Source organism: Puma concolor, chromosome C1 (assembly GCF_028749965.1).
Source record: "Puma concolor isolate L17-30 chromosome C1, mPumCon1.1.hap2, whole genome shotgun sequence".
Lineage (NCBI taxonomy): Eukaryota > Metazoa > Chordata > Mammalia > Carnivora > Felidae > Puma > Puma concolor.
In genome coordinates, this window is record NC_141674.1 from 189,432,325 (window position 1) to 189,576,503 (window position 144,179).

The window sequence follows — 144,179 nt, forward strand, 5'->3', positions numbered from 1 at the left end:
AAGTTGCCCAAGTGAGATATGCAAAGGAATCTGGAGATTTCCGGTATCTGAACTCAAAGCAACAACTACCATAAAAAGGCTTCATGTCCAGTTGAGTAATGCTGGAGCTTAGCCAAGGAAAACGTCACAGGTTGCTTTAGGTGACCTAGATGACTCCCCTGAGTCTGTTAATGGTTAGTTGACAGTGTAAGGTTTGCATACCAGGAGAAAGGGAAAGACACTTTCTAAAAGCAAGATGAGTACTATAACCAAAAAAATATCCCAATATCGCCCCTGCTCCTGCAATCAAGACTTGAAATCTGAGCCTAGTCCCTTAAACCTTCCCCTCCCCCCCGCCCCCCTCCCCCCCCACCTCAGTGTGTGAGCACTGCCCTCAGCAGTCTCTGCCTTGCCTAGGCTGGTTTAAGAGACTTCACTTCCCTGTGCTGCCATAGCAACCAGGAAACAACCTCTGCTCACAATGAGAAGGATGGTGCCATGGCCCAGATCTGTAGATGCACAAAGCCGGTAACAGAGCAACAGGACCAAGGGACAACAAGGGCACAGGCAAAGAGAAGAGAGAGGTTGCCCAGAGAATAGACAATCCAGAGCTTGAGGAGTCTGAGTTTGCAGTTTATTTTTTTCTCCCGACAAAGACACACACTGTCTAAACTGTGTGGCTGGTTGTTATTAAGAAGCTGCTGTACGAAGGAAAAATGTATTTAATAAAAGGCCCAGTGTTTGTGGTCTTCTAGGGCTCACTGCTGAGCTCAGGAAATCTTGAGGTGTGACCAGTTTTCAGCCTTCAAAACCAAGATGAACTGCCCTTGAGAAGGGTGGTCAGGAGGGAAACATGTTCACGCTCTCTCTACTGAGCCGGGGACATGGGAAGTTGGTCCAGAATAAACAGAAGCTAGAAGTCTATTTTGAACCAGAGGTAAGTCTTACAGCTGAATAAAGGCATATTTTGGGGGCGGGAAAGGAATGCTCTATTTTTCCATTTGGGGCTGAGCCATGTGTGTTTTGGTTCCGTTTGTTAGTGAGGTGGTGGGGGTCACTGGTAGACTTCCCCTACTTGGTAAAACTCAAGAAAATAAGAAAGTTTGCTTGCACATCAATATTGCCACTGGGACCCTCTTCCTTCCCCTTGGACACTAACTTACAGTCTCCTTTGCTTTAGACTGAAGGAGATTCCAGATTGTCTAGAATTCAGATGGTTTGGTTCAAGATCAGAATTTCCATGTGGGTTCTAGGCAAATTGATGGCTGTTTGGTTTTGAGAAGTTGTCCTCTGTGATTGAAATGTTGCGTATGTTCATGCCATTTCAATGGCTTCCTTGAACTGTCTGAAATTCAACCCAGAGGACTCATACTTAACATAGGCCAAAAAAAAAATTTTTTTTAAACAATAAAAACAAATCTCATTTTAGAAGATTTTAAAGAGGTGGCAAAATTCCCTTGTACTGGAATTTTATTTCATTGAATCCTGCCAGGAATAAGAAATCCAGTGGGGTTCTTTGAAATTTTTTGGATCATACAGAGATTTCCATTGTCTTGGTAGTTTGTCGTGATATTTGACCTTTGCTATGGTAAAAGACATATAAAGTTTCAAAGGACCTCTGTAGCCAGCAGCATTCACTTACTTACAAGATATGCAACTACTTTATAGGGTCCTAAATAGCCAAATTAGGTAATGTTACATAGCATCTGGAATGTATAGAAATTCTCCCTGTGTACAGTCGAAGTGATGGTTGGAACAGTTTTCCCCTATTTAAACTGCCAGCTAGTCCAGCTCTAATTTCAAAGTTATCTGCTGCCTTTGATGATTCTGACTACTTATTTGCATACTAGGAAATTTTAACTGGCCTGTAGCCTACACTCTACCCTATTTAAGACTCCGAGCATGAATGGCTCTCCTGAAAGTTGCAGAGGGTAAAACAGAACAGAACTCTGCTCTGGGTTCTACTAATTCTGAGGTGTGGAGAATAAAACCAGTTGCTAAGAAGAGTGGTTGTATTCTGTGACACCATGGAAGCATTCAGAGAAAATCAGTCACTAAAAAAATGTCGGGGTGCCTGGGTGGCTCAGTCAGTTGAGCGTCTGACTTCAGCTCAGATCATGATCTTGTGGTTTGTGAGTTGAGCCCCAGAACTGGCTCGCTGCTGTCAGCACAGAGCCCACTTGGATCCTCTGTGCCCCCTTTCTTTGCCTCTCTCCTGCTTGCACTCTCTCAAAAATAAACATTTTTTAAAAATAATTTAAAAAACTAAAAGATGTCAAACACCTTGCACAAGTAGTATTGCTACAAAGGGGCCTTGGATCAAGGTGGTTTCTTTCCATTGCAGGATTACTTGAACTGGAAGTCCCCAGAAGATTATGTCCTGGTCAGCAAACCGCAGGATGACGGCATTGCCAACCAGCACACCTGGAGCCTCTTTCTTCCTAAAACATTCAGTACTAGAAAGGGAGCCCTGATCCTCTACTCAGAAGGTTTAGCCTTATCAGCATGGACACCCGAAGGGAGGAGAAAAGGCCCCTACCACTCCAAAGGCCACAGGAAGAGGCTGGGTTTTGAACTGCACACACTCCAGGACCTCAAAGAAGCCATCCTGGCATATGGAAGGGGACAGGTAGGCAGAACAGTCCTGGGTTTGGGGAAGATGCTGGCCTGTGGGTCTAGAAATCCAGTTGTAGCTTTGGCTATAATTTCTCAGACCCTAGAGAAGGTATAAAACACTTGGATCTCCATTTCTTCATCTCTATAATGGGATTGTACTCTTGGCCTCATCTGCCTCACTCAGTTGTCAAAAGGCTTAAATGAGATAATGTATGTGAAAAGGCTCTGAAAGGATAAAGGGCTATATTACCATCATTTTGTATTTTCCTTTCCGTTAAAGTAATACAAAGTCCTTTTCAGCTTCAGACAGATCCAGGCCAGCAGACATTTCATCAGAATCCTTGAAATCCTGTCTCATAGCCACAAGCATCATCATCATACCTCTGATGTTTTTGGCTTTGTGGAAATGAGAGGGAGAACATTTTAAATATTTACCTTGAGCCCTTCAGCATCTGCAGAAGTTAATGAGTTTTTCCATTCTGAATTTAATGTTAAGGGAAAATCCCTGTGCTCATTTTTCTGATTCATATGTTCTAACGTCTTATGAGATGTCCACATGGCCCCTGCTTTATATAACTGCATGCATCAGCCCTTTGGCAAGGCCATGTGAGAGTCTAGGAAGATGTATCACTTTATACAATTCTAGGCCATAGATGCTGGGTCACTCCCTAGTTGTTGTTTTTTTTTTTTTTTTAAGTTTATTTTTTGAGAGAGAAAGAGAGTAAGAGATTGAGAGTTGGGGAGGGGCAGAGAGAGAGAGAGAATCCCAAGCAGGCTCTGTGCTGTCAGCACAGAACCAGACATGTGGCTTGAACTCACGAACCTCGAGATCCTGACCTGAGCGGAAATCAAGCCTCGGTCGCTTAACTGAGCTACCCAGGCGCCCCCACTCCCTAGCTTAAAAGTCTGCTGGCTTCTCATTCCCCACAGGATAAAGTCATTGGCTACCTATACCAGGCTCTTCACGTTGACTTTCTCTTCCATATCCAGCCACGTCTACCCCTTGTTCTTACCACCACCTGAACTGTGAACCCGAGACCCTACCCATATGAATAGCTTACCATTCCCCAAATACTCTGTGCCCTTTCCTGACTCTGTGCTTTTGTATCTGCTTCTCCTGCTCCTGCTTACCCTTCAAAATATGACTCAGATGTCATTTCCTCAGTGACGTTTTCTCCACTTCTCTAGGCAGAGATATCCCATTGCTCCCTCCTCTGTGAACATTCCCATACAATCATGCATTGCCATTTATCACTTTGTCCATCTGTCACCATCTCCTTGAGGGCAGGAACCATGTCTAAATCATTTCCTGAAAATAGTGAGTACCCATAAATGTTTGTGGAATGAATAAATCGATCATGTAGGATACTTCCAGTGTTTCTTACATCATCTCCCAGTATCATTATTGGGCAACATATCACCTACCCCACCCTAGGCAGAGCTTCCAAAAGGAAAGATTCCTCTGCCCCTTTTCATTCTTTCAAAATACAGAGAAGTATTGTATGAGAAGTATTTTATTTAATCTTCACAGTGACTCTGTGACATATGGTTTTTCTTGCCCCCTTTCATAAATGAGGGAACTGAGGCTCAGAGGAGTTAAGTGACCTGGCCAAGGTCTCAGAGCTAGTAAATGACAGAGCCAGAATTCAAACCTGGGATTGCTGACCTCTCCAGGGCAGGCATGCTTTGCACTTGTGCCCTATTGTCCATGGACTTGGAAGGGCCTCCAGATGTCACTGTGCCAGGACTTGGCCTGTTTGCCCTCACATTCATTCCTCACCTTTAACTTACTTTGCTCTACACAAAAGTAGGGTTGACCACAGACTATATATAATTCCACAAACATCTGTGTCAACTGGCTTCTAATTGAATTTGCCAGTGGGAGACACTGGAAGGAGACTGGAGAGAGAGAAGAGAAAAGCCAAGATATTTCTTCCCTCCCATTCTATCTGCAGGTGGTGAGGAACACTTGCATCACCTCTGTGGTCCAGCTCCCAACAGACAGGCCCAGTGTGACTCTTCACCAGGTTCCTCCAGCTGACCCTACCTGTTCCTCCCTCTGTCCTTGAGCCCAGGGATGGTGCTGGTTTCCTGATGTTACAAATCTCAGTGTTGCTTCACCATATTTCTGGCTTCTGAGCTCTCTAATCACCGGTGCAACCAACTCCCTGAATTAAATTTTTGCTGTGTTTAAATACTTGAGCGGTTTCTTTTTCCTGGTTGGACCCTGCTGTATAGGCTAACTTATTGTCAAGAGTAAGAATACCTTCCACAGCTTTCAGACACTTGTCAATATGGCTTAAATATTTCAGGCAGCAGGGATATTTTTACTTTGTAAAGTAGAAGAGTCTATTTGGGGATGGCTTCATTTGGGTTAGACTTGGGCTCAGTGAAAAAGGGATGTTCCTGTCTTCCTGTGGTACCCACTTAACCAGATATATAACACACACCTGTAACGAAACAGAACACTGTATTCTACCACCAAATGGGTAGAAGAGAAATGGTGTGAAGAAATCAGAAAGAAAAGAACTAGTTACAGTGTAGAAATTTAAGATTAAAGGACATTGGGGTGCCTGGGTGGCTCAGTCAGTTAAGCGTCCGACTTCGCTCAGGTCATAATTTCCCTATTTGTGGGTTCGAGCCCCACATCAGGCTCTGTGCTGACAGCTCAGAGCCTGGAGCATGCTTTGGATTCTGTGTCTCCCTCTCTCTGCCTCTTCCCTGCTCATGCTCTGTCTCTCTCTCTCTCTCTCCCCCTCTCTCTCAAAAATAGATAAACATTAAAAAAAAAGATTAAAGGTCATTGTAGGTTGAAATAGGAGGAGTAACCTGAAGGGATTTGGGATTAAAGAAAATGAACAGCTTGGAAGAGGAGAGCTTTGTGAACTGTAGACCACCATCTGATTATGAAACCTACAGACTGGCAAGAAGCTATTAAAATCATAATATCCGGTGCTGGGAAGGCTCTGGGGAAATAAGCCATCTCATACATTAGGAACACACATTCACAAGACTTTTCTGAAGGGCATTTTGGCAAAAGCCTATATAATACTCTGATTTAGCATTCTACTTTTAGGAATTTGCCTTAGGAAATAATCAGAGATGTGCCCAAAGATTTATGCACAAGAATGTTTACTACAGGTTATTTATTACTATACAAAGCATTGAAAATAATAAACATCCAACAATGAAACATCAATTAAATAAATTATAGTACAGTCATATAATGGATTTGGGGTTGGGCAATAAAGTCATGTAGTAGTCATGAAGAACATGAGAAAATATCCACAGTATATTTTTAAGTCAGGTTACAAAGTAATATTCATATAATAAAAACACCAAAGTTCTTTAACATTTTTTGGGTATTTACTATGTTCCTGCCACTGCTTTAAGTACTTTTTGTATGTAACTCATGTATGCTTCCCATAAGTCCTGAGGGTAGGTACTATTATTATCCCATTTTAGAGGTGAGGAAATTAAAGCACAGAGAGTTCGAGTCATTCACTTAAGATTATACAGTCATGTAGATAATTGCACCAGAATTCGAGACTAGCAATATAGAAAACATCATCTCTCTAATGTAATTCCAATTTTTAAAAATTAGTTATATAAGCAGGGGGATACATGCCAAATTTTAACGATGGGTGGTGGAATTAAAAGTCATATTTTTACTCATACATACATTTTTACCAAACATTAATTTTTTAAGTCATAGAATTTTATGAAGTCATGGTATTTTAAAAATTAAATTTAAATCTGTGGGTAATCTTTCATGTTTATGTGGATTCCCTGTACATATGTAATTAAATCAGATTTCCTCCTGTTAAAAAAATGAATAAAATAAAAAATTTTTAAAGTAAAAATCTATAACTTTGAAGGAAGTAGACAGTGACAGAGAGTGAGGTTGACCTTCAAGAGCCAGATGAGATCAGGAAGGGAAATGAGATAGAAATAGTACTGTAAATTAGGCCCACCAATCACCACACTATCTGTTCCTCAGGGTCAGTATTTCCTTATCAAAATAGTATATAGTTCAAGAGTTAAAAACACCACACTCAAAGTAAAAGAACCAAAATGGGGGTGGGAGGGAAGGGGAGATAGTTGACAGAGTAGGGCTGCTTACAGAAGGATCTATACTGGCTGAACTGTGAATCAGGAAACCTGCAAAATTCCAGCTCATTCAGACCTGTAATAATAGAGCCCATCACAGGGAGGTGCAATTAAGTTTTTAAAGCATCTCACATTATCTCCAGTTCCATATATGGATCTAATGACATTCAGTGGCAGTGTGTTTGGGTTTTATAGCTCAACATACACTTATTCTTTAAATTTCTTTTTTTTTTTTTTTTGCTTTTTTTTTTTTTTTGAGAGAGAGAGAACACTTGTGGGGGAGGTTGAGAGAGAGAGAGGGAGAGGGAGAGGGAGAGAGAGAGAGAGAGAGAGAGAGAGAGAGAATCTTAAGCAGGCTTCACACCCAGTGTGGAGCCCAATGCTGGGCTTGATCTCATGACCCTGAGACCATGACCTGAGCCGAATTCAAGAGTCTGATACTTAACCAACTGAGCCACTGAGGTGCCCCTTCTCTTTAACTGTCTTGATGGCCCAACTCTTAATGAGCAAAGATAAGTGCTAAATCAAGAGATTAGATGTCAGAGTTCTCACACTTCTAGATACAAACATGTTGCTTTGTTTTTCAAAGAAAATATTGTTAAAACATTCCTAAAGTGATAATCATTTTTCCCAAGGGCTTTAATTCATTCAGCCTCTCAGTATTTAGAAATCAAATAGTGGGGCATCTGGATGGCTCAGATGGTTAAGCATCTGACTATTGGTATCGGCTCAGCTCATGATCTCATGATTTCATGAGTTGGAGCCCTGAGTCGGGCTCTCTCTCTCCCTCTCTCTCTGCCCTTCCTTTGTCTCTCTCAAAATAAATAAATAAAATTAAAAAAAATTTTTTTCAGAAATCATATAGCTATAAAACCTAAATAACCATAGTTTGGGGTAGTAGGGTAGTATCTAAATGATAGTAATAATGATGCTCTTGAAACATAGCAGAAGCAAAGCATAGAGAAAGTACTTCCCAAATCATCAGAAATATTAAATAATTTTCACATTATTTTAGTATTTCATATTTTTTAATGTTTTTTATTTTTATTTAGTTACAAAGAGTGTGTTTGTTTTGTCTTTTTTTTAACGTTTTAATTATTTTTCAGAGAGTGCAAATGGGGGAGGGGCAGAGAGAGAGGGGGACAGAGTATCCAAAGCAGGCTCTGCACTGATAGCAGTAAGCCTGATGTGCGGCTTAAACTCACAACCTGGAGATCAAGAGTCACATGCTCTACCAACAGAGTCAGCCAGGTGCCCCCAGTATTTCTTATTATATTTTTAGAATTTTGTAAATCTGGTGATATTTTTTAAATATCCAACAATGGAACATTGATTAAATAGTGTGTTAAAAATAATTTGTTTAAAAAGTTCATTTCACAGAGCATCCCATTTCTCTGTCCCATGGAGGGATAAATAGGATTTAGATTACTATAGTTGATTTCAACCAAGGATATATTGCTTCTGCCATCTTCCTTATACATGTAGCTATGTTTAAGAGTAACATCAAATTTGTTCCACTTTCAGTATATCCTTATGCATTCTACACTGCCTAATTTTTCTACACATCTCAATACTGAATGCTCCTAACTCTTCATTTGGTGTTTTCAGCCAATGTCCAAGCCATGAAGGCATCTTCAGGCTACTATTTTTCAAGTAATATTGTGAGAAATATATTTCTCTATTCTAAACATAATGATTCATCATACAAAATAGAAAAATATAGAAAAGTAGGAAGAATAACAAATTACTTTTTGAACCAAAGATCAGGAAGAAGAAGTTCCCTTTGCAATTACCTGCTACTTGTGCAATGGTGTTCCTAAAAAGTGATCAGAGCTCGAATGGTTATCAACAAACTGTCAAGTAGGCACCAAAGCAGTGAAGGGGAGACAGAGTGATTTGACTGTACTCCTTTTGCAGAGTGTCCTCCATCTGAGCAGCTCCTGAGTAGTTGTACTTAGGAAAGATCAAGAGCAAATCATAGTTCAGCCATGACAATGAAGTCAAAGGTATTATCAATAATAGCCAGCACTTATTGAGTGCTTAATGTATGCCAGGCATTTTATCTACATAACCACACTCAATTTGCACAAGCCTATGATCTGGGTGCTAGTTTTACCCCCATTTTGTAGGAGGAAACACTGGGGCATGAAGTTAATTAACTTGCCCGAAGTTACACATCTAAGGGGTGGAGCTAGGCTTAGAACCGAAACAACAGATTCCAAAGCCTCACTCCTAACTCCCAGAGGGTCTCATTTTGAAGATTCCATATGCTCCAGAGAAAAGAATTATCTCTCTTGCTTTAACAGCCTTTTTAAAAAAAGAGATGCGGCTCTTCCAGGGGTGCCTGGCTGACTCAGTTGGTTAAGCATCTGTTGATTTCGGCTCAGGTCATGATCTCACAGTTCATGAGTTCCAGCCTTACATCAGGCTCTGCACTGACAGCACAGAGCCTGCCTGGGATTCTGTCTCTCCTCTGTCTCTGCCCCTACCCCGCTTGCTCACTCTCTCTCGCTCTTGCTCTCTCTCTCTCAAAATAAATAAAAATAAACTTAAAAAAAAAAAAAAGAGAGGGGCGCCTAGATGGCTCAGTCGGTTAAGTACCCAACTTCTGCTCAGTCATGATATCCTGGCTCATGAGTTTGAGCCCCATGTGGGCTCTGTGCCGACAGCTCAGAGCCTGGAGCCTGCTTCAGATTCTGTCTCTCTCTCTCTCTCTCTGCCCCTATTCCACTTGTGCTCTGTCTCTCTCTCTCTCTCTCAAAAATAAGTAAGCATTAAAAAAAAATTTTTTTTAAAAAGAGAGAGAGATCTGGGTCTTCCAAAACATGCCTTAAAACCATTTACAATTCTAGGAAAGCAAGTCAGATTTTCATCAAATTAATCTGGGTTATAGGTAATATGTTCATAGTTAGCCATATATATGATTCAGTAGACTTCTATTTTTCTAGGCTTTATGTACTTCATCCACTGATCCCCATGTATACTAGATTGAGAATATTTATAATGGCCAACACATAACACTATTATATCCATCACTATTCTAAGCACTTTATACTTACTATCTCATTTAATCCTCACAACAACTTTATGAGGGGTGTACTTTTTCACTGCTGTAAAATAGGCATAACATAAAATTTACCATTCAATTTTAAATGTAACAGTTCAATGGCAGTAAGTACATTCATATCATTGTACAACCATTACTTCCATCCATCTCCAAAACTTTTTTTTTAACATTTTATTTTTAAGTAATCTCTACACCCAACATGCACTCGAATTTACAACCTAGAGATCAACAATTGCATGCTCCACTGACTGAGCCAGCTGGCACCCCCAGAACTTTCTTTATCTTGCAAAACTGCACCCATTAAACAATAACTCCCTATTTCCCCCTCCCCACCAGCTACTGGCAACCATCATTCTACTTTTTGTCTCTATGAATTTGACTAAGTACCTCATCTGAATGGAATCATACAGTAGTTATGCTTTTAGTATTTTGTGACTGGCTTATTTCACTTAGCATAATGTCTTCAAGGTTCATTCACGTTGTAGCATGCATCAGAATTTCATTTTTTTTAAGCTGAATAATAGTCCTCTATGTATATACCATGTTTTGTTTATCCCTTCATCAGTTAATAGACATTTAGATTGCATCCATATTTGGGCTATTGTGAACAAGGTTGCTATACACATGGGTGTACAAATACCTATCTGTTTGGGGAGTCTGGCTGGCTCAGTTGGTGGAGCATGCAACTCTTGGTCTCAAGGTTGTGAGTTTGAGCCCTACATTGAATGTAGAGATTACTTAAAAATAAAATCTTAAAAAATATATATCTCTCAGTTAATGTCCCTGCTTTCAACTCCTTAGGGTATATACCCAGAAGTAGAATTGCTGTATCATATGGTAATTTTACTTTTAATTTTTTGAGGAATTGCCATATTGTTTTCCATAGATGCAGCTGCATCATTTTACATTCCCATCAGCCATGCACAAGTGTTCCAATTTCCCCGCATCCTCACTGATACTTTTTATATTCTGGGTTGTTTTTTGTGTTTTTTTTTTTAATAGAACCATCTTAACAGGTGTGAAGTGGCCTTTCATCATGGTTTTGATTTGCACTTTCTTAATGATAAGACACATTAAGCATCTTTTCATGTCCTTATTGGCCACGTGTATATCTTCATTGGAGAACTGTCTATTCAAGTCCTTTGTCCATTCTTAAAATAAGGCTGTTTTGTTTTGTTTGTTTTTGAGTTGCAGGAGTTCTTTATATATTCTGAATATTAATCCCTTATCAGATATAGAATTTGTAAATAATTTCTCCCATTCTCTGGGTTGCCTTTTCACTCTGCTGATGGTATTCTTTGATGCACAAGTTGCATCATATTCAAGAAACTATTTCCAAATCTGATGTCATGAAACTTTTCTCCTGTGTTTTCTTTTAATGTTTATTTATTTTTGAGAGAGAGTGACAGAGAGAGACAGACAGATAGAAACAGAGTGCAAACAGGGCAGGGACAGAGTGAGACACACACACACAGAATCCCAAGCAGGCTCCAGGCTCTGAGCTGTCAGCAGAGAGCCCAACACGGGGCTCAAACCCACAAACTGTGAGATCATGACCTGAGCCGAGGTCGACGCTTAACCAACTGAGCTACCCAGGCACCCCTCTCCTATGTTTTTTTAAGAGTTTTATAATTTTAGCTTTTATACTCAGGTCTTTGAGTTAGTTTTTGTGGATCCTGTGAGGTAATGGTCCAACTTCATTGTTTTGCATGTAGGGTATATACTTTTATCATCCTCATTTGACAGTTTCTTAACTGAGGCAGAGATGGGTCAAGTAATTTCCCCAAAGTCACACAGCTAGTAATCCTGGTGGAACCAGGATTCAAATCCAAGCAGACCGAGCTCTTATAAGAACTAAAGCTTAATTTTTGCTGGTTTTGATTCTAGTTGTTGCACCTTTGCATTTGTGACATATGGCTCGTCAAATCTTTGATGCTAAATTGTTTGGCCAAGAATCAAGCCCTGTTACAACATTGCAACTTTGGAAAAATTCAGACGGCTTTATGATTCTCTTTTTAATGGCTTGATATCCAGGAACATATCATCACCAAAGACATACGGGAGAGAGATAGTATCATTTGCACAGAATCACAGAAATTAAACCTGCAGAGAAAACAACTGACTGAGAATGGTAGTGTTTACACAAAGCTGATTGAAGTCAGGCTGGAGGTGGAGAAGACTTCCCAGGCACAGCTGCAAGTGGCTGAACATCTCTCCCTTCCCATCCCACCCCGACTTCTACTCCAGTTGCATTTACCTGGCATCTCCAAGGCTGGCTCCAGTCACACCTGCACAGGTGCAACAACAACGGGTGGTCACCCTCTCTTTTAAAGTTTGGACTTTGGGGCACCTGGATAGCTCAGTGGTTTCAGACCCTGACTTTGACTCAGGTAATGATCTCACCAATGATTAGTTCAAGCCCCACGTCACGCTCTGTGCTAACGGTGTGGAGCCTGCTTTGGATGCTCTGTCTCCCTCTATGTCCCCCCGCCCCCGTTCTCACTTGCTCGCTCTCTCTCTCTCTAAAACAAATAGACATTTGGGTGCCTGGGTGGCTCAGTTTGGTTAAGTGTCTGACTTCGGCTTAGGTCATGATCTCACGGTTTGTGAGTTTGAGCCCCGCGTGTGGCTCTGTGCTGACAGCTCAGAGCCTAGAGCCCGCTTCAGATTCTGTGTCTCCCTCTAACTCTGCCCCTCCCTCACTCATGCTCACACACACTCTCTCTCTCTCTCTTAAAAGTAAATAAGCATTAACATTTTTTTAATAAACATATAAATACATAAATAAATAAATAAATAAATAAATAAATAAATAAATAAATACTTTTGAAGTTTTATTTATTTTTTAACATCTTGACTAGTTATTAACTAGTCAGTGCCTAGAACAGTACCTGACATATGGCAGATGCTCAACAAATAGTTGTCAGATAAACATATTAGTTGCCAGGGTGTGTCAGGGAGAGGCCATAGCCTCTACCCAGTAAGGGTGTGCAATCTGGTCAAGGACCAGATTAGAGTGACCACAGTGATATCTTGGAGGAGGGGGAATTTGAGCTGAGTCTTGTGGTAAAAATAAGTGTAGAGTAACTATCCAGTTATAGGTAAGTGAAGGCATAGAGGGAAGACAGTCAGGGAAATTAGACAGGAATGGCTCTTAGCTGGAAAAAGAGGGTGGCGTCAAGTTGTACAGGGATTTGCCTGCCAGTCCTGGGATTTCTGGACTTTTCTCTTCATCCCTCTGTCGACTTCTGCACACAAAGACTGGCCACCATCTGTGGTAAGAAAGCAGCTGGCTGTCCAGGCCTTTCTTGCTTTCCTGGGGAACCTGGAACCCTGCCACCCCATATCTGCTGAGCAGGAACACAGCCTGCACCAGCTCCTTTCATTCTTTGCAAACCGTCACCTACCATCATTGGGTCCAGGGTGGACATGACAGCCAGTGCAGGGATGGGGACAGGTGCTGGGGTCCCCTTTTCTCCTCTGCACATGGAGGACCGGTGAGCACTGGGAACATGGCTGGCCAGAGAAAGTCCCTTGTTAGAGGAAGCACTCTAGTGGAGTGTAGATAACAGGCCACTCTGCACACTAATTACTCATTTCAGAAGAAACCAGAGCTGGAGTTGATTGGCAAAGCCAAGGCAGACCTGAAAAGTTTGAAAACATCACAGCCAGCCTCCTGCTGTCACTCATTTCCCTGTTCCAGAAATTCCCTTCCTGGCTCCCTTCTGTCTCCTTTTAGGTTTTATAGTAACTTCTGGCAGTTAGAGGTCCAGGATAATGTTGGAGAAGGAACTGAGGTTATACATATGAGAGGAGGGTGGGTGCAATAAAACAAATTAATTTTTAACATGTTTTCCATTTATTAATATAATCTAACCACTGCTGATTTTTTAAAGTATATTTATTCATCTTTGAGAGCAAGTGAGCAAGTGCATGTGAGTGGGGGAGGGCCAGGGAGGGATAGGGAGAGAGAGAGAGAGAAAGCAGGCTCCACACTGCCAGCACAGAGCCCAAGACACGGCTTAATCCCACAGACCTTGAGATCATGACCTGAGCTGAAACCAAGAGTAGGACGCTTAACTGACTGAGCCTCCCAGGCACCCCTATTTTATTTTAAAAAAGGAAGAAGAAAAAAACTAGCTGTAATCGTATGCCCAACACTCTATTACCACTGTTATTAGAATTTTAATATATTTTCTTCTAGTCTTTCCACCATGATTATATACTTATATATTTTTATAAGATTGTAATTGTACTTTACATTCTCTCTTGTATCTTGCTTTTTTCTACTTAACATATTGTTTCACACCTTGGACTCCCATACCAAGTACTAACCAGGCCTGACTCTGCTTAGCTTACGAAAGTAGATGAGATCGGATGCGTTCAGAGTGGTATGGCCGTAGACTCCACACCTTGGAAATGAGTGAATAGATTCAACCCTGACTTGTCTTCTTGGTAGCCCTAAGCAAGCTCTGGGCCTCTCTCACTGTATCAGTTTATCCAATAAGATGTGAAATTTACCAACCAACTTCATAGGCATGATTTGAGAAACTATTAAGAAAAACCAGAAAACTAGAAAAAATTTAAAGAAACTGTACTAGACAAAATTATGACTCTCAAAGTTGTTTATGTCTTAATCCCTGGAACATATGAATATATTAGATTAAGTGGCAAAAGGAAATTAAGGTTGGAGATGGAATTAAGGTTGCTAATAAAATGGCCTTAAAACAAAGATATTATCCTGGATTATCAGGGCTGGCTCAGTATACGCACAAGGATCCTTAAAAGTGGAAGAAGGAATCAAAAGGGAGAACCAGGAGAGAGCAGCATGAGAAGGACTTAGCCCAACTTTGTTAGCTTTGAAGATGGAAGAAGGGGTCACAAGCAAGGAGCCTTTAGAAACTGGAAAATGCCAAGAAACAGATTATCCACTAGAGCATCCACAGAAAATAGGGCCCTGTCAACACCTTGATGTTAGCCCAGTGAGATCTATTTTAAACTTCTGACTTCCTGAACTATAAGATCATAAATTTTTATTGTTTAAAGCCATTAAGTAAATGGTAATTTGTTAAAGCAGCAATAGGAAACTAATACAGAGGCAAGATCAGCTTTCAAACTACAGGCAAAAATGTATCTAAATACCCCAAATTCCAGGACAAAGGATTTTCTAACTCTTCTTGGCAACACCCTGTCCCATTTAGCAAACTTCCCAGTAAAGCTCCAGAACCTAGCTGATAACTTCAAAAATACCCATGAAAGAGAAACAATAAGGGGCTCTTGTCCAGATCAACATGTGCATCATGCTATCTACATAGGGCCCACAGACTCTCAGAGGAGGCTCAGTCTTATGGCAGAGAGAAGTCATTTGAAGCAAAGATTTACACGGAGGAAATGAAGTTCCAATTCACCCAGAAAGATCTAATGGCTCCATATTCCAGGGCTTACCACAGTGCCTGGCACAAAGATGGTGCTCAGTAAAGACGACTACATGACCAAATGAAAAAATGGAATGAGAGAGAACTTGGATCAGTTTGCCTCAGGACTGCCTGATCCTGGGCAGGGACAAGAAGAAAGGCCAGTTTGCAGCCCTGCATGAAAATCCCGACATAATCATTGCCACCCCTGGGTGCTTGGTGTATGTGGCTGTGGAGATGAACCTGAAGCTGCAGAGCGTGGAGTATGCAGTGTTCGATGAGGCAGACAGGCTCTTCGAGATGGGGTTTGCCAAGCAGCGGCAGGAAATCATCTGCCGCCTCCCTGGGGGCCACCAGACGGTCCTGTTCTCGGCCATGCTGCCCAAACTGCTGGTGGGGTTTCCCCGGGCAGGCCTCACGGAGCCCGTGCTTGTCCGGCTCAGTGTGGATGCCAAACTCAACGAGCAGCTCAAGACCTCCTTCTTCCTTGTGGCGCAAGGACACCAGAGCCACCGTGCTGCTCCACCTGCTGCACACAGTCGTGAAGCCCCAGGACCAGACGGTGGTGCCTGTGGCCACGAAGCACCACGCGGAGTACCTCGGCGAGCTGCTGAGGACCCAGGGGGTGAGTTGTGCCCACATCTACAGTGCCCGGGACCAGACGGCCCGCAAGATCAACCTCTCCAAGCTCACCCATGGCAAGTGCTCCATCCTTATCATGATGGACCTGGCAGCCCATGGCCTGGACATTCTGCTGCTGGACAATGTCATCGACTACAGCTTCCCTGCCAAGGGCAAGGAAGGGCATTGCCCTCCCTATAATCCTTCTCTTTCTTATCCTCCGGAAAAAGCCTCAAGATGTATGTGGGACTGAATTTTTCAGGGTCTTTTTGCACTTGAAGTACCTGCCACATAAAATGTTCAGACATCAGAGACCAGTTGATGCTTTGTGTTTGGATTCCAAACATTCGTTTAATTTACAAATTCCTAAAGAGGACAACCAATTGAGTAATTAGCCATGCTTTCTTTTCTCTGTTACTCAAATTATTTTGTTAGTTATCAATCTTATTTGTCCCTTTTTCTCCAGTGCCTGACATATTGTTTGATGCACTGTATGTATGAATGAATAAAATGGATGAATGAATGAATGAATTAATGAATGAATGAATGAATGTCCTGGATACCTGTTTCTCTCTTCCCAGCAGAGATATTCCTTTATCCTATGGCCTTTGGCTTCCCAGCTCTCTCTTTAGCTGAAGAAGAGTCTCTGGTGGTCTTGAATGCTCAGCTACAGCTGTGGGCTGTCTTTCTGTGGCATTTTGATCTCCTGAATACATCGAACTGGAGCAAACCAGAGCAAGAACCCAAATCCTAAGGCCTTCCTCTCCACATCAGGCACGTTCTATATTTCCATCACATTTTTTTTTCTTTTTTCCTACTTTTTAAAATTTAAACATAAGCCTTCTTTGATAAATTTTGGCAGGATACAGCAAAGTAGCTCAGGCCACTGGCTTACTGACCTCACCTGACAAAGGTGATTACCTGATGGGTGGGGAGAAATTGACCAGGAAGTGGCATGAGGGATCTTTCTGGGCTATATTTTTGTTTTGTGTGATGGTTACAGAGGTGTATACAATTGTCAGATTTTATTAAACTGAACATTTTAGCCCTGTGCATGTTATTATATCTTAATTATGCCTGTTTTTAAAAAATTCTTTAAGAGAAGGACTCAAATCACAAACTGCTCATCAGTCAAGAATGTCATGATTGATTGGTGATGTCTACCACAGACAAGGGGGAGGAGGATAGATGTCAACACAAGTCCTCATGTTTGCTATTCTTGTGCTTAACTGATCATAGTTAGAGAGTTTCTGCATCATTTAAGTAGTTATAGTATTAACTCATCCACATTAAAGGATTATAATGAGGTGAAAGTTCTCTGTAGAATATATATCCCCGGCCAAGTGTAAGATGTTCTTATTCACATTTATTCCACATGATGTCTTGCACAGTGGAACTGACTTTGGCAGGTAGGTTCCCAGAAAATTCTCCTGGACTGAAATGAAATGCAGCAGAGCCAGATATTTTCAAAACGCAAGGCTTCCCGTTAACATGAACATAGTTTGTCTGTTCCATTATTCATATTACAAACATTAAATGCTGATGCTGACTTGTTGAGCTGACTTTCCCATTGCCCTACAGGGCCACTTTTTAAGGTGCTAAAATTCTTTCCACAGGCTGAACTAAGTGATGTGTTTTCTTTTGAAGCTCTTTATTCTTTTCTGATGCTTTGTCTCAAGATGGGGTCTGGAATTTCTCATTTCTCCTTCTCCTTCCAACTGAAAATCTACAGGGGCCTTTCAGAGCTTTGCTCTGTGGGCTCTTGGTTTATGTCTGTTGGCTGAGGCATCTGTGCCTTTAGGCACCTTCCAGGAGTCTCCCAGTGTACTGATGAGGATTGTGCTAACCAGCCTGTATCACTGGGAGGCTCAGGGCTCAGCAGCCATGCTATTTCCATGGTGTCCCCACAGAGGGAGCAGGACAGAACCTGGCAACCATACCTCCACTTCCGAAGCCAACCAGAGAGCCAGGCCCAACGGCAGATGCAGCCTGGGTATTCAGCCAAGAGATACCTCCGAGGCCTCTTGCGGACATGGCCGCCTGACACAATGTACAGGCTCCAATGTGCAGGTCAGTGGGGCAGTGGGAGGACATACATCCTGAGCTGCCCTGCCTTCTGGTGTGAGAGTCTTTTTTCCATCAAGTCCTGAAACATCAGAATTTAGGTCCAATTTTGTGTTAAGGCAAAGGTGCTCAAGCTTGGGAGCTGAGAGCCTCTATCATACCCTTTACCTTTTGTCCTCCCCAACATTTGCAGAGGAACATACAGCCTGAAGTTTTGCCTTCTCTCTAGCTCCCCTCAGGACCTTCACACTGTACATCCTAAGCAGAATTTTCTTCCCAACCTTCTCTACTCAGAGACTTCAGATCCTCCAATCAATCCCTCTCTTTTACAAGATAAAGAAAAGAGGCCCAGGGGACAAAATAATTTGCCCAAAGTCATTCAGCCAAAAGCAAAGCTGGGACCAGAAGGCAGATCTCCTCATACCGCCAGCTCCACATTCACCCCAATATTCCCTAGTTCCCATTCTGAGGTGATCCCAGATCCTCCAGGAAGTAGAAATGTTAGGCTTCCTCCTCTTAAAGATGGCAGCTCTCCAGCATCATCCACTTAGGAGATGGACACCCTTCTGCTGAACAGAGACCCCAAATGCACTCTGTAAAGGCTTGAAAATGAAAACAGGAAACTATTGGGGATTCAAATTGCCAGAGATTTAGCAAATAAACAGAGACCCACACAGATAGATACACACACACAGAGTAAAACTTGTAACATTTGGTACATATTTCTGCTAAAAAAGTATTCATTGTTTATCTGAAATTCAATTTTAACTGGACATCCCATATTTTATTTGGCAAACCTACTGGGGATGAGAGGAGTGAGAAGTAGGATTTGCCAGTGCCCACTGCATGTTTGCCATTTCTTCAGCACAAACAGGACCACAAGAAGACTGACTTTCTTCTTACTTTATAGGTTTACCTTGGAAAAGGAGAGAAAACAACTATTTCCCCAATGAGTGATGACTTGAAGGAAGATGAGGTGTGGGCTTGTCCAGTAGGTTTTACCTTCATGGCAGGCCCAGCATTGCAGGCAGTTCCATTTATTTAACACTTGTGAGAAACAGCCTCTTAACTAAAGATATGTTTATCTTTGGGTGGGGCAGAGGACAGAGCAGACCACTGCCTCAGAGCCTGGCCCAAACATCTTCAAGGACAATAACTCCTCTTAAGATAAGAAAATGTCTCCTCAAGTTGGGGGAACAACAGCAATACTGCGGTATGAGATCACTGGCCCAATGGCCTCGGCTACCCCTTCCATCACATCTCAGAGCTCATTACCTTTATAATCCCAGTATGTTCTTTGGTCCCATATTTCCACCCCAATGATAACCCCTCCACACCCTTCAGACCCACATTTTCTACAAATCCTTCTCTGACAACTCTAGCCAATATCGAGCTCCTTATTTTCTGACCTTATATCACATCAACATTTGGGGCCAAACAATTGAACGCAGAAGAGCTTCATCTCTCCAACAGATTATTAGTGCCTTTAAAAGAGGCCTATGGGGCGCCTGGGTGGCGCAGTCGGTTAGGCGTCCGACTTCAGCCAGGTCACGATCTCGCGGTCCGTGAGTTCGAGCCCCGCGTCAGGCTCTGGGCTGATGGCTCAGAGCCTGGAGCCTGTTTCCGATTCTGTGTCTCCCTCTCTCTCTGCCCCTCCCCCGTTCATGCTCTGTCTCTCTCTGTCCCAAAAATAAATAAACGTTGAAAAAAAAAAAAAAAAAAAAATTTAAAAAAAAAAAAAAAAAAGAGGCCTATGTCTGGTTCTTCTGTGTCTATCCCACTGCCTAGCAGTGGTAACCCCCAATAAATAATTGTAGAATGACTGAATGGAGAATCATGGGGCCTATGTAGCAAGTAGGATACATCCGGTAAAAACCATTAGATTCTCCCCCTGAAGCAGGAGGAGCCTTTTACCCAAACCCAAAGAAGCAGTCATGTTTCTTCCACCAGGGAGACCCAGTTCTTGGGAATGGTGAAGTGGAAGAAACACATATGTGGCACAGGACCAGAAGCATGAAAGACACTGAACAGAGAACCCTCTATGGGTTCTATCTGATTTTTAATCCCTCCCATCTACTAACTGTCTTCTCTAATGGGCAATGTCCAAGGCCAAGACTAGTGCAAGTGGGGAACCTTATAGTTATCTCCAAGACCTCTGGACCGGTGACCACTCTTTCTACCAATAACTCCTGGCCAATAACTCTACCAATACTCTTTAGGATACATCAAGGATTCTGTGCTGCTCCAGGACAGTCAACTTAATGTACCAAAGAATCTCAGGCCACAACAGGATCTTTCAGGTGTACCCCCGAAATACCATCTCTTGCCTGTCTTCCCTTCATTTTGGATTCAACAAGGAAGATCTTTTGAACAAGGTACATGTTGATTTTATGACCAGATCTCAAATATTTGAATTTTTAACACTTTAAAATGGAGTTCACCAAAATAAGTTCTAGGGATCCTGGGTTTCATTGTCTTTAGAGTCTAGACCAGCATTGTCCAAACATACTTCCTGTAATGATAAATTGTTCTATAATACGTGCTATCCAATTAGTAGCCATTAGCCACATGCAGCTATTGAACACTTGAAATGTAGGTAGTGTGACTGTAAAACTGAGGTTTAAAATTTTACCTCCTTACAACTAACTTACATCTAAACAGCCACATGTGGCTATTGACTACTGTATTAAACAGTGCAAGTCTAGACTCTAGATTTTAGATGATTTCTTAAGCCTATTCTACTCTAATATTCTTTAATTCTATGGTTTTGTGGCAATGTTATAAGAAAAAATTCAGGCTTTGGAGCAATGCCTGTCCTTTCTCTTACTAAATGTAAGATCTTGAGTAAGTCACTTAACCTCTTTGAACTTCTGTTTACTCATCTCTGTAATGAACATGATGAGTCTTGCCTCATTAGTGTACAGAAAATTATTGTGAATTGTCTGTAAGTGGTTCAGTACTATGAACATTTTACTTATCAGTAATATTCTTGGGAACTTGCAGCATTAAAAGAGCCAGAAATTGCCTTTACTAAGGAGAAATAGGAAAAGATGACTGGGTAGCACTAATGGACAAAGAATAAGGCATTGTCTAGTGCCAGGGTTTTTGAGAAAAGAGAAGGTAAGAACAAGAGACTAACATCATATGAAGCTAATTTTTCTGAAATGAAGAAGTACTTTTCCAGAAATTATGGTAGTGCCTACCTGAGCCCTGTCCTTGGAAAAAGATCTGGCCAGGATAAGTAGAATAACTGGTCTATCAAATGAATGGAGAAGAATGTGGCAGGTTCTCAGAGCCTGGTGCCATTAAACATTCCTGCCATACACCACCCTTAAGACTTGACTCTGAAACCATGGAATTTTGGTCATAACCTTGTCCACATGTAGCTCATCTATAGGAAATATGCTGGTCAGGCAATTATATTTCTCTTTGTAAATTAATACACTGGTTTATAGAGTCACTCTACACTTTGTTAATGTGGGTCAACATCCAGACCAATTGATTCTGGGACACTGAAGAGATCAAGTTTCTGGGCCACCCATGTCCTGGGAATGGGTCCTTCCCCAGGTAGCACCCAATTTTGACATTGCCTTATGCACTCTGCAAAATCCTACTGTCTCCAGTTAATATCCTTAGACTTTGATGCCCTAGGGTCTATAAAAAAATTTTTTTAACGTTTATTTATTTTTGAGACAGAGAGAGACAGAGCATGAACAGGGGAGGGGTAGAGAGAGAGGGAGACACAGAATCTGAAACAGGCTCCAGGCTCTGAGCTGTCAGCACAGAGCCCGATGCGGGGCTCGAACCCACAGACCGTGAGATCGTGACCTGAGCCGACGTCTGACGCTTAACTGACCGAGCCACCCAGGCGCCCCCCTAGGGTCTATAAATACTGGACAGGGGACTGCAATACTTTTATTCTGGGAGTGGATCAACACTACACACCTAAGGGATCAAGCGATTTCCTTAATTAATCCCATATGCCAAGGAGTTGTAATAAGCAGGAAGAAAACAGAGGACATATAGAATTATAATTAAACATGTGACCATTAGCACCAGATCTCAAGCCATGTGACCTCTCTGGGCTTCAGTTTCCTCACTTATAAAATGGAGATGACCACACCCACCTTCACCTCATAGGGATGGATGTTGGAGTTAAATGGCATAAAGTAGTATCTGGCACATAGTAAGTGCTCAATAAATGTTAGTTCTAGACCTCCCTGCCTTGTGTTTTCAAGCATAATTACTAACTAATTGCAATGCTCAAATCCTCAAAATCGCAAGGATCAAAAATCAATTTGTAAAGAAGTAAAAACAGCTCAGAGGCTGTAACTTGAATGCTGACTGATTGTTTTATTGGTTTTAACTTCATCTCCCCTTGGCTTCCCTCTCTTTTCCACTTTATTTGGAAAAGTAGGAAAATCCCAGCTGCAAATCTAAGATTCCTCCAACAATGTGATATTAGTCACATCACTTATGCTCCCTGCATCCTTAGTTTGCTCATCTGTAAAATGGAGTAATGGTATTCCACCCTCTCTGTATTGTTGTTAAAAATCACAAACGAGGTAAAATAATAATAATAATAATAATAATAAGGCTCTCTAAGACCTCTAAATTGTTAACCAAATTCACATTATTTGGATAATCTGGATTCATATTTTGAGACAGAGAGACCAAGTTTTGTGGTCTTATTTCAACAACTGAAATTCCAATACCTTCCTTGCACACCTGTTTCTATTAAGCATAAGCAAATGAGCCAGATATGATGTTTATTGAGAAAAATCTTGGTTTCCCTTGCATAGATTGAGTCATATATTCAACATCACCTAGAATACAGCCAAAGGGAAGAATGCTTCTCCATATCCCCCTACCTACAGTGCCCTCTGCCCCAGTTTAGATAGTTTACCATATAAGCGGGTGGCCACTTGGCCAGAGTTTCACTTCCCCTACTCTCAGAAATATATTTGGTTCCAGGTGAATCTGACGAGGAAGAATGGACCTGAAGTCTGGCTTGGCTCCAAAGGATCATTCTAGAACACACAAAAAGGTCTTTAGTGCCACACTCTGTATGGACTTGAGGTCCTCTTGGGGGCAGACCTAATGTGGCCCTGGGCCTCCTCAGATTGAGAGGTCCCAGGGCTCATGAGGCTTCCTTGGGCCACTAAAACCTGAGCAGACCCCTCTAAACATGAGCCTGAGTCTGCCTCTGTTCCACCAACATTCTCAGCTTTGGCTCAGACCCCAGAGAAGCTCTCAGGAGCCAATGGTCAGAGGAAGGAGAGTTGGAGGGAGGGAGTAGCCTATTGAGTGGGCATTTGGCCTTTGACCCACTGACACTAAGGATGGGAATGATGTAAGGGAATGACAAGGGTTGGGGGTAAAGAGGGAAGGTAAGGCTGGCTGGGAGCCTCCAGAAGTCTGGAGTTCCAACATATACAGGGCCCCTGAAAGGCTTCCAGAGCCCCTGGTTGAAAGTCAGCCCCACATTGTTCTATGCAGAGGCATGCCAAGAGTAGAGGTGTTGCTAAAACGGCCCCAACAAGGAAGGTTTGCCAGATCGTTTCAGCAATAAATCTACCTTGAGTAAGTGATGAAAATAGCTGCAGGACCCTTTACCCCATCGATGAAAGATTTGTTAACTATGCTGGAGTCATCTGTTGACTCAGATCCTTCCTGAGGGTTGCACAGACAGGGTAAGTTCAGAGAGCTGAGCAGCCGTCCATCACAGTGCATTCAGCAAAGGCTTTTCCACAAGTAAACAACCAGCAGACAGCCCAGGAAATCAAGTGCTTCAGACTGAACATCTCAATGACAACAGAGCAGGACTGCTGGTCAGCCCACCATAATCACACCACTGTTACCCTCCAGTCCCTCACAGTTTGCAAAGGGCCAGCGTGTTCATTCTTTGAGTGCCAGACAACTTTGTAAGGAAGCAAAGGCAAAAGAAATCAGTATCCCCATTTTACAGAGGAGGAAACTGAGTCCAAGAAATGAAGACTCAATCCTGAGCCTCCTGGATCCCAGTGAAGTTCTGTTCTATAGACCTGGCTATAAGCCAACCTCCATATAAGCACAAGCAGAAATGCAGAAACAAGAAAGGAAGGGGAACAAAGGCCTTGATCAACACTTTTGCTCAGAGGAGCAAGAAGGGAGGCAGTTTGGAAGCAGCTAACAGTACCATGCCCATCTCTGGCTTTACAAGGCTGATGCACTGTTCACCTTTGCAGGTCAGCAGGGCCTGGATGAAGGGGAAGCTGGGACTGGTGGACGCATGGACGAGGGCTGTGTAGCCAAGAATCACAGCCAGGGGATTCACTTGCTGCCACGCAGGAAGCAGCCATGCCAGGAAGATGAAACCCAGGCAGAGGTACCATTTCTGATAGGCTCCCCTGTGTCATTGTTCTTCTTGACTCCAGAGGGGATACTCCCTCCCTTCACCATTTCTTGGGGTTCATCCAGAGAAGGGAAGAGTACTTCGAGCCTATTGACCACTGTTTTCCAAAGGGTCACATGTGGAACACTGCCAGCTGCTCAATGAAAAAAAGAATTTTGTGGCCATATACATTTGGGAAACGCTGCATACCATATGCTCCTCCCAGAAAGTCACAGGACACATTTGAATATAAACCATTTGGGGAAGTTCTATAGGTGAAGTAGCTGGTTTAACTTTAACACATGGTTTTCCAAATTTCTTTAACCACAGAGTCTCCCTACACTCTTTGCCCCATCTAGGCAACTGGAGTCTTCTAGAAAAGAGCTCTTGGCCTTACAGTTGGAAAAGCCTTGGTTTGAATCCCAGATATGACTAGTTGTGGTGAGCCTGATAAAGAAACGTAACTGACTGAGCCTGAATTACTTATTTTGTAAAATGGAGCTGTTATCATACATACTCACTAGCTACCATGAGGATTAAATTCGTTAAAATGTAAAAATGCTTTCTAAACTCTAAGGTGTGTGTGTGTGTTTGTGTGTGTGCACGCGCGTGTAAGATGACAGTGGTTCAGAGCAATATAGACAACATATGCTCCTATCTTCAAGCTCAGTTGACTTACAAGAAGGTCACTGTGAACTGGAAAGGGGGAGAAGAGAGGTGCCACATGGCAGAAGGGCAAAGGGAGAGACCTTTTACAATGCATAGAGATAAGGATCATAGAGCTTCGTTTTTTAAATTTTTTTTCAGGAAAGCACTATATGAAAGAAAAAGAAAGTACTATATGTCAGGCATGGTTAAAGGTCATTCCTCCTCTAGGAATAGTAAAATGTTTTATTATAACAAACAACATTAGAGATCTTGCTATTACAACCATGTTTTTCTTCCTAGGCTGCAAAGGAGATTTCTTCCTTGGAACTACAGTCTAGCACAAGGTCTGACTGTTAAAGGAACCTGCTCCATTCCTTTACAAAGCCTGTTTACAGGAATGTGTATCTGTCATTCCCCAGGACACATCAATAGAGAATCACCCTCGTATACACACTTCAAAGGAGAGTCACAATGAAAAAATACAGCAAACCTCCAGAAGGGCCTTTGGGCATGCCTGCATCGATCATTCTTGGCTCCTGAGTGACAAATCCCACATTACATTCTATGGAGGGATCTTCCCCAATAGAAAGGCAGATCTCAGCGGTAAGAAGCCAAACGTCTTGCTTGTTAATATGGGTAACCCTAATCATGCAGAGTTCATTTAAGAACACTGAGGCATGCCGAGCATCACTTCCTCATGTCTTTTATCTTAGAAAGTAACAAAGTCCAGTCGAAGGTGGCAACAAGACTGACAACCCCCTTTTTTGCCTAGTACTCAAGCACACGCATACTGCAATTAGACCGCCTGGGTTTAACCCCACTTTCCAGTTGTGATCTTAGGCAAGTTATTTGATCTTGCTGAGGCTCAGTTTCCTCACCTGTAGATTGGGGATAAGAATAATCCCTTCAAAAGACTATTGTGGGGATTAAGTGAGTTATTGCACATAAAATACTTTGTATAATTCTTTTCCTATATTTAGTACTTAGTATGTGTTAACTGCTACTATTATTATCATTCTCTGCATCACCTGACTTGCCAGCAAGAACCCAACCCAGGTAATGAGATTAGGACTCCCTGAACCTACCTCAGCCAAAGCCATGGCTGTCTCAGTGCCTGTCCTTGCCTCTATTCCTATTAACCCCAAAGTGATAGAAGTTGAAAGTCAACTGTCTGTCCACATACTTGCAACTAATAAGTTCTCATTCCCATCCTATTTCTACAGACAGACAAGAGAATATAAAACTCCACAAGGGCAGAAGCAGTCACTTGTTACAGGAGCCTCCTGCTGAAAGATGCCTTTTCCCTCCTATAGCACCTGCCACTGGCTCAGAGAAAAACACAGCTGGGGAAGTGAAGAAGAAAAAGGTTGTGTGTATGTGTGTGTGTGTGCATGTGCACATGTGCATGCATGCTTGCTCTTAAAAGATTAATCTCAATCTAGCAATGAGACAACTAAAAGGGATGTCTCAGAGAACTGGCCCTACTTGCTATTGAGCTCATCATGTGCAGCTAGAATAAAGCTGTAGTAATTTACTAAATGTTGAAAATGGTGCACTACAAGGAGTTTCAGCTGCCCCAGTTCTACCTTAAAGCATATGATATTACCGCACTCTGGTGGCAACAGAGTCCTTTGTGCTATTAAGGGGTTGGGGGTTATCTGTAAATTTGTAAGGACGGAATTTGAGCTTATAAGCAGTTGACCCACTTCAAACTCAAAATGCTAGAGATCTTGAATTTAGCAATGGATTTGCTTGAGGATCTGTCACCTTTGAAAATGTACAGTAAATTTGGCAAGTTTATCAACCTTTTCAAAAGTCAAGTACACCATTTCCCCCGAGAATGTTCCTAGCTGTCTCTGGCATCATCCTGCCTTGCAATTCTACGTGGGTCTTCCATGGTTTGGAGGTACCTGTGCTGAGCAAGAACAAGTGGGGACTCTGGAATGCTCTGCCTGTAGCAGTTGCATGAACTCAAGCCCTCTGAGCTGCAGTGACCTCATCTGTGCACACAGATAATAATGCCCACCTCACAGGGCTGATGGAAGGATGAAATGAGTTGATGCATTTTTGTGAAAGTATCTTGTCTTGGATTGGGAACTATAGCAATGTTAGTTCATTGTGGGGACTCGTCCTCTGAAGTGACACTGGAGGAGCCATGGGCATTCCAGGTGGTCCTGGTGTCGATGAGGGAGCTTATTTTCAGTCTGTTCAGGATTTTCTCAGATTTCCTGTATCTAACCTGATCTAAACCTTCCCATCCATACCAGAAAGGCCTCTGTCTTCCCCAGTTCCTTTTGACCAGGGTAAACAGTAGGCCTGATCTGCCAGAGTCACTGCATGCCTAAGGAAAGCCCTTGATTTCATACCCCAGGTCAGCCCAGAACCAAGGCAGGCTCAGAAGACAGGAGTCCTTTCCTTCAACCCTTGTATATGGTTTAGCAGAGGAAGGCAGTATTTTCCACTATATTAAAACTCTATATAAAGTTTTAATTGGAATAAAGAAATTAAGGCTTGGCTTGTCAGCATACCTCACACAAATCATTTGGATTTCCACATAGATTTCTCAATGCAAACCTTGTCAAACAAAATGCACAAGGTCAGTATTCAGAAAAGGGCAGTTGGTGGGCAGCTGGCACCTAGACAGTTAAGGTCTCTAGGAACATAAAGATCCTATGTGCATACACTTGGTTAATCATTTTCTTAATGTCTCAAAATTATAAATATCATCCTGCATATACTTGGTTGAATTTCCTTCCTCATCCAACTCTAAACATGTAGGGTGTTTGCGTGTGTTTCTGATCATTGTTTTCTCTTTGAACACACACACAAAATGAAAAACAGTTTTATTTTTCCTCCTGTGAAATTGAACTCCTTGAAACCCAGAACACGTATACATTTCACAGGGCCAAGTTCATATGTTAAAAGCTGCAAACTAAAAGGAAGAATTTTCAGCAACTTCTTAAAAAAAATTGTTAAATGTTTATTTATTTTTGAAAGAGAGAGAGAGAGAGACAGACAGACAGACAGAGTGTGAATGGAGGAGGGGCAGAGAGATGGAGACACAGAATTCAAAGGAGGCTCCAGGCTCCAAGCTGTCAGCACAGAGCCCACCACAGGGCTCGAACTCATGAACTGTGAGATCATGACCTGAGCTGAAGTCAGACACTCAACTGACTGAACTACCCAGGCTCCCCTCAGTAACTTTTGAGTAACTGGAAAGAGGAGACCCTAAGTACTACTACCCTCAATGTCTCATTCTCTCTCTCTCCCTGTCTCTCTTTCTCTCTGAACACACACACACACACACACACACACACACACACACACACACATTTTGGGGTTTTTTGGACACAAAAAATTGGGCTAAAGTTGCCACTGATTCTGTCACATGGTGATTCATTTTCAGCTATGTTTCTATTGCAGAAATGTGAAGATACCTAGATATTCTTCAAGTGGCAAGATTATACCTAATGAGAGAAGAGCCTCTCTCAAAGAAATATCCCATGAAAAATTCTAATCCCAAACATTATTGTAAATACGTGTAATTAGCTCATTCTGTACTCACAGCAACCTTATGAGGTAGCAAGTATGATTACTCCCATTTTACAGAAAAAGAAATTGAGGCTTAAAGAGTTTACATAAAGTAAGCAAACACAAATGCATATTCCTACTTTCTGCTCTTTGTAACCTAAAATGTTGCACAGTCAATGTTCTGTACCTTGCTTTTTTCCCTTAGCAACACACACAGGGATTCCTCACTTTGCATACACAGAAATCTCAGCTATATCATTCCAACCTGGCTTAGTTTCCTCAGCTGCAAGACAAAGAAAGACTATATTTTGTCTTGAAGGCTGTCGAATTTATCATGTTTATACATCTCAGAGGAATCAAAGGATGGATTAAGGGAGGGGCATTTCCCAGTTCCCAAGAAGCAAAGCGGCACCACTCTGATCATACAGCCAGCTCCCCGGTTAGTCGGTTGGTCGGCTTTACTTCTCAGCCATGGGTACTGAAGCTACGTCACACCCAGCAGCACCTGTTGCTAGAGATACAAGAAGATACAGTGGTGTTTGTCCTCTGCAAGCAGCAGTTTTTAAATACCTGCCATGTTGGGTTTTGTTTTGTTTTCAAATTTTCTCCAGGTGCCCAAGGCTTTGAAACTACCTCCCATCTCAGAAGAACCACCCAGAGTCCTGAACCCCCTGAGGAGTCCATTTAAGGCCAATGAACCTCCAGCAGAACTCTTTATCTTCCCAGTGGAGATTCATTTCCACACCCAACATCCCTCAAAAGAAAAGTCACACAGAAGAGGTAGATCACCTGTGTTTAGGTGTTCCTGAGGGAACTCAGGCAGGCACTTGGATGTGGGTCTCCCTAATGTAAATGTCTCCTAAATCATGGTTTACCCTCCTCAGAGTCATCATCTCCAGAGAACATTTTTTAAAGGAAGAAAAAGGGTAAAATCTAGAAGTCGATGCCTTCTGGTCATATTCACATGTCCCCATATGGTAGTAAAGATGGCCTCCTGCATGGGTTGGTTTTTTTTCTTTTTTTTAAGTTCATTTTTTTGAGAGAGAGAAAGAGAGTGAGAGAGTGCACACAAGGGGGAAGGGTCAGAGAGAGGGAGAGACAGAATCCCAAGCAGACACTGCACACTGTCAGCACGGAGCCAGACATGGGGCTCAAAACCACAAACCGCGATATTGTGACCTGAGCCAAAATCAAGAGTTGGATGCTTAACCAACTAAACCACCCAAATGGCCTGGCCTCCTGCATTTTCATGCTAATCTCTTATCTGTTAACCCCACTAGAAAGGATATGCCCCTTAAAAGCTCTTGCAAAAGTACCAGAATTGCCTCTAATTGGCCAGGCTTGAGTTGCATGCCCAACCTGGACCCAATCATTGCAGCTAAGACAATGAAATGTGCTCATTAGCCAGTCACACGCCCATCCCCAGAGTCAGGGAATGGACACAGCTCCACCCAAACCACATAGTGTGAGCAGGGGAGAGATGGGTCCCCAAAAAGAAGAGACAGTTGGCAAAAACCACAGACATCTACAAAACTTGGCTTTCTCCTTGTCTCCTAGGTGCTCCACACCCTGAGTCAGGACCAGAAACAGAAGAAAAGGTCAGGGCTTTACGGAAACCTCCCATGAAGCATGCATCCCTAGAAAAGCCAAGGGAGTTAACAGTGCATCTCCCAGTGGACACAGGCAGGGACATGCTCTCACCTCAAGGTAGCTATTCATTCCCTCCAGTATCCCACAGGACTCTCACCCCGAAAGGAAGCAAGGCAAGACACACAAGGAACCTCAGCCATGAAGAAGGAGGCTGGAAGGGAAGCTAGTTGCTCCCCTGCCACTCGAAAATGGCTTAGTTCAGGCAGTGGCTGTCTTCACCAAAGTGCTATTATAAGACCAACTTAGTGTCTAGTTCATGCAACTTACTCACTGAATCATCCCCCTACTAACAGTTTTTGGTTGCAGATGTAAAACAGCACCAGACTTACTAAAACTTTGCTGCATGCTTTATAGTTTATCTTATGTTTTTAGCCAATGAAATTCCATTTCTAATCAATTTAAGAATATTTATTTATTCATTAAAAGTCATAATATCAATAAAAGACTTCAATTTTTCAAGACATCACATGGACATTTGAAACTATACATATGAGTATACCTAAGGGAATCTTTTATGTGTTGATAGGTTGGAAGTAATGGGTCATATTTAGAAAGCCCCTCATTTTCACAAAACCGAACGTCCTTTCCAATGGGCAAGATGACTGTATGATAAATGTTGAGTGGTCTCTGATGGGTGCTAATGAAAAGTAAAAGGATGAGCATTCATATTTATGGAGTTCTTCCTCTGTGCCAGGTACCATCCTTAGTTTATCTCATTTACTCCTCACAACAACCTTACCCTCATTTCAGAGATCAGAAAACTGAAGGCCTGAGAGATAAGTAACTTGTTTGAGGTCACACAATTACAAGTGGCCTAGCTGGGATAGGAGCTCAGGCCTTCTGATGCCAGAATCTGTCTTCCTACCCATTACACTGTCTTTCAGAATAAATAATACAATGAACAGGTCAGAACATTCTTGAGATGTTTCAGTATTGAAAGCTTCCTTTGATTATTGGGGAAAGAGCTCATTTACTCTATCTCTTAAGTGAGAGTTAATCATCCTAAAGACTCTGAAGTTTCCTTAAAAAAAAAAAAAATCTAGATGTGGGCAAGGGATGCTCTGTGTGCAAACAGGTAGGAAAGCAGCTTTCCATCTGTGGGTCTCAACGTCAGGTGCACAGTCTGAGCCACTGAGATCAGTGGCAATACTGGTAAATTTCATCTTTGGTATTGCTCACCTCACACTGCTCTCCACTTGTTTTGAGCTGCCATGTTCACCAGGTATCTAGAGCTTGTGCATCGCCTGCCGCCCTGCCAGAGGGAACCTGGTCTGAGAAGTCCCTGATACGTTGGTGTGTTAGTTCAGTATGTGACCCAACCTAGTGGTAGAAGCATAAAGAAGAGTCTAAAAAGGCAAGATTTCCATGACAATCTTTTTTACAAGGTTCCTAGGACAAGGGTATTTAAAGCTGCTAAGCAGAACTGCCCCATTGCTAGAGGTTGCACATACCCATTTACTTGCTTAGCCCTGGATAATCTCACCTCTAATATCATAAAAATAAAACAAGATTTTATATATGCATATACACCATATATATTTTTTTGATGAACCACCTGAGATTAAATTGCAGACTTTGTGTATTTCTTCCTTTAGCAGCACATATTTCCTGAGAGCAATGAGTTTCTCATTCGTAGACACAATGTAATTACCACACTCAAGAAAATTAACATTGATGCAATATTATTTTTTTTTATTTTTTTTTTTAATGTTTACTCACCTTTGAGAGAGAGAGAGAGACAGAGCAAAAGCAGGGGAGGGGCAGAGAGACAGGGAGACACAGAATCAGAAGCAGGCTCCAGGCTCTGAGCTGTCAGCCCAGAGCCTGACACAGGGCTCGAACCCACAATCCGTGAGATCATGACCTGAGCCAAAGTCAGGCTCTCAACTGACTGAGCCACCCAGGTGCCCCGCAATATTACTTTCTAATACATAGTCCATATTCAAATTTTCCTAATTATACCAGTAATGTTCCTTATAGTTTTTCCCCCCAAGCAATCCAGGACTCTACTCAGGATCATGTATTGTATTTAATTGTCTCATGTCTTTAGAATCTTGTTCTTCATGACATTTGACATTTTTGAAGAGGATAGACTAGTTGCTTTTCAGATTGCTCTCAATTTTGATTTGTCTGTTTCCTTGTGATTAGATTCAGATGCAACATTTTTGGCAAGAAGAGTATGTAAGTGACAATACATCCTTCCCAGCAATCACATCAAGAGACACAAAATATCCCTTCATATTTATTTCATTTGTTATAATTTGTTTTATTATAGGGGATGTTAAATTTCATTATTTAGTTAAAGGTGGTGTCTACTAGATTTCTCCATTGTAAAGATACATTTTCCCTTTGTAATAAATCAGTAGCCTGTGATACTTTGAAATTGTGTGTGAAGCCAGCTTTGAAACACGACGGCAACAGTGTGTTAAACGTGAAATAAAGACCACTCTCTGAGATTAAGACAAGGTCTCAATCACTTAGATTACTGGGTTTCACCCTTCCTAGAATAGTCCCTACTGATTTTGAAAACTAGCTGGAGGAAGAGAACAGAAGTGAAGGGAATGATGTGCTTTGTGTAGCATTATCATCAATCCCATTACCCTCTATCATCTGGAAGGTGTTACTTTGTACTTTATAACCTTGAGGAACCAAGTGATCGTTGGTTCCGCGTAGAAAAATTGCTTTGTGGTTGAAACTCTGTAATCAACAATCCCATGAGCCCCAAGATGGGGGCTTTCTAATTTGAGAGTTTGGTCTAGAAGGTTCTCATAGCCTCTCTAGTCTTTTTTCTATCTCAGGAGCCTGTGAACAAGATGAGAACAATAACCACTGCTCGGGTCCTCCCAGTGCTTACAGGCTCCCCAACTGAAGGACCACTGTTCTAGCTAGCCACCTTGGCCATGGGACACACCTGGCCTCCACTCCTTAGTAGGGCTAGAAAAGAGGGAAAAACTTAAGAACAACTGGAATAAACCAGCCTAAGCACAAGGAGCTATCAACCAAGTCAAAAAAAAAGGTTCTTTCTCCTTCTTGCCGATTCAGAAATTCTCACTTGTGCTTTTTCTCCTTTTGCTCTGGAAGGTGATGATGTCCCACCCCAAAATATGACCCCACCAATGTCCCTGATTAAAGGAATAAAAAGTCCAGAGAGTCAGAGGGGCCGGGACAGCCCCAGGACATCAGGCTGCAACAGCTCCACAGGCCCCATGGACGTGAGAAGGGCCAAGGGGACACTCCCAGCAGAAGGACAAGGTAATCACTTCTGGGGTATACAGATGCTCCCCACCCCCACCCCCACCCAGCTTGTCTGTGGCTCTTGGCTCATTTAAAGCATCTGCCAGGGCCACACAGCAGCTGTGATGTAAGCTGTCTGAAAGCCACCCCATTGAAAAGAGGAAATGAGCAGTGTTTCCAACAATGTCTGGGATTAATGTTCACCATGCATATTCCTAAAGAGTCAGTACATGTTTTAAGGGTTTGCTGCACCAACATGCACTGCCAAGCTGTTCTGTGCTCTCCTCACTCCTGGCAGCAGTATGTAATGACACAGCTCCCTGTGCTCATCAGGGAGACACGCTACTGGATTTACCAGGATATTCAACACCCTCCCTGGGGCAAGGGAGCCTGGTGACATGACCCTGCCAACAGGAAGAGTCCCCTGAGAGAAGCCGCCCTCCAGCCTGAGGCCTGTTCACAGAGAGAGAAGGACCCTGGGTTTCTACCGAAGGGTGACGCAGAGCAAATCCACATCCTCTATGACTTAGGCCCACTTAAAGTTCTTATCCTTAAGGGCTGAGAGTCTAGGAGGAGACTAAGATGCTTATACAAGAGCAATAATGCAGAGACAGTGCAGCAATAGCTTCCACGGGGGGCTTTGATCTAAAAGCAACTCATAAAGCAAAAATTGCTTAGAGTCCAAATTACCCGAGAGTCCCTTAGGGAGGTGCCATGCTGGACACTTTCTAGACCATTTTCTAGAAAGTGCAGCCCAGCCAGCTATTCCTCCTTCATGGGAGTGTTGGGCTGCTTTCTCTGGCTGAGCCCCAGATGAAGGAGATCAGTGTGTGTTTGGGTGCCAGACAATGTGAAGAAAGTATCTCTGTTAACAGCAGAATCACACTCAGGGCTGCAAGAAACTCACTCTCTGAGAGGCACATGGGAACTGAGAACCACAAAGACAGCAAGTATGGCATCTTTCATTTTCATCTCACGCCACTCAGGGACAGGATGCCTCACTGTTTAAGTCTCTGACTCCCTCCCTCCTTCCCCCAAGCATGTATAGTTGAAACCTTGTAAGCATAAATTAAATACATAGATCAGTAACTCCTTTATGTGTTTGCAGCTTCTCTAACACTGCAATGGTCAAAATCAAACTCCTCTCTTTCACTACCTCTCTATCTCTTTCTCCAAAGATGTCATTTTCACTTACAAACTATTTCTGTAAGGAATCTTTCTCCTACAACACTCTCCCCTTTTATACTTGCATGGCAGTGATCCTCTATTAAATTTGATACAAATGAACCAAACTTTAGGTACAGTCATGTCAGTAACAAGGGTGTTCTAGGAGGTTGCATAGCCCAAGACAAATCACAGCAAACACACACACACACACACACACACTTGGACATTTTTATAAAGGGAGTATCTGATTAGAATGCGGGCGCCTGGGTGGCTCAGTTGGTTGGGTGTCAGATTTCAGTTCAGGTCAGGATCTCACAGTTTATGAGTTCAAGCCCAGCATCGGGCTCTGTGTTGACAGCTCACAGCCTGGAGTCTGCTTTGGATTCTGTGTCTCCCTCTCTCTCTGCCCCTCCCCTGCTCATTCTCTGTCTCTCCCTCCCTCTCAAAAACAAATAAACACTAAAAAAAAAAAAAGAAGAAGAAAAGAAAAGAAAAGAAAAGAAAAAATGAATACCAGGGCCATGACTATGATAAGAATGCAGCCTAAAGCCCCAAGTGTGTTGACTAAGTGTGTGTAAATGAATATGTATATGAGAGCACATGTGTGTATGAGGGTATGTGTATGCTTATATGCCTACATGAGTACTTGTGTGTATATATGTGTGTGTGATTATGCAGGCATGCATGCCTGAGGACAAGTGTGCATGTATTGATGTGTGTCCTTGTTCATGCATGGTACATGTGTACATGCGTGCACACATGCATATGTGGCTGTGCATGCGTGTGCACACTCGCTTTGCATATATATGTGTGTGCACACCTGTAATCAGATGTGTGTGCACATCTGTAAATGTGTGTGTTTCTGTGTGTGCATCTTATGCCTGTGTGTGTATGTGTGTGTCCTTGTAAGCATCCACTGTGGCCAGTGGCCAGCTCTCCTCCTGACCCCTGTGCCACAGTGATAGGGAAGGGAACGTTATAGAAACACCTTCAACTCTTCTAAGCAACAGAGGGAAATACAGCTTCCTTCTTCTCAGTGGCCTGAGGACCTGGAGTCACTGAGCAGTCCCAGCATTGATCCATAGGGTAGGCTGTACTGCAGAGCACTGCAGAGAGACATGTGATGGAAAAGGGAAGCAGAGGCTGAAATCACATAGCCCTGTGCCCAGGGGCTGGGCTACACACCACCCTAGCCTTGCCAATATAGGGCTGCTTGAGTCCAGAGAGACCCCTTTGCCAGAGTCTCACAAAGGCATGACATAGGCTAGTGGCAGTCCCACACTGACCTCCAGAGAGCAGGATGTAAATGCTGGCCCTGCTCTGCCAAATCCCAGGAGTAGGGCTGACCCTGCACTCTGGCAAGCACCTGAGCACACTAGCATCTGCCTGCTGGGGATTCGGGGAGCACAGTCCAGGTGAAGCCTGCCTCCCCTGCACTGGGGCTAACATTGTCCATGCTTGTGTTTATTTTCAAGAAGATTCCGAAGACCCCACACCGGGACACTTCTTGCTGGGTCCAGATGGAGAAAACATCAGCCTATCCCTCCCCAGGCCTACTGAAACCGAGGAGCCTCTTTCAAGTAAAGGTAAGATGTTACACCGCAGGCCAGCCTCACTTTTATATGGAAAGATTTTACCTGTAGCTTCCAAAACTTCCCAGCAGCAGAGACATCATTAAAAACAGATGCAAGTCAGCCAGTTTCTCCCCTCTCACTGACACAGAGGTGCTTCTGTAGCTCAGACACAATAACCCAATGTTTGCATGACAAGTTTACTCTTGCTGGAGCATCTGGAGAGGGAAGTTCCTGTGGAATGGCTTGGAGGAGGTCTAATGTGCTGTGTTGATGCCTTGATGAGAATGATAAAGCCCTTTTGGTAATTGCCCAAACTAAACACTGCCTTTTCTCTTCTTTCCAGCCACCTTCCAGAGGTGGAGATGGTTAATTGGTAATCCAATCAGGTATCCTTGTTATGTGCGTTGGTTCATTGCTGCAAATCATTTGGCTTCTGACAGATATCAAAGCAGTTTCCAAAAACCCTCTGGCACATTACCTTTTTGGAGAAGAGATGCTGGCTCTGGGCAATAGCCATTTTGCAAAGGGAAAAAAAAAAATGAAGTCAGAGGGTGATGAGTATCAACCACCCAGGAACCATCATGATGTGTATGTGTGAGACGTATGCCCAGCAGGCCTCTTGATGAGGGAGATTAAAATCTGTACTCATTTGGTGAGTTATGTCACCACTGGCTTAATAAAAAGAGCATGGATTCAAAGCCAGGAGATTTGAGTAGCCCTGGCTTGTCCTCTGCCTCCATCTACATGTCAGATGACTTTGGGTCAGTCCCTCCCAGTGTTCAAGGTCCCTCATCCAAAATGAGAAGATCAACTCCTCTACCTCCAGCAGGAAGTTTCTTGACTATTGCTGCAGTTTACGTATTGCATCTATTGCTTGGAAATAGATGATTAGTACATGGGTTTCCAGAAACTAGAATGCATTCAGTTCCAAATTCAGTGTTAAAGAACTTTCATCACCACTTGGGTTATCACATGATATAAGTATAAAAATAACTTGGATCTGTATTGGCAGAAGCAGAATTTGGACAGGTGGAGGCCACTGTCAGTGTGACACAGCTGGTACAACAACTGGAGAGCAAATATGATTCTGTTCACCTGCCGCACATTTGTCCACTCCGTTCTAGGAGAAATAGCTCCCCTTTTGGTAAAGCAAAAGCCAGAAGCAGAAAAGGAAATAAATATTTAGGCTTTAAGTTCATTGTCACATTGTCAGTATGATGTTTCAGTCATTTTAGTATTCTCAGCACCTAACATCGTCCCTAACACATACATAGCAGGATCACAATCAATTTTCATTGAAAAGTCTTTCAATAATGTCCACACAAAAGGAGGAAAGAGAAATGAAACTTATGCTGAATAAATGGAGACTTGTCTGCCATCTTGTGCTAGTTCCATGAACAATACATTTAATCCTCTCAAGCCTAAAGGCATTCACGGTAAGCTTGTTGAATGAATCAATCCATCAGTCAGTCAGTCACTGGCCTCTTGCCAGCCTTTCCTCCACATACAATTGGTGGACCTTTAGCTTTGATGGTGATTGGAATGTGTCCTGGAAGACAAGGCAGAACCTGAAACCCACATCTCCCTACGGGGGGCCCATAGAACAGGTCTAGCCTTTGGAGAGTCTCTGTGAATAGGAAAGATTTTGTTGCTGTTGTTTTCTTTCATTTCATTTTGAGAAGGAGTATACTAAAAAAAAATGTTCAACTCTTGCAAAGGACTTGCTCCAATTACACCAAACTCTTTGTAGCTCAGTTTGTTCAGATCCATCTCTACCATCCTCCCCTCTCTATCCTTCCAGTCTCATCTCCCATCACATTCAGGCCCACTCTTTCCTCATCTCTCCGATGGCCCAGACATTCAGGCTTCCTTCTCTTATGCCCCTCCCAGCCTTTGCCCAATTGCTCACAAATATTGAGAATTGTTTTAAGTTCCAGGCAAAGGCTCATCTTTTCTGGGACAGTTTTCTTAATAAATCCACCTCCTCTCTTATAACTGCCTCAGCCCATTCCTCTCTCTCAATCCCAGCTTTGTGATTATTGTTTTTAATCTGCATCTGTTTTCTGTTTAGCTCCCCAAATATATTACATGAGTCCCAGAGAACCTCTTATCTTTATCATATGTCCAAGAAATACTTGCTGATTGATTTGAATACCCCAGGTACCACAAAGGAAAGTTCTTTGGGGATCACGTTGGGTTGTTGTTGTTGTTGTTGTTGTTGTTAATTTTTTAAAAATCTTGAGTAAAGGAGACAATATGATCTGTCTGATCTTTCTGAGACTCTCAGACTCTGTCAACATCTATTTGGAAATACATTCTTAGGCAATTAGATCATGATATCTTGCTTTCAGAGAGCATAGAGAAATGGATATAAACCTTCAGAAGAAAAAAAAAAAGATGTGAAGGCTAGAGATGGAATTTGACACTCTTGGTTGTTGGGATATTGCAACACTTAGAAAATGCAAAGGCTTAAGAAAGGAAAAGTTCACTTGGAAGGATATAAGTCAAAGCAGTGGCTGTGTTCTCTGCATTGCTTATCCTTGAGTCAGATCCTTCACCTATGTTCCCAGTCATGGTGGCCACAAGAGAAGTTTTCTTTTATAAGTTTTTTTATTGCAAGAAGTTCAAGGATGTCTGTGCCAGTTATTCAGGTTGAGACTTCAGGTCCCATGTAAATTTAAATTCTTTTTTATTTAATGTTTGTTTGTTTGTTTGTTTGTTTGTTTGTTTAGAGAGAGGAGGGGCAGAGAGAGGGGGAAAAAGAGAGAACCCCAAGCAGGCTCCATGCTGTAAGCAAGAACCTGACACAGGGCTCAATCTCACGAACCATGAGATCATGACCTGAGCTGAAATCTAGAGTCAGACACTTAACCAACTGAGCCACCCATATGCCCCCATGTAAATTTAAATTCTTGATCTCTTTCAGAGTTTCCAGTTAGCACTTGTTCTTGTCCTAAATGGATTTTTACCCCAAATATGTTCTTTATGTTTTGGTCATTTATTTTATTATTTTTTTAATGTTTATTTGTGTGTGTGTGTGTGTGTGTGTGTGTGTGTGTGTGTGTGTGATAGAGAGAGAGAGAGAGAGCGAGCATGAGAAGGGGAGGAGCAGAGAGAGAGAGAGAGAGAGAGGGAGACAGAGGATCCAAAGCAGGCTCTGCACTGTGAGTGCAGAGTCCAATTCAGGGCTCAAACTCCTGAACCACGAGATCATGACCTGAGCCGAAATTGAGAGTTGGCTGCTTAACTGACTGAGCAACCCAGGCACTCCTGTTTTGGTCATTTAATTAGCATCCTTCTTCTTACAACTTCTTCTTGGTTCTTGGTATGGTGGTTTTAAAATATGTCCACAAATTCTCTGACACTTGTTCCTCCAAAAGGGAGAAACTAATACTCCCTCCCTTGAGTGTAGACGGGACATAGTGGCTCATTTCTAATAAATGTAGAATATGACAGAATTGACCCACACGGAGCCTGGGTCATAAAAGGCACTGCGGCTTCCTCCTGGCTCTTTCTCTTGGATTCCTCACTCTGGGGAAAGCCAACCACCATGTCTGTCATGAGGCTACTCAAGCAACCTTGTGGAGAGGTCCATATGGCAAGGAAGTAACACCTCCTGCCAACAGCTAGAATAAACTTTCCAGGCTTATGGGTAAACTACCTTGAGAGGAGATGCTCTAGCCCCAGTGAAACCTTCAGATGACCACCCTGCCTGACATTGTGACTACAGCCTCACAAGAAACCCTGCACTAGAATCACACACCAAAGCCACTCCCAGATTCCCACAGAAACTATGCAAGATATAATAAAGGTTTCTTGTTCTTAGGTCAGTAGATTTGGCGATAGTTTTAGCAATAGATCATATACTTCGTGTCACTTCCTGGTGATCTGCAATTTGGTAAACAGAAACATGTAGGGTCTGAAGAATATTCCAGCTGGTCTCAAAACACTGATTATTTGGAAGCAAACATACTAAACGGTTGACTTTTTCTTTGCTTTCCCCATTTGGCATCTGTGATAATGCTGGTTGTGGCAACCCATGGGTAAAAGAATACAATTTTCCTTGAGTAGTCTTTCTCTTAACAACTGGTGCCTTAAAGAAGATGACAGGAGAGTTAAAGGAGGAAAAGTCCATTGGGGTGCCTGGGTGGCTCAGTCAGTTGAGTGTCTGACTTTGTCTCAGGTCGTGATCTCACAGTTCATGGATTTAAGCTCTAAATTGGGCTTTGCACTGACAGTGCAGAGTCTGCTTCAGATTCTCTCTCTCTCTCTGCCCCTTCCCCCACCTCTCTCTAAAATAAATAAACATTGAATTAAAAAAAATAAAGGAGGAAAAGTCCTTTAGACAAAGTAGTGTTCAGGGTAAAAAGAAAGAACTCCAGACTAAGGGTCCAAAGTCTTGGGGTTTATGCTCAGCTCTACCACCTGCAATTTCTGTGATCATGGCCAAGTAATTTCACTGCTGTGGACTTCAGCTTCCTCATATGGGAAAAGAGTAGATGGAATTAGATCCAATCCTCCCAGACTATGTCCCATAGAACTCCAACTCCTCAGAAGATTAACAGGCATTATGTAAAAAACAAAAGATTCTGAGGTCAAGTAAGTGTGGAAACCAGTGAGCTAAATTAGCTAAGCAGATTCCTTACTGCAGGACTTCACAAGGCCTCTAATATGCTAATGTGAATTACTGCTCTTTCAGATGAGGATATGCATTGTTGCCCAAACTTATTTGACCACTTAATTATTTATTGTTTTCAGCAAAGCACATGCAGATCTAAGTCATTTTTGGAACACTTTGGAAAATGCTAAACTGGTGCTTTCTAAGGTTCCTTCCAGCTATAATGTTGTATGTTACTAAATATGCCCTTTTCCCAAGGAGACTCTCCTGGTGGGGCAGTTCTGCTGTCTAAATCCTGAAGCAGGATCTCAGCCATTCAATAATTCACGACTGTTCTTATACTCATTTTCCAAACATCACTTCTAATCATAAGGCCCACAATCCATCCATCTCTGAGTGAGAAGTAGAGGAAAGTAAGAAGCAGCCAGTGTGCAAATTTTAGACTGATTGCAAATTTTGTCCAATCAGTGTTTGTTAATAACCCATAAGAAATAATGTTGCCAGTTCTAACAATCTCAGGTCAATTGAAATATAGGAAAATGTGACTGGATATGGTCACTTGGCACCTAGCACTGTCTTCCAGTGGGCCTTCCTGTATTGCAGAGGCAAGGCTAAAAACACTTCCTGGATAACCTTTGCCATCAGGAGGCTACACGCAAATTGGGTTCTGCCAAAGAGCTGCTCTAGCAAGAGCCATGGAGGGCAGAAGCAAGGCAGAAGCTTTGGGCTACTTGTGCTGACAAGCAAGCTCATGAAGACAGAGGTAGTTGCTACAGCAACTTTATAAGCACCAAGTTCTGTATCGTAACTCCATTCCTTTTTAAAATACATGGTGGTTCCTGTTCTCCACTAAGCCCTGACCAACATACTCTCCTTACAGAAATTATGGGAGATTCCCATGAGGCTCAGCATGGAGCTAATTTGGGTCTGTCACATAGACCACACAGCAGGCTGTGATAGCTGTGCTTATTCCTGGACTTCATAGAGAAGTAGGGTTCTTTCCCTCATCACAGTGAGGCCAGCAAAGCCCCAGCAGCCCACACTGGAAGGTGTTCTGATAGCCACCAGCAGAGAGCCACTAAAAAATACTAGGAAGCCTCCTTTCCTTTGACAAAAACCTCTCATGATTACTATAAGCACAAAGACTCCCCTACCTCATATTTGGCTAAAAATGTGTCATCACCACTTTATGCCTCCCAAAGAAGAAAAATGTCAAAAATTACAGTTCTCTCTGAATCTGTTGGAAATTATTTTTTTAAGGAAAACAATCAATAATGAAGTATTGAAGAATATTTAGTTCCTCTTTATTTTTTTGCATATGATGGTACTTACATTTTTTAGAAAGCCCATGAAATTATGAATTCTATCTCCCTTACATTTGTGCTATTTCGGAGAACCCCAGAGTCAAGATGGAATGGAGGCATGACCTTCATCATCATTTAAGCAGAGGAAGCGCTTATCAAATAGACTTGCTGAGGACACTAGTAAATTATATGGATAACAGCAAAGCTGTCTGGTTGAAGTGGGGTTGGTCTAAGTCCCCCCCAACTTCTCCACAGCTCAGCTAATTCTTTCCCTTCTAAGATTGTTCCTGGATAGGGGGTCTATACAGAGCCACCAGAGATATGAGACCACAGTTTGCAAACTCTCTCATTCTATAGATAAGGACACTGAGGCCCAGGAAAGTATGGTGATTTGCCCAAAGTCACACAGCTTCTATGTGGCAAATCTAAGGCTCAAATCCAGATCTTCCTGCACCCACTCAGGTCAAAGCTCTTCCTACTAAATCATATTTACCTCCAGTCCTTCTTGTCCAAGTTTCCAGGCTTCAACCACTAGCTGAATTCCCACCTTCTTTGTGACGGCTTACCTGATGTCATGCTAATTGCCGATTTCTTAGATTCCACTAATTCTTACTGCCTGGGCCTCTCACCAGGCACTCCATCACTTCCTTTACCATTTTTACTTTTTATCTTCTTTCTTCAAGATTTAAAACTCCTATGGGTTAATCCCCTTTATCTACTTCTGAATATCCCAGAAAATACCACAGGCACTCCTGGAATACTGCCCATAAATAATGGTTGAAACTGTGAGTAGCAGAGACTTTAATTGTTCACCAATATCCATTCTTTCATTATTCCTTTTATTAAAAGCATCCAGGGGCACCTGAGTGGCTCAGTTGGTTGAGCATCTGACTCTTCATCATGCCTCAGTTCATGATCTCACAGTTGATGGGCTCGAGCCCCTTGTCGGGATTTGTACTGACAGTGCAGAGCCTGCTTGGGATTCTCTCCCTCTCTCTCTGCTCCTCCCCCACTCACACACGTGTGTGTATGTGCATTCTTTCTCTCTCCCTCTCTCAAAATAAATAAATACACATTTAAAAGCATCCAAATTTAGCTGAATATATGGCTGCTGGCTAGAAATTACGTTTTTCCAGCCTCTCTTGCAACCAAGTATGGCCATGTGACTAAGTTGTGGCTAATGAAATGTGAATAGAAGTAACGCATGCAACTTCCAGGTTATTTTCTTAAAAAGGACACTGCTTGCCTTCCTCTTTACCAAAGGAGGTTGGTCTTCTTTCCCCTTGGACTCGGCTGAGGTGGTAAAACAGCTCAACCAGGTAGAAGAGGGCAATAGTCGATGAGATAATGGAGCCATAAGATATAAGAAACATCAGTGCTCAGATAACTTCATGAAGCAAAACCACCCTGATCTGCCCACCTACCTCTCAACTCTTATCAGAAAGATAAATAAATGTTTATCTTTTAGAGTCTCTTGTCACAGCAGCTCACCATGTTCCTTAGCTAAAATAATGCGACTATAATAACATCTGCCATCCCAAACCATAAGAGACTCTTAAAAACAGAGAACAAACTGAGGGTTGCTGGAGGGGAGGTGGGCAGGGGGATGGGCTAAATGGGTGATGGGTATTAAGGAAGGCACTTGTGATGAGCACTGGGCATTATATGTAAGTGATGAATCACTAAATTCTACTCCTGAAATCATTATTACACTATATGTTAACTAACTTGGACTTAAATAAAAATTAAAAATAAAAAAAAAGTTCATGCTACCCAAAAAAAGGATTATTGTCAAATGTGTTCCCAATTCCAGTCCTCAGAATGATACTGAAATACATGATAAAGTGTGTTTCCTTGTTAGCATCAAAAAATATCTGCCATCCCAGTTCCCACTTGGTAACATATTGCAGTACATCTTGTAAAGTATTAAGTAAACTTCTTATATAAAATATTATTAGACCTAAAAGAGAGAAGACCCATTACATGTGTGTTTAACTCCTATAATAAAATGTGAATGCCTATCATATGCAAGGGAGTTGATATTGAGCGCAAACATTCTCAGGCACTGTGTCACCGGTGTCATCTCATTCCATCAGCCAGTAATCCCATGAAGTGAGTATTTTCATTCACATATCAATGTGGGGAAACAAACACAGGAGCCTAACTCCCCTGTGCACTTTGATTTCACCCTGTAAGCAGTTAGCTTATTCATTCCCAGGCATCCCTATCCCAGAGCTTGTGCTCTCTCATCCTGTTTCCAAGGCTCAGCATCTGTGGCTACTGCCCAGCAGGGCCTCACAGCCCATGTGAGGACAGACTCACAAGGAATGAACTCCACCAAAAGACAGAATGGCAGGAGTGCTACTTCAGAGGCCTAACCAACACGATTCAGGGGTGTTCAAGGAAGGAGTGATCAATTCTAACCTAGAGCATCCAAGGGCTCCAGGGAGGGATTTTTGCAGAGAAATTCCATTTGCACTAACCTTTGAGAAATTAGTAAAAGTGGATAAACAGTGCAGAGAGAAAGACATGACCAGCTGAGGGACCAGCATGAACAAAGACAGGAAAGTAGAATATGTGTAGAAAATGACAAGCGGCCATGTGTATGGATTGTGAGGGGCTTTGCGGGAGGAGACGGGGCTGAAAGTCAGGCCAGGGCCAGAGCAGAGAAGACCTTGTGTTCCAGGATAAAGCTATCGATGCTGCTTTTTAGGCAACAAGGAATCACAGATGTTTGAGGAGGAGTGTCATGTAACCCAGTGCGTGTGCCAGCATGAAGGAACAGGCAAGAGAAAAGGCTGAGCACTCAGGCTACTGCAGAGCCATCCAGGCAACAGCTGATGAGGGCCTGAACAGAAGGCAGTGCGCAGACGTGGGAGATGCTGCCTGGATGTGGGGACGTGCACCAGCTCTCTAAATCTGAGCAGCCAGTGACAAGCCTGATACTAGAGTCTCTTTACAAAACTAGCTACAATCTTCATCTCCAATTTTCCACTCAAATTACCTTTTTTCTGTTTTCACTTTCAGTTAAGAGGGTTTCTTTGGAGGCTGTGGGTGGGGAGGGGGAGGGGGATGTATTACACTTAAGATAAAGCAACAGTAAAGGCCCTGGAGCCCATCACCCCCACAGCAGCACACGCAGGGCCACAGCTCTCTCTTGAGTGGCATTCAGTTCCAGCCACGTCCCTCATTTTAAAAAAAAATTTTTTTTGATGTTTATATTTATTTTTGAAGGAAAGAGAGACAGAGCGTGAGGGGGGAGGGGCAGAGAGAGAGGGAGATACAGAATCCAAAGCAGGATCCAGGCTCTGAGCTGTCAGCACAGAGCCCCACGTCCGGCTCAAACCTGTAAACCACGAGATCATGACCTGAGCAGAAGTCGGAGGCTTAACGGACTGAGCCACACAGGCGCCCCTCCACCCCCCTCATTGTAAGTTACACTCCCCACCAACACACATACAAAATAAATTTCAGTGTCACACACCTCTCAGCTTGTCAGTGTGCAGTGTGCCTGTTTTCTGGCTTATGTGCTCTTGGGGAAATGGTTGAGCTTCCTAGCAGACAACAATGGTATACAGTAAGAGTCCTAAGGAAAACCCTCAGAGCAAATTTCTTGGGAGCTGTAAGGCAAAGGGTGAGGCGGTAAGCAGTGATGGAAAGTGTGTGTATAACCCTGTACCCTCTTACCCCCACACACAGCGAGGTTTCTCTTTCATGATTGTTTTAGCCTCTTTTTCCTTTCCAACCACCGACCACTCAATTCTTTGAGGGAAAATTAACATTCATTATGCAATTTATCTCTCTCCTTTTAATCCGGAGTGTCTGTCTCCAAGGTCCCTACTCAATAATTAATGTTTGTTCTCATTTCCCATTCTCCAGAGCATCTATTCTTGAACTGTAGGGTCAACAATTAACACTAATTATGGCTTTTCCTCTCTCCAGTGTTGGTTCTCAGAATCCCAAGTTGCGCTGCTCAGCCTAAGTTGTGTGTGTGTGTGCGGCTGTGTGTGTGTACTTGAGAGGTGGAAAAACACCAAGGAACAGGCTTTTCCAAGCCCACCACAGTTTAGCAAATCAATAAAAACAAACATTCTTTTTTGGCACCCTCTCTAGTTTATTATCAGTAATGAGACAAAGAAGCATAAATACATACATACACATATATTTGGAAATGAGTCTGGAGGGGGACGGTTAGAAGATTTCAAAATACTTTCCAGTTGGAATTTTCTATGATTCCTTCTGACTTTTTCCTCCGTATTGTTACCTCCTCAATATCACAAACCCGCCCTGCCCCACCCCCATACCCACCCCCCAAATTTCCCATTAAAAACTGTTCTTCCATTTCAGATCCACTCAGTTGACCCCTTTGCAATCCATTACCACCACCACCCCTTAATTTTCCTTCTCTGGTCTGTCATCCAAATTCTCCTCATCCATTAAAACAGCATTGCTTCAACGAGTTTTCATTTTGACTGACAAGGACAGCCAGAAGAATAATTTTTGCCCAAGGTAACTTTAAGAGATTGCAAAAAAAAGAATCATGAGGGCTGTGCAAAAGCCTGTCTGTCTTCTTGGCTGGAATCAGATGGGTTAGAATCCCCCCCGACTCCCCTGGTCCAACCCTTGTATTTGCACTACAGCTGCAGGCTGGGGCTCCTCACGCTTGTCTGTCATCCCCCCATTGCTGCACGCTCTGGGGCCCCATAGCACATCTGCTGTTCAAATCTGGGCATCTCCTCACAGCATGTGTCAAGCATTAACTGTTTCATGCTCTTGCTCTGTAAAAAGTTTTCCTCTCAGAATTTCAGCATCATGGTCCCTACAGGATTTCACTCTTAAACATCTTCAATAAAAGTATTATTTTCTTCAGCACTTTTTAAATCCCAGATCAACCTTCTCTCCATGATAGCACCAACAGATTTTTTTAAACCATTCAGTTTATTATGAGGCTTAAGCATCAAAGCCTCCACTTGGTTTTCCCTTGTCTTGAGGTAAGAAAAATAGCTTTTTTCAAGACTTTTTCACACTCACAGGTAAAACCCTTATTGTTTTTCAGCCTATGAATCTATCAATTCAAATACCAGCCATGAAAAGGAGGGGTCTAGTATTCAACACCTCCTAAAAGGTAAGCTTTTCCTCTAAAAAGGTCACTTCTAGGGGCACCTGGGTGGCTGAGTTGGTTAAACATCCAACTTCAGCTCAGGTCATGATCTCACGGTTTGTGAGTTCAAGCCCCATATCAGGCTCTGTGCTGACAGCTCAGAGCCTGGAGCCAGCTTCAGATTCTGTGTCCCCTCTCTCTCTGCCCCTCCTCTGCTCGCGCTCTGTCTCTCTTCTCTCTCTCAAAAATAAATAAACTTAAAAAAAAAAAAAAGGTCAGGGCGCCTGGGTGGCTTAGTCGGTTAAGTGTCCAACTTCAGCTCAGGTCATGATCTCACGGTTCATGAGTTTGAGGCCCGCCTCAGGCTCTGTGCTGACAGCTCAGAGCCTGGAACCTGCTTTGGATTCTGTGTCTCCCTCTTTCTTTGCCCCTACCCCGCTCACGCTGTCTCTCTCTGTCTCTCAAAAATAAATAAATGTTAAAAACAACTTTTTAAAAAAGGTCACCTCTACTTCTCTTCTATGTCATTTGACTCCCATACATATTATTTGATACCGAGACCTCCAGAAACACACAATTTCTCCCCAAATATAGCAATAAGTAGGAAAGAGGATTCACTTCTTGGAGAGCCTGAGAAATGTGGTGTCCTCATCAGTTATGCATGGGCAACACTGTGTGCTGTGGTCTGAGTGTAAATCTTAGGGGAGAAGAGAAGCTGAACCAAGTGCTTGTACTTGGCTGGCCCAGGAAGGGAAATCTGCAAGGATGCCCTGTAGGTTCTGCAGGTCACACACTGCACAATTCACATTATGATGAGGTAGACATTGCCCCTCGCTTTGTGCTCAGCCTGCACAACTACAAATGAGGAAACTTTGAAAAATGCTCCCAGGCATGTTTTTTTTTTTTTTTTTTTTTGGTTTTTTGTTTTTTTTAAGAGAGAGAGAGGGTGCAAGTGAATGAGGGGCAGAGAGAGAGAGAACCCCAGGAGGGACAAAGAGAAAGAATCGGGGCTTAAGCATACAAACTGTGAGATCATGACTTAAGCTGAAGTCAGATGCTTAATGACTCAGCCACCTAGGCCCCCACTCAGGCATGTTTTCTAAATGGAGGACTGAGGCCAGCACTACCTCTTCCAAGCTTCCTTTCATACTTCACTCCCCCCCATGCAGAAAGAAGCCAAAACGAGAAGTGTAGGCTGACTTTGCAGCTCATCCTCCACCTACCACCATTGCTGCTTCTGCTTCAGACCAGGGGTAAATGATGATTATGTAGAGACCGCCTCTCTCTCCCCAAAATTGTCTTTGATTAATAGAGAAATGTGTATGGTCTTCCTCACTGCTTATTTGGGGACAGGCAGCAATGAATCTCCAATGAAGGACCTGCTATAGTGACAGGAAGCAATGCCACAGATGGTTTGCTGGAGCCAGAGCTGGGGGGAGGGAATTGGTTTTGCCAGACACCACAAGACTAAAAGGAGAGAAGGCACAATCATATGCTTGCCAATCCCAAAATCTGTAAGCAGAGAATACTTGAGAGCCTGGCTTTCTGCATTACCCTTCCTGCCATTCTCCTTGGATGGACATGCTGACCATGGTAGGAAGTTTCAGTGTCAGTTCTGTTCATTCTCACTTATTAGTTGGAACTGGGCCAGAGCAGCTCTTAATAGGAGCTCTCTAGTGAATGATGATGGTGATGGTGGAGATGATAGGTACCACTGTTATCTCTCTTTGATATGCCAAGCACTGTGCTGAATGCTTTACATTCATTATTTCACTTCATCCTCACACCAATGATAGGAGGTAAATTCTATCATTATCTTCATTTTTCATCTAGGACAACGTGGCTCAGAGAGGTTAAGTGACTTGCCTAAGGTCACACACTAAATGGAGAAGCTGTGATTGGAAGCCAAGAACCCTTCCTTTTTTACCACGATGCAGGGGTAGTGGTGATATCAATCTAAATAGGCATGTTGCCATCTGACAGTATGGAGAGTTTAGGAAATTACTGACCTAACAACCCCTATAAATAAATGGTTTTTGTTACACATCCTTTTATTCCTCCAATTTCCCTTACTCAGCATCAGACACCCTTTTGTGGGTAACAGTGAAAATGATTTACAACTTTCAGAGACATGGGGAGGACAGAAGCTGAATAAAAGTAGGAATAGGTTGGGAGAACCAAACTCTTGAGACAGATTTTCAAGTAAGATAGGCCATTTACAGAGCAGCTCTCCAGACCAGAATCATTCTTCCTAATACGGCCAAAAATGTTATAATTTCATTTCACTCTGCTATTGAAAATCTTACTAGGCTCACTTTGAATTCAGAAGTATTCTCTTATAAGGTTGACACTTCTGAGAAGCTATAGTCATTTACACTTTAGTAAAAATTTATTTGATCAGATGGCTGTCCTCTTGCAACCTAGCTGAGAACAGCTGCTCTGAAGGACTAAAAATTCTGACAGGGGTTAAAACAGAGGTGGGTAATTTGAAGGTAAAGAGTGTTTTAAGAATTGAAACATTCCTAACTGGTGGGTTGCCCTGGAGAGCTTGGATGAACAGAAGGACATTAGCTATATGAGGAGAAGGCCCAAAAAGAAAAGTACAGAAAGGGAAATAGTAGAGTGCCAAAGACAAATTTAGACTATTTCAGAATTGCTCCATGGCAAGCTTTATATCCATGAAAGGGAAAGAAAACTTATTTCCTCTCTTCTCTACTCCTAGTAACTAAAAGATCTTAGGCTAATGCAAATCTCTTTCTTATCTCCAAGCTTTTGAACATACTGTTGCCTCTGCCTGGAATACAATTCCTCATCTCCTCCTATCTCCTGTCATTTTTAAAAACTGTGGTAAAATACATACAACCTAAAATTTACCACCTTAATGATTTTTACATGTGCCATTCACATTGTTAAGTAGATTCACATTGTTGTGCAACCAATCTCTAGAACTCTTTTCTTCTTGCAAAACTGAAATGCTATACCCATTAAATAACAACTCTCTATTCTAATGGGACTGCAGATATAAGCACCTCTTTCAGGGCTTAGATGTAGGAACCATATTTGTTCCTTTGATTTGCTCAATGACCTTAACAAACAATTCTTGCATCTCTTTGTGCGTGACATTCCCCATTTGCTTTTAAGTAAATGGATATAACACTACTTTGAAAATACTTGATACTCCCTGGAATTGAGTTCAAAGAGCACTTTAAGACATCTATTCATTAGAATCACCTGTAGATCTTTCACAACTTTTTGTTTTCTTTTTGGTCATTTGGTTTTAATGAATATTTTCAGGAAAAAATGATATGATTCTAAAAAATTATGTAGATGGTGGAACTTGGGTATTTGTGGACTGGAAGTTCAGTTTCAACTATTGCAAATGACTTCACAAATCAGGGACACATACACTATGTCATCTTACAGAGGCATGAAGTCAAATCATAGACATTTTGAAGCTGGAAAACAGAAGACCATCACTAAGCTAGTGAGTGAACCTAGCCCTCCTCTGAGTACCCACATCTCACTGCTGTGATCCATGTTTATTATAACACCTGCAATTACTCTTGAGAAGTTATTTTTCAAAAAGAACACTGATTTTTTCATATAAATATTTTTTAATGGCCCGAAAAAGAAGGCCAGCTCCTTGGGCTGGTAATGAGCGTAAGAGAAAGTAAAGTGGTTTAACATTTTGATGATTCTCTGCCAAGAAAACAGTTTTATAAATCACTCTAATGCTTTATTTATAGACTCATTAAGAGCTTGAAAAACTCCCCCTCATTTTTCATTTATACTTTAGTTTTATTGGGGATATGATATACACTAGGGGTATTCACAAAACTAAGGATTCTTGAAATTCGTGGAATGTGTCCCTCCCAGGTAGCCAGAATCTGCTATTCACTTAGCGTATAATATGTACAAGGGATCAGGGCCTTGCTCAAGCAGTGAAGTAGTGCTTAGCACAATGCATTTTAAGGCTGGTGTGGATTTTAATGTGTGTATGTGTGTGTGTGTGTGTGTGTGTGTGTGTGTGTATCAGTTATATTTCTCAACCTATAAAGTTTATGTTTTCTTCTGTCAGAATGATCAAAAAATTGTAACTTTCCTTAACTAGTAATCCATAAATACTCTTTCCTGTTTCACCACTCTTCAGACATTTGTGCTATAAAGAAGCCTGAGGCTTTTCTTTAGGAATTTTTGCCTCCTAGCTTCTCTCTTGCTTCTTTCAGTCATCTCCCTGTGGCCTATGGATTTTCGTTTGCTGTTTTCTTAGTTCTCTACAATTCCTTATTTGAAAAATAATGAAGACGTGAGCATTGGACCATGTCCAACAGAAAGAATTAGTGAATCTGTTTTACAAAGCACATAAGCTTGCTTATTCATTTATTCATTCAACAAACACTAATCGATCATCTCCTAATGCCATATACTGTATTAGGCACAAGAATAGAATTGAGAGACAAAGTCTATTCCTTAGTGTCATCCATAGTAGTAACATGTGGTGAGAGCTATGAATACTCAGAGCTAACTCAGCCTGCAGCTTGAGAAGCTGAGTTTCTAAGGATATACATAGGAACCAGCCAAGTGGAGAAGAGTTAAGGCTGCTCCAGGGAAAGGGACCACATTAAGGTTAGAGAACATGGTGACACAGGAGAAATGTAAGCAGCTTATAATGACTGGCCCTCAGGGTACATGTAGGGAAGGGAGTGGGGAGAAATGCAGTTAGCTAGTGGGGTAGGCAGAAGCCAGATCATAAAAAGCCATAGCAGCAACTAAGAAATTTTCCCAAAGACTGTGAGATCCCATTTAAACTGGAATTGGTATAACCAGATTTTTATTTTAGAGAAATGACTCTTCCAGCTATCTAAAAAAACAATTGAAGGCGGTAGGATTACAGGTTAGACCAGATGTCTATTCTTGTTTGAGAGTGAGTGACCAAGAACAGTATCTTCTACAGAATTAAGATCACCACATGAACTGAAATGACCACTTTGTGTGTAGCTCCACCTTTAGCCTCTTTTGTTAATTCCCTTCTTCCTCACAGTCTTCCACCACAGGTATCCTTATTAATCCTACGGTGTACCTTGACTGGAGGGTTTCTCATGTAGTTGATATTTTGTTGCCATACAACTTATATTTAAATCCCATCATCTAGCTTGTCTTCCATTTGGGGCGTGGTAAACTGCCATGTACCTTTCGACCTCTCCATAAAAAAGAATTCATGAACTTTTGAGAGAAGTTGGTATTCCCAAAGCTAAAGCCAAACCCTTGAGACTGAGCTAGACTTGATCTAAGAAGAAAGACGTAAGTAAAAGAACTGTTATTTCAACTTGGAAGAAAAATATTGCCCTTGCATTTACTAGGCATTTCCATATTTACATTCAGACTGACTTATAGCTTCTAGATGAGTCTACTTGGCTCCTTTAATAGACCTTCCTGGGGTATGTCTTTAGCTTGGAGATTTTCTCAGGTCTTTAGTAACTGTTTGATATGCCCATCTCACCCTCCTCTTCATCCAAGAAGATTTAAAGTAAAAATGTGTAGCATAAATAACGTCTTAAATCTTATCCCAAGTATTTGATAGTGACAATACCAAGAGGCCATCTTGGGTCTTGGTTTCCTGCACTAAACAAGCAGATCAAGATTTATTATAGCATGTCCAACACTCCACAGGTCATAGACATCTTGAGTCATATCATATAAAATAAGTATTTTTAGATATCATTTTTAAGGAAAGGTCATAGCACTATGTAAAGGAACCAGAATTACCCTTCCTTTTATGGTTTAATCTATACTGGGAAGATTTTTTTTAATTAATCTGGAATTTGCCTTTGCATTTTCCATCTTTGACCAAAAATACAAAACCATGAAGGTACAAAGGCTGACTTTTAGGACTTCTCCCACTGGCTTCGGCTGGGCTCAGCAGGTCCAAGTGCAAAGCTGTGAGAAGGCAAAAGTGCTTTCTGAGATCTGCTTGGCAGTGGATATATCCCCTCTCCAATGAGGAACCACTGCAAATTATGAAGAAATTGTCATGGGAGCATACTAAGGATCAAAGAGTAATCATGCCTTAGAAATGGCATGTGTGAGAAAAGGCCCTACACATATTTAAAGAGGCTCCTGCCAGCACCTCCAAAAGCTACTGCCCTTGTAACCACAGAATGTTTGGCCACGTGGAGCCTGCAAGTCTCTTGTTCTTTCCAAGCCCTGACACACGACCATGAAGGAGCCAGGTGGCCCGGTTTGCCTGATAAGATGACTTTTTGGTTTGGTCTCTATTCTGATACCAGATGAGGCCCACCAGAGTATCCCATACCAAGGAAAATAAGTTTTCTGAAACAATGGGAATAAATATGATTATATTTCATTTTTATCAAAACAATGAATAATGATAACTTCAGTATTAAACACCATTAACATAAGTTTAAACAGAAGGAAATTTTAAGGCACCCTATTCCACGCTAGAATCAGATACTCTTTCCTGCTTTTGAGTGTTTGGTGAAGGATCTCATGATTTGAAGAAGGCAGAAGAGTTTGGGATGAGACCCCATCTAGCAAGGGTCATCTCTGAAACTGCCTGATTATCTGGTGGGAATGCTATCTCCTTGCTAAAAGCCTGTGGTTAGATTAATGCTAGCAGTTGAAAATCTGCTCTGGTCTGATGGTGGGCAGCCAGAGAAGGAATGTGTTTTCTGTTTATCTCTTTAGTGGCAGAAATATTCATCACAGAAAGACTCCGAGCTCCCAGTTTCAGGCAGGCCTAGAAGTTGTGCAGTCTGTAGTCTGTGAATGTACACACCAGCTCAGAATGATGAGAAAGAGCCAGGCCTGTGTTCACAGCCAGTTGCCTGCATTGGTTGATGGGTCAGTCAGTTCCTTCAGCTTGATAACAGGGGTAGATCCTGCCTCATTGTTCAGAGAGGAAGTTTTACCACCCCCATTGCTTTATCTCCCAGGAATGTAGTTTGAGCTGTGTCTCCTCCTTGACAGCTTGGACCTCAGTAAATTACCAGGGTCTTGACCCAAGAGATGGAGAAGTCCTAAGCGATTTTTTTTAGTCTCCTATCTAAAAATGTGTTTACATTTCTTGAACTCTGGCTGACTGATTCATTCTCCTGGTGTTGCAAGAACTTTCTTTATGCATTAGAATTTATAAGTTTCATTTCTAAGAAGCCCAAAGTTCCTTCCAAGCCACAGTGAAGTGAACCTCATCTCAATGCAATTCTGCTGGGCTGGGTTTGTCCAGAGGATGGATCACGGCCAAGCAGCTGTGATGTGGCAAGCACAAGTCAGGCTAATGGAGGGAGTGTGATGTGGAGGGAAAAGTATTAGATGCTATGTTGGGAGATCTGGGTTCAGGTTCTGGTCTTACACTGTTTCAAGGAACAGCCTTAAGCCAATCTCATGAAGCCACTCTCTGGACCTCAGTTCCCCCAGCTGTTTTAAAAAAGGAATGTTTTAAATCTGTCCTAAAGCCATTTCAAACCAGAAGAACAGGACAGCTGAAAAACAACAGAAAACGAAAGGTTGGCCCACAAGGAATGAGTAGAGGTTTCAGGTCAAAGAGACAAAGATGCCACAGGCTCTTAAAAGTAACAAGCATGGAAATAAGTTTTTGTTGGACACTCAACCCACACTAGAGACTAAAACCCTTGTTAGTGGAGCCATGTGCTTAGCTAAATCTGTTCCCCAAACAAACATTCCTTTATAAATATTAAATTTACTTGCTTAGGGATAAAAAGAAAAGCAAAATAAATTCTATCCTTTTGCAGCATGGGGTTTGAGTCTTGGGCTCAAATCCTTACTCAAAACCTCACTAGTGGTACAACCTTAGGTAGATTAGTTTACCTTTCAAGCCTCAGCTTCCACACCTGTGGAAAGCAGCGATAACTCAACCATGGAGGAAAGCCACACAGATTAACATCATCTGCGAGGCACCTGCTTTATGGAAAGTTCCATGATCTCCCACCAGCCCTACTTTGGCCTTTGCCTTTGTTTGCTTTATGTTTCCACTTCTTTTCTTTTTCTTTTTTTTTTTTTACTTTTTTTTAGTGTTTACTTATTTTTGATAGAGAGAGAGGGAGACCCAAAATCCGAAGCAGGCTCCAGGCTCTGAGCTGTCAGCACAGAGAGCAATGCGGGGCTCGAACCCACGAACCAAGAGATAATAACCTGAGCTGAGGAAGGACACTTAACCAAATGAGCCACCCAGGCGCCCCTTTATGTTTCCACTTCTGTTGCCCCTCCACATTATGAGGGAAAAGGGAAATCTCTGATCCCTCTATCTGGAAGGTTGCAGAAGCATTTTCTTCAGTGAAGTACAATCATACAAAATTTATATTCAACAGTATCAGCAGATTTTTTTTTCATCAATATTTCCTTTTTAATTTCAGCTGTATCTGAATTTTAGTAGCACAAAGAATTTACTTTTGTTCTTTTAAAAAGCAACCAAAACAAGAAAAATAGAAATTTGAGTGTAAGTTCTCAACACTATACTTAACATTGTATTTATACTGTGCTTATAGTGGGTCCAGGTGTCGTTTAGTGAGTAAATATGAATGCCATAGGTGTATGTGTGTTTATAACCCTATATACATGAACTAGGTGTGTTTGTATATAGTATATATAAAAATTAATGAGACCTAGATCTGACAGCTTTGATCCTTTTCTGATTTTCACCATAGCAAACAATGAATCCAGAACCTATCTTCACACGAATCTTAATGAAACCTCACCTTTGACCCAAAAGCCAGAGAAGCAGGTACAGTATTGACTCTGAATGAGCATGAGACTGGGAGGCTGGACTATTGGGTTCTTGCCTCAGCTTGCTGTGTGACCCTGGGTAAGTGTCTTCACCTCTCTGGGCCTCATTTGCCTCATCAGTAAAATGAGACAAATCGACTATAAAATCACAGAGGTTCCTTGGAATGTCTTAACTCAGCTTGGACTGTTTTGTGTGGCTCTTCATGTGCCTGAATAAGTTGAACAGGCCTCTCCCTGACTTCTACAAAGCCAAAAAGGGAAGAGGGAAAACAGAAAGGCAATAGCCACTCAGACTCTGTACTAAAGGGCCCATTTTTTCCCATCCAATTCTCATTCCTAATAGGGAGGGGAAAAAAAAATAACAATCAAGAAAAAAATGTAAGGCTACTGTGAAAAAAGGAGAAGTATGTTTCATCTGGATGGGTCAGAAATGTCTATTGGTGTTTCAAGGACATACATTCATAAGTATCAGTTTGTTACTTCATTTGAAGCTTTGAGGCTGGACTGTCTTCAAATTCACTCTAGAGAGACAACTCAGGAGGAATTCCTGGAGCTATACTCAGGGTCTCAGAGAACCTGAGGCAGAAACAGCGCAGTTCCAGGGCACGCTCAGGTCTCTCGACCTGCTGGGCCACAGCCTGAGCGGACAGAGGGGTGCATGATCTCTATTTCTCCCTTATCTCCAACTTCCTGCCACAGCCTGGCTTTCTCCTCTTTCCTCACATTTATTAAAAAACAATAATAATAAAAGTAGTTTTAGTTTCATGTGTGTGCCTAGCTGGGTTCTGAGAAAGGACCTGAACTCTCACTGTTAGAACCCCGGGCCGGGTCAGGCCTCCACTGAGGTAAAACACAGCTGAGCTGACCCTTCTTGCTACTGAGGAAACACTGAACCAATGTTTGCATTTTTTTTTTTTTTACATGCCTGCTTTGAAGACAGCCTTTATGAGGGATCTAGAAGGTTTTCTTTTTTAAGACAGTCTGTAACCAAGGAAAATATACCCTGCTATATTTTGATAATTCCACAATTCCAAAGGCCTTGCAGATGCCTCACTTACCCAAAACGCACTCCAAATTCACACAGCTCCCCTGGTTGTATTTCAGGAGACTAATATCGCCAGCAATAAAACAGTGGCTCAGTCACGTCAGATGAAGCCCTAGACTGAATTATTAGCCTTGCAGTCAGAAAGAGGAACACCAGGCCGAGGGTCTTAAACCCTAATCCTGGGTTTCCCCGGAGAAGCTGTGGCAAACCAGGTTACTGAGAACCTCGTGTGCCTTTTTTGTGAAAGGAGGGCCGTTCCTCCCAACACAACCGGTTGGTTTGTTCAAGTCACAGTGGTCTTACTTCCTTTAGAAGTAGCCCCCAAGAGGAAAGCCATTCGAGGAAAAGCCTAGGGAGCCCCACCAGCCCCTAAACACAGAGAAAATGGCAGGGGGCGGGGGAGACTGAGGAAGGTGGAGGCTGCTCCCATGCCTCCCCACCCCCTTACTTCTTGAGGCTAATGGCCCTTTATTAGATTAATCACTGACTTCAATTTTAACTACTTCCTCAACCTACTCCATGTAAATGACTAATTTCATGTTTACTGTAAAGCATCTGGAAAGGATTTAGAAACAAATTTCTGCCCAGCAGATTTCAGTTACGTACCTTGATGGGCCGCTGGCAAATCCAGTGGATTCCTTGCAGGGTTGCCTTCCCACTCTGAAGCAGGCTAGGATAGCACACAAAATTGATCTTTATCAGCATCAGCAGTTTCTACTTTTCTTTCCTTCCCATTAATTCCTCACTGAATTCGCCCTCTGCCTCCCCTCACTGGGGTCTGACCTTATTAGGAGTTCAGTCACATAAAGCACTTTTACTTTTTATCATTGCGCTAGCTGTGAGGAAAGAAAGAGAGAAAGAAAAAACCCAGAGGTGGAATATATGGGCATCCCCATGTTTCCACGAGAAGTCACAGACCTAGACGTGGAAAACAGTTTCTGACGCGTGGGTGAGAGGAAAAGCCAGCCGTGACCGGGTTCGTGGATTTAGCCCCTGGGCGCGGGAGGCTGCCTCCGGGCGCCCCCTAGCGGCTGCATTTGAAGCCTCGAAGGCTCATGTGCGTCTGTTCCGTGGAACCGAGCGGGAAGGACTGGGGCTCCGGCCTCCCACACGCGGGGTGGCAAATTGCGCGACTAGGTCCTGAGCCGCCCCTTCCACAGCCGGCCAAGGATCAGGGCCTCGAGGCAAATCCACAAGTAGAAATCGGAGTAGCAACGACATCAACAACTTCCTGGGAGTTGGAGGAGAGGGTTAAGCGGAAAGAGGGGGAAGAAACGACAAGGGGGAAATGTGCAGATGAAAAGAGCAGTGAAAAAAGAAAAAGGAGACAAGCAGACATGTTTCAACTCCAAGCTCCCATTTCCTCTTTCAAATGAACGGCCTCCCCACTGTGAACAGAATCAAGTATTTATGAAGGCATTTTTTGCATATTAATGGCTGCACACGGAGCATTGCCAGTTCTGAAGTCCTAAAGGTATGATGCCCTTTTTTTAATGCAGGTCCTTCAAACTCCTCACAGAATTTGGTATTCTCCTTCACATATATTTTCCTTTCTGCCTTGTGGCTTCTCCTCGGGTCTTTCATTTGATTAAGAGAAATGAGTTTCCACTATCGTCAGCGACCGAGTACTGCTCTTACCTCGGTGGCTGACATCAATCGCGAGAGAAGCTTCTCCTCTTCCCCAGGGCCTCTCTGTATAGAGGCTGCAGGTTGGGTGAGGTGACCAGCACCTAAAAAGAGTATTAAAATTGTAAATGAAAATACCAGCAGAAACGTTAACATATCTATGCTGGAGGGGCAGAAAAAGCAAAACTGAAAAAAAGAAAAGTTTTTTAAAAATTGCGTTAACTACAACAGCATTGCTATCTATACTTGATAAAGATTACATTAAATGTTAAAAGGAAAACATTGAGAACCAGTTAGAAAAATAAGTAAAAGACATAAACAATTTATATCAAAAATAATAGCAATAGAAAACAAGTATGGAAAATATTTATCCTGAGTAGCAATTTAAATGCAGATTGAGGGAAACTGGAGGTACCATTTTATATTTGAGGTGTATGCCTCCTCTCACTTTTTTTTTAATATTTTAAAGTTTATTTATTTATTTTGAGAGAGAGAGGAGAGAGAGAATCCCAAGCAGACTCTGTGAAGCCCAACAGGGGGCTCGATCTCACCAAATGTGAGATCATGACCTGAGCCAAAATCAAGTGTCAGAAGTTTAATAGACTGATCATCCTGGTGCCCCAAAGTTTTTTTTTAAGTTTGTTTGTTTGTTTGTTTGTTTGTTTGTTTGTTTGTTTTTAAGTAATCTCTACCCCCAAAGTGGGGCTCCAACTCAACTCCAAAATCAAGAGTCACATGCTCTTCCAACTGAGCCAGCCAGGTAGTCCATCCTCCCACTTTTTTTTTTTTTTAATGGCAACACCCAGTACTATGTTTTGGTAAAACTGGTACACTTATACACTTCTGGTGAGTTGCAATTTGGTTCAATCCAGTTGTAAAGCAAAATGGCAGGCAATATAACTTGTGAAGCATGATAAAATATTGCTACTCATTTATTCAGTACTTCTGACGCCTAGGAATTTATCTTAAGGAAATAATTCAGCTGAAAATATGAGTGAAGATGTCCACTGCAGGATTATCTATAATAAGGAAAAATTGGAAACAGCCTCATAGTCCAACATCAAAGAAATGATTACATTAATTATGACATATCCCTCTCGGTGAAAGGTTTAATTCATTCATTAAAAATGATACTTGTTCATACTAGAAACTGTAATTTAATACTAACAGTTTAACACAAGGTTTCTCAACCTCCACCCCATGAACACTTTGGGCCAGATATTCTTTGTCATGGGGAGCTTTCCTATGGGTTGTAGGATGTTAAGCAGCATCCCTAGCCTTTACCCAGTGGATGCCAATAGCACAATCTCTCAGTTGTGACAATAAAAAATGTGTCCAGACCTTGCCGAAGTCCCCTGTAGGGGAAAATCACCCCTAGTTGAGAGCTATGGATTAAATTTTAAAAGTGGAAATCAATGTAATTATTAACTAGAACTGCAACCATGTAAAAAAATAGAAAATTTTCCTGGAGAAATTCAGTGCCATGCCTTTGGGAATGAGTAACAAAAGGTAGGGAGTAAAGCCTACTTCTCTGGACAGGGAGATGCAGACAGCTAATTCTCTTAGAAATCAGTGCTGGGCCCAATCTCACTTATTAGCTTCAAAAATATCTCCAAGAAGGACGCCTAGTGACATCTTCAATCTGCAAGGAAAAGACTTGCAAATAATGCATGCAAAAAATTTCTGTCATGCTAATTTGAAATTAGGGCCGTGTTGAGTTGAGGTTTTTTTAGTTTGTCTTATTTTTCACTATTATTCATTTTTCTTTCAAAATCCTCCCTGTAAGAAGGAAAAAGGAATCAAGAGGAAAGCTAGTTTTATTCACATCTGGCTTTAAATGATCTAGGAGTCACAGTAAACAACAAGTATACAGAAAGCTAAACAAGAGGCAATATCATAGTGCCATTATTTTTTAACTAACTGTTAAAATTATTTAGTTTTTACTAAATTGTTGGAGAGGGTCACCAGAATTCTTCTTCTAAGGATTTCAACCCCTTTTCACTGTTTTATCCCACTGACCCTAGACTCTGGGGGACAATGAATTTACCTCTTTTTCTGAAAAGTTTGGATCTCAAACTATGAAACTCTCTTGTCCACACAGATCTATCTATGTAAGCTTGGAGCAAGAAGGGTCCTTAGCCCAGTGGTTTATAGAGCTATCAGGGCAGAGAAGTTGTCAGTAAAGAGTATCAAAGTACAAGCTCAAACCTTAATTACATTTCCCAAGAATCATTGCATCTCTTTGTTTAAAATAAGAAAGAAACTACCTCACGAGTTTTCTCATTGTCAATTTTCTCCCTTTGTTAAGGAAAGCAAACATCCTTTCTTGCATGCTTTATCTTGGGTTTTGTTTTGTTGCTTTGTGGGGATTAGAACTTTGGTAGTGTCCTAAAAATCCTGTTAAACTGGAATTATGTCCTTTTTTCCCATTTCTCATAGCCACTTCTATTTCAACGTGTATTATCTCTTAAGTTCAGGTTTCATGAATTTACAAGAGTATGAATTCATATTTGATCTTAGGTGTCCTAAATTTACTTCTTGGGGATTTCAAAGAGTAGCCTGTAATTCTAGCACACTAAGATTTAGGTTGAATAAACCTATGTTTACCCCATCTGTTTCCTTGGTGGTTTGACAGATGGTGTTCATATCCCCTTTCAGCCTTCCTCTTGCAGGACAAAACACACACACACACACACAAACACACACACACACACAAAACCCACCTGTAGACACGCTAAGTTTTTGTACAAAAGGGTACAAAGATAACCTTTTGTTTCAATATCCTTCTGAGCCATATCCTGCTTTCTATTGAATTTTTTGGCTATTATCTAAAAGAACAAGATACAAATCTTTAAAGACAGATGCCCCCCACCCACCACTTCTGCCTTATTCATCTGTGTATCCCTTGTGTTTACCACAGTTCTTGGCACATGGTAGCTACTGGGAAAAAACTGACCATCTTTAGTTGACATTAAGGACCATGTTCTGGGTAAAAAAGCCATAATCCTCCAAATAGGATTTGAAGAATTGCACTTGTTTTATTTCCAGTGATAATGATACGGAAGTTCAGCTGACGTTTCTCTAACAACTCACACAATCGCCAGACACTTCCTGCTGTTGGTTGGCACAATTTGGTATTTCAATCTCTGGGTCATGTGCAGATTGAAGATGTCACCAGCCATCTCCTTCTTGGAGATCTTTTTGAGGCTGATAAGTAAGTTTGGGCCTAGCACTGATTTCTAAGAGAATTAGCTGTCCTCATCTCCCCACCCAGAGAAGTGGGCTTTGCTCCCTACCTTTTGTTACTCATTTCCAAACGCATGGTACAGAATTTTTCCAGGTTCCATGCTGGTCCCCTCTCCCTCTTCTTTCCCTCCTCTCCTCCTTTCTCCCTCCCTGGATTTGTAAATAGTTTTGGTTGTGAAGCTTGATTCAAAGGTTTTTTGAAGATCTAAGCAAACTTCAACTTCTGGTTCAACCTCACCCACAGGATTATTTTGTCAGCCCCAAATTCCATTGACAATTTAAGGATAATTTACTGAGAGGGGTTTGTTTTTAATTACAAAACCAGGCTTTTATTACTTGAATTTTCACTGTGACTGTCATTTATTCCAGGACATCTGTATTTATTAATCTATTGGCTGCTAGTTCCAACTAGACACATGATATGTGCCTAGTTGATTTCTTTTTCTTTTTATTATGGAAAATTTCAAACACATGCAAAAGTAGAGGGGCTAGTATAATGAACCTCCATTATATTATAAGTATCTACAGTTATCTCCCCATTATCTTGAGAGGGTCTTTTTAGATGGTAATTACAGCCAATGTTTTTGAGGTTTACTATGTGCAGGGTTTAGGATTATCTCCTTTAATCCTTACAACATCCCTATGAGATAGGTATGGGTATTATCCCCATTTTACAGATGAGGAAACAGATGTCACAACAGACAGAATCCCATTCAACATGTGACCTGCACTTGTAAAGAAGCCTGCTGGTTTGGGAATCCCACAAAGCTGCATTTAGATCCCTGCTTCTTGCATCCTGGCTGTGTGGTTTCAGGAAGGTATTTAACCTCTCAGAGGCTCAATTTCCTCATCAGTAAAGGATAAAAATATGTCCCTCATGGGGTCATGACAAGAATTAGATGAAACAACATATGGAAAGGGATTAACACAATGTTTGTCACTAAGTAATCCCATAATTTACAATAGTAATTATTATTCCATTGCCCTGCTCTCTGCTTGAAAGCCATTATAAAACAGAAGTTGGGGAGTTTATATATCTAAGGGGTCAGATGTGGAAAATGAGAAGCTTGAAAAGCAGGAATAATTTAAAGCACTGTGAGCCAGTCTACCTAACCATTTTCCCCCACCCCCCATTACACCCAACCACCAAGCCCAAATATCCCCCCAACAAAGTATCCATGCTGTCTGGATTTTGGTTCACTGCTTACAGGTCTACCTATCAGAGATTCCTTTGGGTTTCTCATATCTCATTGTGATTTTTTTTTAATTGTTTCCTGTCTTGCACCCAAGGAAGCACAGCTGAAGGCCTGGGACAGGGGGGAGGCAGAGAATTTTGGCACCAGGAGCACTGGATCCAGCAGTGCTGCCCAGGAAAACTTAGAAGTCAGAGGACAGGAGGACCCAAAGGAAAGGAAGGGGCAGGAAAGAAAGAGAAAGGAGGTTTTTGTTTCTCTTCTTCCAGTCCTCTGCCATCCCAGCACTACCAGGGCTACTTCAGCTTTTTAGTCCAGCTAAATTATGGGTTAGATCAACTTCAATGGGCCAGTGTAGAAATCAAAGCAACATGGGCATCATTTCTTTTTCTAGTGAAAATCGGCTGATTTTAAATGACCTATTACAGTGGAATCAGTTTGCAAGTTGAGATTCCCTGTCTCTCGGTTGTCTGTCAGATTGGAAAAGTCACACCAGATCCAATGTAAAAAGGAAGTCACACAGTTTGGGGTTAAAGTGTTGGGTTAGAAGCAGGTAGGGACTCATTCAGATTTCCCATTCTGCATCCCACCACCTCCCGTCTCCCAGTCGAAAATAGGATGTCATCTCTCAATCACAGGCACAGTTACAGCCTGAAGACAGCCAGACACCCCCTCACAGAAAAAGCTAGTTTCTACCTCCCCTGGGGCAAAAGAGATCACTATTTTGGCTTAAAATTTTTCTCCTCCAGCTCCTGCTAAGCCAGATAAACAATGATTCTGTTGTGTCAACAAAGCACTTAATTAAACTGAAGACAATATCAATTAGAACTGATGAATAAGATTTACTTCCAGATAGTAAAAGCCCTGGAATTAAGGTGTCCTGGGTTTCATTATTCAAATGCTCCCTGAGTGGAACATTATTCAAATGCCCCATTTTATAGGTAGGAAAACTGAGGCATAGAAAGCTTAACGAAATGACAAAAGTCAATAAATGAGTTTCTCACAAAAGCTAAGACTGGAGATTGCAGTGTTTCTCTTCCTAATCTAAGTTTGCTAGCTATGAGGCTAATTTGTTAAACACTCAGGAGGATGTCAGATCCTTTTCATAGAGTTGAGGCATAAAAAAGTAGATAGAGACCAAAATTTGTGACAGGAGGAAAAATAAGAAGGCTCTTCTCTGGTTTCCAACCAAACTGTCTCTCTACCATGCCTCCTTGCACAGCCCTCCTAAAACTGTCCACTCAGCACATCTCACCAGCAGCAAATTGCCTTTAGAACACAAAACACAGGCCAGGATGTCAAGTGGCCAAGATGAACAGGATGAACCCAAGTGACAGGCACAGGGCCACAGGGCAGACTTGTGATGAGTGGAACCACACCATGGCTTGGGGTCCTTTCTCCTCAGAAAGAGCCTATGCAGGCAAATGGGGTTTTGAATTGAGATCCTGGTGTTCCATCAGGCCTCCTAAAGACTAGAGGTCTTCTGTTTCTCCAGGCCAGGGAAACCTAGATTGAGACAAGTTCTCAGAGGAGGACCTAGGGTGGCTGGGGTGGCTGACCTTGCACAGGCAGGGTCTCCTCCCAGTTACCCTGAGTTGATAGTGTATACAAAGCCCCCGGCCCACTGAGATCCCGCCCCAGGCAGCCCAGTCATAGGGAGCCCTATAGACCTACATTTCCTTCTTAGCCCCCACTGTGTCCCCATTCCTACTGCATCCTTTTAGTTCCACAGGCTTCCATGGGCAAGAAATAATAGGGCCTGAGAAGGCCAAGTGCTGGGGAACTGGCCAGACCCTTCAGACATCAGGCAAGAGTGACCCTTTCCAGGATTTGGTCCCCACCCCCCCAGCAGGGAACATGGTGAGGGGGAAGTTCAGAATCCTAGTCCTCCTCACCCCTCCCCACCCCCAGTGACTAAATCTCTCAGATCTATTCATCCCAGCTGGGATTCAGAGTCCCCCAACCCCCAGGAAAGTGGAAGGACAGACTCTCAGCCAAGGAGGGGGGCCTGGTGGTCCAAAGGAGAGACTCGCTCTTTTCCTTTTGTTTGCTCACAGGAGGGGACAAATGCCCTGTGTGCACAGAGGTTTGATGTGACAACTTGATAGACCACATAAGGGTTTCAGCAAAGGCCTCCCGACCCTGCTCTCCATGCATTAAGATAATGATGGGGTGTGTGCCCCAGTACATTTCAGATCTTGGCTACAAAGGCCTTCCTTCCTTCTGTTTTCTTCCTCCAGCTCAGCTTGCCCACAGGTTCCCAGAGACTCTTGGCAGCTTTCTCTCAGGCAGAATGAAGTTGTGAGCTGCGTGGGAGGCAGTTAGACAGCGAGAGTGTTGCAGCCTTCTTAATGAGGGACAATAGCTCCTCTTGGAGCCATTAAGCCACAGCTACAGAGATGGGGAACCCCAATTAGAAAGGAGTGGGAGAAGTAAAGAGGAGGGTCTGAGAGACGCCTGCAGGATAGATCTATATCTTTGGGGCTCTGTGGGCCCCATGGGTAGAGATATAGCTGGCTGCGTTTAGGATCTGCTTTCCTTCTTAAGGTAAAACATTCCATTGACTACAGAGCCAACCCTGGGTGGTGACCCTTCAAAATACACAAATTGAAAGGAGGAGGTAAAATTACCAGAGAGAAGGGTTTTTCTTTAAGTTTGTGGCTCAGAGATTATAAGAGTAAGAAAGGAAATTATATTTATTTAATGGACATCCTCTGTAAGTTTTGCTACATTATGTATGTGAGCATATGGATATTTGTATTACAGCCGATAGCTCTCTTTTGTTCTGGCGTTCAACTGAATCACATTATGTTTACAGCAAGATAATAATCCTGGATTTTCCATGGCTCACTCTGTCAGAGTATAAGATTAGCTCTCGAATTCATTAACAGCCATCTCCTTTTAAATGTCAGATAACTTTTTAAATGCCAAGTACTTACGCAACACCTTCTGTGCAATTCAAATCAGCTTTACCAAATTAACTCATTAATCTTTATTGTTTCACTTACTGACGAGAAAGGCTTCCAGGTGTTTTTAGCAGAACATGAAAATATTAAGGTAGTTACAATACAATACAGGTGGGTTTTGATTTTCTGCTAAACATTGACCCTTCCACTGGTTTTGTAATCATTCCCAGCAAAGCATCCATGTAAAAGAAACATAAAAGCTTCAGGCATCTCTCCTTTCTTCTAATTCCCCCATTTTCCTTCCCTTCTATTTTTCCTTGTGTTTTCTTCCCCTTTCTACATCTTCAGATACCTTGACTCCTGTTTGCTATTTATCCTGCTGTCTTTGCTCTCAAAATAGCCCAAGAGCTGCAAGTGTCAATTATGATGGTTCTCCCACCCAGAAACAGAAGGGTGCCTTGCAGGATCAGGGATGGAGCTCAAAGGGCTGCTTAGAACAGGCCTAGAAATCAGGAATTCCACTGTCCTTTCAGAGAACCCCTACCTGGTTTTACCTCTGAATAATCAGATACAGGCTGCACTGACTGCTAAAGATAGATCCTTCCAGAGTTGGCTTCTTCTTGTCCCCCAGTTTTCTGTTCAAGTCACCCTGGAAAGGTTTTCCCTCATCACCCAAAGGCAAGTCCCACCCCTCCCCATCAACTTCCATCTTATCCCATTTCACTGTCTTCATAGACTTATCTAAAATCATCCAGCTTGAGGTTCCTGGGTGGCTCAGTTGGTTGAGCGTCCGGCTTCAGGTCAGGTCATGATCTTGTGGTTCGTGAGTTCAAGGCCCGTATCAGACTTGCTGCTGTCAGTGCACAGCCCATTTCGGATCCTTTGTCCCCCTTTCTCTGCCCTTCCCTCACTCATTGTCTCTCTCTGTCTCTCTTTCTCTCAAAAATAAAAATAATTAAAAATAATAAAAAACAAAACAAATAAAATCATCCAACTTATGTATGTGTTTGTTTGCCTGGCACATACAATATCACCAAATAAATATCATTTTAATGAATAAATGAAAAACCATCCCAACACATGGCTTTGTCACCTGATTTTAACTTTCTGACTTTTTCTCTTCTTCTCACCACCTCCCAGAATCCTCTTTATATATTCAATCTTTTCTTTCCTCCAAACCCCCAAACCCCCTTTCACTATCATTTATTTGTTAGAACAGTTGAATGTAATAAGGAAAAACAGTTCTTCACATTCCAGTGACTAGAGAGCCTTCACTGAAGACATTCCGTCAAGCTAGAATTCATGGCCCCTAATGTTAAAGAGGTGAGCCATACAGTTGGGAGAATTGTTTTATCACAAAATTTATGGTCAGATAATTTGGAGGGACTTTTCTCAAAGCCTCTCAACTGCCCACTCTTCAATCTGAGCTCCACATAAGGAGTTAAAATAAAGTGTGTGACTCTTGACTCTTGATTTCATCTCATGATCTCACGATTTGTGAGACTGAGCCCTGCCCTGTCAGGCTGTGCACTGACAGCATGGAGCCTGCTTGGGATTCTCTCTCTCCCTCTCTACCCCTTCCCTGCTTGCATGCATGCACGTGTGTATGCTCTTTCTCTCTCTCAAGATGAATAAATAAATAAACATTTAAAAAGAAAGATTTATAGGTCAGATGATTTGGAGGGGCTTTTTTTTAATTTTGTTTATGTTTATTTTTGAGAGAGAGAGCATGAACGGGGGAGGGGCAGAGAGGGAGACACAGAATATGAAGCAGGCTCCAGGCTCAGAGCTGTCAGCAAAGAGCCCAACATGGGGCTCAAACTTGTGAACCACACCAACATGACCTGAGCTGAATGAAGTTGGACGCTCAACCAACTGAGCCACGCAGGTGCCCCTTGGAAGGACTTTTCTCAAAGCCTCTCAACTCCCCACTCTTCAACCTGAGCCCCACATAAGGAGTTAAAGTAATTCTAACCATTGGAACTGGCTGTGACTATGCTTTTGTCTTCTGGGCTAACACAAAACCTTCTCTGGAAGATAATGGAGAAGTTTCCCTCAAATCAGTATTGTCTGATTTCTATTATTCCACCCAGTGATTCATGCATGATTTTGGAAGCTAGAAAGCTTCAAATTTTTTGTGTGATTCTAGCTCAGACCAAATGTTTTCATTTGATCTAGAAACAGGGAGGGGCTATCTTACTCCAAGAAGCTAATCAGATATATGACTGAGATGACAAAAAATTGGATATGTAATTGTCCAGGAAAGTCTTTATCTCTAGCCATATTTCAAAACAAAGGAAATGGGTGGGGGCGTGCATCAAAATGATGGCTGCTTCTGGGGGCCCAACAGTTAATTCATCATTAATACTTTAAAGTAATATAAATGTTATAGGAGGGGGAGTTTATAAAGGCCCAGAGAGACAGACATCTGAGATTTAGTCTACTAGAAAATATGGAAATGATCAAATCCACACCCAGGGTGATCTCATGGCACACTAGTGACCCCAGCAAGTCAGCCCTAAAGAATAACAAATAACTTTCTTCTTTGTGAAGGAGGAGCCAGTGCTATGCAGAGGATAGGCCTCTGGAGATCAGCACGTACTTCCTGTTAACGATGTTCTCACTGGCTCTACCCATTGTAATTGAATTGGGCTATAACATGTAGCTTGTGCCCAATGTGATTGTTACTCTTTTGTTCAGCAAATGTGTATCAAGCATCTGTTTGTTTCCATACCCTGTGCTAGGCACTACTGTTACCTAGAAACAGCACAGTCATGTTTCTTGCCCTCATGGAGCTTGTAGTCTAGTGGGGAGGGGAGTTGGCTGCACAGCATGAGCATCATTGTGGGCAATGAGGAAAGTGCTCAGTGCTCTGGATGTCACGGAAGGTACATGGGACAAGCAAGCCAGACCGGAAGGATGAGGAGGAACCCAAAGGGAGGAATGCGTTCCCAGGAGGAGGAAGGACAGTCTACAGGAACTGACCTTGGAAAGGTCAGTATTGATGGTAGTTCTTTGCACTTGCTATTCCCACAGTGAAGTAAACAGTTCCTGCAGAGAGCCCCACAGAAACCTTCCCTGACCTTCTTCAGAGCTTTGCTCAAAAATCACTTTCTTATGGGGCCTTCCTGCTTAAAATTGCAGCCTACACTGCCATCCCAGCTACTCCTTACTCCCCTCTCTGCTTTATTCTTCTCCAAGTCACAAATCACTGGCAGACATAACTTATGTTCCACTTACTTGTTATCTCTTCCCTCTCAATGAAATCTATGTGCAGTTTTCATGGGGCTGGAGACTTGTTTGCTTCTTGCACTGCTGTATCTGCTCTACTGGGCATAGAAAAGGCACTCAATAAATATTTCTTGAATGACTGAATGAGGCAGGAGAGATAGTCCAGGGCCAGGCAAGAAGGGTCTTATAAGCTTTTTAAGTGGGTTGGCCTTCATGCTGGGGGCAAGGGCCTTTGAATGTTTTAAGCAGAGTGGTATGGTCCACTTTGCATCTTGGAAAGATCAACCAGGTTGCAGTATGGAGCATGGGCTGGAAAGCGACATCAGATCAAACTTTGTTGTGTTCTGAATCATGACATCATTTTCATGTTGTGGTAACAGGAGAGAGAGCATGGCCCGAGACATTGGAGAGGCCCTAGGCCCCTGTATTAGCCCATTCTTCCTTCCTTGTTGCTAGATTCATCCAAATCACTCCTCCTAGCACATCAAATACATTTTAAGGTTGCAAATAAACTGGAGTATTGCTGTAACTTTATCTGCAAGGTAGATTTGATAACCATTTGTGGAAGCTATATGGAGTCTGGGGCACACGGTAATTACCAGCTGCATAGCTTTGGGCTAATTACGTTAAATAACTCTCAGAGCCTGCAGTTCCTCATCTGTGAAATGGGAATACCAAGAACTGCCTCACAGGGTTGTTATGAGCATTCAATAAAATGATTACAATTCTGAAACACAGGAAGGTCCTTTTTTCCACTTTCCTATTACACTGACCCCAGGTATGAATTAATAACCAGTCTTGGATTATCCTCTATATATATATGGGTCCCCTGTGTCTTCAATGATAAAAATAGGTGTTATGACTAGTGTTCCAACGATGAAAAATTACTTTCTATAAATATTTGGGGATTTAGACTAGCTCTTGTCGCACTGTATATCATTCCTATGAAAGTTGGGCTTTCTGCTTCTCTTCACAGGGAGCCCAGCAGTCCTTGGAGGCAGCAGCTCAGAAGAGAGGAGAGCCTCAAAGTTGTATAAATAAAGGGCTGATATGTTCAAACAGAAAAGAATTTTACACGCACAAGCTGCACATCGACATGACGCCGTTCCTGAAGGTGATCTCACACTGAGAAGACGAGGAGTTTTATAGACACATACACAGGCATCCCAGTTAATACATTTCTGCATGGTACAAAAACAGCTTCAGAAGTCCCTCAGAGTTCCTGCTTTATCAGAAAGGACAGAAAATAGGCAGTTTGTAGCAGATGAAGGAAGAACAAATTAGGACGGTAATCACAGCCAGCCATCGGGGACAAATCAGTTGGGTGTCTGGTTTGGGTGGTGGGGGACAAAAAAAAAAGAGATGAGAAAGGATAACCTTGAACTACCTCATAAAACAAACAAATATAATTCATTTTATCTTGACAGTAGCTAAAATAATTGTTACTGTTTTATCACTGTAACTGAGTAGAGCTGGTATTCTGACTGGAGAAGACTTATTTTTGGTAACTATTTACAAGTCAACTGCATATCCTCTTTGGATGTCTGACCTTATTGTCTGTTCTCTGAGAGTTCATTATTCTCCTAAGCTCAGTTTCATATCTAGTTAAGGGTACTGAGAGTTGCTATGGTGGGGATGTCATTTGTCCACCTTTGCAATACTCTGTCCTGCCCCAGCATCTAACACAGTGCCTGGCACATGGAAGGTGCTCCCTAAATGCTCCATAAATTGACTGCCTTCTTATCCAACAGCCCTTTGGGCTTAGGGTTCTCTTCTTACCCATTCTTTGCCCCCCTCGGAGCTAAATGGACCAGAAATAAATGATCAGGGAGTAAAAGAAACTAATCAGGAACAAAGCAAGGCTCCATAAATTGACTGCCTTCTTATCCAACAGCCCTCTGAGCTTAGGGTTCTCTTCTTACCCATTGTTTGCCCCCCTCAGAGCTAAATGGACTGGAAATAAATGATCAGGGAGTAAAAGAAACTGATCAGGAACAAAGCAAGCCTTGGCTTAGAAGGATCTCAGATCCTTTATACTACCCTAGAGAACAATATCCCAGGCCCTTGATAGTGACGAGGAAAGACAGAAACAGAGGAGAGGAAACCAAATATATGTAGGTTCGTGATGGTGGCACTATTCAATGCTATAGACTGTCAGAGACTTCAGGGGTCATGAGGATCACCCTCATAACCTCAGCTAATCCAGAGTTCTCAGGTTACATCTTCTCTGGGCTATTCCAATCCCAGCCAGAACTGACAATGTGGGGCTTTGATGAAGAGTGATGTATTTGCCCCAAATCTGTCTCACTCTGTGGCTGGGCTCTGCTTTCCTCTGTTTCCTCTTAGATAGGCTCTTTCCCCATGTAACAAGAGGACTATTGACTTCTCTTTCTAGATCATTCTGGAACTGAATCTTATTGACCCAAGTTGGGTCACATGCCCGTGCCCAAATGAATCACTGTGGCCAGGAAATTGGAATACACTAACTGACTCAGCTTGAGGCTACAGGGACTAAAAGTGGGGAGAGGAAGAATGTTTCAAAAAAGAAAACAGGGTCCTTATAACCAAAATAAGAAAGAATGATTCTGGGCAGGAAAAAAAAATGCTACAAGTATTCAAAACAATTACTTTGATTCATTTCTTATTATATTAGTTTCTAGGGCCACCAAACAAAGTACCACAGACTGGGTAGCTTAAACAATAGAATTTATTTTCTCACAGTTCTGGAAGCCAGAAGTCTGAGATCTAGGTGTTGGCAGGATTGGTTTCTTCTGAGACCTTCCTCCTTGGTTTGTAGATGGTCATCTTTTCCCAGTGTCTTCACATGGCCCTCCTTCTGTGTGTGTGTCTGTGTCCTAATCACCTCTTCCTCTGAGGACACCAGTAATATTGGATTAGAGCCCACCCTAATGATGAATGCATCTCATTTTATGTTTTAAAAAAATTTTTAATGTTTGTTTATTTTTAAGAGAGAGAGACAGAGTGTGAGCAGGGGAGGGGCAGAGAAAGAGGGAGACACAGAATCCAAAGCAGGCTTCAGGCTCTGAGCTGTCAGCGCGGAGCCAAACATGGGGCTCGAACCCACAAACCATGACATCATGACCTGAGCCAAAGTCAGATGCTTAACCTACTGAGCCACCCAGGCATCCCTGTTTTTAAAGACCGTATCTCCAAATGCATTCACAGTCTGAGGTACTGATGATGGTGGACTTCAATATACAAATGTTGGAGGAACACAATAGAGCCCAAAACACCTACACTAATGAAACTATTCTTTTTTTCCTTAGCATCAGTTTAGTTCTCCCTTTAAGGCCTAAAGAATTCTGGTTGGTACTTTACAGGATGAGGTATCATCAGTATCATCACTATTCATTCCATCTATAGTGAGCATCTACTGCTACTCTGTGCCTGACCCTTTCTGGGCATTTGGAATACATCAGCAAACAAAACAGACCGAGATCCTTGTCCTGCCCCAGGCAACACGTATAGTATGTTCAAAGGTGATAATTACTATGGAAATGAGATAAGTATATTTAGGGAACATCTGGTAACTGCAGAATTCAGAGTATAGAATTTATAATAATTGTTTTGCGTATTTAATGTCCACAGTGCTTTTGTGGTACACTTTTTGTTCAGTAATGTTGGTACCATGTTACTGAGGGAAGGGGATGATCATCCCTAAGGTCCACTTTCTGGTCCACCCTTTTTAAGACTAACAGAAATTGTAACTCCGTCTGCTTCTACAGGGGACTTATAGGGACACACTAGGCTTTCTGACTCCCAAACTGTCCTTGCCCAAAAGAGCACACCCTTTCTTGCAAATGTTCAGTGTTAAAACTCTCCTTAGGTAGACTTCTTATTTGACATGGTAGCTAGATTCTTAGGGGTTGCCTTCTATTAGAAAAGGACAAATCTCAGGGCTTGTATAAAAAAGGATGGTGAATTCAAACAGAAAGTTCTGTCCTCAGTTTCTTGAGCTTTATAGAAACCAATTCATTCTACACATGTCATTTGTGTATTTCCTGTCAATCCACACAACATTTCATTCATTTTTCCTAGTGCCTATAGGAAGCATTGCACATTTCAGGGGATAAAGGTGGGAGATAAAAATATCGAGGCTGAAAAGGGAAATGGAAAGAGATGCAAATAATCATAATTGCTAACATTACTGAGCACTTTCTCTGTGCCAGACTCTGTTCTAAGTTTTACATGGAAGAACTCATTTAATTCACAAAACGAATCTAGGAAATAAGTAACATTATCCCATTTTACAGGTAAGAAAACTAAGGCATTGAGAGGTTAAGTAACTTCCCAAATGTCATACAGTTGGTAAATGACAGGAACCAGATAAAAGACAGCCCATCTCCAGAGCCCATGTTTTCAACCATCTGCCACAAAGCCTCACTGCAGACACCAAATGAGTGACAGTCATTTCTGTGACTGTGCTTCCTTTTTAGTAAAATGGAAATCATAATACTGGGACCTCCATACCCATCTCTCAATGGTGAGGCAAGGGTCACATGAAACAATAATTTTGAAAGAATGTTCACACCTACAAGAGATTCAACTCATAAAGGAGAAATGAACAAACATTCATTGACTCCTGCTCAGGACCAGGGCCCTCACATATTGGAAATTTATTTAATTTTCCTACCCCTTTCCTGGTGAGTGTATAGATTCCATCTGTACAGATGAGGAAATTGGGGACTGGTAAAATGAGACAATGATCAGTGACATGGCTGCCAGCAGAGAGAACTGGGATTCAAAGCCATAAAACCCACAATACGTGATGTTGATGAGGTCTATCTACTACATTCTTATGAAAATTTAATTATACATCTTTGTTTTGGCTTCAGAACCTAGGAGAGGAACAGAGATTTAATAATATATTTTAATCTTAACACAAGATACCTTATGATTTTCATAAATTGGTTTTATTTATTAAAGAAAATGTGTGGGGTCTTTTTTTAAATTTTTTTTCTTTATTTAAAAAAAAAATTTTTTTAACGTCTATTTATTTTTGAGACAGAGAGAGACAGAGCATGAACGGGGAGGGTCAGAGAGAGGGAGACACAGAATCTGAAACAGGCTCTAGGCTCTGAGCTGTCAGCACAGAGCCTGACGCAGGGCTCAAACTCACGGACCACGAGATCATGACCTGAGCTGAAGTCGGCCGCTCAACCGACTGAGCCACCCAGGCACCCCTAAATTTTTTTCTTTAAATGTTTATTGGTTTATGAGAGAAAGAGACAGAGCATGAGTGGGGGAGGGGCAGAGAGAGAGGAGACATAGAATCCAAAGCAGACTCCGGGCCCTGAACTGTCAGCACAGAGCCTGACGTTGGCCTCAAACCCACAAGACGAGATCGAGATTGTAACCTGAGCTGAAGTTAGACATTTAACTAACTGAGGCACCCAGGCGCCCCCATGTGGGATCTTTTAATGCATAAGAAAAGTTGTACTACTGCCTTGAAGTTAAAACTCTTAAAGGAGATACTGATTTTCTTCCATTATTAAGGAGGTCATTTAGATGTATGTATTGTGGTATGTTACACAGACTTTCTAAACGTATTTTCCTAAACAGGCCTTTTAAGAACTCTGTATGTATTTATTATTACTCCATTTCAAAGGTGGAGAGAGTGAGTTTCAGTGATAGGTCATGCGGCTGGCTCCTGGCCCACAGGAGCCCCACATCTGACTCCAGCATCCCATACTCCTCCAGTCCCCTGGCAGCTCCTCATGAAAGCCTGCTGTGAGCCTAGAAGTACCATGCTCAGATGGGGTGCTGTGCATGAGGGTAGTGGGCAAGACCAGAGGAAGATTCTCCAAGGAGAGATGAGAACTTCAGGTCACCTGGCCGAGCCCCTGTCAGTTGAAGCAATTGAGGCTCAGGGTTTAAGTAACTTGCATGATCTGTAAGGCATGATGTGTAGGAGTCAGGGCTTCCAGGGCAGGCAGTCCGACTCCAGGACCTGCACCCCAGCCACTCAGGCAGCTGTGTCTCATGTCTGGTTTCGGTGCTGCAGTTTGTGTTTACAAAGTGTTTGTTACTATCCCCACCCACCCACAGCCCTATAATACCATACTGCTGCCAGTGCTCTTTCTAAATACAGCTCAGTCATATCACTGGTTTGCTTGAAATTCCTTACCATGTCCCCATTGGCCTTCTGGTTAGATCCTGGCATCAAAGATGTATTTCTTTCATAAATAGAAAAATATAACAAATCAATTTTTTTTAACTCCATATTGCAACCGGCAAAACCTGGCCCCTGTCTAATTCACACTGTCCGTGCACTGCAGCCACCCCAAACTGCCCCCTGACCAGCACATGCCTCTTCCTCTGCCAGGAACTGCCCTACCTCCCTTTCTCTGCAAGACTTAGCACCATGTCCCCTGGTAAACAAACATTCCCCAGACTAATTTAGCTTCACCTTCTGAGGTCCTGCAGAAACCTGTCATAATCTGTCACAACATTTATCACACAGCATTGCAATGCTGAGGTTTTATGTCATTTCTCCACAAGCCAGCAAGCTGCTTGCGAATAGATCTTTCATCCTGGTGCCCCCAATGCCTAGCACATGACCTGGCACACAACAGACACTCAATAAATGTTCATGGGCTGAAGGAACAGATGAAGAGCAAATGACTTGGCCAGAATAACTGATCTAGGATTGAATTTTCAGTCCTTCAGCTTCTTTGGCACACTCACCAAGTGTCATTACACTTGTTTCAATGTTTCAATCATTCAGTTTAGTCATTGCACTTGTAACTCATATTAAAAATGACAGATTGTGTGGTGCCTGGGTGGCTCAGTCTGGGAAGCATCCAACTCTTCCAGATGAGGTCACAATCTCACAGCTCCTGAAATGGAGCCCCGCGTCCAGCTTTACGCTCAGTGCGAAGCCTGCTTGGGATTCTCTCTTTCCCTCTCTCTCTACCACTACCCCCACCCTACCCTGTGCTGTCTCTCTCTCTCTCTCAAAATAAATAAACTTAAAAAAAAAATGACAGGGGCACCTGGGTGTGTCAGTCGATTGGGTGTTTGACTTCAGCTCAGGTCATGATCTATGTCATGGTTCATGAGCCCCACATCAGGCTGGCTGCTGTCAGCACAGAACCCACTTCAGATCTTCTGTCCCCATTGCTCTCTGCCCCTCCCCCGCTCACACGGGCATGCGCACGTGCTCTCTCTTTCTCTCTCTCTCTCAAAAATGAATAAATGTTTAGGGAAAAAATGACAGGTTGCATTTTGTTTAGTTTTAGGTGTTGTGTGTGTGTGTGTATTTAAGTGGGCTTCACACCCAGCATGGGGGCTCAAATTCATGAGCCTGAGATCAAGTACTGGGTTGGGATCAAGAGTTGGTGCTTAACTAGCTGAGCCACCCAGGCACCCCTGTAAAGAGATTATTTTTAACAGTTGTGTAGTATTCCATTGTATGAATTACCATAATGTATTTGACTAGTCCTCAACTGGTAGGACTTTTAGGTGGTTTCAGTCTGTTGCAGTGAATAACCTTAGGTATAAGTCATTTCTCATGTGTGTTCATATATCTAAAACATGACAGGTTTTTTTTTTTATAGTTTTCTAAGCAACAGACAGAATTTCAAATTAAGACTACTTCTTGGGGCACCTGGGTGGCTATCGGTTAAGCGTACGACTTCGGCTCAGGTCATGATCTCACGGTGTGTGAGTTCAAGCCCTGCATCGGGCTTTGTGCTGACAGCTCAGAGCCTGGAGCCTGCTTCAGAAAAAAAAATGTTTTAATAAAAAAAATTAAAAAGACTATTTCTTTTTCTAATAGGGATGTGCCAGAAGGTTCTTTCAAAGTCCCTGACTCTCTCTGCCTCCATCTCCCCATCTGTAAAATGAGAAGAATATTTCTTGCCCCTGAAGGCTCATAGCTACATATTAAGACTGAAGGTTTATTCTTCTTGCCTTTGAAATTCTTCCAAAGGAGCAAGCTTGTTTCTCCCTTTTAATCCAGTTTCCTGTTAGATTAATAGGGCATGTCTTTCCGTTTATCTTTTTTCTACTCTTATAACTTAGCAGTTTACTATGACTGAGGTGGGTTTTCCTGCTGTAATTTTTCAAAAACCTTTCCATTTATTTAGGGATGATTTTTTTTTTCTTTACTGCACCAAGACCAAATCCTGTTTGTCTCCAAAATGAGAAATAACAAAAGAAAGAAAATTACTTTGCTCGCTTTAGCAGCACATATACTAAAATTGGAGCAATACAGAGAAGATTAGTGTGGCCCCTGCATGAGGATGCTATGCACATTCCTGAGCATTCAATATTTTCTTGTATACCTGAAACTAATATAACACTATGTTGACTAACTGGAATTAAAATAAAAACTTAAGGGGAGCCTGGCTGGCTCAGTTGGAAGAGCATGAGACTCTTGATCTCAGAGTCGCGAGTTTGAGCCCCATGTTGAGTATAGAAATTACGAAAAAAATAAGCTTAAAAAAATTTCTTTAGAAACTTATCATAATAAAAGCAAAAAAGGAAGGAAGGAAGAGAAAGAAAGAAAATCACTTACCTGCTCTAGCTCTTTTATGTCAGAATCTCATTGGCTACAAATGGTAAGCTAACAAGTGAAAAAAACACAGGGTAAAAAGCTATAGGGTGAGATGAGAATGTCAAACAAATTAGATTAATTGTCTCTTTCCAGAGCAGCTTGGGTGTTTGATAATTAAGTAGAAAAACTGATTGTCACTAAAGGTAGAGGAACTTTAGTCCTAGGAGAAATTTCCAGGGCTCTCCATATCCAATTCCTTCTTTGTAGCTGAAGTGAAGCTAGGGACTCAGCAGAGATCCGCGTGACAAAGACCAAGAGCTGACTTCCTCAGACACATGTGGCTTTACTTAAGTCTTTGACTCTACCTGTCACATCACTTTGGCTACCAACGAGTTTCTCTTCTAATCTCTAGAGGAGATCAGTGACTCTCAATCCTGGCTACATGTTGGAATCACCCAAGAAACTTTAAAAATGCCCTAGTTCCAGGGGCGGCTGGGTGGCTCAGTCGAGTATCCGACTTCAGCTCAGGTCATCATCTCACAGTTCATGGGGTCAAGCCCTGTGCCAGGCTCTGTGCTGACAGCTCAGAGCCTGGAGCCTGCTTCAGATTCTGTGTCTCCCTCTCTCTCTGCCCCTTCCCTGCTCATGTTCTGTCTCTCTCTGTCTCTCAAAAATAAATGTTTAAAAAAAAAAATTTTAAATACCCTAGTTCCAGAAAGTCTGATTTTATTGTTTGGGGGTAAATATTAGATATCATACCTTTTAAATAATTCTAACTCATAGCCAGGGTTGCGAACCACTATTATGGAAATTTCTAGATGGTGGATTGCAAGCAATTTGTATGACTGAGAGAAAGAAGGAAGAGGGGATTCAATGTGATAAGAAACCTAATCCGTGGCAACCTTGGAAACTCCACAAAAGGCCAATCTGACCCTTTTGCTTCCTTGCATTACACCTTCAGTACTTTCCATTTGTTCGAGATAAGACCAAAGCCCTTAATCTGCCTTCAAGTCTTTGGGAGTCTGATTCAACCCACCCTTCCTATTCTTTCTGCCTCTGCTCTCATCACATCAGTCATCCATCAAGTCCCTGGAGGTACCTTGCTTCCTTCTCCAGTTGGTCTGTGCCTGTGGCATTCTTCTCCCCACCCCCTCCCCCCAGTTAACGCCAGGCATGGAACACTGTACATGTGGATGGGACAAGCCTCCCACAAGAGAAATACAACTAAGACCCCCATAATGCTCAACAGTGCAGCTAAGCCCACCTGGCTCTTTAGGGCTATTCACACTGGTACTAGACTTCTTGGACACTGAAGTTAAAATAAGTTGACAAAGAAGGAGAAGAACTGGATTTCCAAAGGGCATAGACAATAGGAGTGTTTGCCTTTATTTTGTCTTATGTACTTTTTTTTTGTTGTGTATTAACCTAATAGGAAAATGGAGATGAAATGGACTATCATGAAGAACCAGGAGGACCCCTCAGAGAAAATCATCAAGACACCCAAGGTAGAGACAGCCAGGTTGGGTTTTAAATCTTATCACAACAATCATCTGATGAGGTTTGCATTGGTTCAAAGATGTTAATGGGGAATGACCCTTCCATTTCCTCTCAGCCTGGAAGTCAGAAAACAGACCAATGTGCTGAGTTCAGACTCTGATTGTTCTTACTTAATGCATCACAAACCAACTGATGACGATAACATGCTTTTATATTTTTGGACTTACTGAAAGGTTTCTTTCCTGCCAGAGGCCACAGATTGATGGAAGAGAGTGGAGACTCTGGGGTATCACAAAAAGGTCACATAGGCACTTCCACTTTTCTGTTCCTCCTGCCCACAGGGGCATTGGATATGCAGGTGCAGGAGCTGAGGCTCCCTGGCTAGAGGGTTAATATTCCAACGATGATGGGGGGCAGTATCTTTAGAGACACAGACCCTGCTGCCCACCGCCCTGGGTGGTCAGGCTGTTTGAGTGCGGCTTCCTCCAAAAATGATGCTGCATTTAATAATGATGATTCTAGGAAACATTGGGCCCAGAACTGGGCTTTTTGGCATAGTTCATATTCCCAGACCCTGAGCTAGACTCTAATCTCTTCCCTGGGGGTACCTGTGCATGCTGTGTGATACTGCAGTTGGGTAGGCCCAGGTACCAGAACTGTTCTTTATCCTCACTGCATCTTGCAGGAATGGAAATAGATAGGTGAGAGATACTTGTGTTCTCAAGGAGTGGATGCAGTGCCAGCCAGAAAGAATTGCTTATTGTTTGCTGTACAAAGTCATCCAGCAGAGAGAGCAAATAGGGGCCTGTGCTCTGCCCCCTAAGCCATGCACCTCAGGACTGGGGGTATCCATGCAGAAGGGGCTCCTTTCCCCCTTCTACCGGCCCTTCTACTGGGGTGCCTTTCTTGAATTCACATAAGGTGCTCTATATAGGCTAGCAACAGCAGCTCTGTTCAGCTGAGTGGAGAATGTGGGCTCTGCAGTTGGACTACTGCCTTAACCCCTCTGTGCCTCAGTGTCCTTAACTGAGGCTGAAAACAGTATTCCCCTCCTAAGGTTGCATGAGAAATAAATGAAGTAATTCATATACAGTAACCCTTTAACGAATATTGTATTATTTTTTTTTTAAGTTTATTTATTTTGAGAGAGAGAAAGAGTCAGAAAGGGGCAGAGAGAGGGGGAGAGAGAGAGACTTCCAAGCAGGTTCTGCACTGTCAGTAGAGAGCTCAATGTGGGGCTTGAGCTCACGAACCTGAGATCATGACCTAAGCTGAAATCAAGAGTCAACCACTTAACCAACCGAGCCACCCAGGCACCCTAATACTGTATTATTTTTGAGTTGGATATCATAATGATTAAATGTCTACCCTCTCAGGGTCACAGTTTTCCAACCTTGAAATGACACCATGACTCTTCCTATTTCCTCTAGACCCCATGAGATGAGGAGACCATGAGAGCTCACTAGAAATAAAAGTGCAAAGTCATGGATTTGGAATTTCACCTTAAATTTGATATTTTTCTGTTTACATATTTTACTGTTTCTTTCATTTGATATTCTAAACAAAAATAATTTTATACTCATTTAAAAAGATTTCACTGCTGGGTACGTGGGTGGCCCAGTTGGTTAAGTATCTGACTTCAGCTCAGGTCATGATCTTCAGCTCAGGTTCATGAGTTTGAGCCCTGCTTCGGGTGAGCAAGAGCCCTGCTTCAGGTGAGCCCTGCCTCACTCCCTCTCCCCTCTCTCTCTTGCTGTCCCTGGCTCACTTGTGCCCTTTCCGTCTCAAAATAGAATAATAAAATAAAAGATTTCACTGTTTCTACATATCAGACAATAAAATATTATGGTAGCCCAATCTCTGGGTTTGGTCAAGCTTTTAAGCAGAGTTCTTGCTAAAATAAGTCTCCTGCCCCCTCCATTTTCAAAGCTGAGTGACAGTAACCAGGGAAACAATGCTCCAGTCTTCAGACCTTCCATATCATAAGTCACATATGCAGAATGTGAACACTGACAAGGCTCCAAGTGCAATGGGGGTTTTAGGCAGTGCAGAACATGGCCAAATCTAAGCAATGACCACGTCAGTTGAAACAGTTTTCCTTTCTCATGACAGAGGAACAGGCTTCGGCTGAGTTCCACAAAGGTTATCCAGACAGTCTTTAATGCAGTGAAATATCACTGCAGAAAATTAAAGAAGGCATTTGCCTGTCCTGAATGATAAATGCTAATGTTTAAAAAAAGATTTCAAATCTTTGTAGGAAGAAAAGAGAGCTTGCCAAGGAATTTTTTTTAACTATTTAAGGATCGATTTTCCCCATATAGGCCTTACATCTAATTGCCAAGATTTTATTCTCTACTACTCTAAATTAAGTAGTGATCTTCATGTTTAAATTATGAGCAGTGAGCCAGTGCCATATCTACCAAGAATACCTTGCATCTTACACTTGGTGAAATCACTGCATGCAAGTTTTCACCAGACAAATCAAATTGGCAACCTCCAAATCAAATCGGGTTTGGAAAATTGCTCATGTTAAATACAAAACTTTCCTTTCCACCTCTTTTCCCCAACCCCTCAGTCCAAAAAAAGAATAAAATTTCAAGTCTTATTTATTTCCTAGGCCAGTTGTTCTCAAACTTTAGTGTGCATCAGAACCCCCTGAAAGTCTGGTTAAAATAAATTTGGGGTCCTTCCCCTAGAGTTTCTAACTAGATCTGGGTTGAAGTCATCTGTAAAATGGAGGTGCCAATACTACTTACCTCATGAGGTGGCTGTGAGATAAAGGAGTTAATACATGTAATGTGCTTATGAGAGTGCCTAGCACAGAGGAAGTGCTCACTATGGGTTAGCTATCAGTCTATTTCTTAAAAACCTTAATTTAGTAGCTGTAAGTCTTGTCTCCTTGTCAGGAGAGACTTGTTCTAAGTTGATAACATGATGATTACTTTCTAGGTCAATCTCAGTGATGGGGGCTTGAACTTGGCAAGACTGGTTGAGTCCGTTGTGTAAGTCCTTCTTTTACTTAAGTCCACATGTGGACAGCAGACCCAGTCTGAACAAAGCAGCCTTGCCAGCCTCTGCCTTCTGTGAAAGGCTATGTGCAATAGTGATGTAACCCCTTACAATGTGGCAGAATTTGAGATACTCTTAGAAAGAGTGAGAGATTTGAGGAGCCCTGCATGAGATACAGGGGGGTCCCTAATGAGTAGCCTGAAACAATGGGGGGAAAAGACAAAAGGCAGGTCTTACAGAAACCCTTAGAAACCAGTGAGCCATTTCTATTCTACTAGGGAAAAAGAGGCCCAGAGCATTATTGCTTTATTGAAGAGATGGGTATGCAGTACTTAGGATATTGATGCAACTGTTCTAACAAAGAACAAGATAAAGTGACTTCAAATAAGATGGAAGGTTTATTTCTCTCTCTCGGAAAAGTCCAAGCTGGCAGACAAGAGGTAGGACAGCCCTGCCCCAGGTTCCTTCTCTCTGCCATCCCCTTTGCCATTACCCTTCTCTACATCTTAAAGCTGGCTCAGCATCTCCTCATCCTGAGGACAGGAGAGAAAACATCAGTGTTGGGCCCACAGCTGCCTTGTAGGAGCATAAATCCCATTGGTCCACTTAGCTGTAGGGAGGTTTGAAGGCCTTTCCTCGGGGGCAGTTCCTGGCTCCAGGAATAAACAGCTCCAGAAGGAGCAGATATAATGACTGCCCAACTTGTGCAATGAACTAAGGAGTAGCCAGTGTTGCAAAAAATTTCCCTTAAAGCTGTGGGAAAAATAGATCAGAAGTGTGTGCCCAGAAGTTGAGACAGTGCCCCTGCCCCAGAATCTACAACCTGGAAAGTGGCACCCCTGTACAGGGCTGCCACCTGAGGTCAGTCAAGACCCCTTGCTCCCCGATTTGCTCTATATGAAGCCTACACAGTCACTGCACACTGCCAGTACTGGGTTCAGAATTATCTGCTAGTTCCTAGCAGCCTAGATGACCTCCACACTCTGTTACTGCTTTATCTTTCCTTCTGAAAAGTATTTCAAAGCCCTCCTCCATGTCGAGCAGTTGTACATCCTTAAGAATGTTTCTAGCTCAGGGCACCTGGGTGGCTCAGTCAGTTGAGTGTCGACTTCGGCTCAGGTCATGATCTCATGGTTTGTGGGTTCAAGCCCCATGTCAGGCTCTGTGCTGACAGCTCAGAGCCGGGAGCCTGCTTCAGATTCTGTGTGTCCCTCTCTCTGTGCCTCTCCCCCACTTGTGCTCTGTCTCTCTCTCTCTCTCTCAAAAATAAATAAAATGTGGGGCGCCTGGGTGGCGCAGTCGGTTAAGCGTCCGACTTCAGCCAGGTCACGATCTCGCGGTCCGTGAGTTCGAGCCCCGCGTCAGGCTCTGGGCTGATGGCTCGGAGCCTGGAGCCTGTTTCCGATTCTGTGTCTCCCTCTCTCTCTGCCCCTCCCCCGTTCATGCTCTGTCTCTCTCTGTCCCAAAAATAAAAATAAAAACGTTGAAAAAATAAATAAATAAATAAATAAATAAATAAATAAATAAATAAATAAAATGTAAAAAAAAAAAAGAATGTTTCTGGCTCACTCCACTTAACCCAAAATAGAAACCCCAGGGAAGTCCCCAAAATCCCAGAACACAGCTGTTGCCCCTTGATCCTGAAAATTCTCTTCACCTTCCAGGAAGTAAAATTTATTTCTAACTTGAGACCCAAATTCATCAAGACCAAAAAGCAGTTGAACCTACAGATAAAGACAACATAAGAAAGGCAATTTATAGACCAATCTCACTTATGATCCAAGATGCAAGACTCCTAAATAAAATATAGCCAATCAAATCATTAAGCTTACGTTTAAATATGTAATATTTTATATAAATAATACAAATATACATATAGTGTGTGTGTGTGTGTGTGTGTGTGTGTGTGTGTGTGTGTATACATATACCATGACTGAATTTGGTTTATCCCAGGAATTCAAAGATGGTCTAACATGTGAGAGTCTGTTTATGTAATTCACGTCAAGAGGTTAAAGGAGAAAAACCTTAGGGTCATCCCAATAGACACAAAATGAAAAATAACTTTATGATATCCACCCATTCATAATTTAAAATTATCAAACTGGGAACAGAGGAAGACTTCCTGATTTTAATAAAGAGTGTCTATCAAAAATCTGAAGCACGCATCACACTTTAATGGTAGAACTTTAAAAGCATCCTCTTTAGAGAAAGAACTAGGATAAGGACGCCCTCTGTCATTGCTTCTATTTCAACATTGTAGTAGCACAGTAGGGAAACCAAAAGAAAGGAAAAGGAAAAGGACAGAAAGGAGGAAATGACACTGTCATTATTCCCAGACAATAGCATTATATGGAAAATCCAAGGGCCTCTACAGACAAGCTATTAAAAGACAAAAAGTCAGCAAGATTACTAAATATAGATCAAAACATAAAAATCAATTGTGGAAAAAAGAAAGTGTCAAAACATAAATTACAATTTATAATGCAATTGTAAGATAATTGTTATTATGAAAACTCCCAAACATACACAAAAATCAGCATAGGAATTCCACATATCCATATCCTGGCCGATATTGTTCACCCACATCCCTAACTCCTTCCTCCCTCTCTTCCATATTATTTTGAAACAAATTTTCCAGCCTCATGTCATTTTATGTATACACACTTGAGTATCTATCTCTAAAAAACAAGAAAAGACACTTTGGGGGCACTTGGGTAGCTCAGTCAGTTGAACATCTGACTGAATTTTGGCTCAGCTCATGATCTCATGGTTCATGAGTTAGAACTCCATGTGGGGCTCTGTGCTCACTGCTTGGAGCCTGCTTGGGATTCTCTCTCTCCCTCTCTCTCTGCTCCTCCTCTGCTCATACTCTCTTTCTCTCAAAATAAATAAATACCCTTAAAAAAAAGACACTTTTGACATAACTGTAATACTACTATTGCACCTAAAAATTAGAACTATTCTTTAATATAATTGAATATTCAGTTTTTTTAATGCTGTAACTGTCTCCCAATTATTATAATTGTTTCAGAGTTTGTTTGTGATTGGTTGGTGTGGCCTTCAAGTCTCCTTTAATTTATTGGCTCCCTTTCATTTCTTTTCTTAACTCTCTTAGTTTATTTTTAGGAAATTGAGTCACTTGCCCTATAGAGTTTCCCACAATCTAGATTTTGCTGATTGCTTCCTCATGGTGTAGTTTTACGTGCTTCTCTGTCTTCTATACTCCCTGTAAGTTAGTACTTGGATCTAGAGATTGATCAGATTCAGGTTTGGTTTTTCCTTTTGGAAGACCATTTTGTGGAGGGCATTGAGCTCTCCCATCAGGAGACATCGTGTCACCTCATGGTGCTCGTAGCTTCAGATCCATTCATTCATTACAAGCTGCAAAATAGTGATATTGAAATTCTATCATTCTTTTTCCACTTATTACTTGGAAAACTCCTACCAAAAAAACCCAAAACAACTTTTCCTCTTCTATTAGTTATCCACTGGTACAGTTTATACAGGAAGGTAGGATAAATGTAATTTTTAAATATATATCTATATAGATAGAGGTACATATATCCTACAAATAAATGTAAAAAAAGATATGTGAGAATTTCTTGAAGAAATTACAAAATCTTGTTAAATTAAATAAAAATAGACTGAAATAAATATAACATTCTATATAATGTTGTATGTAATGTTTATAAACAGGAAGGTTGAAAATTCTCCCTAACTTAATCTATAAATTCAATGCAGTTACAATTTTTTTTTAATCCCCAATCAGGTTTTGGTGGAACATGATAAGTTGATCCCAAAATTCATAAAGGGACCCAAAATAACCAATAGAATTTTGAAGAAAAACAAAGAGGCCAAATACTAAAATATCAAAAATATTAAATATCAAAAATCACTTTAAGGCCATATGATATTGGCTTAGGGACAGACAGAATAGAGAATCCAGAAATAAATGCACCCATATATGGAAACAACATATGGCAAAAGTGTAAAGAATGAGCTATTTCTCAGTATATAACTTTGAGATAAATGGTTATCCAATTTTTAAATCTTTATCTCACATTATCAGGTGTGTTTCTTGAAAAAGCAAAAAAAAATTTTTTTAATATTTTCTTTTTAAGTTATCTCTATACCCAACTTGGGGCCTGAACTCACAACCCCAAGATCAAGAGTCTCATGCTCTTCTGGGGCGCCTGGGTGGCGCAGTCAGTTAAGCGTCCGACTTCAGCCAGGTCACGATCTCGCGGTCCGTGAGTTCGAGCCCCGCGTCGGGCTCTGGGCTGATGGCTCGGAGCCTGGAGCCTGTTTCCGATTCTGTGTCTCCCTCTCTCTCTGCCCCTCGCCCGTTCATGCTCTGTCTCTCTCTGTCCCAAAAATAAATAAACGTTGAAAAAATAAAAAATAAAAAAATAAAAAAATAAAAAAGAGTCTCATGCTCTTCTGACTTAACCAGCCAGGCTTTTTTCTGAAAAAGTAAAAATTTTAAACTTTTTAGAAGAAATATAGAAGAATATCTTTATGAATTTGAAAAAGGAAAAAATTTCCTACCCCCGAATCAAAACATAAACCATAAAGAAAATTACTGACAAGTCAGGTTATATTAAAATTTAAAGTTTTTGACAAGACAGCAAAAACAAAGTTAAAAGACAAATACAGGGGTGCCTGGCTGGCTTAATTGGCAGAGCAAGCAACTCTTGCTCTTGGGGTTGTAAGTTTGAGCCCCATGTTTGGTATAGAGATTATTTTTAAAAAATAATAAAATCTTTTGGGGCACCTGGGTGGCTCAATCAGTTATGCGTCCAACTTCGGCTCAGGTCATGATCTCATAGTTCATGGGTTCAAGCCCCACATCAGGCTCTGTGCTGACAGCTCAGAGCCTGGAGCCTCCTTCAGATTCTGTGTCCCCCCCTTTCTCTCTCTGCCCCACCCCTCTTGTGCTCTGTCTCTCTCTATCTTTCAAAAATGAATAAACATTTAAAAATAACATAAAATAATAATAATAATTTTTAAAAATCTTTAAAAAAGAAAAAAAAGACAAATCACAGACTATAAGACAATATCTTATAGCACATAAAACCAATAAAATATTGGTATCCAAAATGTGGCAAGAACCGCTACAAATAGAGAAGGAAAAGATCAACCCAATGAAAATGGCTGAGATATGAATAGGCAATTAACAGATGAGGAAGCCTAAATAAATGGTCATGTGAAGAAGTCAACTTGCTGCTAATCAGGAAAATTGAAATTACAACAAAAAGAGATATCATTTCAGGTATATATCAGATTAACAAAAATTTAAAAGTCTGCAAACACCCATTTTTGATGAGGATACAGAGTTTTAGAAATTCAGAGCAATTTGGAAATATCCAATAAATTGAAGATACACATACCCTGCAACTCAACAATTTTATTCCCATGTATACCTCAGAGAAACTCTTTTATGTATGAAAAGTGACTCACTCAAGAAGGTTCATTACAGCATTGTAATCACAAAAAGTTGGAAATAATCAAAACAGCCATCGGCAACAAAATGGATAACTAAATTGTGGTATTTTTATACAATGGAATAGTGTCAATAACTTAAAATAAATGAATGGAAACTACATGTATCATCATGAATTAATCACTAAAATGTTAAGCAAAATAAGTTGTAAAATATATAATGATTTAATGTATAAAATAGTATATGTTTTTTTTTAAGTTTTATTTATTTTGAGAGAGAGAGAGCACAAGTGGGGTAGGGGCAGAGAGAGAGGGAGAGAGAGAATCTCAAGCAGGTTCCGAGCTGCCAGCACAGAAGCTGATATGGGGCGCATACCCATGAAGCTGTGAGATCCTGACCTGAGCCAAAACCCAGAGTCAGACATTTAACTGACTGAGCTACCCAGGTGCCCCTGTTATTTATAAGTGTATTTATATGTGGCAAAGATATAAACATATGCCTGAGGACACTGTAGGAAAAGAAAAACTTTTCCTTGACCCTCTTAGGGTCTCCTGGCTGGGGCTAAAAAATTAAACTGACACAGATTTAAGAGGAGAAAAGCACACAAATTTATTTAATATAAATTTTATGTGATATAGGAGACTTCATAAGGAAATGGGGACCCAAAGAAATGGTTAAGCCTGAGTGTGTGTGTGTTTGTTTTGTTTTTTTAAAGATTTTTTAATTTTTAAGTTATCTCCACACCCAACATGGGGCTTGAACTCACAACCCCAAGATCAAGAGTTGCATGTTCCACAGACTGAGCCAACAGGCACCCCAAGCCTGAGTGTTTTTATACGAGGTTTGATGAAGAGTGGAAAGTTGTGGGATAATGTGATATTACTTAAAGGGAATGGGCTAAGGAAGGATAATAATTTGGGAGAAACTGAGCAAGGCCTGTTTGTTTGGATTCCTCTTGAAGTTTCTCCATCTTCAGAGATAAGGATGCCTCTTTCCTCTAGGTGGCACTTCTGGTGGGCACCTCTCAAATGAGGCTCTTAGAAGGGGGTGCTTCAGGGGGAGAAGGGGGTGGTGGTCAGAGAATCCTTCCTTCACCTGCCATTTTTCAAATTCCTTCAGCTTGAAATATTTAATATGTGAAGGTGCCATATTTGGAGTAGTGTGTTCAATGGACAAATACCAAATTTAAGAAAACGGTTACCACTGGGAGAGAGTGACAGAAATGAGATCAAATGTTATACAATGAAGTCTTGGACTGTATCTGAAATGTTTTATTTCTTTAGAAAAAAATGTGAATCAGATATGGCAAAATGTTAAGATTTCACAAAGCTAGGTGGTACTCATATATAGTATTTTTTCTATACTCTGCATTCTTAAAATATTTTACAGATTTTTTTAAAGCAGTTAAAAGTTGTAAATTATTATTCAAAGCACTGGCTTAGTTTATCCCAATATTTCCTAAATACCAGATTATTTTATTGGGGAGTGAGGGGAGCTCGTTTCTATGATCCACCTCCCAGAATTTTCAATTCTCATCAATACGGTGAAATTACACTAATGTAAAATCTCAGCTTTTGGTCAATACAAATGCGCCCTCTGCTGGTCCTGTAGTGCCCTGTCCCAGAGTTCAAAACAGCTATAATGAGCCATGAATGTCCAGTGAAACAGCTTTTACAGCCATGTTAGGGAATGAAACTCCCACAGAATTTCTCTTATCACGAAGATACTTAAATCACCTCCAACTCTCTGTAACATTACATATGATCCAAAACAAAATAAATTCTAAGTAACCACCCCAATCAACCTTCCCAGCTTCCCCAACCACCCCGTACATTAACAATTTTGTCCCCACTGCTATTTCTGGAGGTTGATGGAAATGCTATCCTTAAAGTTTGGGAATGGCAGAAGAAAACCCAAGCTACAAAGGCGCTCTGGGCTGAGAAGGAGTGGGGGTGTCATGGACAACTTTGAATGCTGAAAAATGGATTAACTATCATATTAAGGAGATGATTGATGGTAGGATGACAGGTGAATTTTTTCTTTTCCAATCTTTCTTTAAAGTTATAACCCCTTTAAATAAAGAAAAATGAGGAAAAATAAATGAATTCATGCAGGAATCTACTGCTCAAAGAGAAATAGGGATTGAATATTAGAGTCTACCTTTTGAAAAGTTTTTATTTTGTGTTAATATCCATCTTCCCCAATAAAATTTAAGCTCCCTGAGACCCGGGGCAGGTAGGGGGGTGTCCGTCCAACTCCCCACTCTATTTCCAGCATCTAACACAATTCCCAGCATGTGGTCAGTATTTAATAAGCATGTGATAAATGAAGAAATAGATGACCATTTTTCTCAGAGTGTTAAATCAGTACAAATTTTGGGGGGAATGATTTGGCAGTCAACATTGTGCCTTAAAGACTGTATATCCTTTAATAATCATAGATGTGAACAAAGAGTAGGTCTTTTAATAATCAAAAACATTCCTTTCAATGAAATGTTATGCAAAGTTCTTTATAATTATAAAAACTTTGAAACAATCTGAATTACAAGTTACATGTCTGATTAAGGTATGGTACATCTGTACAATGAAATGCTATGCTGTTTATTATGATAATTTTTAAGAATATTTAACTATATGGGAAATTCTAATAACATAAAAGTAAATTAAAATTATACATATATTTAATTCTATTAAAATGAATGTATATGTAGATGGATTAATTTTTTTTAATGTTTATTTATTCTTGAGATAGAGAGAGACACAGAATGTGAGCAGGGGAGGGGCAGAGAGAGAGGGAAACAAAGAATCTGAAGCCAGCTCCAGGCTCCAAGCTGTCAGCACAGAGCCCAATGCAGAGCTTGAACCCACAAACCGTGAGATCACAACCTGAGCCAAAGTCAGCCGCCCAACTGACTGAGCCACCCAGGCACCCCAGATAGATAGATTATATATGCATGAAAGTATATACACCAAATATTTGCATTAATTGTATGTGTGTAGAGTGATCATGGGTGAGGTGTTTTGGTTTTTGTTTGTTTTTACCAAGTGCCAGCACTGTTTAGGCACTTCATTTGTATTAATATTTTTCTTGAGTTTTTTTTAAGCAGATTTATTGAGGGATAATTGATATATGATAAATTATACTTATTTAAATTTTATGATTAGATAAGTTTTTTAAAGTGTTAAATAATACTTTTTTTTTCCTGTAAAGATTTTAATGCAGTCAACTTTCCTTTTTCTTAGGCTTTAATGATGTGTAATTATTTGGTAGGGTATAAAATTATTCAGCCAATAAATTTTCTTTCATTGAAATACTAAACATTGCTATGATTTGGGGGTGGTTCCTAGTTTTATTGAGGTATAATTGACAAATAGCATTGTATTAGTTTAAGGTGTACAACATGATTTATCTGTATGTTGCAAAATGATTACCACAGTAACTTCAATTAACATCCATCACCACACACAGTTACAATTGTTTTTTCTTATGATGAGAACTTTTAAGATCCACTAGGTAAGTTTTGATATATGTATATACCCATGAAACCATCATCATAGTCCAGATAAAACATTCATCTTTCCCAAACGTTTCCTCATGCCTCCTCCAACTCCAGCCTCCCTTGTCCCCAGCCTCCCAGTGTCCCCCATTGATATGCTTTCTGTCACTATAGATTAATTTGCATTTTTAGAATTTTCTATAAATGAAGTCATACTATATATACCCTTTTTTGGGTCTGGTTTCTTTCATTCCATGTAATTCTTTTGAGATTCATCCATAGTGCTGAGTGTATTAATGCTTCATTTCTACTTACTGCTAAGTAATATTGCTTTGTATGTATACACCAGTTTGCTTATCCATTCACCTGTTGATGAACATTTGGGCTGTTTCAAGTTTTTGACTATTACCAATAAAGCTGCTATGAACATTTGTGTACAAGTCCTTATATGGACATATGCTTTCATTCCTCTTTTAAGTTTGCTTATTTAAATAAATAACCTCTACACCAATCATGGGGCTCAAACTCACAACCCCGAGATCAAGAGTCACATACTCTTCCAACTGAGCCAGCCAGGAGCCCCTCATTCCTCGTGAGTAGGATACCCAGGAGTGTAATGGTTGGATGATATGATATATATAACATTTAATTTTTTAAGAAACTGGCAAACTAGGGTACCTTGGTGGCTCAGTAGGCTAAGTGCCCAACTCCTGATTTTTGGTTCAGGTTATGATCTCATGGCTCGTGGGATTGAGCCCCATGTCGGGCTCTGTGCTGGCAGTACAGAACCTGCTTGGGATTCTCTCTCTCCCTCTAACTCTTTCCCCCTCCCCCAGTCACTCTCTCTTTCAAAATAAATAAATAAACATTAAAAAGAAAAAAGAAACTGCCAAACTACTTTCCTAAGTCACTGTTCCATCTTACATTCCAACTAGCAGTAAATGAGAGTTCTAGTTCCTTTGCCTCTTTGTCAATACTAAGTATAGTCAATCATTTTAATCATTCTAATAATTATGTGTTGACTGTGAGTTATTTTTTCTTCCTTGTGCTTCTGTTTTTCAAATTTTCTGCAATGAAATTATCTTTCATAATAAAAATATTGTTTAAAGTGAAATAAAAGGTAGCCTAGTCCAATATGAAGTCTTAGTCTGAGGACTCTTCTCATTTTAAAGGAGTTACCCAGGGGCGCCTAGGTGGCTCAGTCGATTGAGTGTCTGACTCTTGATTTAGGCTCAGGTCATGATCCCAGGGTCATGAGCTTGAGCCCAGTGTCAAGCTCCATGCTGAACATGGAGCCTGCTTGGGATTCTCTCTCTCTCTCTCTCTCTCTCTCTCTCTCGCCCCCCCCCCCTCAAAATAAAAAATAAAGAGCTACCCAGTTTGGTCTTGAGAGAGTCCAGCAAAGAGTGATAGCTGTGTAGCCTGAGTAAGCCTTCCTTATAGGGTAACATTTGTTTTTCATTTTTTATTTTAATTAAAATTTTTTAAATTGAGAGAAAATAGATATGTAGCATTATATTAGTTTCAGGTATACAACATAATAATTTGATATTTGTATACATCACGAAGTGATCACCACAATAAGTCTAGTTATCAACAGTCATCATACAGTTACAAAAAAATTTTTTCCTTGTGATGAGAACTTTTAAGATTTACTCTTTGCAACTTTCAAATGTGCTAAATATTATTGACTATAGTCACCATGCTTTACATTATATCCCCATGACTTATTTATATTGTATATCTAAGGTTTTTTTAAGTTTATTTATTTTGAGAGAGAGAGACAAAGATAGAGAGAGAGCAAGCAGGGGAAGGCAGAGAGAGGGAATGAGAGAGAATCCCAAGTAGGCTCTACACTGTCAACATGTAGAGCTCAACACAGGGCTTGAACCCATGAACCATATCATGACCTGAGCCAAAATCTGGAGTCCTGATGCTCAAATGACTGAGCCACCCAAGCGCCCCTATATATAGAAGTTTTTACTGCTTGATCCCCTTCACCTATTTCTCTCAGTTCCCAACCCTCTTCCCTGCTGGCAACCACGAATCTGTTCCCTGTATCTATGAGTTTTGTTTTGTTTGTTCGTTTAGTTTTTTTTTTAGATTCCACATATAAATGAAATCAGGCAGTATCTGTTTTTCTCTGACTTATTTCATTTAGCATAATACCCTCAAGGCCCATCCGTGTAGTTGCAAATGGTAGAATTTCCTTCTTTTTTATGGCTTTTTTTGTATATATACCACATCTTCTTTATCCATTCATCCATCAATGGACACTTAGGTCGTTTCCATATTTGGCTATTGTAAATAAGGTTGCAATGAATGTAGGGCATATATCTTTTTGAATTAGTGTTTTCATTTTCTTTGGATAAATACTCAGAAGTTAAGTTGTATGTAGTTGAAGAAGCTACATACTGTTTCCCATAGAAGCTGCACTAATTTACATTCCTACCAACAGAGCACAAGGTTCCTCTTTCCCCACATCCTTGTCAGTACTTATTTCTTGTCTTTTTGATACTAACCATTCTAACAGGTAGGAGGTGATATCTCACTGAATAGCATTTCCCTCATAATTAGTGATGTTGAACATCTTTTCATGTGCCTGTTAGCCATCTGTATGTCTTCTTTGGAAAATGTCTGTTTAGATTATCTGCCTATTTTTTAATTGGATTGTTTGGTTTTTTTACTATTGAGTTGTAATGTTTGGGGTTTTTTAAACAATTTCATTTTCAATGTTATAATCACACTAGGATTTGAAGAAAAAATTTAAACACATATAAACTTCCTAATCTATTATTTTCTTTTTGTTTTCTCTTCCAGCCCTTATTCATTTACATACATATTTTATAGAGTTCTACCACAATATTCTATATTTTACATTTTTACTTCTTTATGTCATGTTTTCCATATTGCTTATCTTTTAAACCATAATTTTAAATGTCAAATTAATGCATCATAAATTGCTTCCCCAATCTCCCATTGTTGGGGAGATTTTTCATTATTAATAACAAAGTTATAAAAACTTTGTACAAAAAGCTTGTCCTTTTGAATTATTTCTTCATGATAAATATCCAGGAGTAAGATTCCTGATCAAAGACCAGAACATTTTTCTGGTTCTTGGTACACACTGTCGTAGCACTTTCCCAAAGCGTCTACTAATTTTAATGTCACTTGCCTTGTGCCAGCACTGGTTTGTGCAGGATTTGCTAATTTTCTAGGCATAACATACTTTATTGTGCTAATTTGCATGTCATTGACCACTAACCAGGTAGACATTTTCCCATGTCTGGGATTCTTGTCTATTGTCTTTGGCTGTTAAGGATCCTCTTTGTCTTCACAGACCAGGAGCTGAGGAATATGAACCTTGACCCTCCTAGTGCTTCCCTGGATGATCACATCCAGACCTTCGAGTCAGATACTGTCCAAAAGACGTAAGTGTTCGAAGCTGTAATGATATGGACTGCTCTACTTTTATTTCATTTTTTTCTTTTTTCTTTTTTCTTTTTAAAGTAATCTCAACGCCCAATATGGGGCTCGAACTCATGACCCTGAAATCAAGAGTTGCCTGCTTTACTGACTGAGCCAGCCAGAGACCCCTCATTTTTGTTTTTAATTATTTCATTTCTGTTTTTTCTAAGCATGAAGATTCTCAGGCTAACTGCATTCTCTAACAGCCAGAATTGTTGTCTAAGAAACGGATTCTTGGGGAGAATTATATTGTGACATGTTTCCTACATAAGCCATATTCTTTGGCTGGGTGGGTGAAAAGTGAAGTTTAACAGTATGGAAACAGCTTTCTCCGTTTGTCTACATAACTGGGATCTACAGACATGCCTAGTAAGGTGATTTCTGTCAATTCAACTTGGTTTCTCCTCTACACATTCACTCTGCTTTGGGTAAAATAAATAATACTTAAAAATACTAAAACTAATTGCTAACATGTAGTAAGTGCTTCCTATGTGCTCACTATGTCCTTCCAATGAGCTCACTAACCAGCAGCTCGGCCAGTCAGCTCCTAAACCCCATTTGGCAGTGGCAGCTGGAACTATAGCCTCTTGTGACCTCCCATGAGCATCAGTGACTTGACAACCTGACTTCACCTGCCTCTTGATGTAGGTGTCCCCTCCTGAGTCAAAAAGGATTTATGATCCCTAGGAACAAAGAAAGAAAGGCACTTGATGGGGGGAGGCAGCTATCTGAAAAATTCCAGTTTTCAACTTTTATACCTCAGTTTCTTCCACAATGGATTTAAATGGCTTACAACAACCTCATCAGCAAAAAACAAAACAAAACAAAACAAAAAAAAAAGCCAAAGTGAGATAACCAAAAAGAAAAACAAATCTTTAATCCAGAGGAAAAGAAAAAAGAATATCAACACCCAACAAAAGTAATTAGAGTCATTGTGACTAAAGATCAGACTTCCAGATTTGATACACAGATTCCTGAATGTAAAAACAAAAAAAGAAGGAGGAGGAGGAGGAGAAGTAGTAGTAGTAGTAGTAGTAGTAGTAGTAGTAGTAGTAACACAGGTTTGTGGTTCTCATTTGCAGCATACCTGTTCCTCAAGGGAAATAAAGATTTTCCTAGCACTAAATTCTAAAGGATACACCTTCTGTGGGTTTTTATAGAGTGACATTGAATGATTTAAAGACCCATGTGTTGGGGCGCCTGGGTGGCGCAGTCGGTTAAGCGTCCGACTTCAGCCAGGTCACGATCTCGCGGTCCGGGAGTTCGAGCCCCGTGTCAGGCTCTGGGCTGATGGCTCGGAGCCTGGAGCCTGTTTCCGATTCTGTGTCTCCCTCTCTCTCTGCCCCTCCCCCGTTCATGCTCTGTCTCTCTCTGTCGCAAAAATAAATAAATGTTGAAAAAAAAACTAAAAAAAAAAAAAAAAAAAAGACCCATGTGTTTACAGGAAATTCTGTTTTTACCTCATGCAACAAATATTTCTCAAGTTTCTATAGTAAGACCCTGTACTAGCACAGCACAATGAACAAAATATTGATTTGGCTAAAAAATCAAATGCCCAGAACCAGGTTTGGCACACAGTAGCTGCTGCTGCAGCTGTTACTGAAACCACATAGCTATTTCTTAGTGACCTTTTTACCCAGAGAACATAAGTCAGTTATCCTCAAGGCAGATAGTCAGTGACTGCAATTCTACAAGGGATCACACAAACACAGCACATGACCTTTTGGTGGCTAGATTTGACCAAGAATAGAATTCAAAAAAAAAAAAAAAAAGAATAGAATTCAGAGGGCATAAAAGAATGGATGGATAGTTGCATGTTCCTAAGACTATTTTTTAATCAAATTTTATGTATGTATGTATTTATTTATTTATTTTTCAGGAATAGAATTTAGTGATTCATCATTTACATATAACACCCAATGCTCATCCCAACCAGTGTCCTCCTTAATGCCCCTTGCCCTTCCCCCAACCAACACCCCACCAACAACCATAAGTTTGTTTTGTGTATTTGGGAGTCTCTCATGGTTTGTCTCCCTCTCTGTTTTTATATTATCTTCCCTTCCCTTATGTTTATCTATTTTGTATCTTAAATTCCACATATGAATGAAATCATATGATATTTGTCTTTCTCTGACTTATTTTGCTTAGCATAATACACTCTAGTTCCATCCACATTGTTGCAAATGGCAAGATTTCATTCTTTTTGATTGCCAAGTCGTTTTCCATTGTGTATGTATGTATGTATATACATATACATCTATATATACACGACATCTTCTTTATCCATTCATCAGTCAATGGACATTTAGGCTCTTCCCATACTTTGACTATTGTCAATAGTGCTTCCATAAACACTGGGGTGCGTGTGCCTCTTCGAATCACCATTTTTGTATCCTTTGGATAAATACCTAGTAGTACAATTGCTGGGTCATAGGGTAGTTCTATTTTTAATTTTTTTGAGGGACCTCCATACTGTTTTCCAAAGTGGCTGCACCAGTTTGCATTGCCACCAGCAGTGCAAAAGTGTTCCCCTTTCTCTGCATCCTCACCAACATCTGTTGCCTAAGTTACTAATTTTAGCCATTCTGACAGGTTTCAGGTGCTATCTCATAGTGGTTTTGATTTGTGTTTCCCTAATGATGAGTGATGTTTAACATTTTTTCATGTGTCTGTTAGTCATTTGGATGGTTTTTTTTTTGAAAAGTGTCTGTTCATGCCTAAGACTCTTTCTTAAAGGTCATGTATTTTTCAGCTAAGCCTTTGATAGAAGAAATTTCAGTTAGATAACCCTGTGTCATTCAATTAAAGGCATAGATATGCAACCACAGGGAGACAAACTATTTCTTCTGCTCCCTAAATTGAGGATTAAGCTGGAGAGAACCCCAAAAATGAAGACTCAAATTTCTAATCTCCCTTATTCAGGGATGTATTGAGAAAAAGAGGGTTGACCAAGTGTGTAACATGCCCAACACAGTGCCACAGAAACAATGCTTGTTCACTTTTCCTTTTCCTTGTCCACTAGTTTTGTGGGGTTTGTTTTGTTTTGTTTTTTAGTTTGGTCCTGTTGTTTTGCTCTTTCTTAAAGTGGCAGAGATTATGATGTACATCATCTACAAAGAAGACTCCAAGGACACGAGTCCCTAGAGAGGTTGGGTCCTAAAGACACATCTCTTCTTCCAAGAGGAAGAGAAGAGAAAACTGAACCAAGATCATTCAACCACCAGGCACTAGCCAACATAAATGTAAGTGTAAACACCTACCAGCTTGTTCCAAAAGCCCTGCCTGGATGTTGCTCTCATTAGGAGTATCATGGACAGTTGTATGTATTGCTTAGTATATACACAAGGGTACCTACAATGGGGGCAAGTGAGAGCTGAAATCCATTCTGTGGTTAACAAACCATGCCCTGAACCCCAGCATTGGGCTGCATCCTTCTGAAGGATGGGGTGCCCATTTCTAATTTTACAAAGGTGCTAATAGAAAACTTCAGTTTTCCTACACACACCACTTCTGACACCAGATGTATGGAGTCTTTTTCCACATCGATCAATTCTCCAGCTCGAAGGACACCATTTGGGTATCCAGTCCTTTTTTTGCATGGGGAAGGGATGTCTGTCCTACAGTTCAATTCTGACACTACCTGGAGTTAGCACAGACCTCACAGGTTAAGGGTGAGCTCAGTCCTACAAGACTGCTCCAACTTCAGACACTAGTCACAAGTCCCAGATTGTCACCTGTACTTCTGACCAACAAGCTATAAATAGAGGGTTCCCACAACCCCTTCTTCAGCTTTGACAATTTGTTAGAATGGCTCACAAAACTCAGAAAAACATTTACTTACTATAATTGATTTATTACAAAAGATATTTTTTTAAACAATTTTAAGTAATTTCTACACCCAACTTGGGGCTTGAACTTACAACCCCAAGATCAAGAGTTGCACGTTCCACTAACTAAACCAGGCAGATGCCTCTTACAAAGGATATTTTAAAGGATGCAAATGAACAACCAGATGAAGAGATACGTAGGGCAAGGTCCCAGAAGCAGGCGCTTCACTCTCCATGGAGTTTGAAGTGTGCCACTCTCCTAGCATGTGGATGTGTTCACCAACTCAGAAGCCATCCAAACTCCTTTGCTTCAGGTTTTAATGGAGGCTTCATTACATAGCCATTGACTGATAAAAGCATTGGTAGATGGTACTTAACTCAACCTCTAGTCTTTTCTCCCTCCTCTGAGGTTGGGAATGTTGAGCTGAAAGCTCCAAACCTCTAATAACATGGTTGGTTCCCCTAGCAACCAGCAACCCCCCACCTTAGGTGCTTTCCAAAATCATCTCATTAATACAATCTCAGGTGTGGTTGAAAGGGGTTTGTTAGTGGGGCACCTGGGTGGCTTGGTCAGTTAAGCGTCCGACTTCGGCTCAGGTCATGATCTTATGGTCTGTGAATTCGAGCCCCGCGTCAGACTCTGTGCTGGCAGCTCAGAGCCTGGAGCCTGTTTCAGATTCTGTGTCTCCCTCTCTCTCTGCCCCTCCCCTGTTCATGCTCTGTCTCTCTCTGTCCCAAAAATAAACAAACGTTAAAAAAAATTTTTTTTTTAAAAAAGGGGCTTGTTAGTGAATAACAAAAGCCACTCTTTTCACATTTATGCTCCAGAAATTACAATGGTTTTAGGAATTCTGTGCCAGAGACTGGGGATGAAGACAAATATATATTTCTTATGTCAAAATATCACAGGTACTAAGGTACCCATTCTGCCATCCTCTCTTTGGAGGAATCTCCATTGTTGTCCCAGCCCATAGGGAAAGGTAAAGACTGACATGGCTGTGGTCGTCTGCTTGAGAAACTTCTGGAAAGTTAGCAAATGATGCAAGAGTGAATAAAGCTGGCTCTGATTTAAACTAGTTAAACATTAATTGTAGCAATAGCAATCTATCAAAGTTGAAAAGTGCTTCACTTTGATCCACCTCTGTAGATCGTGATTTAGCATCCAAGAAGGGGACAATCATAAAGTGTATTCTGTTCCTCTTTCCTCCTATGACATTATACCTAGCAGTTTTAAATGAAAGGCTGAACCTTAGGATCTCCTCACCAGTTCCATTCTAAGACTCGCTCTCCAGCTTCATGTGGAACCCAGAAATTCCATTCTAAGCCATTCTGTCTTGTTCAACATAATCACCCTTTGATGGGTTTTTTGTTTGTTTGTTTCCTACTCATATCATGGTCCTTTCCTTAATTTTTCACCTTTAGGAGATGGAGTTGATTGGCAAAGACAAGAGAAAGAAAAGAACCAAGACAGACAAGTCCAAGGCACCCCAAGGGGAGAGAGAAGGAAAGGTCCACAGGAAAACAGAGGCTTCTGTTGGTAAGGGAGTGTGCTCTTGAGGAATGACCCAGGAAAAGACACCTAATGGGAGCTGAGAGGTGTCACAGAGAATCATCATGAATCTAATGAGACAAACTACCTAATTTTGAGTCTTTTTTTTTAATATATGAAATTTATTGTCAAATTGGTTTCCATACAACACCCAATGCTCATCCCAAAAGGTGCCTTCTTCAATGCCCATCACCTACCCTCTCCTCCCTCCCACCCCCCATCAACCCTCAGTTTGTTCTCAGTTTTTAAGAGTCTCTTATGCTTTGGCTCTCCTGTCTTTTTGACTACCTTGGCCAAGACAGTATTGCAGACTTACTTCATGTGAGTATCTTAGGAGATAGAGAAGAGGAGAGAGGAAACCAGGGTTACCCAGAGACCTGTGATCAAGAGAGGAAAAAACAATAGCACCTATTTACTGAATACGCACTGTACTAAGAGCCCTGCATATATGACATCATGAAATCCTTAAAACATCTCCGTAAAGTACGTGCTATTATTATATCATGTAGTGGTTGAGGCTTGACAGAGATTGAGTGGCTTGCATAACCCCAAACAGATCAAACAGTAAAGTGGTGGGTCCAAATACATGCTCTTACCATGGTCTCTATGAACTAATAACTGTACCATAATTTGAGAATTGGGCAGTGAAAGCATTGGGAAGGGGAAGGATAAAACAAGCTCTGAATTATTACCCCAGTTACCATTTTTCTTCTTGGTTCCCTGTGTTGCACCTTACTAGAAATTTATATTCCCATGCTTCTGAAAACTTTCTTTAGCCTAAAATTTACACCTGTTCTTTCCTGGCCACATGATTCAGAAGACAAATCAAAGGTTGTCAGAAAGGATGACACTGGATCATCTCCTAGGCTCAATCTATTTTTGAGATTTACTTTTTAAAGTCTTGCTGACTTTACATAGTTGTAGCCCATAACTTGGTTTGCATTGGCAGGACTGGGAAAAAGAAATACTTGCAGTCCCCAGAGGTGAATTGAGGAAGAGTTCTTAGAGTATGGAAGGCTTAAGCTTTGCCAGGTTACAAAGCTACAACCTCAAGCCAGACTCTTGAGACAGGACTTTCCATCTGTATCTGTAGTTTTTCCTCTGGAGAGTCTTGCCTCTACCATAGGTCAGAGTGAAACAACTTTTTTAGTAACAAGACTATTGAATTACAGTTGATCCACATAGGATAAGGCAGTTTCTCAAAGGGTGGTCTGTGCACTACCCTTCTCAAAACACTTGGAGTGCCTGTGAAAATGCAGATTCCTACAGAGTCCGACTCTAGGAGTGGGGCTTAGTAATCTGCACCCCAAGTAATTCCATTGCACACTAAAGTCTAAAAGCTACTGAAAAGGATACAGAGATCACATTTACTTAGCTACACTTCTGTCTCCCCAATTATTCTCCTCCAGGAAAGTCAAAGGAATCAAAGACTGAAAAGAAATCAGGGCTAATTCCCAAAGAAAGGAATCCAAGAACCAAAAGGAAAAGGATACGGAAGGAAAGGAATCTGGAAATAGCAGCAGAACTGAATGGGCCTAATATCATTAACTCTAAGGAAATAGAAGACACTTCAGATAGAGGTTTCTCTCCTTCCAGTTCTCTTGTAGAGGACCCTTGGCTTTCCGCCAAGTATGATGCTCCGGAGAGCCAAGTGTCCATAGATGGAAGATCATCACCCATGCAGACTATACCTGTCACTAGAAACACGGAATCTAAAGAAGAAAGAAGCTATGATGACCCTTCCAAGGTGAGGTCCAATATTCTTAGTTTGGCCAGAGAGATTTCTGTTCTCACTCGTACAACTGCAGATGTGGGAAAAACAGCCCCAAATCATATTGCAGTTGTTGAAACAGCAGTACTACATAATGGTTTTATTTGTTCTACTTTGATACCTTCTGACCCTTTAAGAAGCCAGAGCTGATCCAAGACACAATTTGTCAAAGCCCCTCTGAAATGATGCATTCTGTGAGGCCCCCAAACTGCCACAGCATATACTCATCCCTTAAAGAGCAGGAAGTTGGCACAGGCCTCACAGTCACAGGGAAAGGTGGGTTCTGGCCATCAGAGCCAAGTACATGCATATCCCTGACTTGGCCTGGAACTAAATCTTTGCCGGCCTCCCAAAGGCTATGGAAATTTCTCCTTTCCTGATTTGCTTTTCTGTGGCACACAGCTGTGCCACAGGCAGTTTATACACACGTGTCTGTCTTTACAAGGTGCTTTGGCATATAAAAGTAATTTTGTTCCAGGAGCCTTGATTCTAATGTCAGGTATTTAAGAGAAAAAACTGAGTCAGTGTAAGGAATATTACCCTTGAAAATCCCTGCAGTGAATCAAAAATAATACCATACAGATACATCTCTCAATAAGACCAACCCAACCAATTTTTCCTCTGCTCTTGGGATAAATCACAGTTTTTCCCACTGAGATGAAGGTGCCAAACTGCATTTAGAGGTCTTGTTGTAGGGGGGAAGAGAGTATCTTTAAACACTACAATTATACCCACAGCTAAACCACTATGGTTGAACTCACATAAGTTACATGTGTGTATGGTACAACTCTGCTGAATCTCATTTAATCTTTACAGCCACACTTGTGAGCCAGATGTAGTTATCCCCATTTCAGAGACCTAGAAACTGAGGCTTGGAGATAAGAGACCATTTCCAGAAGCCACACAACCATAAAATGATAGAGCCAAGACTTAAACCCAGGTCCTTTGGCTCTAAAATCAGGGTTCTTGTCAGTTTTAAATCATTATATTTTTCTTTATTTTATAATCCATGGTCTTCCAAAAAGGATTTCAAGAAAGATCTTGACTTTATAGTTCCCAATATTCCCAGCTGCCTACACTATGGAATTCTGCTCTACACCACAGATGAAAATTTTAAGCTGTGGGTAGAACATTCCTGAGCCTGCCAGAGAATCAGAATTTCTTAGCTTTATCGTTAATCCATAGTACTGTTCTGCCTCTGCACAGGCTAAAAAGCCAGGAAGTTTCACCCCAAGTTGGATACACCGAGCTCCCATAGAAGAGTTGCATTCAAAATTGCCCTTGTGGCTTCTGACTGTGGCGGGGACGATAGGGAGAAAAAGAAAGCTAAAACACTTCATATAAACCGAGGGAACCTTTCGCTGAGAAAGTGGGTTTGCATGGGATTAAATGTAAGTCTAACACATTTATATCTAAAACCGTCCCTGGTAAGATAGCCTTTGTCTAGAACCTGTGGGTCCCAGGGCTTCACTAGGATCACCTGAGAAGCTTTTTAAAACCAAGGCCTCCCACCTAGATATTCCCCCTTGAATTGGTGGGTGGGGCTTTGGCCTCAAGTAATTTTTAAAAGCTCCTTACGTGTCCATAAAGTGCAGCTAGCATTGAAAACTCCAGACATACGATGTGTCAGACATTATTTTGGCAATTTCACTAATTCAATTAATCCCAGTAACAGCCCCAAGAAGAAGACAATGTCAGGGAAATTAAGTTGTGACCTCCAAATCCTGAAGCAAGTAAGAAACTTGGACCCAGGCCAGTCAGACCCCAGAGCCCAAGCCAGAGGCTGCGGTCTGTGGGGAAAGCACTCAATGACTCCATCTCTGATGAGAGACAACGTACCCGGTGGGGTGGAGGAGGGCTCACCCTTGAGACACGCTCTCCCTTTCACTAAAGAGCACTCTGGTTCCACAGACCCTCCTCGCCAAGAGAGAGCAAGAAGCTTCCAGGGACAGGCTGCGAGCAGAGAGGGCTGAGATGAGACGCTTGGAGGTGGAGAGGAAGAGAAGGGAGCAGGAAGAGCAGAGGCAGCTCTTGCAGGAGCAGCTGGAGAGGGCAGAGAAGATGAAGGAGGAGCTGGAGCTGGAGCAACGCGCCCGCGCGGAGGAGATCCGGTGGGTAGAGCAGCGGGAGGCTGTGGCCACACCAGGAGGCAGCAGGAAAGGCTGGGGTTAACCTCCACCAGGGACAAAGTTGGTTCTGAGGCTAATGCCCGGTAGTAAAACAGCACATCTCATTTTCCTCTGTCCTCAGTTATCCTAGGAACAACCTGGCCCAAAGATCAGGTGTGGTGTCCTAACCATTAGAGTCTTCCTGGGAGGGCTTGGTGACGCAGCCCAGCAAACGTTTGTTGAGCCCCTACGACTGTCTGCATTGCGCTAGATTCTCTCAGAGGCATTGACTCATCTAATTTAATATTCTTCTGTGAGACTGGAGTTTCAAGATTCATCTTGTAAGAATGAAAAATGAAGCTCTGGGAACTTAAGTCCCCTACCCCCAGAGCACAGGGCTGTCTGGTGAAACTTCAGGCTTCTGGTTCCGGGCTGGTTGTGCTCTTGCTTCTGCTCTTTACTCAGGCTTCCCTTAGAAACCCCACTGTCCTCTGAATGGGATGCTCCGTGTGGCCTGTAGCTGCAGGGCCTCCACCAGGGGCACTGCCTGCCAGCTAGTCTCGCAAGGTTGCCCCCGTGCTTTCCGCCATTTCCCTGACCATCTTGTGGGTTTTCTCAGGCTGAGGAAACAGAGACTCGAAGAAGAACGGCAGCAGCAGGAGGAGGAGGAGAGGAAGCAGCAGCTTCAGTTGCAAGTGGCCCAGGAGAGACTCCGGCAGCAACAGGACAAATTCCGGAGGAAACTGCAAGAACTGCAGAGAAAAAAGCAGCAGGAGGAAGCCGAGAGGGCTGGTGAGGGACGTTCTGGAGGAATCTGCATCTCCTGTCTATCTGGGGCAGAAGTATTTTTATCCCACTGTGGGTGTTCACTTGAATCTCCCCAGAGTTATTCCTATCTAGGCCTAGTGTGTGAAGCACTCTAAATGTATAAGCTATTTTTTTTCCAAAGTGATTAATATGTGTGACTGCAGTGAGTTGAGCTAGAAGATCAAACTAAGACAGACTCACTTGTGGAAATGACTCTTGGGTCCCACTCCCAATTCAGTCATCTCCCAAACTGGGATTCTGCCCCTCCCATTGCCCTTTTAGCATTGCTCAGGAGGTGCCTAAACTGGAGACATAGCTCTGCCCCTTGCTTCTTTCCCTAGCAGATAGAAACAAAACATCCGGATAGCTTCAGGGCAGCCTTTCAGGTGCTTAAATGTGGAATTTCTACTGCCTCACTTTTGAGAAAGTGGAAGGAACGTCAGTAGATGACACTCTTTATAGGCTGGTCAGTCCAGCTGAGTAAGCACCCGGTTTCTCCAGACCCCGATCTGACGCCCCTCCCCAATGATCTGCATACCACCTGTGAGTACCCCAGGCTCTGGAAAATTCTCCCCTAAGGTTTTGTACTAATTGCACAGTGTAGGTGCTTGACACTTAAGTACTCTTAAATTTATAATTTAACCCCAATATGATCCCCACAGAGGATCTGGCAGCCTGCTGGCAGGTAGGCAGCACAATCTCATGGGGAGTCCCTGGGAATCACAGTGAGAGAACTGTTTTCTCCAGTAATGAGACCCCTGATGAGCCTACCCCCTTTCTATTCTGCAGAGGCTGAGAAGCAAAGGCAGAGGGAATTGGAAATACAGTTAGCAGAAGAACAAAAACGCCTGATGGAAATGGCTGAAGAAGAACGGCTAGAGTACCAGCGGAGGAAACAGGAAGCAGAAGAGAAGGCTCAGCAGGAAGCAGAGGAGAGAAGGCAAAGGGAAGAGGAAGCAGCAAGGCTGGCCCTGGAGGAAGCTATGAAACTGGTGCAGGAACAAGCCAGGTAGGGGCTTATTTGGGCAACAGTTGCCATAGGGGGATTGTTTCAAGGTCTTGATGCCCTGGTGCTAGCACTACACTTGCACTGCCTTTGGACAAGTGAAGTTCTCCCACTTTCCATAAGCATGTTTTGAAAGAACTAAAAAACAAAAGGCTCTTTTGCTGCAAATGTCACAGAATTGCTTCATGGCTTATATAACTTGTATTGAAGCTGGGAGTTTAGATTTCATCTATCTCAGCCCTCTGGTTTACAGATGAGAAAACTGAGTCCCGAAGAAGGGAAGGATCTTGATCAAGGCCCAATAGTGTTAGAGGCAGTACCAGGACCACATCTTAGACCCCTGATTCTGAACCACTGTCCTTGGTATTTTTTGGTTACCTATTGTAACCACTGGGAATTCAGGAGTGAGCAAGACAGATGTCTCTTCTCCCATGGCATTTATATTCTAGTGCTGGGGCAGGGAGACAAATAAATAAAAATAAAGATTTGTTTTAGCCAGTAACAGATGCTATACAGAAAACATTTTTTTTTATTTTTTTTTTTATTTTTTTTTCAACATTTTTTATTTATTTTTGGGACAGAGAGAGACAGAGCATGAACAGGGGAGGGGCAGAGAGAGAGGGAGACACAGAATCGGAAACAGGCTCCAGGCTCTGAGCCATCAGCCCAGAGCCTGATGCGGGGCTCGAACTCACGGACCGCAAGATCGTGACCTGGCTGAAGTCGGACGCTTAACTGACTGCGCCACCCAGGCGCCCCACAGAAAACATTTTAAACATGTGATAGGATTGCAGGAGGCTTAGGTTAGATTGGTCAGCCAGGGCAAAACTTCTCAGAAAAAGTGGATATAAGGTGAGACCTGAATGACAAGGAGTTAGCCACATAAACATCTGGAAGAAAAATATTCTACAGGCAAAGGTTCTAAGTGCAAAGGTTCAAAGGAAGGAGACTGGCATGTTGGAAGAATATAAGAAAGTCAGTATGGCTGGAATGAAGTGAACAAGGCACAAAGAATACTTTCAGATGAGGTCATATTAGTAAGCTAAGACCAGATCTCATGAGAGCCTTGTTAGGAGAAATAGCACAGAATTAGTTAGTTCTCAAGGGCCAATGACATTTTCCCCCTTTTCTCTAAAAATAGTAATGATCATTTCATCATCGTTGATAATAGAATTTCTTGAGGAATGTGGTTTCAACTTTTTTTTAAGAAAGAACTTTTTTGTTTACTTTTTTAAAATATTTGAGAGAGAGAGGGCATGTGCACAAGGGGGGTTAGGGGCAGAGAGAGAGGGAGAGAGAGAATCCCAAGCAGGCTCTGCACGGTCAGCACAGAGCCCAACACATGGCTTGATCTCATGAGCTGTGAAATCATGACCTGAGCTGAAATCAAGAAGTGGACGTTTAACCAACTGAGCCACCCAGGCGCCCCTCAACTGACTCTTTAAAAACTAGGTCTTCTATAGTTGCTTTCTCATGTATTTCTACTCCTTAGTGAAAGCGTCAAATAGACATCCCCCTTTAGAACTATCAAAATTGAAGGGCAAAGAAGCACAACACAGAAAACCATGTGAGTCCAATCTTGACTGTAAACAGTTTACTCCCTGCAATGTATTTTCTACAACTTAAGCTGAATGTAAACTCTTTAAGGGACCAAAAAGAGAAGGCAGCCAGAACAATTCTATTTTGAGGTTTTCCACCTAACTGGAGTTGTTCCTCTCCTGGACTTTACTCAGATGGTTTTTTGTTGTTTTCCAGCTGTTGTGTGAACTACAAAACAGATCGTTAGAGAAGTTGATTCAATTTCAAAATTATGTATTCCATGTATCACAGCAGCAGGACTGGGTTCTTAAGTATTGAGACCAAAAGCAAGCGAAACTAAGGCTAGTCCAAGTAGCTGAAAGCAGAAAACCTAGTGACTAAAGTGGTGTGTGAGGGGTAGAGTCTCACTCCACCAAGGGTTAGAACTTGATCCCAGCTGGCTTTACTTCATCTTCACTTCTGGGACTTTGGCCCAGGTACTTTTAACTTCTCTGGTCTGTTTCATCTCTAAAGCAAGGGAGTTCCTTCCAACAAGACAAGTTTAAGAACTTTGAGTTTGCCCTTTCCTTTAACTTTCCCAGGAGAAGGTTCATGAAACTCTAAACCTCATGTGTAAAGTTACTAAATGAATAGAGTATAATCTTCCACTAAAATGAAAGATCGGTAGTAGTCTAACTGATGGTTGCTCAAATCAAAAGTTTTTCTACTGGCTTATAGGGACTATTTCTAAGATGCTTAATCATACTGGGATTGTGGGTGGGTTGTCTCCTTAGGCAAAAAGCTGCTTTGAAGAAACATCTTCAGTTCCACCAAGAACTCTCTAAGGAAGCCAGTGGCCTACAGTGGACACAGAACATTTCCAGATCATGGGTGTTCTCTTACTTCCAATTCCTACAAATACCCAAACCTTAAGGCTAGAAGAAACCTTAAAAGTAAGTTGGGAGGTGGTGACAGAAAAAGAGAAACTTCTATAATGAAGTTGCATTTCATTTGGTTCACCTCAACCCACACCTAGCTTCACTCTAGGACCTCCATTCCCACCACCCTTCCCCACCACACATAATTAACTAAAGTCTTCATTCACCTAAATCCATCATGTTCTGTAGAACCCCATAAATCCAGAAACTTTAGTGCCTAAAACTGCCCAATAATTTCATGTTTGAATTTCAGCAAATTCAGTTTAACTTCAGTTAGTAAGACACTAACATCATCTTAGGATAGTCAAAGTATTTGATTTCACAATGTGTCTGAAGGAGTTGATAAAATGGAAATTCCATAATGCAAATAATTCTGAATAGGTTAAGGAGTTAATTCATATATACATACTCTTTTTTTTTTTTCAACGTTTTTATTTATTTTTGGGACAGAGAGAGACAGAGCATGAACAGGGGAGGGGCAGAGAGAGAGGGAGACACAGAATCGGAAACAGGCTCCAGGCTCTGAGCCATCAGCCCAGAGCCCGACGCGGGGCTCGAACTCACAGACCGCGAGATCGTGACCTGGCTGAAGTCGGACACTTAACCGACTGCGCCACCCAGGCGCCCCTATACATACTCTTTATAAGGCAAAATCACATCTATTTCAGCCTAAACATCTAAAATATGCTGCCTGTTGAAAACAAGGTAAGCACTTGATAAATGTTCATTTGAGTAAAATTAGCTGTTTTGTGAGGGTATTCTCACTTCCTCAAAGTATAGATTCTAGAGCTGCACTGGTTTGTAAGTAGCCACATGTAACTATTTCAATGTTAAAACATTCAATTTTTCATTCACAATAGCCACATTTCAAGTGCTCAATAGCCACATGTAGCCACTGGCTACCTTACTGGACAATACAGATGTAGAACATTTCCATCATCATAGAAAGTTCTACGGGACAGCACCATTCTAGACTCTTGATAATTAACAAATCTTGAGGGTCTGTTTCTGTCCCTATAAAATCCAACCACTCACGGGGGCGCCTGGGTGGCAGTCGGTTAAGCGTCCGACTTCAGCCAGGTCACGATCTCGCGGTCCGTGAGTTCGAGTCCCGCGTCGGGCTCTGGGCTGATGGCTCAGAGCCTGGAGCCTGTTTCCGATTCTGTGGCTCCCTCTCTCTCTGCCCCTCCCCCGTTCATGCTCTGTCTCTCTCTGTCCCAAAAATAAATAAACGTTGAAAAAAAAATTTTAAAGAAAAAAAAAAAAAAAGATCCAACCACTCACATAATTTCCCCATTTTTAAAATCATATGGACACTATTAAGGAACAGACTTAATTTTTAACATCTCTTTAAATATCAATAAGTATTTAGTAAGTATCTGTCATAGAATTATCATCAAAACGTATGAAAGATGATTACAAGATCTATAAAAGGATGTTAGAGAAAGCAGTATCTGAACCAGAATTTTCCCACAAATTTCCTTTGGCCCTACTCTGTATCTGTGTGCAACTGAAAAAGTATTTACAGATGATTCCCTCAAATTTCTCACCAATGCTTGTAAAGTATTTACTCTCTATAGGAACTGTATTTCTACAATCCTGATGTCAAGCTTAATTTCAAGTCTGTATTGCTGACTTGCTGTATTGCTTTATGTAAAAAATAAATAAAATGGCCAAAACACTATCAATCATAGTAATTTTAAGTATGTCACAAAATTTCTCAAAATTGTCCATCCTACTTGCACATTCATTCATTCATTCGAGTCATTCAGTAATACTTAAGCAGATGAGAAAGGAGCATGTCAAATAATACAAGAACAGAAGAAAAAACACTCAAGGAAAACATCCTTGTGGGGGAAATTCCCATTACTGACTTTATTTTCTACCTTCTTTTACAAATTGAGGATGTTGCAGTCAAGCACCAGGTAGGGCAGCTACACTAAATGTTATTCAAGATCCCTTCCAAATCTGATATTCTATTAAACTGTTGCTATGAAAGTCCTATTTTATCAGCACTACTACACCAGATAAGCACACATCAGTAAGTTAACCATAGCAGAATGCGATGCATTTTAGAAGAATCTGATAAACTAAAAATGAGATTATTTCCCCAGTACCTAAGCTCCACCACCTAAATGCTGAGAACCTTCAGAGATGCAAACAAAATTAAGACACCAAACTATATACTTACACGTTCTGGATAGCTCAAATAGCCTTATCAAGTTTGTTACTCAGGGCTGACAGAAATATGCAATTCAATGAGGATTTTCCAGAAATGGGCCTAATTCCTAGTCACTATTTAAATGCCAGGTGACAGTCTAAAGGCTCTATTTTACCTAGACTATATACATATAACACAAGTAATTTTTCAGCTAGGGTCAGACTTAGGAATTTTAAGGCAAGCCAACTATTTCTCAACAGGTGACTTGAGTAGGGTTATATAAGCTGTAACAATTTTTATAAAATGTGCTAGAGACAGGTTTCACCTGCTCTTCTAAAGTATTCAGATGACTATTCTATCTAGGATAACATGAAATTAAATTCTGTGTATGCATACATATACTAAATTCTGTGATTCATTAGAGTTAAAAGGTTATACTCTCTAATAGGAACTAATTTGGTACTTTAGTTTTACAGAGATTAAATATTTAAGATATAAAGTAATAAAAGGAAAATATAAACAAAGTATACCACACTTTAACTAAGCAGAGAACATTTTGTAAATTGTTAAAGGAAAAACTTAAAATTATCAATATAAATCAATAATTTTTGGCATGCCCATTTATTCAATATGATTGGGTAACTAGATCATATATATGCACCATACAAGAATATCAAGTTTTTAAAAAAAACAGAACACTGAGTATTTAAGAAGGTAGTGTGGCCTTAATTAAATCCTTGATTCAAAGGCACTTCAGTAACTTTCAGTGCTTCAAAGTCATGATCATCATCACTGTACAGTACTGAAAAATTTATTTGTACCACGTACAAACAATAATTTCCAGTATTATGCAAAAAAGACCTTATGTTTTAAGCATTATCTTTTTTCTTTCTATACAATTAAAAATAAAATGAACATTAGTACGGTTTTTACAAATATTTTGTTTATTTTAATGAAGCTGGTACAGACAATGTCCATTTAAAACCCATATCCCAGGCCAAAAAGTACAAATAAAATCAAAAAGAGCAGTGTTCTGTTGAATACACTTCTGCATGAATAACTTTATTAACTGCTAATGAAAATTAGAACTTTTCTGGGATCTTCTGACAAGACTTTTCTTTTATCTTAAAATGCTTTCTCTTCAGTGAAGCCATCTTTGGAGTTAGTCATTACTCTCACGATCTCTGTCATCTCGACTCCAGCCTGCTATTTCTCTTCTTTTGGTCCAGACCCTCAAATTTTAAAAGAAGCTTCAAGTTAAGGAAAAGTCATTTTTCCACAGTTCAGTTCTCTGAAAAACTTCCATCTCCCACTGAAAGTCATAGTCCAGGAGTGAAGCAATCACATACTAGAACTTCAGGGCCAAATGGAAAGTCATTATGAACACTCGCATTGGTCGATCTTATTTATCACAAGCCTGAAAATGCACAGTCCTGGAAAAGGTGGTGGCCTCTCTGTGCACACATGTAATTTTTTTAAAAAGGAGAGGGTGACATGAAGGGGGCTGAGGTTTGATCACCAAAAATCAGCACAATGAAAACAAGTGATAATGAATAATGGGCACTAGAATTCAAATTACCAGATGTTTTAAAGAGATGGGGTGCCAGTTTTCATTTCCGTTTTGAACACCACATTACAAAAGAACTATTTTTAAAAATAAAAAAGGATTGAGGGTAAAGAAAAAAAATAAAAAGAATATCTAAATCGTTGAATGACCCCCTGTTTGTTCCTGATAAACTTCAATCACATCTTCTTCCTCCATTCCCAGCTGTAAAAGAGGGGGAAAAAAATATGTTAGAATACAAAAGCACTATTTTTTAACTGGCTGCAATTATGTGGCCACTGTTTTACTGTTTTAAAGTGCAAAAAAATGCTTAAGTGATCCACAGTTACCCTGTTCTAAGATTAAGAATCTGGGTTTCCTTTATTTTTTTTTTAATGTTTTAATGTTTATTCATTTTTGAGAGAGAGAGAGAGAGAGAGAGAGAGAGAGAGAGAGAGAGAGAAGGTGGGGGAGGGGCAGAGAGAGGGGGAGACACAGAATCTGAAGCAGGCTCCAGGCTCTGAGCTGTCAGCACAGAGCCTGACGCGGAGCTTGAACCCACAAACCATGAGATCATTACCTAAGCTGAAGTCAGAAGCTTAACCAACTGAGCCACCCAGGCACCCCAAATCTGGGTTTCCTTTAATATAAAGAACATAGAGGTATATCTGTCCTCCTGATTCTGCCTATGAAGTCATTCATCTGACCCAGCTGAGCCAAATTCACCTCCTAATATACTTAGCATATAAAGTGTGTTTTTTAAAAGTACCTCAAAAAGAGCTTCAAATCTAACGAAACATGTATTTAACAGTTTAAGCAACAGTTTGATAGTATTTTCTAAAAAATCATTTTTTACTTCTAGATGTAATTACCTTATAGAATCTCTTTCATTTATTTCAAAAAAACTTGATCTCACTTTGAAATATATGTGGTTTTAGTTAGAAAAATACTACCTAAAGATTCATTTCTAAGTAGTTTGCTTTGTCATCTACAATTCCTTCTGGCATATAACTATTAGTTTTTGGCAGTGACCACTCTCAATATAGAAACGTTATCCATACATCTATTGTTACTTGATAACTCCAATTTTATACGCTAGATTTGTCAGCCTTGCCCTTCTCAATTCTTAAAGAAAAAAAAGGGGAATCCTTCAAAATGCCTTTTACAGAACACTAATAAGCAAAGTAGAGGCAATTATTGTGTGGTTGGTTGTTTGTTTTTAATGTGTTTATAAGCACTGAAATATTCTGGAATTTTTTCATAAAGACATTAACATGGTTGCCTCTGAGAAATGGGAATGTAGAGATATTCAGAGTGGTAATTACTTCCCACTTTATATACTTTGGTATTTTGTTTTATTACTTTTAACTATGATTATTCTTTATTTTAAAAAAGAGTACATAAAGGGGCATGGTGTCATACAGAAACCTAAGTATGACCCTCAGTGAGGGTAAAGGACCATGAATCTGTTGATTCTGTTGTGCCATCAGGGTTCAGAAGCACTGTAACAGGCACACTGAAAACAAAAACTAGCCATTGTTTCCACTAAACTACAGTGGATCACAAAAGCAAATGAAAAATAAAGGAAAGTCTAAGATCAGCGAGAAAAGTTATAGGTGACATTTTTGGTGCAGAATTACAAAATATGAAAAGATACTCTAAGAAATCTAAAAATAAAACAGACATGGGGGCACCTGAATGGTTCAGTCGGTTGAGTGTCCAACTTGATTTCGGCTCAGGTCATGATCTCACAGTTCCTCCATTCGAGCCCTGCACAGGGCTCTGTGCTGAGAGCAAAACATGCTTGTGATTCTCTCTGCCCCTCCCCCACTCTCTTTCTCTCTCAAAATAAACTTAAAAAAAAACTAGACATGGATTTAGGACTTTTTAAGTGATTCAGGCTGGCTCTAGTGTTATGGATATCTTGGTTGTGGTCTATTTATGAATGTTAAAATAATTATTAAAGATGCTGGGGCGGGGGCGCCTGGGTGGCTCAGTCGGTTAAGCGGCCGACTTCAGCTCAGGTCATGATCTCGCGGTCCGTGAGTTCGAGCCCCGCGTCGGGCTCTGTGCTGACAGCTCTGAGCCTGGAGCCTGTTTCAGATTCTGTGTCTCCCTCTCTCTGACCCTCCCCCGTTCATGCTCTGTCTCTGTCTCAAAAATAAATAAACGTTAAAAAAAAATAAAAAAAAAAAAAAAAGATGCTGGGGCGCCTGGGTGGTTCAGCTGGGTAAGCCTCCGACTTCAGCTCAGGTCATGATCTTGCAGTTTATGGGTTCAAGCCCTGCATCAGGCTCTGTGCTGACAGCTCAGAGCCTGTAGCCTGCTTCGGATTCTGTGTCTCCCTCTCTCTCTACCCGTCCCCTGTTCACTGTCTCTCTCTCAAAAATAAATAAACATTAAAAAAAAAAAAAAAAGATGCTATTAAAACAATTTTATTTATTATTTAAAGATTTTTTAAAGTAATGTCCACACCCAAAGTGGGGCTCGAACCACAACCCCAAGATCAAGAGTTGCATGCTCCACTGACTGAGCCAGTCAAGTGCCCCAAACTAAATTTTAATTGCACATATAGCCCGATAAATAACAGCAAGGAATAAAATGCCAAACATTACAAGATGCCTTTAAGTCAGGAAGGTAGCAAATATCCTTCATCTATGGAAAATAGGAAGCAATCAGCTTCAAGAAGTTAGGGGATTAGTCCCTAAATACCTATTGTCTCACTCTGCCCCATTATGCTTCTGAAAAGATAATCTCATAATAATAGCGAGGAATGAGTCACTAAAATGTAGTAAATATCTACTGTGTTGAAGAGATTATGTCAAACTAGGACAGGGAAAATACAAGATGAGTATTTTATATCTTATTGTGCCAGACATTAAGAAAGTACTCAAGGGGCACCTGGCTGGTTCAGTCGGTGGAGCATGAGACTCAATCGCAGGATTGTGAATTCAAGCCCCACATTAGGTGCAGAAATTACTTTAAAAAGAAAATCTTAAAAAAAAAAAAAAAGAAGGGGCGCCTGGGTGGCGCAGTCGGTTAAGCGTCCGACTTCAGCCAGGTCACGATCTCGCGGTCCGTGAGTTCGAGCCCCATGTCAGGCTCTGGGCTGATGGCTCGGAGCCTGGAGCCTGTTTCCGATTCTGTGTCTCCCTCTCTCTCTGCCCCTCGCCCGTTCATGCTCTGTCTCTCTCTGTCCCAAAAATAAATAAACGTTGAAAAAAAAAATTAAAAAAAAAAAAAAGAAGAAAGAAGGTACTCAATAAAGTAGGTAGATATTAAACCAGGAAAAAGTTTGATGACAAAGGATATTCATGTAGTTTCAAAGTACGTCCCCACAAATTACAACAGGAAAAGTAACAACTACATTGTAAAGAAAAAAACAAAACAGTTAAACTGAGTGATAAAAATAAACATTATCAATAAGGGACTTCATGTATTCCAAATGCTATACCCTAAGAAAGACATATCACCATTTACATAGTATTCCAGCCCAAAATACATAACTTAAATCTTACTCATAAGGAAACCAGTCCAAATTGAGGGACTTTCTAGAAAATAACTGGTTTGTATCTTTTTAACAATGTAAACGTCATGAAAGACAAAGAAAGATTGAGGAACTGTTCCAAATTAAAGATGATTCAAGAGACACCTAAATAAAATATCTTGATACTGAACTGGATCCTGTGATAGAGAAGAAAATTTGTTATAGAAGACATAATTGGGACCAATGACAAAATTAGGTTGTAAAGTATTCTAACAGTGGTAAGTGTCCTGAATTTGATTAAGAGTACTGTGGTTATGTAAAGGAGTATACTTGTTCTTGAGAACTACACACTAAAATATTAAGTAGTAAATGACCATGGTGTATGCAACCTAACTCCCACATGGTTCTGGTAATAAATACACACACATATACATGGGTGAGAGAAATAATTAAGTGAAGGTAGAAAATGTTAAAAATAAGCCAATCTAGGTGGAAGCGAGTATAATTTTTAGTACTATTCTTGCAAGTTCTCTGTAAGATGAAAATCATTTCAAAATAATAACTTGAAAAAAGATGGAGACATGTCAAAAAGAATACAGACACCAACTTGAAGGGGCCCACACTGGCCACTATCTAAAGAATATTCTCAGAGTTTCAATATCTCCCCACAAATTACTTACTATTTTTTTTTTTTTAACGTTTATTTATTTTTGGGACAGAGAGAGACAGAGCATGAACGGGCGAGGGGCAGAGAGAGAGGGAGACACAGAATCGGAAACAGGCTCCAGGCTCTGAGCCATCAGCCCAGAGCCCGACGTAGGGCTCGAACTCATGGACCGTGAGATCGTGACCTGGTTCAAGTCGGACGCTTAACCAACTGTGCCACCCAGGCGCCCCTTACTTACTAATTAAAAAGGAAAATGGTAGGGGTGCCTATGTGGCTCAGTTGGTTGGGTGTCTGACTCTTGATTTCGGCTCAAGTCATGATCCCAGGGTTGTGGGATTGAGCCCCACACTGGGCTCTGCACTTAGCGTGGGGCCTGCTTAAGATTCTTTCTCCCTCTTCCCCTCTTCCCTGCTCATACTCTCTCAAGAAAAACTTAAATTTAAAAAATACAAAAAATAAGATAAGAAGGAAAGTGATAACTTTACAATGAACAAATCTGGCAGTTACCACCTTAACTAAAGTTGACCAAAGTTAATGTTACCGTAACAGGACAAATGGACATCACCTACCTCCTGATGTGATTGATACACTCAGAAGTACATAATAGCTTCACTCTGTGCTGCTCCTACCAAAAATGCAAAACTGCATCTAATCATGAAGAAACATCAGACAAACCAAAATTGAAGGACATTCTAAAACATGGCCTGAACTCTAAAAAATGTCTGTCTGAGGGGCATCTGGGTGGCTCAGTCGGTTAAGCATCCGACTTCGGCTCAGGTCAGGATCTCACAGTTTGTGAGTTTGAGCCCCTTCTCAGGTTGTGCTGACAGCTCAGAGCCTGGAGCATGCTCCAGATTCTGTGTTTCCCTCTCTCTCTCTCTCTGCCCCTCCCCCACTCACACTCTCACTGTCTCTCGAAAATAAACATTAAAAAAAATTAATAGATAAAATAAAAAATGTCCAGCTGATGAAAAAGAGGGTAATAACTAGTTACAATATACTAATCCCCTAATAAGGGATCCTAGGTCAAGTTTTTTTAAAAAGGCTATAAAGGACCTCACTGGGATAAATGGCAAAATCTGACTATTCTGATTGCATACTTGATAACAGTATTGTATCAATGTCAAATCTCCCATATTTGATCATTTAACTGTGGCTCTTAGGAGGTAACACTAAAATATTCAGGAGTAAAGGGTCATGATATCTACAAAATTAATCTCAAATAATCCATCAATGATAATATGTAATATAGAGAAACTGATCAAGCAAATGCATCACAGTATTAATAATTGATGAATCTAATGAGAAGGTTATACGGGAGAATATTATACTAGTCTTATAACAACTCCAAGTTTGAAATATTTTGAAAATAAAAAATTAATAGGGGCATCTAGGTGGCTCAGTCAGTTCAGCGTCAAACTCTTGATTTCAGCTCAGGTCATTATCTCAGGGCCATAGGATCAAGCCCCATGTCAAGCTCCGTGATGAGCATGGAACCTACTTGAGACTCTCTCTCCCTCTCTTCTCCTCTCTCTCCCCCTCCCTCTACTCCACTCACACTCTAAAATAAAAAAAATTAAAAAAAAATTAGTAATAACCATATATTGTTCCCACTATCAGAAATATCAGAAATGTTATTTTGTATTTGGAGGGGGAAATCTGTATAAATATAAATAGACGTTGGGAATGAAAGCTGGTGTAGCCACTCTGGAAAACAGTATGGAGGTTCCTCAAAAAACTAAAAATAGAACTACCCTACGACCCAGCAATTGCACTACTAGGCATTTATCCACGGGATACAGGTGTGGTGTTTCGAAGGGACACATGCACCCCCATGTTTATAGCAGCACTATCAACAATAGCCAAAGTATGGAGAGAGCCCAAATGGCCATTGATGGATGAATGGACAAAGAAGATGTGGTATACATATACAATGGAGTATTACTCAGCCATCAAAAAGAATGAAATCTTGCCATTTGCAACTACGTGGATGGAACTGGAGGGTATTATGCTAAGTGAAATTAGAGAAAGACAAAAATCATATGACTTCACTCATAGGACTTTAGCAGACAAAACAGATGAACATAAGGGAAGGGAAATAAAAATAATATAAAAACAGGGAGGGGGACAAAACATAAGAAACTCATAAATATGGAGAACAAACTGAGGGTTACTAGAGGGGTTCGTGGGAGGGGGGATGGGCTAAATGGGTAAGGGGCATTAAGGAATCTACTCCTGAAATCACTGTTGCACTATATACTAATTTGGATGTAAATTTAAAAAAATAAAAAATTAAATTAAATTAAAAAAATAAATAAATAAATAAATGGATGTGCACATTCACAATCTCTCTCATACTTTATTACTTTCAGATGCTTCTAAGGGAAGGGCGGTATATAAAAAAGAAAAGAGACCATACAATGAAACAAACGAATACACAGAAGCATTAAAAACATAAATCAAGATGACAGAGCCAAATATATTAATATACACTAAGCTTTTGTATTAAGTTCTCAAAATGGGCCAAAGATCAAAGATCAAACTTGAACCATTAAGGTCACCAGCACCATGAAAGTGTTACCAGAAATCTACCAAATTTGAGGAACACCTATTCCTCTTCAAAACAATGTACATGCCTTATGATTTCAGTACTCAATTCCCACTTGCCACCTCTTTTTTTTCTAAACATTTTTTTTTTTAATTTATCTATTTTGAGAGAGAGAGCATGCAAGCATGGGGTGGGGGGGTGGGGGTGGTGGTGAGGAGACAGACTCCCAAGCAGGTTCCACACTGTCAGTGCAGAGTTTGATGTGAGGCTCCAACTCACAAACCATTAGATCATGACCTGAGCTGATCAAGAGTTGGACGCTTTTAGCTGACTGGGCCACCCAGGCACCCCTCACCTCTTTTTTTTTTTTTTTTTTTTTTTTAAGATTTTGTTTTTAAGTAATCTTTATACCCAATGTAAAGCTCGAACCTTGCATGCTGTATTGACTAAGCCACCCAGGAGCCCCTCCACCTCTCTTTTTATTGGCAATTTTTAAGCCAATATATGCGAAGTTCAACCCAAAAGACTATCTTTCTCTCTGACAAATCATATACCACTTAAATCAGAAAATATTCAAGAAAGGATAGTTTAATACCAGTGAACCAATGATTCAATGCAGAATTTAACATTTTGGGGGAAGACCTGGGTGACTCAGTCAATTGAGCATCTGACTCTTCATCTCAGCTCAGGTCTTGATCTCAGGGTTTTGAGTTCAAGACTCACACGGCTCCACACTGGGTGTGGAGCCTGCTTAAAAAAAAAAAGGAAAGAATTTAACATTTTTTTCACCCAAAGAAGAAATTATACTACTCACTTCTTTTGGAGTGTGATTATCAGCAATTCTCTGACCTTCAAAGAGAAACCTGAGTGAATTCATTGGAACTCCCTAAAAAGGTAAAAACAAAAAAACAAAAACAAAAACAAAACCATATATATATATATATATATACACACACACACACACAAATCTTAAAAGAGATAGTAGGAACTTTGATGCACAAAAAGCAAACATGAGAGCTTCAACAGAATACACTGAACATAAAGCATATCTATCCTATCATAATTACCATTTATTGAGTACCACCTATTTGCTGGGCCCTCCCTATACCAAGTATTTCACATACATAATCATGTTCATCACAACAGTCCTGGAAGGTAGGTATCATCACCTTATATTCACTTTATAGGTAGGGAATCTAAGGCATGGTAAGGTCATACAAGCCAGATACCAATTTAAGGCCCATCTGTTCTTAAACCTGTGCTCTTAACCACTATTCTATAGTTTGCTCTAAAACCTGTATGCTAACATAAAAGATAAAATCAGAAATTGGATAAGCACTCTCACTAGTTTCCACCTATACAATCAAAATTAGTTTTAAGCAGATTAAATCACATATATATGGTAAAGCACAGTAGCTAGCCAAGTAAGCTACAGTAAACCTGTGATGACACAGACAGCACTATAACTATCAACTATTCAACAAAAAGAGCTAAAAGCAAAGAAATGACTCATTTAAAGAAAAACTGCTTCACTAGTAAGTATAAATCAAGAATCATTTCTTTAGTCTAAAAGTAGAAAAATTAAAACTATCTTCCAAGCAGTATATACATAAATATATGAGACCCTGCAAACTTATCCTTCATTTGATTTTAAATTCTTTCTAGGCTTATACAAAATAATAAACATACCTGACAAGGGCAAAATATTCTTTGTTTTAATTACAGAATCTTTTAAAAAACTTTATCTTGTGCTGAAGTCAAAAAGAAACCAGTCTATAACATCAAAATTGAAAAATGACTCAAAAATTACTTTATATACTTTTCAATCTCTATTGCATGTTACATACTTCAGAAAAATTAAGTTTCCTGTTCCTTGTATATCAGTAAATACAAGAAAAAATTATCAAGCCTCTTTGAACGAAGCATAAAAACTTTTCTGAAGACTGTAAAGTATACTCTGAAGCATAAATAGGAAAGTTAAACCCCCAAACCCACCATCTTCAATCTTGGATCAAAGTTTAGCTTTCACTTTAGCACTGTGATTTACCTCTTTACTTTGCATTGTTCTTCCTCAGTAACCAACTCCATCATCTATAGATGGGGTGAAAAGACTAGCTGTTGTGAGGATTAAAAGGCAATGTCTTTAAGGACGAAGCATAGTGCACTTAACATATGTTCTTTCCCCTGTGAACATCTCCATTTTAGCTCCCAGCAATATTATTAAAATGTGAACTAGCTGAGCGCCAATTAATCAAATTTTAGTGAGTTTAACCACTAACATCAAAAACAAAGAAATATTTGTTTTATTCACCCTAACACCTAAGTGATCTCTTTTCTTCTGGCAAAATGAGTTTTATGTTGGTTACAAATTTGAACTATAAAAAGCAAAGTTTCTAAACATAAAACCTATATAATACCTAAGTTAATATCATGTAATATAGGGGCGCCTGGGTGGCACAGTCGGTTAAGCGTCCGACTTCAGCCAGGTCACGATCTCGCGGTCTGTGAGTTCGAGCCCCGCGTCAGGCTCTGGGCTGATGGCTCAGAGCCTGGAGCCTGTTTCCGATTCTGTGTCTCCCTCTCTCTCTGACCCTCCCCCGTTCATGCTCTGTCTCTCTCTGTCCCAAAAATAAATAAAGGTTGAAGAAAAAAAAAAATTAAAAAAAAAAAAAATCATGTAATATAATTATTAAAATCTTGGTTGTCTCCTATAAATACTAATTACAATTACATTTTCTATTTTATTGATAATAATGATTAACATTCATTGAGCATTTTTAAGCATCATGTTAACAGCTTTATGTAGGTTATCTTCATGAGGTAGGTACTACTATGATGTTCCCATTCTACTGAGGGAGAAACAAGGCACATAACTTGTCTAAGATCCCACAGTCAGACAGTAGTAGAGCCTGAATTTGAATCCAGGCAGGTTAAAGAATTATTGATTTAATAATTGAGCTCATGAAGGCCAGGGTCTGAGAATTTATATTAATAAATTAATAAGCCTTCTTTGTGATTTAAAAACATTTTTTAAAGTTTATTTATTTTTTGAGATAGAGCATGAGCAGGGGAAGAGAGAGGAGACACAGAATCTAAAGCAGGTTCCAAGCTCTGAGTTGTGAGCACAGAGCCCGACGCAGGGCTCAAACTCACGAACCATGAGATCATGACCTAAGCGGATGTTGGACGCTTAACCAACTGAGCCACCCAGGTGCCCCTAATTTTTTTACAGGAGAGAAAATTCCTTCATGTTGAAAATACATAATGTAATTAGCAGTAACCTGTAGTACTATATATAAAGATAATAAACTAATAATACTAGTACTTACATTTAACATATGGCTACCTTGGTTAAAAACAAGGAAATTTCATAGTGATCACCAAAAATTACTTGACTTTACTCTTACATACACTGGTAAGCCATTAAAATAGAAATATTCATATAGCTATTTTTACAACTCTGAATCACTTTTCAAAACAGTTCCACAAACCTTATGAATTTAAATTCTGAAATGGGCCACAATGGGGAAAAAGGCAATTAAACAAGGTATAGTTTTCTCCTTCGGCTGCTAATGGTGAAAATAATAAAAGATCATTTTTCTTTTAACAACCTTTCTTACAAGAAAAATTAATGACATGTAAAACATTGTATCTTATATCATTACATACAAACCTGTCTTTGACAGTATGATTCTTTGAGTTTCTTGAGATGTGTTGTCATTTTCACTTTGAAGTGAATCTCACTGCTATCCTAAGGAGATGAAAGAAAAATAATTATCCCTTTGTGTAAACTATTTGCTTTGCTTGAAAAAAATTATTTAAGTACACATATAGTACAAATAGAAACATAAACCCTGTCACTTTCCCACCAAAATACTCTTTTTAAAATACATGAATATATATATACACATATATACACACACACACATATATACATATATACATATATATACACACACACATATTCTTTTTAACATTCCTAACAGAGTTTATTAGAATACTCTAAGCATCCTCAAAGTTACTTAATGTCCATTTCAAAAGAAATTTACAGTCTGTCCTGGATGTTAAAATTAGCAGTATAAATAAAAACATGTATATCAAAGAATGTATTCCTTCATAGTTACATGTCTATTCTATTTTCAAAATAAAGAGAAGTTAAACTATCACAAACACCCAAAAGAAACTCAAAACAAAAAGTACCCCCCCAACAACTGAAGCACTGTTGAAGGTGGTCAAACCTATAAGAGAAGCATATACCATAAAATAACAGACAAGAAATTCATTTCTGCCACAAAGTCACCCCAGAGTCTGGTTTCTCTCACATAAGTAACATGAATAAGAACCTGAGTCAAAGTAATTTATGGCGCCAGGTTCTTTTCTTCTACCCAGACTGCCAAACAAACCATCAGGCAACCATCCAAAAAAAAAAAAAAAAAAACCAATACTGGGGGGTGCTTAGGTGGCTCAGTTGTTGAGCATCTGATTCTTCATTTAGGCTCAGGTCATGATCTCAGGGTCATGGATTTCACTTAGCATAATACCCTCCAGTTCCACCCATGTAGTTGCAAATGGCAAGATTTCATTCTTTTTGATTGCAGAGTAATACTCCATTGTATATGTATGCCACATCTTTATCCAGTCATCCTCGATGGGCATTTGGGCTCTTGCCATACTTAGGCTATTGTCGATAGCACTGCTATGAACATTGGGGTGCAGGTGCCCCTTCAAAACAGCAAACCTGTATCCCTTGGATAAATACCTACTAGTGCAATTGCAGGGTCGTAGAGTAGTTCTATTTTTAATTTTTTGAGGAACCTCCATACTGTTTTTCAGAGTGGCTCCACCAGTTTGCATTCCCATAAATCAATAATTCTTAAAAATGTAATTCATGGCATAGAACATATAGATCAATGTTAGAATAAACTGACAGCCCAAAAATAAAGCCACATATATCTATAGTCAAATGATTTTTTGCAAGGATGCCAACCAACTCTATGGGAAAAGGATCAACTTTTCAAACAGTAGTTTGGGACAAATGGATAGCCACATGCAAAAAAAAAAAAAGTTAGAATCTACCTCAAACTAACACAAAAAGTACTCAAAACCATCAAAACTTAATGTTAAGAACTAAAACCATAAAAATTTTAGAAAAATCTACAGGTATAAATCTCTGTGACCCTGGATTAGGCAACAGTTTCTTAGATACAACTCCAAAATCACAGCAAGAAAAGAAAAAATAAATTCAATTAATCAAAATTAAAAACTGTTGGGGCGCTTGGGTGGCTCAGTCTGATAAGCATCTGACTTCGGTTCAGGTCATGATCTCACAGTCTGTGAGTTTGAGTCCCACGGTGGGCTCTGGGCTGACAGCTCAGAGCCTGGAACCTGCTTCAGATTCTGTGTCCCTCTCTCACTCTGCCCCTCCCTCGCTCATGCTCTGTCTCTCTCTCTCTCAAGAATAAAAAATTTTAAAAATTTTTCTAAAAATGGAAAAAAGATCTGAATAGACATTTCTTCAAAGAGGATGTACAAATGGCCAATAAGAACATGAAAAGATGCTGAACATCATTAGCCATCAGGGAAATACAAAACAAAAACACAATGAGGGGCGCCTGGCTGTCAGAAGAGCATGCAACTCTTGTTCTCGGGGTCGTGAGTTCGAACCCCATGTTGGGTATTGAGATTACCTACCTACCTACCTACATACATACATACATACATAGTGCCACACCACTTCACACACACCTGGATGACTATAATTAAAAAAAGATAAGAGCAAGCATTGACCAGAATATGGAGAAAGTAGACCTTCACACAATGCTGTTGCTGGGAATGTAAAATGGTAAAGCCACTGCTGAAGACAGTTTGGCAATTCCTCAAAAAGTTAAATAAAGTCTTGAATATTAGACCCAGTAATTCCACACCTAGATACATACCCAAGAGAATCAAACACATCCCTCCACACAAAAACTTATACATGGATGTTCAGAGCAAAATTATTCAGAATAACCAAAATGAGGAAACAAAAGAGCCCAAATGTCCTTTAACAAATGAATGGATAACAAACTGGTATATTCATACAAAGAAATATTATTCAGCAATAAAAAGGAATAAAACACTGATTCATACTGCAACTTGGATGAACTTTGAAAATATATTAAATGAAAGAAACTAGTCACAAAAGGCCACATATCATGTGATTCCATTTATATGAAATGTCCAAAACGGGCAAATCCATAAAAACAAAAAATAGATCAGTGGTTGCTAGAGGCTGGCAGGGGAGAGGATAGGGAATAGTGCTAATGAGTAGAGTATGTCTTTTGGGGATGATGAAAATGTTCTGGAACTAAATAGTGGTAATGGTGCACAGCATATCCTTGTGGAATATATAAAGGCCACTAAATCATACACATAAAAATGGTGAGTATTGGTATGCTCAGCTGGCTCAGTTGGTAGAGCATACAACTCTTGATCTTGAGGTTGTAGGTTCAAGCCCCACATCAGGTGGAGATTACCTAAAAAAATAAAATCTTAAAAAATAATAAAATAAATGGTGATTTTTATGGTACACGAATTAAATATTAATTAAAAAAATTTTAAGTAAGGGACACGTGGGTGGCTCAGTCAGTTAAGCATCCAACTGTTGATCTCAGCTCAGATCATGAACTCACATCAGGCTCTGCACTGCCAGACTGAGCCTGCTTGGGATTTTGTCTCTCCCTCACTCTGCCCCTTCCCCACTTGTGCACTCCCGCTCTATCTCTCTCAAAACAGATTAACTTTAAAAAAAATTCATAAAAATTATCAGTTAAGATAATCACAGAAAATGGGGAAAGGATATGAACAAAGAATATAAACATAGGTCAGTAGTAGCCTAATGCTACATCACAAAGCCTGCATCACTTACCTCACTTCATCTCATCAGGTAGGCATTTTATCATCTCATATCATCACAAGGGTGAGTATAGTACAGTAAGATATTTTGAGAGAGAGATCACATTCACATGACTTATTACAATATACAGTTATAATTGTTCTATTTTATTATTACTGTTGCTAATCTCTTACTGAGCCTAATTTACAAATTAAACTTTACCAGAGGTGTGGATGTACAGGAAAAAACATAGTACAAATAGGGTTCAGTACTATCCACGGTTTCAAGCATTCACTGAAGGTCTTGGAAAATACTGCCGCAGATAAGGGGGAACTACTATATGAAGATTCATTCCTCCAACAATTTTCAACTAACCTTAATTATCAGTTAACATCTCAAGAAAGGTCAGTAAAGATACAGTCTGGGGAAAAGACATGCCAGGAAAGAGAAAGGGGTCAGTAAAAGGACTACTGAGAGGCCCTTTTACAGTTGGCCCTAGCTTTATCACTCAATAGTATTTACTATATTTGCCACTGAAGCATGCTAACCAAGAAAAGTTTTTTATTTGGAGAAATTAAGATAATCTAAATCTGCCTAGCAGATCTGCCTAGCAGATCAATAGAATAGTATGAACCTCTTCTACCTCCCACAACAGATGCATGTATAGTAAATGAAAATGCCATTTTTAAATAATTTGCCTTACTGAAATCATTTTTTATGTATCAGAAATTACTCACTTTAGAGAGTTAAAGGAGAAAAATAATGAAACTCACCTGTCCAATGACTTTGAGTTTAATGTATTCTCCTTCCTTCTTATCCCCCAAGTCTTCAGTTGAAGGTTTTGCCTCCTGAAAGAAAAGTATATTCAAAGATAAAGTTCCTATATGCTATTGTAATTACTTACTCATGAATACCCATTACTTTCACTGAGTACAAAATCTGTACTTGAGAATAAAACAGCATTTATTTTCTCCGCCACACCAATTAAGCAAAAAACCTAAGTCAATTACTGTTTCAAATACCAGTGTTCCAGAAGTCAAAATAGAGGTCTCTTATTTGACAATAAATTTCATATAATAAAAAAAAAGATTAAAAAATTTGACAATAAATTTCATATAATAATAAAAAAAGATAAAAAAAAATTAGAGGTCTCTTATTGTGATATCCTACAGTAATACCTCTAAGACCCCACCATGCATAGGAATCAACTGAGGGACTTTTTAAACAACTGCTGGGCCCCACTCCCAACTTTTTATTCAGTAGGTGAGGGATAGGGCTGTAAATACATTTCTAACAAGTTACCACTTGGTGCTAATTCTGCTGGGCAGAGGACAACCTACCCTACAGTCAACTCCTATTAGTCAGAAGTTCATTCTCCATCAACCAAACATTCTGAACCCAAGATTCTCTTTTCAGAGCCTATCAGAGAAGTTAACTACTCCAATTGCAAAACTATACTAAAAAACATAAATTAATTATATTAGTATAAGCAAGGTCTATTTAGAAAGGAAAATCAGGGGCGCCTGGGTGGCTCAGTCGGTTAAGCGTCCGACTTCAGCTCAGGTCACGATCTCGCGGTCCGCGAGTTCGAGCCCCGCGTTGGGCTCTGGGCTGATGGCTCAGAGCCTGGAGCCTGCTTCCGATTCTGTGTCTCCCTCTCTCTCTGCCCCTCCCCCGTTCATGCTGTGTCTCTCTCTGTTTCAAAAATAAATAAATGTTAAAAAGAAAGGAAAATCAAACAGCATATTGGTCTAATGTACTCTAGGATCAAAACAAATCGATTTTATATCATCTATTATTTTAGACTATCTGAAGCAGTCTATCCAATTTTAAAACATTAGGCTTGGCTGAAAAAGCTTAGGGTAGTAAGTAGAATAAGAAAAAAGTATAGAGTAGGTAGGAAAAAGAAAGAGGAGACAAAATTTGAAGAGAGAAAAGAGGGTTATAAAATAATTTCTAATTAAGGGATATTGAAAAGAAAATGAAGTTAACAGAATAAACTAGTTAAAACAATTTCATCATGAAGTATCTAAGAAAAGCCATTTTACTAAAGGAGGTAGCTTGGAAAATTTCACTAAATAGTACATTAAAAGTATCTTTCCTGGGGCACCTGGGTGGCTCAGTCGGTTAAGTGTCCGACTTCGGCTCAGGTCATGATCTCACGGTTTTTGAGTTCGAGCCCCGCGTTGGTCTCTGTGCTGACAGCTTGGAGCCTGGAGCCTGCTTCGAATTCTGGTACCTCCCTCTCTCTCCGCCCCTCCCCTGCTCATACTCTGTCTCTCTCTGTCTCTCAAAAATAAATGTTTAAAAAAAATTTTTTTCTAAATAAAAAAAAAAGTAGCTTTCCTGTTTACCTTAGTTTGGCCACCAAATCAGCCACTTATTTACACATATGCTCTTCTGTTAAATATATAACAATTTCTGTTAATCCACACTTGATAAGAATATAACCAACCATATTATATTGTACAAGTAAAATAACAGGGCCATATTACCTGTGTACCTCATGCCAGAAACTTCAAACTAAAACTCCAACATTCAAAATTTAACAGAACATTTTATTTAAATTTTTTTTCAACGTTTATTTATTTTTGGGACAGAGAGAGACAGAGCATGAACGGGGGAGGGGCAGAGAGAGAGGGAGACACAGAATCGGAAACAGGCTCCAGGCTCTGAGCCATCAGCCCAGAGTCCGACGCGGGGCTCTAACTCCCGGACCGCGAGATCGTGACCTGGCTGAAGTCGGATGCTTAACCGACTGCGCCACCCAGGCGCCCCAAACAGAACATTTTAAACTAGAAGTAGCTTTTAACTTTAAGACACAGGCTAGAGTCCAAGGAAATGCTTAGACAACAGAATTGACTTCGTTAGTGTAAGTCCTTGCCTGTTTTTCATTCTGCAGTGCTTTCAACATTTGCTGACTACTGCATATTATGGCAACAGACAAAACAAACCTTCTTTAGTGAGACAGTCTTTCACCTGAAAACTAGAAGACTGTCTTCAAATACAGTCACATCACCACATTTCTATGAATTTATATTCATAGTTAACAGCTGCTTCTTCTTTAAGTATCTAGAGAGGGTTAGGACAGCTTATTCCACACAGTGAAGAGCAATGAAGCGGAGTTCTCTTTAACTGGGAGGAAAAGGGGTGTTAGGAAGCGTTGTTTGAATTAATACAAAGAAGGAGCATCGCCACCCCCACCTCCAGCAGCAATCCATCAGTACAATGGGAGTGATTTTGCTCCAGTTTTCTTAGCTAAGATGGCTACAGAGGCTACTCAAGGAAAGACAAAAGAGTTCTTTCCCCTCCTCCAATCCCTCCTCCACATTGTTTTTCTCAACTACAGCTTCTCTAATTGGATAACTACTCCTATCAAAAAGCATTAATAGCTCCCAGTTCTTTAAGGCCTAGAACCAAACTCCACAGCACCAAATTCAGTTTCCATTACTAAACTCAATTCTCATTTTTCTACCACTTTCTTTACAAACCTGAGGATATGGTTAAATTGGACTATTTGCTGTTTCCTGAAAAGTCTACCAGCATTCTTCCACCTTCAACCCCTGTTTCCACTACTTAGAATATACCTCCTCCCCTCAACTTTTCCTGAAATCACCTCAAAGAAATCCATCCCCCATATTTGAAGTCCAGTATTAAAAACTCTGGGGGTGCCTGGGTGGCTCAGTTGGTTAAGCGTCCAACTTCGGCTCAGGTCATGATCTCATGGTTTGTGAGTTCAAGCCCCGCAATGGGCTCTGTGCTGACAGCTCGGAGCCTGGAGCCTGACTGAATTCTTTGTCTCCCTCTCTCTCTGCTTCTCCCGTGCTCGTGCTCTGTCTCTCAAAAACAAATAAATACATTTTTAAAAACTCTAACAGGGTGCCTTGGTGGCTCAGTAGGTTGATCATCTGACTCTTCATTTCGGCTCAGGTCATGATCCCAGGGTCATGGGATCGAGCTCTGTGTCAGGCTCTGCACTGAGTAGGGAGCCTACTGGAAGTGTTCTCTCCCCTCGGCTCCCAATCTCTCTCTAAAATAAAAAATAAATAAAACAAAATTCTTCCAGGAGATTAAAAAGCAAAACAAAACAAAAACTCTTCCAGGAACCAGAGCACCCCCCCCAACCTTCCAACTAGGATTATTTTCCTTTATGTTCCTATCTGGAATTTATTCTTACCTTTCATGGCATTTATTTTCACTTTTAAAATACTCCTTTCTCTAAACACCTGGGTGTCTCAGTTGGTTAAGTGTCCAATTTCAGCTCAGGTCATGATCTCACGGTTCGTGAGTTCAAGCCCTGTGTCAGGCTCTGTGCTGACAGCTTGGAGCCTGGAGTCTGCTTCGGATTCTGTGTCTCCCTCTCTCTGCCCCTCCCGTGTTCATGCTCTCTCTCTCAAAAATAAACAAACATTTAAAAAAATTAAAAATAAAATACTCCCTTCTCGACTATCTTCTCTAGTTGTTGTACTCATCTTTCTCTTTAAACTTCTTACAAGAGTAGTCAGCATTAACTGTCTCCACTTTCACCCTTAAACTCACAAAATCTGGTTTATATTTCACCATTCCAGTTGATACTGCTCTCATCAAGGTTACTAGTTCAACTCTTTATTGCTGAATTTATTGGACAATTTCAAATCTCATTTTTAACAGTAACAGAATAGACACTTAGTGATTTCTTCCCTGAAAACTCTCGACCTTTGGCCTCCAAGATTCCATTCTCTCCTTATCTTGGCTATTTCCTTAAATGCTGGGAGTCTCCTCTGGATTCCAGGTCCTCAATCTTCTGCCTTCTCTCTTGGGTGACCCATGATTCCAACTACCTCTCAGATCCTAATGACTCACAGTCATCCTCTCCAACCTGACTTTTCTGAGTTTTACATTCATTTATCCAAATGCTTGAGTATCTCCACTTTAGATGTCCCATGGGTACCCAAATGTAAGTACCTAAAACTGAATGCATTATTTCCAACTCCTCTGTAAATTATAACTCCTCTTCCTGAAAACCACCTTAAAAAAACAAAACAAAACAAAACAAATTTCCTCCTGGACTCTCAATTACAAAAAAGTTACCATACACTCAGCTGTCCAAAACAGAAACTCAGGTGTCCTCTTTAGCTAGACTTTCTCTCTTAAATCTCACACTTAATCATCCATCCTTCTGACAATGTTATTATCCCTTAGTGGCTCTCAAGTTTATTCTTCTCTCCATTCCACTGCCTTATTTCAGGTACTCATTGTTGTTCCTTAATATTACTGCAACAGTCTTGCTCCCTTCAATTCTCCAACTACCACCAGAGCCACCTCTCTAAAATGCAATCTGATCTGCCCATAATCTTCAGGCAAGAATCTTAAATTCAAACTTCTTAGCTAACATACACTGGTCCTTCATGTACTGGTCCCAGCTAGCAATCCAGCCTTAATCTCCTATCTCTCTTGCTAATAATATCCTTTGCTCCAGCCATATTGATCTACAATCCCTTACACATATCACCTCTACCTTATCTTCATCATATCTATACCTGTTAATCACCTCTGCTTAGAAGCCCTTTCTTACCCTATTTTCCTTTCACTCAGGCATCACTTCCTACAAACTGATTTCTCTAATCACCCTCTTAAACATCCCCATGCTTACTTTTATCTATTATAACCACATGTTGGCCTATTTGTATCTTCTACCAGATTGAGTTCCTCACTGGCATACTTTATTTCTGATCATGCACAGTGGCTGGTTCTTTGAAGATATTCAATATTCTTGTTAAATAAATTAATGTTTTCTGTGACAGTTTTGTATGTCTTGACTTCCCTACAAGTTTACAAGGAGAGGACCCAAGTTTTTTCATCTTTATAATTTCTGTAATGCCAGGCAAATACTAGGCTATTTAATGCTGTTGGATCAAAGAGACAACATTATTTTCTGTATCACCCCACAAAATCTTACTAAATCCTTTCAGTTTTTTATATTTACAGTTGGAAATACAAGATAATTCACTTCAACTGCATAAGAACATGTGAACAGCCTTCCTTTCGGCCGGAACCGCCATCTTCCAGTAATTCGCCAAAATGACCAACACAAAGGGAAAGAGGAGAGGTACTCGCTATATGTGCTCTAGGCCTTTTAGAAAACATGGAGTTGTTCCTTTGGCAACATACATGCAAATCTACAGGAAAGGTGATATTGTGGATATCAAGGGAATGGGCACTGTTTAAAAAGGAATGCCCCACAAATGTTACCATAGCAAAACCGGAAGAGTCTACAATGTTACCCAGCATGCTGTTGGCATTGCTGTAAACAAACAAGGGCAAGATTCTTGCTAAGAGAATTAATGTACATATCGAGCACATTAAGCACTCAAAGAGCCGAGACAGCTTCCTGAAGCGTGTGAAGGAAAATGATCAGAAAAAGAAGGAAGCCAAGGAGAAAGGTACTTGGGTTCAACTGAAGCGCCAGCCTGCCCCACCCAGAGAAGCACACTTTGTGAGAACCAATGGAAAGGAGCCTGAGCTGTTGGAACCCATTCCCTATGAATTCATAGCGTGATAAATGTAAAAAAAAAAAATAAAAGACGTCAAGACTGTAAAAAAAAAAAAAAAAAAAAAGAACACGTGAACAATCAGGATATGAAATTTCCAAAAATAAGTTACCACTTTCCCTAGTCACTACATTTTGGTGACCTCTTCCCAACTCTGAAGCACTATGGCAATATCATCTATACCACTTGTTTAATAGCCTCATGCTTGCTTAATGCAGTCATCCAGCTTTTCATGTACTATCTTTTTTTCTTTTGACAAACTAGTCTGACAAATGAGAAGATCTTGGCCAAAAAAGGCCAATGATCATTTCCAGTGATCTCAGTGTCTTTTGTATGTCTTCTTTCCTTCTCTCCCCTGTGAAAAAGCAGCCAATACAGAATGGTATGGCACACTAGCTACAAAACAGTGAAAGCATTCAGCACTGGCTCTGGGACACTAGGTCATCAGAGAAAAGAGACTCCCAGAGAGGGCTGGTTGATTTGGCTGGAAAGGATACACGGCCTTAGAACAGAAGAAACAGGTAAATGGAAAGAAAAGTAAATATATGTACAAGATCAAAGAAAGGAACCAAAAACCTCTAAATTTTCAGGTTTGTGTCATCCAGAGCCTGAATCATGGTAACTGGAATGATAAAGGAATTTACCACGCTACAGGTACTATCAACTTTTCTTTCCAAGCCATAGAGGGAATAGCTTGTAAATAGAAGATGGTTGGATTTGGAAAGAGAATTAGGCTGGAAAGAACGAAAAACACAACAAATGTACAAAATCCATTTACAAACGTACAAAATTCATGAGAATTTTACTGTGCCATTTCAAAGTCGAAGGAACAAGAACTCTGCTTAGGGGCACTGGCAATCAGTATGTTGACAATTTAACCATAGGAAAGGACATCACACTTAACTACCTCCCATCTGTCAATGACCCTTCCAGCTACACAAGAGTTGTTCATTCTTCTGAAAGGAGGTGGGGAGATTCTGGGGAAACCCCAAAAGAAAGAATATATTTGCTCTTATTTGAGGACATTAACAAATCTGCTCATTTTTTAAGGTGTGATAACTATTATCACATATCAGATACATACTGAAATATTTATGATGGAATTATACACCTGGGATTGTCTTCAGACTATGAGGGAGTAGATTAGAGCAATGTAATGTAGATGAAATAAAATAGGCCAGGAGATGGGTATATGGATATAATTACATACACATTAAAATTTTCCATAAAACCTTTCACAGAAAATGCAATCACTCAAAGTATCAAAAAATCTGTTAACCACAGGTCTGAATGGAATTCTTCAGTTTATTTCATTTTATTTCCTAATGAAAAAAATTCAACATAGCTCAAGTTGGAAATTCTTACACCCATTATTAAAAGATATAAAACCCAAAATAAAATAACATCAGCCCCCTCCTATTTCAATGGATTTACCACAATTCTAAAAACACAAAATAAACATACATTTTCAGATTCATGCTGTGTGTTCAAACTTAAGACACAGTACTGGAAATCTGGAATGGAACCAACCAGACCTAGCTCCATAACTTCAACATTTAAGTCAAGCTGTCCAGACACTGGATCTTCTGCAAATTTACATTCAACTCTAGAACGGTGGTTAAACACTAGATGTGCAACTTACCAAGAACTAAAAATTGTAATTGAAAATCACATTGGTTGTGCAAACCACTCTTTGAGCCTAGACTATGGACCTACACAAAGCTTGGAACAAACTGGCTTGACTGTATACAAAAGTACCAGCATACACATTTAGAGGTTGGCGGACATTGTTAATTACCTATCCAATATCCCCTTTCTCCATTCTCCTTACAAAGGGAAGCCTAGGTATGCCCAGCCAAAAAGCATATTTCTCAGCTTCTATTATGGCCACGTGACACAGTGCCAGCCAATGAGATAAAAAACACTGAACAGATTTGTTGTTGGCGCATACTTTTTCCCTTTGCTCCATCTCTTTCTCCTACCTGGAACAAATACACAAAGTAACTTCTCTGTGCCCACAGGACATAGGCATGAGGGTGAAAACATCTGTTATGGATGGGGGAGAAAAGAGTATGAAGGCATTGTGGAGCTGCCTTACCAGCCCTGAACTACTTATGTCTAGACTTCTTTTTTTTTTTTTTTTTTTTTTTTTTTTTGAGAGACAGAGTATGTGAGTGGGGGAGAGGTAAGGGGCAGAGGGAAAGAGAGTATCCTAAACAGGCTCCACACTCAGCACAGAGCCCAACGTGGGGCTCAATCCCATGACCCTGAAATTGTGACCTGAGCTGAAATCAAGAGTCACTTAACCAATTGAGCCACCCAGGCTCCCACAGACTTCTCATTTCATGAGAAAAATAAACACATACTTGTTTAACCTACTATATATCACGTTTTCTGTTACTCGGCCGAAAAGAAATCCAAACTGACATAGGAGGTACTGTAAATAGGTATCATTTGTCTTATGTTAAAAACAGAAGCTAGGGTACCTGAATGGCTCAGCTGGTTAAGCAACTGACTTTGGCTCAGGTCATGATCCCACGGTTCATGAGTTCAAGCCCCCGCATCGGGCTCTCCCCTGTCAGTGCAGAGCCCACTTCAGATCCTCTGTCGCCCTCTCTCTCTGCCCCTCCCCTGCTTGTGCCAACGCGTTCTTTCTCTCTCAAAATTTAAATAAACATTAAAAGAAAAAAACAGAACTTAGAAAACTACCTCCTTGTGCATCAAAAGCAGGGTGGAGAATTGTGGTACAGTCACACAATGGAATATAATTAGCAATGCAATTTAAGAACACAATAATATGGACAAATCTAACAATGCTGAGCAAAAGAAGTCAAATACAGAAGTATATACCATATGACTCCGTTTACATAACATTATAATGTCTAAAAACAAGCAAAACTAATCTAATTAGTAGTCAGGGCAGAGGATCTTAATCTGAGTACTGGCTGCATGAATGTGATTAGTTTGTCAAAATTCAGCAAGCTATGCATTTATGTGCACTTTTTGATACATATATCAATCTTTGGTAAAATCTTGAAAAATAACTGTGCCTAGATATTGAAAACAGACAGAGTCCAGCAAACAGAACTCCACTTTTCCTACAGATTCTCACTAGCTCAGTAAAAGTAACTGACCAAAAGAATGGTCAAAATAAAAAAGTATAATAAATATAACACATCTTTAAATAACCTAAGTTATGTTGCAGGAATATCCACAATTTAAACTGTAAAAGTAAGGGGGCACTTAGATGGCTTAGTCAGAAGAGCATGCAACTCTTGAACCTTGGGGTCATGAGTTTGAGCCCCACATTGGGTATAGGCATTACTTAAAATAGATTTTTTAAAAATGTTTTAACTGTAAAAGTAAGGTGCTCAATAGTAGATGTGAGAATGTACCCATGACTTTTTAAAGATTTTTTTTTAAATGTTTATTTTTCTGAGAGAGAGAGGGAGACACAGAAGCCAAAGAAGGCTCCAGGCTCTGAGCTGTTAACACTGAGTCCAATGCAGGGCTCAAACTCACCAAATGCAAGATCATGACCTGATCCGAAGCCGGACGCTTAACTGACTGAGCTACCCAGTAGCCCCATACTCATGACTTTTTTAAAGAAGCAGAATATCAAAAATTATCTACCTCCCAAAAACCACAATTTCAGAAAATTCTAAAATGGGGTACTAAACCTATCTTAGAGAAAATTATCCACAATAATTCTAATGTTCTGGAAGAAACAAATGATTTGATCTTAGAAATAAAAAGTTTCCAGGTCTATTGTTAGTAGAAGTAAAGATCAAGAAGTAATGTCAAATCACCATGAAAAGAAAACTACTCCATGACAACCAACTCTTCCTCAATAACAAAACATCATGGAGGGGCGCCTGGGTGGCGCAGTCGGTTAAGCGTCCGACTTCAGCCAGGTCACGATCTCGCGGTCCGTGAGTTCGAGCCCCGTGTCAGGCTCTGGGCTGATGGCTCAGAGCCTGGAGCCTGTTTCCGATTCTGTGTCTCCCTCTCTCTCTCTGCCCCTCCCCCGTTCATGCTCTGTCTCTCTCTGTCCCAAAAATAAATAAACGTTGAAAAAAAAAAATTAAAAAAAAAAACAAAACAAAACATCATGGAGGCTAAAAGAAGAGGAGGAAGATACCAGTTGCTTCAAGTTTCTGAGGCAACCCTCCAATTCTAGGGCTTAGCATGGTGCCTAGAACATTCAATAAATAACTTGTTTAAATGAATGAATCTGACCAGTCATTCCTTCAAAAAAACTAAGTATTCAGTCACTGTGCTGGGCACTTCAAGAAAAAAGGATGAATAAAAAAGCCTGATTCCTGACCCTCAAAAGCATTCTAATGGAGAAGAACACTTAAGTAAATAATTTTAACACTATATATAAAAACTATAGTCGAGGGGCACCTGGGTGACTCAGTCAGTTAAGCGTCCAACTCTTGATTTTGGTTCAGGTCATGATCTCATGCATGGTTCATGGGATCAAGCCCCACATTGGGTTTTGCACTCAACACAGTGCCTGCCTGGGATTCTCTTTTTCCCTCTCTCTCTGTCCTTCTCCCACTTGTGCTCACTCTCTCTGAAATGAACATTTTTTTTAAAAAGCTATAATAGAGACATTCTCAGCTTTGCTGGCAGTATCACAGTCAATGAGGTTTATCTGGGATGCAATTATTGCTAATATAAAAGACATTCTAAATGCTAAGGGGGCTAAAAGGTATGAAGACCTATTTGACAATGGCTTTATAGTTTTGAATTTGAACTACTCATCTACCTTCACGAGTACTACAACCATTACAATCATACTCAGTTTTCAAAATACTATTAAATATTGTTTAGGTAACATTTTATTTGCAATGTTTTATTAATAACTTTTATGTTTGCAACATCCACTAGCAGCACCTCATGTATCTATCAGGGAGAAAATAGAATATATCTATCAATCCTCTCACGGGGCATGCAATGCTTACTGTATGTATCACTATATGCTTAAGTTATAGTTACAGTTTTTAACATATAAATAGTAGTATACATAATTATTAATTTTAATATATACCCAATTCATCATATTCTCCTACTATTTCAAGCTAACAGTAAGATAAGTAAACATCAACAACAGGAAGATACAAAGAATATTGCAGGGAATAATGCAATCCTGACAGAAGAAATACAATTAATGTGGCAGATTAAAGATAAGTATGAATTCTTTGTTACTCTTCCCATTGAGAAATGAAGTCTAAATGCCTTTCCCTTGTTGACTACAGCTAATATTGTACTGCATATTTGAAAATTGCTAAGAGATTTAATTCTCATCACAAGAAAAAAAATTGTAACTGTGTGGTGATGGATGTTAATTAGACTTATGATCATGATTTCACATTACATAGATCAAATATCAAATCATTATGTTGTATACCTGAAACTAACATATTACAGGTCAATTAGATCCCCCAAATAAATAAATAAATGCCTTTCCCTTGAATTTGGGCTGGCCTTAGCGATCTGCCTGACCCACAGACTACAGAAGTGACTTCCAAGGCTAGGTCCTAGGAAGCTTGAGGTTTCCAGCCAGGGTTCTCTGGGAACATTCACACTCTTATGAGCCCTGAGCTGCCATAGCTCAATATTCTCGGGTTCCTATGCTGAGCAAAACACATGGTGAAACCACTAAGAGAGGCCTTGTGACTTTATGAAGAGCCCATCCATTCCAGCACCCAACCATGTAATCCCAGTTGAGGCCCTACACAACAAGGAGCAATGGTTAAGTCCAGCCCACAGGGCTGCCCAAATTGCAGATATATGAGCAAAATAGAAAACTGTTATTTTAAGCCTCTAAGTTTTGAGGTAGTTTGTAAGGTACCAACAGATAACCAGAACTACATAATGCTTCCAAATCCTTGACTAAAGGGAAAATAAAAGAAAATCATTCAGCTTCTCTCTGAGGTGGGAGTGGGGAGAGTGAACGTGCTTACTTACAATAGTTAGCATTTGAAGTAAATCAGTCATCTAATTATTACAAATTAATAGACCTGAATTAAAGAGCTGAAGTCCATGCTGCCTTTGATGATTTGGGCATGGCGGGAACACTATAAACTTGAATAAAGGGAAGAAAAAAGGGAAAATATTTGTACAAATTACCCACACCAATTTTGATAGCAAGCTTCTGGTTCTATATAAGTGCTTAGATTTGCTTGAGATCAGGCAAAGGAGAGCACCCAATGAGATCTACTATTGGTTAAAGGATTGTCTTTATCCTTTTTGAGAGATAATGTACCTCTGATGAAATCTATAAGCCTTTTCTCCCTAAAAAAATACACACATACCAGGGCACCTGGGAGGCTCAGTCAGTTAGCCATCCAACTCTTGATTTCAGCTCAGGTCATGATCTCATGGTTTGTGAGTTCAAGCCCCACGTAGAGCTCTGTGCTAACAGTGTGGAGTCTGCTTGGGATTCTCTCTCTCCCTCTCTTTCTGCCCCTCCCCTGCTTGTGCTCACACACTTGCTCTCAAAATAAATTAAAAGAAAAATACACATGTAAAAATAACAAAATGCCCCATACAATTTCAATGATTTTCAGCCTTTAGGGCCCATGAACTTTAGGTTTAGAACCTGTTGTAGACGATTATTCAGCAATGGTTCACAAATCCACTAGATAATGCTGGCAATTGTTAAAATTACAGGAAAGGTATTTTACTCAAATTCACAAAATAATTTTTCACTCATCAACAGAAAACCCAGCAATTCAAGTCTTGTGTGATTTTAACGTCCACCTGTATTTTAACCTAAAATTGTTACTCAGCTGCAATGTCTTAGCGCCAGATAACAAATTTCTGAGACGTGCCTCAGAAAATGCATCCTCCTTAAAGAACTTGGTTTAAGTCAAGATTGTCTCTTGGGGACAGTGGGTCAGTCTCATGCTGCTGATATTGCACAGTAATAACTTGAGATTCTTATTCTTGCTCATAAGCCTCTTAAGGGTAAGAGTTCAGCTTCATACCTCTTTAAATCCTTAGCACCCAACACTGAAATTGTACTGGGTCTTGATTATTAATAATGATGCTGGTTAAACAGAATGGAGCAACAGTTCTCAAACTTTTTGGTCTCAGGACTCTTACACTCTTAAAAAGTTATTTGGAACTCCATAAAGCTTTTGTTAGGTTAGTTATATTTATTCAGGTTTACAGTTAGACATTGAAACTGAGAAATGTTTTAATTATCCGTTTAAAAAGCCCCACTATATATTAACAAATAATATATTTTTATTGAAAATAAAATGAGAAGAACATCAGTTGTTTCTAGTGAGAAGAACAGCACTATTTTGCATTTTTGCAAATCCCTTTAACGTCTGGCTTAACAGCAGCTAGATTTTCACATCTGCTTCTACATTTCAATCTGTTGTGATATCACAGGCCACGTTAGTGTTTAAAAAACACCAATGAAAACACAGGAAAGGATCAGAGTGAAAAAGACAAATAATGTCCTAGTATTATCATGAATAGTTTTGGCCTCAAAGACCTTCTAAAACAGAATCTAAAGAACTTCTGGCCACCTGTTAGTGTACTAGGTCCTTTATTTCTTCTTTCATGTCTCTCTCAATGACTGGAATTCAATGACTGAAGCAATAAATTCTGTAATTTAGTTTATAATTCTTTCTGTACATTGCTCTTTCATCAGACTATAGTAAATTTCAACATGCTTCCTAGCATCAAAATAAAAGGCTGATGAAACTAAGCATTTACACCTGTTCTTTCCTCCCTGGTAACCAAGTAAACAACTATCCAGGGAGATACTTATAATGCCACTTATAATTCCCATACCAACTTGGGAATTAATCTAGATTGTTAAGAGCCATCCAAAATTAATCTAGATTATGATTAAGCTTTAAAAATACCAAAGTACATTTTGCACAATAGTACAAATCCACAAAAGCCTCACTTGCTTTCACAAACTGGTACAAAACTGAACCGGGTTAAAAGCTAGGGAAACAAGTGTGTTAAATTTAAAAGTGCAAGTACATTATGGAGTTGAATGAAAAATAACTTTTCTAGATAAATATCATTAAACAAGCGAAAGATCCAAAGAGACTTTAAAAAGTCACAGTCATCTGAGCAAACAAAACGAAGTCCAGACACAAACGTTATGAATTAAAAACTAGCCATAAACGTGGTTAACTGAAAAAGGATGAGAAAGAAAAACTTAAGCAAAACTGAACACTCCTGATCGAGTGCAAATCCCAAGTAAATTTTTTATATTAACACTGAGATGGAGCACTTTGCCATAATAGGCAGCTTTCGGTGAATGTTATGCAACTGCTCTACATTGAGTTTTCCTATCCTTTCCTTCAAAAGTATCAGTCAGCTTCAGGTTAATGCCCAGATGAAATGTTGCCCTAGCAGTTTCTTTCTACTTTGTTTCTTGGTTATTCTGAGTGCTCTCTTACAACTGGAGAGTTTCTGAACCAATCCCGAGTAAGAAATGGGAAAGTACAAGAAAAGAGGCGACAGCTCTGCACCAACACACTGCAAAAGACTCAGCAGAGCAGCGGCGGCCCTACCCAAGCTGCAATCCGAACAGAAAGCAGAGCTTTTTAGGTTCCCAGCAACACCAGACGTCTCCCGCCCCCACGTCCCCACTCCTGGACAATCTAAACACCGAGAACCAAAAAGTGGAGTCCACCCGCTTTTCAGGGCCACAGAGCCTCCCGGGCTGGGATGGTCTCCCGTTACATAACTGGGGCCTAGGGCCCTGCTTCTACAGTCAGTCCCCAGGACAGGGAGACAGACATGTTCCCCAGGGACCCTCTCAGGGAAGCTGAAGCTGGGCTCTGCACCTGGCCGACCCCGGAAAAAGAAGGGGGAACGACTCGAGGGAGGCCGCGATCACAGACGCTGGGGCGGGGGGGGGGGGGGAGGGGGGGAGGGGGGTAATGAGCAGGCCGGGAGAGGAGCAAGGGCGGCTCCCGGAGGCCCGCTGCAGGCCCCAGCGACTCCAACACTAGTCCACTCCCCTCCCTCTCCGGCCGAGTCCCCACCGGCCGCCCCCTCCCCCATTCCGCGCTCCCCTCCCCCGCGCCTCCATCCCCGGCCCCAGCCGAGAGGCAGGCGCACCAGCCGAGTAAGGACTCGGCCACTGCTATCAGACCGCTCCCAGTCCGGTACCTGGTCAGACATGGTGACGGTGGCTTCACCCAGGGTCTCCGCACAGCAGCGGCCTCGGGTAGGCAGAACCTCGCTCCGGGGTTTACAAATCCGTCTCTCTTCCCCACAGCACAACACCGCGGCTGGAGGGACTTCCGCTACGCGTCGCGTCACTTCCGCTACGCGTTGGGAGGAGGGATCGGGAAAGGAGGAAAGGCTAGGCGGGAAAACGGGTGGGGAAGCTGCCGGGAGGCGGGAGGGCCGGAGAACTCTTTATTGGTGGTAGCGCGAGTGAATTAACACCAGTCTCCCCAGCTCTACTGAAGACCCTTCGCCTCCGTCCAGAGCCTGTACTCCAGGGGAGAAGTTCCCGGTCCCCAGTCTCACTGTTTGGAACCGTACTGACAGCCCGCACTCTCACCCCTCCGACACCTTGCACGTTTTTGAAAGCTGAGCCAAGATATTTCTATTGTCCCTTCCTGGCTTTGGTCGTCAACTTCCCTAAATAAATTCTATTGAATACCAGTACTTCTTACCTTAGAGATAACTTGTGGTTAATCAGCCACCTGGCCTGACACATGACCTTGATTTTTCAAAAAGCAAAACAAAACAAAACGATCCCATTGGACACAATCTTGATGGCTACGGATGAAAGAGATTCTTGGGAAAGTTCTAAACTGGTAGGGAGGAGGAGGTAATTCCAACTCTAGAATTGGTTGCTCTGAGCTAAAAAATGATTCTTACATGATTTCATCTTTAAAATACAGTGGCCCTACCGGCATAGGGTAGAAGATAAGGATCTAGGTAAATGAAATAAAATTGAGAATCTGGAATTAAATCAAACCCTCATACACTGATTAATTTTTGACAAGAATACCAAGACAATTTAATGGTAAAAGAAGTCTTTCAACAAATGTTACTGGGACAACTGGATATCCACATGGAAAAGAGTGAATTTGGATCACTACCTCACAACATATGAAAAATTAAATGGATCAGAGGCCTATATGTAAGAGCCAAAACTTAAAACTCTTAGGAGAAAACAGGCATAAATCTTCTAGACCTTTGATTAGGCAACGGATTCTTAGATATGACACCAAAAATAGAAGCAACCAAACAAAAATAAATAAAACTTCATCAAAATTAAAAACTGTCTTTCGTGTTGAAAAAATCTGAAGAATGAAAAAAATATTTGCAAATAATATATCTGATAAGGAACTCATATTCAGAATACATAAAGAACTATTACAATTCAATCATAAAAGATAAATAATATAATTTTTTTTAATGTTTATTTTTGACAGAGAGTGTGAGCAGGGGAGAGGCAAAGAGAGAGGGAGACAGAGAGACCCAAGCAGGCTCTGCACTGTCAGTGAAGGGCCCAATGTAGGGCTCAAACTCATGGCCATGAGATCATGACCTGAGCTGAAATCAAGAGTCAGATGCTTAACCACCCGGGCACCCCAATAATACAATGAAACAATTTTTAAATGGACAAAAGATCTGACTAGACATTGCTCCTAATGAGATATGCAAATGGAGAAATGGACATGGAAAGATATTCAACATCATTAACCATCAGAGAAATGCATATTAAAACTGCAGTGAAGTACCATTTCATGCACACTAGAATGTCTATAATCAAAAAGACAGATGATGATAAGTATTAACAAAGATATGGAGAAATTGGAACACATATACCACGTGGAAATATAAAATGCTTTGGAAAATATTCTGGCAATTCCTCAAATTGTTAAAGTTATCATGACCCACCAATTCTATTAGATATATACCCAAGAGAATTGACATGTCCATACAAAAAAACAGTTACACAAATATTGACAGCAACATCATTCATAATAGCAAAAAAGTGGAAATAATCCAAATGCCAACAGCTAACTAATGGGTAAACAAAAACGGTATACATTTAAAATGGAATACTACTAGGTCATGAAAATGAACTACTCATACAATGTGGAGGACCCTTGAAAACGTGCTAAGTGAAGGGAAAGAGCCACAAAGAATGATTCTTTTTTTTTTTACTTATTTTGACAGAGAGAGAGATAGAGAGTGAGCAGGGGAGGGGCAGAGAGAGAGGACAAAGAATGAACTTTTTGTTCTCTATTACATAAAAAATCCATTGCTCTATCTTACACTTTGTATAGATATTTTACTCATGCATAATTTTGTAACATCATGGATTGCTCATTTAAAAAACATTGATTCAATGAATCATATAGATTTCCTAAATGTTGACACATTTCATTATGAAACATTTAAAAATCATATTATTGTCACAGATTCATCAAAAAACATCTTCAATAATACTATTTTTTTTTTAATTTTTTTTCAACGTTTATTTATTTTTGGGACAGAGAGAGACAGAGCATGAACGGGGGAGGGGCAGAGAGAGAGGGAGACACAGAATTGGAAACGGGCTCCAGGCTCTGAGCCATCAGCCCAGAGCCTGACGCGGGGCTCGAACTCCCGGACCGCGAGATCGTGACCTGGCTGAAGTCGGACGCTTAACCGACTGCGCCACCCAGGCGCCCCACAATAATACTATTTTTAGACTCATCAGAAAAAACTTGTATTCATCACTGTCAAATTCACAATGATGAATACTAGTTTTCTAAAATGCTAATTTTTTTAAGTTTGTTTGTTTTGAGAGAGAGAGCGCATGCATATGTGCTGCACAAAAGTTGGGGAGGGGCAGAAAGAAAGGGAGACAGAATGGCTCTGGGCTGATAGTGCGTAGTCCGATGCAGGGCTTGATCTCATGAACCATGCGACCATGACCTGAGCCAAAATCAAGAGCCAGACACTTAACCAACTGAGCCACCCAGGTGTCCCTCAAAATGCTAATTTTTATGTAAAAGCTCAACTTCTGTCATTGACAACAAATATTGGCAGTAGTTTTCTTTGCTAGGCTCTTTTGTTCATTTTTTGAGAAAATAGCTGCTCTAAGTCTGAATAATGATTGTTGACCTGCCATATTCTGTCACTTAAAAACAGTGTTCCTCTTTTTAAAGTGGCTAAATCAGCTTATACCTCAATCTTTTGTGTGCTTTTCCTAGAGATAGCCATCTTATGGAGAAGAAATGGCTGTACTTCTTCATATAGAATATTTAAAAATGTTATTTGAGCATTGAAATTTAACAAAATTAATGTTTCTGTCTTACTGCTGCTAGGAGA

At 40.8% G+C, this 144,179-nt stretch overlaps 2 protein-coding genes, 1 long non-coding RNA gene, 1 other non-coding gene and 1 pseudogene across 10 annotated transcripts; 3 read left to right on the plus strand and 2 right to left on the minus strand.

Annotated features, from left to right (window-relative positions):
- The first annotated feature begins 391 nt into the window (after positions 1–391).
- KIAA2012 (KIAA2012 ortholog) lies at positions 392–108,444 on the plus strand. Of its 6 annotated transcripts, none has more exons than XM_086719293.1 (23): positions 392–916; positions 2,324–2,608; positions 17,718–17,877; positions 20,091–20,246; positions 24,099–24,238; positions 25,312–25,495; positions 26,116–26,258; positions 29,035–29,203; positions 29,981–30,130; positions 33,155–33,325; positions 35,950–36,060; positions 47,027–47,095; positions 55,753–55,829; positions 70,055–70,192; positions 79,032–79,104; positions 94,385–94,475; positions 97,598–97,754; positions 99,762–99,876; positions 101,298–101,635; positions 103,571–103,770; positions 104,387–104,559; positions 105,364–105,583; positions 107,893–108,444. In XM_086719293.1, the coding sequence occupies exons 1-23, from the start codon at positions 833–835 to the stop codon at positions 108,029–108,031; spliced, it is 3,543 nt and encodes a 1,180-aa protein (XP_086575419.1). In that variant the 5' UTR covers positions 392–832; the 3' UTR covers positions 108,032–108,444. The 6 variants fall into 6 exon arrangements, with proteins under 6 accessions (XP_086575419.1, XP_086575420.1, XP_086575422.1 ...); XM_086719294.1 differs by having other exon boundaries at positions 35,953–36,060; XM_086719296.1 differs by lacking the exon at positions 70,055–70,192.
- LOC147578623 (uncharacterized) lies at positions 30,467–58,320 on the minus strand. The gene is made up of 3 exons (XR_015255440.1): positions 57,660–58,320; positions 57,483–57,546; positions 30,467–31,393 (listed from the first exon to the last, which is right to left on the minus strand). It is a non-coding gene; the product is annotated as an uncharacterized LOC147578623 (long non-coding RNA).
- LOC112849061 (U6 spliceosomal RNA) lies at positions 77,274–77,380 on the plus strand. The gene has a single exon (XR_003222510.1). It is a non-coding gene; the product is annotated as a U6 spliceosomal RNA (small nuclear RNA).
- Positions 108,445–111,118: 2,674 nt separating the features above from the next.
- SUMO1 (small ubiquitin like modifier 1) lies at positions 111,119–141,148 on the minus strand. Of its 2 annotated transcripts, XM_025932613.2 has the most exons (5): positions 141,006–141,148; positions 126,090–126,164; positions 122,116–122,193; positions 119,257–119,328; positions 111,119–111,965 (listed from the first exon to the last, which is right to left on the minus strand). In XM_025932613.2, exons 1-5 carry the CDS (start codon positions 141,015–141,017, stop codon positions 111,897–111,899), a joined length of 306 nt encoding a protein of 101 aa, XP_025788398.1. In that variant the 5' UTR covers positions 141,018–141,148; the 3' UTR covers positions 111,119–111,896. The 2 variants fall into 2 exon arrangements, with proteins under 2 accessions (XP_025788398.1, XP_086575425.1); XM_086719299.1 differs by lacking the exon at positions 119,257–119,328.
- LOC147578624 (large ribosomal subunit protein eL21 pseudogene) lies at positions 131,311–131,878 on the plus strand (annotated as a pseudogene).
- Positions 141,149–144,179: the final 3,031 nt, after the last annotated feature.

Excerpts from the sequence above, each read along its gene's own strand:
- KIAA2012 (XM_086719293.1), top strand. The coding sequence starts at position 833 with ATGTTCACGCTCTCTCTACTGAGCCGGGGACATGGGAAGTTGGTCCAG. Across the intron at positions 30,131-33,154 it reads GGACATGCTCTCACCTCAAG|GTGATGATGTCCCACCCCAA; the intron begins GTAGCTATTCAT and ends TTGCTCTGGAAG. Across the intron at positions 79,105-94,384 it reads AAATCATCAAGACACCCAAG|ACCAGGAGCTGAGGAATATG; the intron begins GTAGAGACAGCC and ends TTGTCTTCACAG.
- SUMO1 (XM_025932613.2), bottom strand. Across the intron at positions 119,329-122,115 it reads AATCATACTGTCAAAGACAG|GGAGTTCCAATGAATTCACT; the intron begins GTTTGTATGTAA and ends TTACCTTTTTAG. Across the intron at positions 111,966-119,256 it reads ATAATCACACTCCAAAAGAA|CTGGGAATGGAGGAAGAAGA; the intron begins GTGAGTAGTATA and ends CCTCTTTTACAG.